The sequence below is a fragment of the Lissotriton vulgaris genome, chromosome 5 (genome assembly GCF_964263255.1).
Source record: "Lissotriton vulgaris chromosome 5, aLisVul1.2, whole genome shotgun sequence".
NCBI lineage: Eukaryota > Metazoa > Chordata > Amphibia > Caudata > Salamandridae > Lissotriton > Lissotriton vulgaris.
In genome coordinates, this window is record NC_141693.1 from 1,777,551,560 (window position 1) to 1,777,695,738 (window position 144,179).

General features: G+C 45.0%; 1 protein-coding gene across 1 annotated transcript; it reads right to left on the bottom strand.

Moving 5' to 3' along the window:
• Positions 1-62,742: 62,742 nt before the first annotated feature.
• On the bottom strand, positions 62,743-119,027 carry LOC147717151 (receptor activity-modifying protein 1-like). The gene is made up of 5 exons (XM_086920483.1): positions 118,894-119,027; positions 115,757-115,795; positions 105,611-105,649; positions 98,970-99,108; positions 62,743-64,005 (listed from the first exon to the last, which is right to left on the bottom strand). Exons 1-5 carry the CDS (start codon positions 118,937-118,939, stop codon positions 63,753-63,755), a joined length of 516 nt encoding a protein of 171 aa, XP_086776609.1. The 5' UTR covers positions 118,940-119,027; the 3' UTR covers positions 62,743-63,752.
• Positions 119,028-144,179: the final 25,152 nt, after the last annotated feature.

Here is a 144,179-nt window from a genome sequence, read left to right on the forward strand (position 1 = left end):
GTACAAAAGAAAAATGCCTTGAATTCCTGAGTTGGCTCAACAGCAGAAATACACACTTGAAGTTCACCATTGAGATAGGTCAACATGAACTCGCATTCCTTGACCTATTGATCATCGCCAAACCAGAGGGCCTGCAAACAGAACTCTATAGGAAACCTACCTCCAGAAATTCGTTATTACTATTTGACAGCCACCACCCGGAATCTCTGAAGGAGAACCTTCCTTTTGGTCAGTTTTTACGGGTTCAAAGAAACTGTTCTACAACCACGGCATATAAAAAACATTCCAGTATTTTGAGTACTCAACTGGTTGCCCGTAAGTACCCCCCTAGACTAGTCCAACAATCTATGAAACGAGCTATGAACAATAACCGGCAAGCTCTGTTGGAACCTAGACCACCCAAGGCTACACTGGAGCGACTAACTTTTGTTCACACTTTTGGGAATCTTTCCAATAAGATCCAGAGTATGGTCCGGAAACACTGGCCTATTTTGAACTCAGGACGTCTGACTCTTCCACGTCCCCTAGTTTCCTTCAAAAGGGGTCCTAATCTGAAAGACAGACTGGTACATACCAGACCACTTGAAGATCAACCAAGAGCTGTCGGTTCACTATGGAACCTTCCTCCGGTCCTTGGACACCACCCTTGCGGCAATTGTCAAGTTTGTGCACAGACAACTAAATCGGTCGAGATTGATATTGGCACATCGAGACCATGGAAGCAGATGAAGTTTACTAACTGCAATAGTGACCGTCTTATCTACCTAATAACTTGCCCTTGTGGATACAAGTATGTGGGTATGACCACACGAAAAGTCCGCATAAGGATATCGGAGCACAAAAGTACCATTCGATGTGCCAGACAGGCCACGAAATTAACCACCCATTTTTTGGAAGCCAAACATTTAGCTACGGAGTTGCAGTGGACCGTTCTTGAACAACCCTTTATTCCATCACACACAGCGGATGTGGCTAAGTACCTATTGATCAAAGAACAAAAATGGGTACTGAAACTTAACACACATCGTGAAGGTCTGAATGATGAAATCCCATGGTCCACCTTATAGTCTGTCTTACTGTAATGAGTGTTCAGATCTGAGATACAATCAACTAAATGAACCTGTCATTACCAATCTGTTTTTCCCTTTGCATGGTTCTCCTCTGAGTGATATAAACGTCCTCTTGATCTGTTATCCCTGTTAAAGTACACCACCTAAGCTGGGCCATATGTCCACCTACGTGGACATTTGCTTTATCCCTCTAAAGCAGGAGTTTTCTAGTCCTTACTCTATGTATTTGTGACAAAACAGGACACGAGTACTGTCATCCGATCCTGTCTACGACAACTTGTATTATCTTGTCGTAACATTGTTAAATCACATTCAACAACATAGTAGCAATAGTTACCTAGACAACCCTGTCACACAATCAAACCTTGTTCAGTTTGGCCATATGTCCACCCACGTGGACATTTGATTTATCCCTCTAGAGCGGGATTTTTCTAGTTCTCACTCCATGTATTTATGACAACATAGGACACGAGTACTGTCATCCGAACCTGTCTATGACAACTCGTATTACCTTGTTGTACTATGCATAACAGTGTTAAATCTCATTCAATAACACAGTACCAACAGTTACCCAGACAACCCTGTCACATAATCAGACTCTGTTCAGCCTGGCCGCGTTGCTGCCTATCGGAACGCTTGTTTACCAGCAAAGCACCAATGGGTAAGCTTGTAAGTCATTACACGTGAGAATAGCCAATGAGATCGCGCGTCCATAGACACCACGTGACTCGGCCACCAATTGCAGCCCGGTTGATAATCAGCCCTGATCCTGCCGTTCGGTACCTCCCCAGTCGGCTAGGACGCCGGCCACGGAGCACCGACGGACAGGTAAGAAGAGTTGTTTTGTGCCGAATTCTTAGCTTTGATTTAATTAAACTCGCTGCTATGCTCCGTTTCGATGAGGACGTTAGACTAAAGGGAACCCCCTCTTCTTTTAGATCCAGTCACGTTACGCTGGGAACAGCAGCATTATTTGTCAGCCTAAGATTTGCTACCCTCCGGTCATTGATAGTAGAGAGGTGTATGTATTTTGTTCTACACACTATGTTTACATGTGTTTCACATGTTTTTTAGAGCGGTGCTTCATTTTCCCCTGAGCCACTGCCAGGTGGGGTGAGGCAATTCTACCTTACAGATTAAGGTAAGAACTGAACAACGTTTGGTTAATAATATGTATCTCCAAATGGATTGCAACTGACCTTCTAATAATAAGATAGCATGTATCAACATCATTTTGATGTGACTTTCTTGTTGATCCATAGATGATGGACTTATTTTGGAGTTCAAAGGGTGCAGATAGCCTTACCTGACACTCACTTCCTTTATTTTTTATTCCACAGTGAACGACACTAACTGTAATGGCATTTGGATCATACCGGTGACTCCTTACACTTGTTTCACTTTTCCTGTTGTCACTTTATGATTTTTTTCACTTTGTGCAGTAGCACTAGCCTCATATTTCTGGTCCTGATGAAAGCAAGGACGCAATAGTCTTCTGTTTTGGTTTCTTTTTCTCACTCACAGTTATTTGCACTGCACACCCCAGTCCCATATTTTCTCTCCACTTATTAAGATCGAGTGGTAGACCACACTGTAATTGGAACAACAAAGGGGACCTCCTAACCACCAGGTCATCCTTTGATTGTAACACTAATTTTCTCAGACGGGTGGTCCGGACAAATCCCAAATGATGAAAGGCGGATCCGTATGGTGACTGATGGGTATTTTCCTCATCCCTTGAGAGCCTTTGATTCCTATAGGAGCAAGAAAAACCATAGTTCACGCCTTAATAACGCCACATTTGGACTATGGTAATGCCCTTTTAATAGGTCTCAATCTCAAAGGCCTTCACCAGCTCCAATGCATTCAAAATACGGCGGCTCGTCTGGTGTTAGGTCTCCCGAGAAAAACTTCTATTAAATCTGCCCTAACCAAACTGCACTGGCTTCCTATCAAGGAAAGAATTATTTTTAAAAATCTCTGCTATGCCCACAGGATAGCCCATAACAAAGGCCCCCTGTACCTAGGTAGTCTTCTGACTATACACCGACCGATGAGAGCTCTAAGGTCATCTGGTGCAATGCAATTTAAAATCCCCCGCATTAAAAAAGCTAAAATGGGTGGTAAATCCTTCCGATTTTTGGCTGCTAAGCACTGGAACGATCTCCCCCTTCAATTGCGGATGGAACCGTCCGAAAGAATTTTCAGAGCAAAACTCAAAACGTTCCTCTTCCCTAAATAGCTAGCTGATATGACTCCATTTCTCTAGTATCTCTGGGTCACCTTTTGGATGATTTATAAGCAGTTAGCGCGGGGACACACAGTTTGTGCAGCCAGGCGCTTTATAAGTGTTTTATTATTATTATTATTATTTGTGTCGATCAATTTGACCTCTAGTTGATTAAGGGACTGTGGTCTGTTGGGTAGATATCTTACACCTTTGAACTCTTTCTTTGATCTCAGACCCTCTGGTACCTTTCGTTATTATCAGGTCCTTGTTATTTACCTTAGAAGCAGGCTCAACAGCTACGGAGTGCTGATGCACAAGGCTCCTCCTCCTTTGTACTACAGTTACCCTTTGCACTCCTGAGCCCCCACCCCATCCTCTCCGTTTCAGTCGCCTCTTTTGCAATTCTGACCCATTTTTAGCCTGTCATTCTGCACCCTAGCCTCCACTCTTTACAAGTTCACTCCTCATCCATACATTTCACCCTTCACCAATACTCTTCTACTTTTGCCTGAACCTCTCAACCTCGTAATAATTGATACCCCATCCGAATTTGAATCTCATCCTCTTCTGCCTTTTCACATTCGTCTCTGCTAATTTGTCTCTGGAGAGGATGTGCTGTAAAGGCCAGAGCTGCTGACTTTGGAACCAAGTATGGCATTGGCTCAACATTCTCTGATTACGGGCAAATCCCTTAATCTCCCTATGCCTAAATGAAAGTGTCCTTGTATCTTCCGCGTCGCTCTTAAATTAATGAAAGCCCTACAAAACGTCTGTTAAGGGGCCAATTAGCTTAGTGGCTGCCTACTGTGCTTACTCAATGCAGGACTCCTGGAGAGCAGAAATCTGAGGCGATTCGGTGTTAAAAGGATGTCATTGTACCCTTCCGATGCCGGGGCTCTCTGGTCCTTGTCAGTGGAACGCCTTGCTCGGCAAGTGAGCAGTTCTGGTCTGCTTTCCTTCATGTGTAACTTGACTGTGTGTTTTTTGGGAAAGCAATACCGCTGCATATTGTGCTGGTGCGTGCACTTGGCCGCATTAGCATGGAGGACACAGACCTCTCTAGATGCCTTTTCAGTGTCTGTCAACGCGCGGTGCTGGGGTCCTCGGTTTCTGTCACATGGAGTTTTTTTATCAGCACGCGCTGCTGAGTCCACTCGTGCTTTATCTTATGAATTGATCGGTGCAAATAGCCAGATCACAAGTACGTTTATTCTACTTACATCCGTCATTGCTGAAGCGATGCAACTTGCATTCTGTGAAAGGATGGCACTGCATTAGTCATGTATCGTGTTTGTGTACTTAAAAAAAAGGAAAGCAACATTTGCACAACAGTAGAAAATAAGATCGGCCATAAGAGGTACGCAGCGAGCAGAGGAAAGATTTTCTGTGCGTGCATCCCATAAAACACATCATTGGAAGCTAACATTGACAAAGCCAATATATCTAGCATTGTTAAGCATGGCACTGGTTCATAAGCAGTTGCCTCCATTATGTCGCATTAGACCATCTGTATTAGAAACTCCCTCAACCCAATCACACATCCTTGCTATATCAAGTCCTTTATTAGAGATCCCCTAAGTCAGGTGTGTGGGTACTTCTGGTAGGGTGTGACTGCTGTCACACCCTACCTGATGTGAGGGGTGTGAGAGTTCTGCAAGTAGTGTGAGACTGCTAGACTGTGAGGGTTTGGGGACAGTACAGTGCAAGCTGTGCTGTTAGATTAATCTAAGGCTAATTATATCTATATGTTATACAGCCCAAGTGCTTAAGTATATTTTAGCTTAATGGCTCTGTGTTTGTTCCTCTAAAATAAGAAAAACAACATAAAATATAATGCACCAGCAAACCTGAGAGGCAAACTATTTATTTATAGCTGTCAAGTCTGCAGATTGCTCATGTGCGGCATTTGCGTAGGTTCAGTGTACTTTTGTCCATTTGTACAAGTTGCACACTACAGTAACTGTTGAACATATTTAATGCAGTAAGATTTAAGGTAGTTTTTAATGTGATTACATATTTCTACACTACATGTTAACAGTTGCTTTATAAACCTCTTTCCTTTCTCAAATTTGCTTTAATATGTACCATTTGCCACTGCTGTCTTCAAACTTTTTTCTAGGGAAGAACCCCACCCCACACACATTTCAGATATAACACTTATTCCCATCTTTTACGCTTCACCCTTTCAAATGTCACCAGCCGCCACTAGTAGAGTTATGGGTGTGTTAAAAGGTAGGAAGCAACCAGTAAACAAAGATCCTTAAGTGTTGCCCGGCGGTGTCGCCTCTTTAACCCACAAAATATTAATCAATGAAGAGGCAGGCGCTGGAGACTGGAAGGCTGGAAACAAGGGTTTATTCTCTCCGGAGGAGAACACATCAGTTCAGACAGCAAGTATCGTCACGAGGTGCTCTAACTGCATCTCTGAGGCCTGGCCTCTTATACATGAGTTTATTACTTTATTGCATAACATCTCTGTCAACTCTTTGATGTACGGAAAGACATCCTCGGAATCCCTGCTTCAGGCCCGTTCCCACACACTTTTACAGTTGAAGTCCCCACCCCGGTATGATTATCGCGCAGCTGGACATTCCGCCGATTCACGGAATGTGTGAGGTTGATCGGATCTCATGGGGTGGGGGCTTTGATCAGCTCAAGGATCCTTTGATGGGGGGTGTGTTTCCTACTGTACAGGAGGAAGGGGGCAATGACAGTATCCGCAGGGCCAGGTGGCGGCTTAGGAACGAGTGAGACAAACGGGCACAAAGGAAAGAGAGGTGTTATCAAGGGATCCGGGACCATGAAAGGGATGGAGGGAAGTGTCGCGCTGGGAACAGGATGGGGTTCCGAGGCAGAGCTGCGTGGAAGAGAGGTTTATGACCCAAGGCATGTGAGAGCGGGGGCTGTCAGCGTGCGGGGGATGTGTTTGTGTGGGCGAAGAGCCGTGCTAGGGGTCAGTGGCGCGCAGAGTGTGGTTCTGGCAAAGGCACCTAAGATGGCGGGTGTGCACGAAAAAGTGTGGCATCGAGGGAAAAAGGCAAGATGGCGCAGATAATGTTTACCAAACCGTATTAATTTTCCACAGTCCTCCCTTTAACATTCACAAGACATCTTGCTGGCCTATTTCCTATTCACGTCTACTGTGGCAGTCATAAGTAAAGAAGTAGGAACCTAGGCGAAGGAACTATGCATAAACATTACATTTTAAATCTTTCATCTTAGGAGGCGAGCCCCTCGTTAAGCTCGTTGCAGGAAAGTCATAGTAATGCAATATCGGATAAAAAAATTATTCTGTAGTGGTAGCATTGAGTACATTTCATAGATGCTTATAGTCATTCGGAATATGAACTGATAGGTTATTACGTATGGAAGTTCATTTCATATTTGGTTGGAGCATAATCAATACAATGGTGGCTGGGAGAGAAATGAGACGTAGTAAAAACGATAATCAGGGGTGTCACTGTTCGAAGAGGAGGGGTGTTGCTTTTTCCAGTGTCTTATTGTTCTAGACCATTATTAGTGAGTTCTCAGCGTTCTTTGTCGTCTTCTGTTGGCACTGTTGAGCACCGGCGGTGGAGCTATGCGTTCAGCTCTATTCCGGGACCTGCGTTGCAGGGCAAGACCTTTTCCTCGTTTTTCTGGTCAAAAAGGTCCTTTTTCTCGCCCTGTGTCCTAAGTGTTCTTTTCATGGGTACCTTAGACATGGCACCCAAGTTTCATTGTAGTCTGCAACAAAACCCTATTCAATCGGACTGCAGTTGTTGCTCTTTTTCGAGTCGATTGTCAAAGAGTTCAGGTGGGAGAAGGGGGTGTGTGGGTAGTCCTTGTGGTAAGTCGGGGGAAGAGGGGATGGAGCAGGGCCAGATCGGGAACAGACCAAGGGGTGGAGAATTTCAGGTAGGTGGGCCCATGACCGGGCTCAGAGGGCGGGGACTTTTCGGCACATGTTGATCATCGAGCAGGGGCATCAGGTCAGCCCTTTCCTTTCATTTTGTCGGAAACAGTGCCTCGTCCTGCGACTCCTTACTGTTGCGGTCCCGCCTTGGTCAATGTCGCTGGTGTTCCACGATCTGCAGTCAGGCCGCGTGCTCCCACATCCGGTCTCTCTCTCCTCCGACAGTGGTACCCTTAAATGAGTTTGAAAAGACAGTCTTTAGAGAACTGGTAGAGGAAGGTAATCGCATAAGTCTATTTCTCTCCCAACTCCAAGCAACTGGGGAAACATCCGTTACATTGGGGTTCACAGCCAACGTATAAATAATCGATGATAGGTTTGCTGGATTCCCTACAACCTTCCATCGTAACTATTTCTTTGGCGTTTGTTGGTATTACATTCATTGTCGTGGTACGAGGTCTGATACCTATTTATTGCATTTGTTTATTACAGTCACATCAGTTCCTCTGGCTGAGACCTGCTTTTCTAGTACGAGTCTTGCAAAGCTATACCGCTCTTCAGGGCTCTGCAATTTTACGAAAAAGTGCAACGTGCTATCACCATGGCCTGATAGATATCTTTCTGAGGGATGAACATAGGCAAAATAATTTTCCATTATGTTGATGCATCCTATTTTTCAGCTAAACATTTTACTTTCAACAGGGTTTACTGCAACAATTTCTTCATTTCGATCTAATCTTAACTTCGCACACATCATTCTAATTTCTACATAGTCTTTTACAACCTAGCTACTTCATTAAAAACGGGGGGGGGGGCTTGCGATAACTATTCAACTCATCCTTGGGGTGACCGGGGTTTTATGGAAAACGGCTAGGAACATAGCAGACTGGGGGAGGGACTATCGTCTTGCTTTGTGTCATAAGGGTGTTATCTAGCAGAAGGCTATAGTTCAGTTGGTATGCGTTCAGGGACATTTCTCGAATTTCTAAACTTTGTAGCTTGTTCATCAAAAATTATTTCTAGGAACAACGGCTGGTCTGTGTCAGTTGTAAGCCAACCCATCTCTTACAGTCGGGGGTGAGCCACATTCTTCAAACTCTCGTTCGGGGCAGCTGATACAAAACTGGGGGGTGTTCTGGGAAGACGGGGATGTTTCGATCACTTTTACTGTTTGGGCATTGAGACAATTCGGGACGGGGAGGGTCGCGTTACCTGAAGCATTTTTATCATAAAAGCCACTGACATGTGGTTCCCTGATTACGGGTCAGATTAGGGAACTTCAGTCGTCTTACCTGTCCTTTCTCTTCTGGCCAATCTAGTTTTTTTATCAATATTTAGCAGAAAGGAGAGGTAGTAACATGGCATCAATGTGATTTTATTAAGACAAATTTTGTGCAAATACTTGCGGTATTTGGAGCCAATTGAGTGGTGCACCATGGATGGCGGTTCGCCAATTAGGTGCCAGTCGTTATGAAGAGTGAGAGTGTGGAGGAGAGAGAGAGAGAGAGAGAGAGAGAGAGAGAGAGAGAGAGATGCAACAATAGGCTAAACAGTACACGTGAGACATGGAGAGTGGCCGTGTACTGGGATAGACTATTCAGCGCATCACACAACATGAGACATTTGCAGGTCTGTGTTAGAATTTAGAAAGCATGCAATTTGGGACGGACGAGCATTAGGCCGGGTACAAAGGGACATGTATTGAGTAAAAGGCACCATTGTGTTGTACTTCTCACACTCTCAGTCTTTTGCCTAGTTAAGTCAGTGTTTCAGTCGCATAGAAAGCATTTTCTCGTAGTTTCAGACATACGTGACATGTGCTCATTCACGCAACACGGATTAGAGGTGATCACGTCCCATCAGATCATACAACTATTGGCTTTTTCGTTACAAGGGTTGTTCGTAGGTGTCCTTAGGTGCTACCTTGCAGCGTTAGTCCGCTTCATGTATCCGACATGGCGCGGCTTCAGATCTTCATTATACCCCCGTCGTGATTCCAATGTAACCTGTAGGGGGAGGAAAAGAGGGGAAGGGAGAGGGGGACAGCATTCACGCATATCAAATGTACGGGCACAAAAGTCCTTTACTTACCACATGCTCGTCTTATCTCCTCGGGATGTAATCCCTGGGGCCTTGGTTTCTGAAGCCAGGGTGGGGGCGGGCAGTGTGGTAAGGATGGCGAGCGATAAGTTGATCATGGGGGACACGGTCCGAGTGTGGCATTATAGGTCGTGTGTAAGGAAACGTTAGAGATCAGAGGCGTTTAGTGCGAGGTACCTGGTTTGTAGATGTATCTAGCTATCGGGATCCTTAAATCATTTCCAATGCTGTGAAGTCCTAAGGCATACCGGCTCTTCGGCCAACCCTGTTCCCTAGTACCTTCGAGTGTCATACCCTTATAACATTTTATCGTTCATACCGCTCTACTTTACCCGTTCTCAGAAGTCGAGGTCCTTCCCCATGCGTTTGTTCCTGAGCCAGTCGCGCACTTGGTGGCAGCGTATCGTGCTTTAGATTCGATCATCAATCCGGGGCTGAGCAACCATTTTTCTAGTAACCTTAAAAAGAGAACAAAACAGATCGCACAGAAAACCCTCCCGCTGATCCCACATTTACAAAAGTATACGATACCTGTTCATAGTTTGAAAAACCTTTATTTGCACAATTATTCAGCATGTATATATGAGAGTGTAATCGTATTCGGCCGGACACGGCGTTGGCTGAAGCGCGTACAATAGGGGCGGGGGAGCTATTTTGCAGTATTAAAAACATTTAAAAAGCTTTTATTAGTTATTTGCAGGAAACTAAAAACGTCTACCAATAGTTGAGGGATCAGGGGGCATTCACTTCATTACTGGAAGCATAGTCAGACTGGTTGTAATCAAATTTCCTATATGCATACTGTGGGCGTGTGTCATAAGCGACGTTATGTATCAGTTACAATAATATCATAATAAATCGTACATTGAAAACAACATTTTAACGGGATCTTTTTATATGTTCGCCAAGTGAACCCTCCCTCCTTTTCGTCAAGTGTACAAAGGACCATATACATATCTCAGAACATCAAGTCTTATTAGCTAAGAACACCACGAGGCGTTCGTGAGTTCCTGTTGACACCGGCGCCATTTTGGGCGAGGCCGGGTTAGTCCGGAAACAGCATCAGGGACAAAATGTCTCCAATAACCGGCGGTTGGACCAGAGTCCCTTGCGGCAGTTCAAAAAGACTTGTGCTAACAGAAGGGGCAGGCAATGTGGACCATCAGTCAAAAAGGGGAGGGAAGCAAAATTTCCCCTACCGGGTCACATTGAGGTTCAGCCGGAGCTTGCTCGAATTCGTTAGCCCACAGTCTTTCTGGATGGTTCAGACTGAAGCTGGCGCCGACACGAGAGCACCACCATCTTGTGGCTACGTCGTTAGTGATCAAAGCAGTCGTTCCCCACCGGAAGCCTGTAGGGGCCGAGGGCTCCTGGGACTCTTGTAGAATCTTCAAGGTCGTGGAGATGCTGTCGGAGGTGGGGACTCGTGCCCAGGTGGGCAAGCGTCCTAGTTACATAGACTTCTTGGGGCGAAAAAAAGACGGAACTGTGCCGTGGGGGCAGGACATTCTGCTCGAGGCGCTAGGGTGCAGCTGTGGTGCCTCCACCAGTACACTTGAGGGCCATCGTATGTCTTGTGCTGCGCAAATATGGTGGCTGGCCATTCTGTGTCCGGTGCTGCGCAAGTAGGGTGGCCGGCCATTCCATGCTCTGTGCTGCGCAAGTAGGGTGGTCGCCCGGCTGGAGGACTTCTGCGCCGGGCCGGGGCTGGGAAACCTCCACCTGGGGAGGCGAGGGGGGCTCGTTCGCGCCGCCTCCCTCTCCCAGCCCACCCTGCACCAATTTTTCAGTGGAGGTATTCGTGATGGCCGGACCAGAAGATACGAGGGAGGGGGTCATCTGCATCCGCCCCCTCCCTACTCGTGGCCTGGGCCGCGGCGGTGAAAGCCAGGAATCCTAACCGCGAGACCATATGGGAGAAGAGGATGGGACAAGCCGGGCCCATGGTGCCTCCTGGACATCCCACCGGCGACCTCTGTGATCGCTGGTTGCCGGCAGGACTCCGCCCCACACGTGCTGAGTGTTTCACCTTCCGGATGGGCGTGGCCGGCAGCCTGTTGCGTTTAGGGAGCTTCCGGAAATATGTATTGTATTGCTCCTATTAGTATGAAATTAAATCTTAAATTATATGACAGAGACTTGGCTTCCTTGAATCTTTTTTACTACGAGAACCTTACTGCAGTGGGGGTCAAGCCAAGTCAAGTCATAACATTTATATAGCGCACTACATACCCAGAGGGTTTCAAGGCGCTTAGGAAGGGGAGTAGGATTATTTGTCAAATATCCACGTTTTAAGCTGCTTTCTGAACGCTAGGTGATTCTGGGTGAGGCGAAGGTAAGCGGGAGTGAGTTCCATGTTTTGGCAGCCAGGTAAGAGAAGGATCTGCCTCCCATGGTGGTCTTGTTGATGCGAGGTACAGTGGCGAAGGCTTGGCTGGAAGAGCGAAGTTGGCGGGAGGGGGTGTAAAAGGACAGTCGAGAGTTGAGGCACTCTGGTCCGATGTCGTAGAGTGATTTGTGTGCGTGGGTAAGCAGTCGGAAAGTAATCCTCTTATTGACGGGTAGCCAGTGGAGGTCTTTAAGGTGACCAGAGATGTGTTCGTTGCGTGGGATGTCTAATATGAGCCTGGCTGAGGCGTTTTGGATTCGTTGTAGTTTCTTCTGGAGTTTTGCGGTAGTACCTGCGTAGAGGGTGTTTCCGTAGTCCAGTCGGCTCGTGACCAGAGCGTGGGTGACTGTTTTCCTTGTTTCGGAGGGGATCCAGCGAAATGTTTTTCTGAGCATGCGAAGAATGTTAAAGCAGGAAGAGGATACGGCGCTGACTTGTCTGTTCATTGAGAGTGAAGAATCCAGGATGACGCCTAGGTTCCGTGCGTGGTCTGTCGGGATGGGTGCTTTCCCGAGGGCTTCCGGCCACCAAGAGTCGTCCCATGCAGAGGGGGATTTACCTAGGATGAGGACTTCTGTTTTGTCTGAGTTCAGTTTCAGACGGCTTTGTTTCATCCATTCGGCGACTTCTTTCATTCCCTCGTGTAGGTTAGTTTTGGCGGTGCTGGGGTCCTTGGTGAGAGATAGGATCAGTTGAGTGTCATCCGCGTAAGAGATGATGTTGAGGTTGTGTTGGCGGGCGATGGCCGCGAGGGGGCTCATGTATACGTTGAAGAGGGTGGGACTGAGTGAGGATCCTTGTGGTACGCCGCAGATGATTTCTGAGGCCTCGGACTTGAATGGTGGGAGGCGGACTCTCTGTGTTCTTCCGGTGAGGAACGAGGTGATCCATTCCAGTGCCTTTCCTTGGATTCCGATGTTTCTGAGGCGTTGTAAAAGGGTGCTGTGGCAGACTGTGTCGAAGGCTGCAGAGAGGTCGAGGAGGATGAGGGCGACTGTGTCTCCATTGTCCAGTAGAGTTCGAATGTCGTCTGTTGCTGCGATGAGGGCGGTCTCAGTGCTGTGTTTGGCTCGGAAGCCAGATTGTGAGGGGTCGAGTGATTTGTTGGCTTCGAGGAAGGCGGCGAGCTGGTTGTTGACAGCTTTCTCGATGACTTTGGCCGGGAATGGAAGAAGCGAGATGGGGCGGTAGTTTTTGAGTTCGGTGGGGTCTGCTGTTGGTTTTTTCAGAAGGGCGGTGAGTTCAGCGTGTTTCCAGTCTTCTGGGAAGGTAGCGGAGTTGAAGGAGCAGTTGATGACGTCTCGGAGGTGCGGAGCTATGACGGAGTCTGCTTTGTTGAAGATGTGGTGAGGGCATGGGTAATGGGTGGGGTGTCCACAAGAACAGTTTTCCTGAACGGGGGGTTGTCTATGCAAGCCTGTAATTGCTTTTGTCCACAGAGTGGGGGCAGCAGAGAGTAATCAGTCCCATTGCGCTCAAAGTTTGAGTTCATTAATGGAATGTGTACTAATCTGTCCGAAACTACTCTGTGTGTTGTTTCTGCATGTTATCCGAAAGGGTGGCTTTTGTGTTCGGGAACAGTAGCGGTAGTACGGGGTTCGTCACCGGGTAACCTAGAGCTTGACTGGGTTTCCCGTCTTAGCGTTGTTTGTCCTATGAGAACTCAAACATGTCGCTGAAATCTGTCTGGCGAAATCTGTGCCATCGGGCGTAATCAAACGGGGTGGTCCTATCCGGCCTGTCCGTGTCAGTGTGATTCGTCTTTGTCTCACGCCTTTTCCCTTTCGGGCGGCCTGTTATTTCTGTCGGCCCTCTGCTCTTACCCGTGTTCAGTAGAGTCGGGCATTGGGCTTTCCAGTGTCCGGAATATTTACAAAAAGCACATTGGTTTTGCCCTAAGTCTGTTCGTCCTATGCGTAGTGTCGGGGGATTATTTTCGGGTCGTTGTGTCTTGGGATTGTCCTGTCGGTATACCCCTTTGCACCGTTCCCTTCCTGTGTTTACTCCTTGGAACCGTGTCGCCGCTATCCCTTCCTTTGGCCTACCAGATGCGGAGGTATTTGTCTGTCGCGTTTCTTTACCTACTCTGACTTCGTCTCTTTTCTTTCGTTGCATTGCTTCTTTGCGCCACATACCGAGACTGTCGAGCATGATGGGCGTCGTCTTACTGTTACAAAGGGCTATTTCTAACGTCTCTATTTTATCAAGGTCGAAGGATCCTATCAGTGGCCACTGTTTCTCTTGGTTTTCTTTGGTATACTTATGCCACAGCTTACTATAGGCTATGGTAACTAATCCATATTTTGTGAACATGTCTTTATTAGGGGTGCCTTCCAGCGGAGCTAGATGGTCCACCTCTAATAAACTGACTGACTGACTGAAGTACTTGTAAAGCGCTCGAATGCCGCGACGTCTTGGCGCTGAGTGACTAGAGAGCAGTGTGAGCCAGTCTTAATGCGAGGAGAAGAGCCAGGTTTTCAGTGCTTTTCTGAAACATAGTTTAGATTTTTGTGAGCGCAGTGCAGGGGGCAGAGAGTTCCATAGTCTGGAAGCCTGGTAAGAGAAAGATCTGCCACCCCAGCGTTGTCTTCTTATTTTAGGTTGGCAGATAAGATCAAGACCGGCTGATCTCAGCGCACGTGATGGCACATATCGAGGAAGAAGTTTGGCAAGATCGTCTGATCCCGTACCGTGCACAGATCTGTGGGCCAGACAGAGGGCCTTAAACTGTATTCTACACCTGACTGGAAGCCAGTGAAGTTTCCTAATGACTTTAGATGTTGGGTGACGATAGGGTAGATTCAGCAGAACCCTAGCTGCGGCGTTTTGAATTGCCTGCAGCTTGTTCAGTTGTTTTTCTCCTGTACCCAAGTAGAGAGAGTTGCAATAGTCCACTCGGGACATTACCAGGGCACCCATAACAGTTTTTTGCAATGTAGGGGGGATATAAGGTAGAACTTTCCTAAGGACCTTGATGGTATGGAAGCAGGTAGACGTTACCTGGTTAATCTGAGCCTTACAAGATAGTTCTTTATCAACCAGAAAGCCAAGATTCCTGACCTTTTCTGCTGGGCTTGGACAAGAACCCGCCTCCGGGGGCCACCAGAGGTTGTTCCAGATCGATGGTTTCTGACCGAACTCGATTATCTCGGTCTTGTCTGCATTTAGTTTTAGAAAGTTAAGGCTCATCCAGTTTTTTACACTGAGAAGACAGTTCTTAAAGCGCTCCGCAGTGGCTTGGATGGACTGGGACACTGAGACTACTATTTGAGTGTCGTCAGCGTAGGACACTAATTGTAGACCATGGGATTGAACTAAGGCAGCTAAGGGGGTGACATATAAATTGAACAGGGTGGGAGATAGTGCCGATCCCTGAGGGACCCCACCTGGAAGGGAGAATTCGTCAGATGTAAGACCTTCCCAGTGCACTTGTTGGATTCGAGAGTCCAGAAAGGATGTTAAGAGGGCTAGGGCAGCGTCCATGAAGCCAAGTGTTTTTAATCTGTTTAACAGGATTGAGTGGTTCACGGTATCAAATGCCGCTGTGAGGTCCAGTAAAATCAGGGCAGTTCTGCCACCCTCGTCCATTGTACTTCGAATATTTTCAGTTGACATAATCAGGGCCGACTCTGTTGAATGGGAAGGGCGGAATCCATGTTGGGAGGGGTCTAGGAGTTTGTTGTGATCAACATAGCGCATAATTTCTAGGTTGATGGCTTTTTCCAGAATCTTGGCAGGTAGCGGCAGGCAGGATATTGGTCGATAATTCTTTGGTTCGGCTGGGTTCAATGAATCCTTCTTCAGGATTGGTCGAATACATGCTTTTTCCAGCTGTTTGGAAAAACACCCGAGATGATAATGTTGTTAATCAAGGGGGTCAGAACAGCTGCCACTGTCAGCGGGATCATATGTAATATACGCGGTGGACAGGGATCTAGTGGGGATCCCGACTTCATCTGTGTGATGAGGTCTGCCACCTGTGACTCCTCTAATAAGGGAAAGGAGGAATAACTAGGACCAGACCGGGGGACAGTGTCATTATTCTCCTTGGATGTGAATGATGCTGATGAGCTAAGGTCGTCATAAACTGTCTGGACCTTATGTTGGAAAAAGGTAGCAATATTAGTCACAAAGTTTTGGTCAGGGCTAAAGACAGTGTCGCGGGGGGTCTTAGTAAGATGAGTGACAGTTTTAAATAGTTATTTTGGAGTATTGGAGGCTGCCTGGATTTTATTTGTGAAATAGGCTGATTTAGCCTGCACTATTGCTGTCTTGTATTCCTGCAGGGCTTTGATGTATATTTATTTGTTTTGAACACTATAATCCGAGCGCCACGACCGCTCAAGTCGTCGGCATTTTTGTTTTATGTGTTTCACCTCCGTGGAATACCAAGGTGCAGTGGCAAAACGTCTTCTGGCTTTTTTTATTTCTACAGGGGCTAGCTTGTCGACTGTCTGCTTAATCCAGTCTTGGAATTTGGCCGCTCCTAAATTGGTGTTGCCGGTTTGAAGAGCAGGGGGATCTTTTGCAAGTGACTGTGCCAAAAGGGCGGGTTCAAGCTTGTTCCAAGGACGTGTCTTTTCGGGAAGCATAAGGCCTCTTCGATGATGTGTACGTTTAGTCAGAGACATATTAAAAAAGATAGCATAGTGATCAGACCAGGGGACTGCTTTGGTCGAGATAGCTTTGATATGGTTATTGCTAGTGAAAATGCCATCAAGGGTGTGTCCTGCGATATGAGTGGGGTTTGAGACTAGTTGAGTCATGTCAAAACTGTCAATCAAAGTCGATGAGTCAGAGTCATTATTTGCTTCTAGGTGAAAATTAAAGTCACCCAGAACGGTATATGTGGTGGAATTAGATGTAGATTCAAGAAAGGTGTGCAGTGCTCTGATAAATGGTGTTCTCAGACCAGGGGGGCGATACACAAGTAGGCCAGCAAATATAATACAATTATTTTCTTTAATTTTAAAGCTCATGGCTTCTGCTTCTAGACCATGCTCGGGTAATGAGAAAACGTTTAAATGGGATTTGTAAATAATCCCAATACCACCTCCCACTGCTCCTGGTCTGTTAGCAAATTCTACATGATAACCTACAGGAACTGCGTCATTCCAGTCCGGTCCAGAGGTATCAGATGCCCAGGTTTCTGTTAGAAACATAAGATCAACGTCATGGTCTGTGATCAGGGCAGAGATCTCGTGTTTGTGTTTAACCATAGATCTTGTGTTCAACAGTATAGATTTCAGAATTCTATTTGCAGCTACCGGGGGGTCTGTTGCACCCTTATGGTTATTGTTGGTAGGCAAATGGGAGTTCTTAGTCGGACGTTTACAAATAGCCGCAGGCAGATTGTAAAAATTCTGGGATTGCGGAGGGGGATTGTGGGGTATGTGCAGGAGGCGCAACAAGAGGGTGAGGAGAGATCTCCAAGGTTTATTTCATGCATGAGGTTGCACGGATATTGGTTTAGCTCAAGGAGCTGTGGGCTGGAGTAATGCAGATTTTGGTGATTAGGAGAAGTGGCATAATGTCCGGCGCTGGGCGCGGGACGGGCGCAGACGGGCTTGCCTTTGGCGCGCCTTCGGCGCGCCACCGACGCGCCCGCTGCGCCCGTCCGCTGCGCTCCCTGTGAGGGGGGGTCATTTTGTAGTAGTGGTTGAGGGAGGGGCCGAGCACTGGACCGCTCGCAATTTTCCCCAGTAAGATGGCAGGCGCTAGAGCCAGTCACAGCCCTGTCAGCGTTAGTTCTGCTGCGAAGGGGGTGGGCAATCAATCAGGTAAGTGGAGCGCTCGGGGATGTCAGCTACTTCCTAGCATTCAGGAGGATTAAAAGCACTAGTGACAAACAATTAAGTGCAATGTAGCGATATTGTTAAAAAAACGGCGATTCTCACATTTAATCAGGCAGATAAACACAAGCCCCGGCTTTCCGCCTCAGGACTGTCAACAACACACAGCGCTCGTAGTCAGCAATGCGGGTTGGAATGAGGGCTTTTGTAGTAATGGTTGAGGGAGGGGCCGAGCACTGGACCGCTCGCAATTTTCCCCAGTAAGATGGCAGGCGCTAGAGCCAGTCACAGCCCTGTCAGCGTTAGTTCTGCTGCGAAGGGGGTGGGCAATCAATCAGGTAAGTGGAGCGCTCGGGGATGTCAGCTACTTCCTAGCATTCAGGAGGATTAAAAGCACTAGTGACAAACAATTAAGTGCAATGTAGCGATATTGTTAAAAAAACGGCGATTCTCACATTTAATCAGACAGATAAACACAAGCCCCGGCTTTCCGCCTCAGGACTGTCAACAACACACAGCGCTCGTAGTCAGCAATGCGGGTTGGAATGAGGGCTTTTGTAGTAATGGTTGAGGGAGGGGCCGAGCACTGGACCGCTAGCAATTTTCCCCAGTAAGATGGCAGGCGCTAGAGCCAGTCACAGCCCTGTCAGCGTTAGTTCTGCTGCGAAGGGGGTGGGCAATCAATCAGGTAAGTGGAGCGCTCGGGGATGTCAGCTACTTCCTAGCATTCAGGAGGATTAAAAGCACTAGTGACAAACAATTAAGTGCAATGTAGCGATAGTGTTAAAAAAACGGCGATTCTCACATTTAATCAGGCAGAATAACACAAGCCCCGGCTTTCCGCCTCAGGACTGTCGACAACACACAGCGCTCGTAGTCGTAAACGGTCCGGGTTGAACCAGCTACCAATCAGTGAGGAGAAGATAGGCATGACAGATCACTACGGGGACAAAAGGGTCCGTGTTACCTATCCTTCACTACCTGCAAAGACTAGACAGAATATTGCTATTCTACGTTGTTTGCAAATAGTGAATATCTCAAAAGCAAAATCTATTCTGACAATAAAACAGGGAGCGACCCTTACAATCAATCAATCAGTCAATGAGTCAATCAACCAGTGGGGAGAATAAGTAGGCCCGCAAAGGTTTGCGTTACTTACCCTTTCACCATCTGCAAAGAGGAAATCTGTTCTTTCCTGTTTGTAGATAGAGAATCTCCAGAAAATAATCCGTGAACGTTAGTTCGGGTTCAATCATTTAATCAGTGGGGGAGAAGGAAATCTCCAGAGAACAATCTTCAAACAATCAATCAGTGGGGGAGAATGATAGGCACGATGGATTACAATGGAGACGAAAGTCTGCGTTACCTATCCTTCACTGCTTGCAAAGGGAGAGCCTATTGTTTCTCCGTTTGCAGACAGCGAATCTCCAAACGAATCAACAAAGAGTAATACTAGTATTTTCTAATCAATCAAACAATCATTTCGCAATTCGTCGTGTTTACACGACCTTACCCAGACCACATGGGCTGTTTCTCGTCTTCTGTGTCCAGCGCCCGATCGTCCTCCAATCTCCGATATTGCCACGGCACTCCTGAGGGTTCCCAGTCAGGACCGTAGATCACTCGAGAGAGGTCGATTCGGAACCAGTGAAGTTCGGATGATCGGCTGCCAGACGAGGGTCTATTGGGCATGAGCTCTCCCGATCGTTGCAGTCGTTCACTCTGTCGTCAGGACCTCTCCCACTGGATCCACGTGTCGCTGATGGGCCCCACGTTTGGGACGCCAATTGTTAAAAGGTAAGAAGCAACCAGTAAACAAAGATCCTTAAGTGTTGCCCGGCGGTGTCGCCTCTTTAACCCACAAAATATTAATCAATGAAGAGGCAGGCGCTGGAGACTGGAAGGCTGGAAACAAGGGTTTATTCTCTCCGGAGGAGAACACATCAGTTCAGACAGCAAGTATCGTCACGAGGTGCTCTAACTGCATCTCTGAGGCCTGGCCTCTTATATATGAGTTTATTACTTTATTGCATAAAACACATCTCTGTCAACTCTTTGATGTACGGAAAGACATCCTCGGAATCCCCGCTTCAGGCCCGTTCCCACACACTTTTACAGTTGAAGTCCCCACCCCGGTATGATTATCGCGCAGCTGGACATTCCGCCGATTCACGGAATGTGTGAGGTTGATCGGATCTCATGGGGTGGGGGCTTTGATCAGCTCAAGGATCCTTTGATGGGGGGTGTGTTTCCTACTGTACAGGAGGAAGGGGGCAATGACAGTATCCGCAGGGCCAGGTGGCGGCTTGGGAACGAGTGAGACAAACGGGCACAAAGGAAAGAGAGGTGTTATCAAGGGATCCGGGACCATGAAAGGGATGGAGGGAAGTGTCGCGCTGAGAACAGGATGGGGTTCCGAGGCAGAGCTGCGTGGAAGAGAGGTTTATGACCCAAGGCATGTGAGAGCGGGGGCTGTCAGCGTGTGGGGGATGTGTTTGTGAGGGCGAAGAGCCGTGCTAGGGGTCAGTGGCGCGCAGAGTGTGGTTCTGGCCAAGGCACCTAAGATGGCGGGTGTGCACGAAAAAGTGTGGCATCGAGGGAAAAAGGCAAGATGGCGCAGATAATGTTTACCAAACCGTATTAATTTTCCACAGGTGTTGAAGGGTTTTTAGGTTTCAGGAAACGCCTCTTGCCTCTAGGCATTTGTTTGCACTCTACACAGAGTTAGTGGAGTGTAGTGGTGGTGAGGGGTTTAAGAGGTCACGGTTGGGTGTAATACATGGGCAGAAAGATTTTTAGGTTTCAGGAACGGGTGGAGTTTAGGGCGGTGATGGGTTTTAAGGTTTCAGGGATGGGTGGAGTTAAGGCATAGAAAGGTTTTAAGGTGTTTTAAGAGTTCATGAATGGGTGGAATTTAGGGGTAGTGAGGGATTTTAGAGTTCATGAATGGGTGGAATTTAGGGGTAGTGAGGGATTTTAGAGTTCAGGGATGGGTGGAATTTAGGGGTAGAAAGGACTTCTAGAATTAAGGGATGGGTGGAGTTTACGGTTTAGAGATGGGTGGGGTGTTGGGGTAGAAAGGGGGTTAGGTGTTCAGCCACCCATGGTTAATATATTTTTGCATTTTTCATTAAAATTATCTTTCCTTTAAAATGTTTTCTTTAATTTTCCATGTATTTGTATTTCTTAAAAATTGACTTTCCATGGTTTTCGACAATTTGATTTCCTACAATGTGGTTTCTGAGTTTTTTAATTAATTCTCAAACAGCATCCTCTAGTACCCAGACACCTCTGTGGTGCTTTTTTATTTTGTGCTTTCACACTAAATAAAAACCACTTTTTCATTTTACTGATGCAATTGGTGTCTGCCATCTTTGATAAGTAAATGAAAAACAGTGAAATGGCCAGTGATATTCTGTAGGAGCGTGCATGTGTGATGAAGTATGAAAACACCTTCAGAACAATGGAACCAACATCATCAGCCATGTCATGGCGCCATTTTATCTTTTTTCTTATTTTTTTTTTACCGATATGCATCTTTGTGATGCAAACTACATTGGCAAAGCCAATAGGTCCAAAAAGAAGCCCCAATTGACTTTGCCAGTACTTGTTTCGGGTAAATACCCAGAAACAAATATAAAGTGAATACACAGACCAACATAGAGACTGTTCAGTTTAATAGACAGTGAAAGTCTAAGCATAAATTGAGTACACAGATGAGCATAGAGTATGCTTCCTAAAGTCTATGGGACATAATAAGAGTTTTGCGGCGCGGCAGTGGGACCGTCCTGCTCCTGCACTGCCAAACCCATGCTCACCAGTACCTGAACGGCATAGACTGCGGCAGTGCATGCTGTGCAGGTACTGATGTGCATGCACACAAGGGCGCACATGCTGTGCCTCCCTGTGTGCACCCACATGGCGTGAGGCACAAGGGGTCCCTGTGCCCCCTTTGTTTCCTTACCACAACACTTTTCATGTTGGTTGTATCAGCATGAAAAGTGTGGCGGTGAGGAAACTCGTAATATGCGTGGCGGGCCGTTGTTGCCCTGCCAAGCATATTGCAGCCTCAGAACCACTGCACTACCACCAGGGAACGGCGGTTCCCTGACGGATGCAGTGGTCCTAGGGCAGCCCAACCGCCCTAGTCGTAATAGGGCTGTCAGGAGACCGCAGATTCATAAAAAGGCCCTAAGTAAAAATCAGTAGACAGACTAGCTACGAGTCTGCTCAGTAAGCAAGTGCAAAAAGCACTGTCTGTCTCATTGTCAAAATACAGCAATGCACGCTGACTAAAGCTGTGTATTCGACCGAGGCCCAGTTATCCGAAATTACACTAATCATCAATTTCTAATTATTAAAAAACGCTTCTACGCCACTTTGGACCTATTATCCGTGCAAGACCAGCCCCATGTTCACAACCTTCACAAAAATATATATTCGTTAACATGCGCACAGGAAATCATTTTTTTGTTCTTGTGTCTCTGAAAAGCTGAACAGGTTTTTATCGAGCCCTGAAAAGGCACCATATGAATGAAAAACACTCCTAGTGAACATTTGTTAAGATCAGAAGTTCTGTCACTTTCCTTCTTGTCTCTTGGTATAAACCTATGGGGAGCGCCAGAGCAGAGGTGGCATTCAGGGTGACATCTGCGGAGCACTGCGGGTGAATCCCACCTTATTTCTGCACAATCTTTACCCGAACCTCTGTATCTGACGACACCTAAGTTTCTAAAACTGCTTTCAAGTACACTTAGAGGAAGTAAAATAGTTTGCATAATGCAATAATCCAAGAATGCAACTCGCATTTTGTAATGAACACAGCCATAACATTTTACACCAAGGCCTATTTTAACTTTCCAACGGGCACATTTGTTCAATTTGGACAAACATCAAGGATTTAACCTATTCTTCTCAAATTTTACAAGGGTACCAATTTCAATAGACTTTAAAACTAAGAATGGAATTTGGGGCCCATTAATTAGCGTGAGTTGCGCTGATTTATTTGTGGTTTCATAATTTGCACTCGCTTTCGAGTTTCGCACCTGGGAAACGGGAATTCAGCGGAAATGCACATGAAATGACCTAATCCTGGGGGAGCAACAATGTGGTAGGTTTTACCTGAGTGAAACAGGAGTTTGTGCCTAAATCGGATTCATTGATTGTGATCGTGGCTCAGATGGCCGTTTAAGCACACTGTAGGGGCAGTTTTTTTTTTCTTAACTTGGGTCTTGATGTTTATAACATAAAAGTGTTCTTCAAATAACCATTCAGTACAATAATGTAAAAATCTAGTTTTGTTCATGGGAGTGCCTTTAAAAGTGCAGGAAGTCTCAAGCACAATATATAACATAAACATCCAAAATCTCTTGAATGGTGTTTCTGTCGGCAGGATGAAACGCGCCAGGGATTCCTAAATATGACTAAAATTGGGATTTGGAAATCTTTGTTACAATACATGGCAGCATTTGGTCTAGCAGACTGGTGCATCCTGTGTTAGAGAAGACATTCCTTTTCCTCACACCAGATATCTGAGACACACCCAAGCATCCTGCTTTTCTGTATCCTCCCAGTATAATAGAAAGTGCTCCTCCCTGCTATCTTCAGAGGAGCTTCCTGCCTTAAGTGCTTCGGCTCTGAGACTATGAGCCGGTCAAGCTTTGGATGCCAAACTCTCTGCTCAAATAGTACATCGCTGGCCACAGGACTTGCTTAGTTCTCAATACACCTGCCTAACTCCTTGTGAACAACCTACTGACAGTAGTAATCTATGCAGGGGGCTTTTGTGGGCAAAGGTGGCACAATAGCAAACTGCATTACTGCATTAAAACACAATAGTCACAATGGATTTCCAACCACAAGTCATGACATAGAAAAGCATAAATTGATAAACTGTAGTCTTTTTAGTCACTTTTAAAATGTGTGTGTGTGTGCCTGTATTTGTGACTGTGTGATACTAGTGAGTTCTGCCTGTGTATGTGTGTGTGTGCCAGTGGCATAACGAACCTTGAGGGGCCCCCCCTGCAGGGTACGTGAAGGGACCCCCTCCGGACTCAATCTAGAGCTCCCCAGCAGAAGTGCGGTGCTGACGGGGCCCCCTGGAGGGTGAGGGCCCCCCCGCACCGCGGGGGCTGCTGGGGCCTGTGTTACGCCCCTGGTGTGTGTTACCGTCCCTCTAGGGTATGAGTAAGTATGTGTGTGTTTACCAACTTCCACTGCCTCTTTCCTAGTGCCCCGAGGTTATACCCTGTGGAGTTAACCGATTGTGGGTAACTGTATGGTATGTGGAGTTAGCAGGTATTTGATGTGGGTTCCAGAGGTCCCTTTAGAAATGAGGATTTACCAAAGGAATCAGTAATCCCCGTCCTGATTCTCCTGGTTAGTCGCCATTTGGCGTTGCAGCGTGCACAATGTAATTAGTTTTATTTATTTATTCATGTACTTACCTCCGTTTGACCGTATGCCAGAGTTTACTGCCCCATCCTGCCCCTCCCCCGCTACCCCATCGCCCCGCAGCACTCCCTCCAAGAGCCGCTACTGCATGTGAGAGATTTACAATAGAGAGATAGATCTCAATTTGAACATGGAGTAGGTAGAAAGGAGTAGGCAGAGAGGAATACAAAAGATCAGATCAAACTGCTTGTGGGGGGATGGGTGTTTAAGTGGGACTAAGACACTGAGAGGAGGGTTGGCTAGGGGGGATCTTGTTCAGGGGCAGCTTGGTAACTCCGCCTTGACAACAACCTGTTGATGTTAGGTCGGCTGCTGTAGCTGGGAGGTCCTCCACAAACTTCACAACTGTACCACAAGAACCCACTGAATACTTTTCCAGTATTGTAAAAAGCTTTGAGCAGGCAAACTTGTTTTTATTGCCCATTCTGTCATGTTGTTTCCACTCATAGGATCATAGTCCATGCAACTGTGATTCTTGCTTGGACTACGCCAGTAATCTTAATTTGGGGCTGCCAGTCTACCTGATTTACAGATTACAGATTGTGCAGACGTAGCTGCAAGACTAATTCGACAGGTACTTTTCCGCCATCATATCTCTCCTCACTTGAGGCAGCCACACTGGCTCCCAGAAGCTAAAAGGATAGAATTCAAGGCTCTGACCTTGGCCTTCTGAGCCGTTCGTAACTTGAGCACAGGTTACCTTCAATTTAGGCTCAGTCCGCATTGACCGGAACGGACTTTGAGATCTACCCATCAGTGTCTGGTCTGTGTTCCGCACTTTACAAAGTCTCGACTAAGGGAAAGATCTTTCGTGGTCAGGACCTCTAAACTTTGAAACTCGTTAATATCTAATTCGCCCCAGATAGAGTCAGTACATGATTTCAGGAAGACCTTAAAAACCTGGTTCTTTAGTCAGGGGTAGCCTTTAGATGGCTGGCTAAATCCTATCCTGCAATCTCTGCATAGCGCCAGGAAACCTTTATTTGTGGTAGCTGCGCACTTTACAAATGTTTATTGTATTGATTTGTATTGTATCCTTGCTCCGAGCTGAGACCTTAGTCAGGCCACCACCGTTTATGTTCTATAGATAGCTGTGTCGCCGCACCGACAAACAATCACATTTGCACAATGTATGTTCAGGCCTTGCACAGGATGTTCAACGTGTAGTGATAGTGTTTCTACGAAGTGGAATTTGTAAGCAATTGTTTCATGGAAACTAATCCCGCGCTGTCACACACGCAAATTTGTGTTGAAAGTCATTGTGTAAAGGGGAAAGCAACTTAGGAAAAACGTTTGCATGTAAAATTGCACTGTTTCTCACTGGGTCTGCAAAAATGTGCCAGGACAAGTGAGTTTATTCATAGTAAACTGGAAAATTCCTTTAAGTATAGACATCTGGTGTTTATTGTGTAAAATAAAAGTTCGAAGGTCAAGGGCGATTCTTAATGTAGCAGAATCACTGGTACCAAGACAGTTTTAAGGCACAGCCAACAAGTGTTTCATCCCCTATTTGTTTGCAAGCCTGTGGATTTTTCAAGGCTGATACGTTATTGTAAATAAAACTACAAGTAGAATGTGTACAAAATCCAATCCAATCAATAATAGAAAAATGTGTAAAAGTTTGCAAATATTCCCGGATTCAGTTGTCCTGTTTCCAAAATGAGCAAATCCTGAAACACAAACACAATATTTAAAATCAAACTGATAGATATAGAAAAAGACAGAGAAAAAGGAAAAGAAAAGGCACAATATCAAAGTTGCACGTGATGCGCCCCAGATGGGAAAACATATGAGATTACATTATTATTAAGGTACATTTGAAAATCACTTCCCACTGGGCCATTCTGGGTTTCCCTTCACTGGCCAAGCCACAGCCCCTTATGCTGGTCCTTTTGATGTGGAAAAATGCTGAATCTAACTTTTATACAATGGCTATGACAGATCTTCATGGTCACTCCTGCAGTCCTCAGGTGCCCGGTTCAGGTTTCTAGGCACTGTGCGTCTCTCTCTATTCCAGGCTCCTGCAGGGTCCAGTCTACCCTCTTAGAGTCAGAAGCCCTCCTGCTTTTCCTGTCCCTGGAACAGGCAACCCTAGGGTCAGCCACCCGATCCTTGAAGAGCAGTTCTATTCAAAGGGTGCCAGGAGTCAGGAGTATGAGTTTTCTTTCTTCCAGCAATGTATTCTTCTTCAGGTATAGCTTTCCCAGGCACGGCAATGTTCTGTGGAGATTGTGGATTGGTGCTAGTCTTATCCTGTTCCTTTACCAATACATTAAAATGTTTCCTTCACCAATACTGTCTCCTCCCTTCTCTCCACCTTCTTTTGCACAATGTCCTCTGTGCTTTACAGTAAAAGTTTTCTGAAACCCTAAATCTAAAATGGCTAATCCCATCTTCTATTGGAATGTCATCTGGTTCTCCCTCAAATGCTCCTCTATTTAGATGGAGTCTCATCCCGTTGTCATGGCCAAGACATGTTTCCCCCTTGCTGGGACTGGACCCAAAAGGTATTGAAGGGCTCTGGGAAAGATCACCCCATTCAGAATCTCCAAGTCAAGGGATGTAATGTGAAGTCTGTCCTTTATTCTGTCAAATGATCCGGTCTCCTTCCCAAATGGCAAATCTTTGTTAAGTGGTCAGTTTTTTTTAACCAACTTTATTGAGATTTTGGATTATTCAATACAGTGAACACGGCAAACAGTAGAAGAGTATAGCAGGTTGAATACCCTTGCAAGGTACACTTTAAGGGGGACTTATTAAGATATAAAATAGATTTTCAGGAATGGGCATATGCATTTTTGCTTCCCATGTGTTACTGCAGGGCTTTTAAACTGAATCCCAGCCAGGATACAATCCATTTATGTCAAATATGTGGGGCGCTTAAATAAACACTGCAGTCCATATATGGCATCGAGTCTCCCATGCTATTAGTGCACTTTGTGTGCTGTCTACCAAATCCTTATAGGAAAGTTACAAATGCCAACTATGTAATACCAATTTTAACGGTACCATTTTAAAGCTAGAGCACACATATGGCACAGAATGGCACTGTCACAGTGCAAGGAGTCCTAGCACCAAGAAAAAAGGCAAAGAATCCTGAGTGACCATGCGAAAAGGTGGGTTTCCTATATACATTCCCTCTCCTGTGGCATTTTGATTAGTCTGATGTACATCCAGTGCTTCAAATGCATACACACACTCACAATGTTTGTTATGGCATATACATTGCTTGCTTTTGTGAAACAATTCTCACAAACACAGTGCGAGGAGCTCCATAAAAATAATCCAAATTCTCATCAGAAATGCTTGTGAAATCCATTACATTTTTACCATTATATTTGTAAAAATGTACTGTCAGACTAATTTCTTGACTGCATTTCATACAAAATATTGCTGAGGGATGGAACCACCCTAACCCCCACGAAGATGAACAGCTCCATAAGATACTCTTGCTTGGAGAAATATGTAGCGGGTTTAAAATAATGTACACATCTGGCCCTAGACTAGACACTGTGGGCCCGATTCACAAAGGTAAAGTGAGATGCAAGTCTGCCTTTATGACTTTTGGTATTCACAAAGGGCATTTACTATTTGTAAATGCCCTTTGTAAATACCAAGGGGCATATTACCAAGCCCCTATCGCCACCAAAACGTCACTTTTTGTGGTGACGATCGGGTCAGCGCCCTATTATCAAGGCAGCGTTAAACCACATAACATGGCTTAACGATGCCTTGGTAATAGGGCCCTTTCACTTTAAAATTAGCGTGAAAGGGGTGTGCAGTGGGTGTTGGGGTGGGCGTTCCACCGCAACACCCATTCACTTAGATGCTGCCACCTATTATCAAGAAAGGCGATAATAGGTGGCAGTGTCGAACTTAAGACCAGGAAAATCCCTGGTCTTAAGATGGAAAAACGAGGTGAAATGCATAATTTCTCCTCGTTTTTGCTTTTTCCATGTGTGCTGACTTGTGCAGCACACATGGAACAAGCATTTGCAATGCAATAGGTCTAGCATTAGGAAAGTTTGAGCTATTGGTATTGTAAATGACACATTTTTTATTTATGTTTTTTGTTTGTGAAAATGGCAAACTTAATAGCTTTGTCATTTACAATGCCAATAGCTATACCCTTCACAAATGTGACACCTATAGCATTTGTAATGCAATATGTGTTGTATTTACATGTATTGATATTACAAATAACAATGGCTTTTTATTTTTTTTAAATAATAAATACTTAAATAAAAGTTATTGTCATTTATAATGGCAATAGCTTAAACTTTTGCAAATAACTTTTGTGAAAATTATGTTCAGTGTATTTTATTGTGATGAAAATCCAAGAACAGAAGTGAAATATTAACATATTTTTGTTACATTTGAAATAAAGCTTGAAACATTGAGAGAACATATTTGAACCAGCTGTTGTTGAATGGTTGCACAGATTGATGCTGTGGTGGCGCTGAGTGATGTTGCGATGGCGAACGAGTGATGCTGTGGCGTTCAGTGATGCTGTGGTAGCACGTAGTGTTGTTGTGGTGCCCCTGAGTGATGCTGTGGTGGTGCTGAGTGATGCTGTATGCTATGCTATGTTTTGTTTTGCTATCTTATGTTTTGTTTTGTTATGCTATGCTATGTTTTGCTATCCTATGCTTTGATTTGTTATGCTATGCTGTGTTTCCTTATGCTATGCTATGTTTTGTTATGCTATGCTATGCTTTGTTATGCTATGCTATGTCTTGTTATGCTATGCTATGTTTTGTTGTGTTTTATTATGCTATGCTATGTTTTGCTATGCTATTATATGTTTTGTTTTGCTATGCTATGTTTTGTTGTGTTTTGTTAAGCTATGCTATGTTTTGTTGTGTTTTGCTATGTTTTGTTATGCTATGTGTTGTTGTGTTTTGTTATCCTATGTTTTGTTATGTTATGGTATGTTTTGTTATGCTATGCTATGTTTTATTTTGCTATCCTATGCTTTGTTTTATTATGCTATGCTATGTTTAGTTGTGCTATCCTATGCTTTGTTTTGTTATGCTATGCTATGTTTTGTTGTGTTTTGTTATGCTATGCATTGTTTTGTCGTGTTTAGCTATACTATGCTATGTTATGCTATGCTACATTTTGTTAAGCTATATTTTGTTATGCTATGCTATGCTAATCTTTGTTTTGTTATGCTATGCTTTGTTGTTTTTGTTATGCTATGCTATGTTTTGTTGTGTTTTGTTATGCTATGCTATGTTTTGCTATGCTTTGCTATGCTATGTTTTGTTATGTATGCTATGTTTTGTTGTGTTTTGTTATGCTATGCTATGTTTTGTTATGTTATGCTATGTTTTGTTCTGCTATTTTTTTGTTGTGTTTTGTTATGCTATGCTATGTTTTGTTATACGATGCTATGTTTTGTTTTGTTATGCTATGTTTTGTTATGCTAGGCTATGTTTTGTTGTGTTTTGTTATGCTATGCTATGCTTTGTTGTGTTTTGCTGTGCTATGTTTTTTTTGTTATGCTATGCTTTGTTTTGCTATCCCACGCTGTGTTTTGTTATGCTATGCTATGTTTTGCTATCCTATGCTTTTTTTGTTATGCTATGCTATGCTGTGCTTTGTTATGCTATGCTATGTTTTGTTATGCTATGCTGGTGAGGGTGTGTGAGGGTGAGGGAGGGTGAGTGAGGGTGAGTGAGTGTGTGTGAGTGTGTGTGAGGGGGTGTGAGGGGGTGTGAGGGTGGGGGTGTGTGAGGGTGAGGATGTGTGAGGGTGAGGGTGGGTGAGGGTGTGTGAGGTTGAGAGGGTTGTGAGGGTGAGGGGTGTGAGGGTGAGTGAGGGTGAGTGAGGGGGTGTGAGGGTGAGGGGGTGTGAGGGTGAGGATGTGTGAGGGTGAGGGTGGGTGAGGGTGTGTGAGGTTGAGAGGGTTGTGAGGGTGAGGGGTGTGAGTTTGAGTGAGGGTGGGTGAGGGTGAGGGGGTGTGAGGGTGAGGGTGTGAGGGTCGGGGTGTAAGGGTGAGGGGGTGTGAGGTTGAAGGGGTGTGAGGGTGTGCAGGTGAGGGTGTGTGAGGGTGATGGTGTGAGGGTGAGTGAGGGTGTGTGAGGGTGAGAGGGTGAGAGGGTGTGAGGGTGTGTGAGGGTGAGGGTGTGTGAGGGTGTGTGAGAGGGTGAGGGTGTGTGAGGCGGTGTGAGGGGTTGTGAGGGTGAGTGAGGGTGAAAGGGTTGTGAGGGTGAGGGGGTGTGAGGATGTGTGAGGGTGTGTGAGGGTGAGGGGGTGTGAGGGTGAGGGGTGTAGAGTGAGGGGGTCTGAGGGTGAGGGTGTGAGGGTGAGTGTGTGAGGGGGTGTGTGAGGGTGAGGGGGTGTGACAGTGAGGGAGAGTGAGGGGGTGTGAGGGTGAGGGGGTGTGTGAGGGTGAGGGTGCGAGGGTGGGGGTGTGAGGGTGAGGGTGTGTGAGGGTGTGTGCGGGTGTGTGATGGTGTGGGGGTGTGTGGGTGAGGGGGTGAGGGTGAGGGTGTGAGGGGGTGTGAGGGTGTGAGTGTGAGGGGGTGTGAGGGTGAGGGTGGTGGGGGTGAGGGTGACAGGGGTGAGGGGTTGTGAGGGGGAGAGGGTGTGAGGGGGTGTGAGGGTGTGTGAGTGTGAGGGTGTGTGAGGGTGAGAGGGTGTGTGAGGGTGAGGGGGTTGTCATGTAGCTAATTCTTTTCTATATACTGTGTTAAGTTAGCACGCCATTTTACCTTTCTGCCTCATTTTGCACACAACACATAATTGTTGTTTTAGCTTTCAACCCAGAAGAGCTTCGTGATTTACTTGAGAAATAATATGTTATTGCTCTGATATCAGTTTTGCTCGGTACACTGTCTGCACAGTGAGTGCTGAAGGCTGCAAGGATAACTCGACACGATGTTGTTGTGAGGTCTGATCTTCGCACTTCCATGGACATAACACACATGCTGCTGCCAAAATCTGGCTCTAGGCGGGTTTTATATTGTTGTGCTGAACACACACGAAACACACTTGATGGTGCTTCGCATGCAGAGAGCTGGTGGAAGATGATGTGATCCTCTGCCACTGAGATTTTGTGGTATGGGCCCGCCCTGCTAAAACCCAAATGAGACCTTCATAGATATAAAATACTATGCTAAATAGGGAGGGTGTGAATTAGGGGATGTTAATTCCTAGTCATTTCAGCATCTTAGTATGTTGTCACCATTCGCCTTTTATGGACTAATAACTTTGCTGATAACTTTATTGCTTATAATATGTTTGCTAGTATTGTACAAGATACTGCGTTTGAGAACCATGCATTAGTAAATAAATATTTCAAACAGGCACGTGTCCTCATTTACTCCAGGTTCTGTTTTGCAATGATTTTATAACAAAAGAGTGTTCATGTGTTCCACGATACCTGAGGTAATCTAAGTTCATGTTCTGGTCTGTCTAAGCATTGGAAGTTTGTTATGACCAATGAGACACTGTAGCTAGCTCGGTAAGGGGATTTTGGGTACTGAGGTGAGTTTTGGGCCATCCTAATTCACTGAGGTTCCAGGTCTCTATGCACAGTTCTGTAAGAGAACGGAATTCCCGCTACAGGGTGTGAGGGTGAGGGGGTGTGAGGGTGAGAGGGTGTGTGAGGGTGAGTGAGGGTGAGAGGGTGAGTGATGGTCAGGGTGTGTGAGGGTGTGAGGGTGAGGGGGTGTGAGGGTGAAGGTGTGTGAGTGTGTGAGGGTGAGGGTGTTTGAGGGTGAGGGTGTGTGAGGGTGAGGGGGTGTAAGGGTGAGAGGGTGTGTGAGGGGGTGTGTGAGGGTGAGGGTGTGAGGGGGTGTGAGGGTGAGGGTGTGAGAGTTATGTTCAGTGAGACAACCCCACTATATATTTGATACTTTATACATATACATGTATACATAGATAATATATATATATTATGGCTTACATAATTAATCGTGGTTGCAGAGGCTATGTGGCTTATAGTAATAATAGAGTAAGCCAGAGGGAGCAGGCATGAAAGGGTGCACTGTGTGGGTACTCGAGCCTAGTGAGCCTCGAGCCTTGTGAGCTTTGAGTATTTTAGCGCATCTTCCATTACCTGCAAAAATGTCAGTTTCACATTAAGAAAATGCAGCCAATAATACCAGAATCGCCTCTAATGAGAAGGCAGCGAGCTTTCATTAATGGAAAACAAGTTAGTATGGAAGGCTTTACATGCTGGTTTAATAAATTCATGAGCCGCTATGAGTCCCTGCCCTCTGCAGTTGGTCTTTATTCTGAAAACGTTTAGGTCGTGAAAGTCAGTTTGCCAAAGTGAGTGAAACAGTTGTATTTTAATTTATTGAGTTTCAACCTGTTTTCTTCTGAGACAAAACGGGCTCAGGGCAACACTAAAAAAACAAGTGGGAGGAGGGAGTGGGAGAGGAGAGTGATATAGATCAAAGCGCCTTCCTGTTGTCAGTTGCCGCAGGCTGCCAAACGGTGAGCGCGCACCCATCGCACATGAACTGTGTGTGATCCGCTTTTTCGGAGCATTTCTGAAGTGCCTACATAAGCTCTCGCTTGGCGCTAGCGCAAGCACTAGCAGAGACGAGACCTAAAAAGCAGAATACCAAGGTTTGATTATGTACAGGAAGGTGTCCCTTCCTGTACATCAACAAAACTTTTTTTTAAATCACATTTTGTAACTTACATGTATGCTGCATGAAACAGCACACATGTGAGTTACAAAATGGCATTTTAGGTTTGTTTATGTACAGGAAGGGAAACCTTCCTGTACATAAACAAACCTCTCTGGTGCAAGAGTGCCTGCGATGGTGTTAAGTCGTGAGACTTAGTGCCATTTTAGGGGGAAACACCAGGCTGCGCCATATCCTTGGTAATATGTTGCAGCCTGGCGCTTCCGAAGTGGCAATGAGAGGCGTTGAGCCAAGGAGGCTAACTAGTCTAGTCAAATTAGTTCAAAAAATGGGCTAACCTAGAACTAATTGCAATACAATTTCTGTGAGTGGATTCTTATTGAAAAATTTCCGTAGAAAACGATGGTGAAAGGTCTACCACTCTATCATGACGCATTAATCCAATATGGCGGATTTTTCAAAATGGCTGCCCATTATTTGAGATATAGGTTATAACTGTTTATATGTCCATGTGTGGTATCATTTAAATGTTTTTAGGGACGGGAAAGTAAAAAATAACATCAAAAATTGTTTCTGATGACTATAACATCAAATTGGGATTAATACAATAAACAACGATAATTCTATGTTAATATGCCAAACATAGTTTTGACATAATTTTTTATTTAATTGTTTTTTAACATCGTTTGAAAAGGATAAACAATTTTCAACTAGATAATATAGTACTATGACACTGAAAAATGAAAATTGTTAAAGAGATAAATTCAATCAGCACTCCTTAGTATAAGAATAGTATGATTTCAAACATCGTCTATGTCCACTTACATGAAATTGCAACAGCTTATTACTCAACATCCTCAACAGAAAGCTCCCCATTAAGAAGATTATTAAACAATGATCTAGCTGCCTGTAAATCATTGTTATCATCTAGGGCTTGCGTTGCTAAAATCATGTTGAAAACTGATGAAAAAATAAGATGACCACGAATCGCTCTTGCAATAGCTTTACCAGAAAGCATGTGCTTTACAGCATTTCCTGCATATGCGATCTCAAGTATATCAACCAAGTCTGCTCCACTCATCAAAAAACCGATGCATCCAAGAAAACTGACGATTGTGTGCAGGCTTCCTAGTCTCAGAATGACCTTCTTTAAAGGACTATCCTGTGATTCATTGGCTATGATGCTAAGTGCTTTGTGGAAAAGCGGCTGGTTGAATGTTATAATAGGGGTCAGGCTGTATCTCTTGGCATGGTTAGAAACAAAAAACAGTGTTGAGAGAATACACATCTCATTTGTTGGATCCATGTTAATCATTGGCTGAAAGATGACAGATGATACATCGGGATGGTTACCTTTATGTAGTAGTTGGCATACTCCTTGCCATCCTAGATCACTGTTGCTGAGTAGATGCGAGATGTTCAAAAAAATATCCAGGTTTTCAGATGGGTCACTGTACGCGATTTCCTTAATGGTATTATGCTTTAAGAAACGCATCCCACTGGCCTGTGAATGATATGTTTTTATTGGGATTTGCCCCAACCTCCTCAGTTCTCCAAATGATACTTGACGTTTCTTAATGACCATTGAAAATTTTCCAGTTGGAGTCACAGTGGCGATAATGCCCATCCCATGCAAAGTACCATGGCCATCTATTGTAATAATATTGTGAACAATATTATCAGTTGCATATTGAACGAATTTCGAAGGACTTTCAGAAGGTTCCACAAGGACAGGCATAGTATTTCCTCTTTCTGCTGCAGCTGAACATGCAAAACGAAGAACTTCTGAATAGGAGCTGCAGAATCCCATATGATTTACTGCTTCAACTACAAATCTCGAGCTTGTGTTGTCATGTAATTGAACTGCCAGCCCTAACTGCAATGGTACAACTAAGACTCGTGGGCGCACAGCTTGCATAATTGCCTGCCCTATAGAAGCTACTTTTCGCTCTCTGTTGGTTTTATCAGTAACAAAAACTGATAATAAGAGCCTTAACGAATCAAGAATATAGCTCACATTATAGTCAACACTACTCATGTTTTCAATGGGTGGATATATTTCTGGTTCTGCAGGGATGTCATTTCTTATTATTTCAGCAGCTACCATAAGGAGACTACGTCCATCCTCTTCAACATCTTCAAGGCTATGACTGTGGTACTCTTGCAATACATGAGCAGCTGTACTTTTAAAAGTAACGATATCAGCAGTCGCTGCAACTGTTCCTATGGAGATTTCATCTTCAAAATGCTCTTTGAGTTTTTGTTTCATATACTTTGAACTGTATGGTTCGCTATTTTCTGGCAGTAATTCTCGCATTTTATTAACAAGTTCTTTAACAGTAGTTTATTCTTCATCATTTTCCTTCATGTATTTAACTACTTGAAGAAAAGTTTCCTGGCGAACTGAGTCCTCTGGTCGACCTGAAGATATTGGAGGGTTATCAGTGAACTGCCCGGGCATTAATTTTCCAGTACAAAAATTGATGGAACACTGTTTGTGGCAGCATGCATCTACAGCATGTAAATCAGACACATTTTGGATACGTCTCTTAACTTTGTCTGCCCATTCATCATTGCATTTTTGCAAAACTGATGATTTGAATTCAACTGTTTGTGCATTAAACCCCACATTTCTTTCCTCTACCCTGAAGTATAAACTTAACTCAGTACCACAGAAAAAATATTTTTTCTAAAATCAAACGGGGTTTCACACGACCCTAGAACACGAGAAGTTGTGGGATCTGAATCTTTCTCCTGGAACGGAGTTTTCAAGTTAACAAAGCGCGCTCTACATTTCTTGTGAACTTTCTGCCCAACACAAATGTGAAACTTAGGTATTTTTCTCTCCTTGCATGTTTTTTGAATTCCAGTCACTCCTCTTTCAGTGAGTACAGATACATCGTCATCTTCTTGAAACACCACATCACAAATGAAACACTTTTCTACGTCCATTTTCACTGTATCTCACAGCAACTCGCAAGAAACTGTAACACATAAATGAAACATTTTTGATTAACAAAAAAACAAACAATGACAACAAAGTTACAAAGCAAAACACAAACAATAGCAAACTTTTTATTTCAAAAGTTAATTGTAATATTTACGTTCCTTCACACTTTGTCATATAAGTCAACGAAAAAATGATACAAACTTTGTCTATCTGACATATTACGTGATTATTTGATGTTATGGTCATCAGAAACAATTTTTGATGTTATTTTTTACTTTCCCGTCCCTAAAAACATATAAAATGATACCACACATGGGCATATAAACAGTTATACTCTATATCTCAAATAATGGGCAGCCATTTTGAAAAATCGCCATATTGGATTAACGCGTCATGATAGAGTGGTAGACTTTTCACCATCGTTTTCTACGGAAAATTTTCAATAGGAATCCACTCACAGAAATTATATTGCAATTAGTTCTAGGTTCTGCAACCAATTGACTAGTCTAAACGTCTGTCTGCCACTTCCTAGATAATATGCCCCCAAAAGTTGAACTTTATGACTTTCGGTATTCACAACAGGCATTTACAAGTAGTAAATGCTCTTTGTGAATACCGAAAGTCTCTAAACTAACCAAAAGGAAACGTGTCGCTTTATAAAATTGCTTCATAATTACATGAATATAGTCACAGTGTATGTGTGTGACTCTTCCTAAGCCATTAAGATAGTCTTGTCTCTCACCAGATTTCTCATATACACTTACCCAAGCATTCTGATTTCCTGTATTATTTTAGCTGTAGCAGAAAAATAGAAAGTGCCCCATCTCACTCTGATGTCCTAAACGTTCCATGCTTCATTCTCCTTTAGAGCTCAATTGCAGCTTCACCAAGCCTCCAATCAGCCAGATGAAAACGTACTTAAAACACATGGGAACCGGCCACAAATGTCTTTGCTTGATTTTGTGGCATATTTATGTATGCCAGTACTTTCCCTTGCTTCAAGGAGGCACATGTTTCATCTGCAGTGTCCTTGCATCTCCTGGGAAGCAGCAGTGATGTTGGAGGGCTCTCCAATGGTGCTGCTCCTAGCAATTTCACTTCTCTGTGTGCGACTGAACCAGGCCAAGGACAGTGTCAGGAGGCATCTAGGCTGAAAACGTACCTTGTCAGTCTGCAGTAAAACAGCTAAAGCTGGAGTTGGTGTTAAGTGTCAATAAGCTGTCATGCCAACCATGAAACAGCACCAGAGGGTGGGCTCCTTTCCCCTCTGCAGCAGCAGTGAATCCACCACAAGGTTTTCCAAGTGGGGCATTGACTGTCAATGAATTCCATACTGCAGATGATCAAAGTGTGGATGAGTCACTATATTTATTCACAGGCTCTGGGGTGTTCAATCATCTACGATCCCCAGACAGGCCTAGAATTTAGTAATTAAGTTGGATTCTTCAGAAAGATAAACTGTTTTGCTATGTGTTAAATATAAGTGAATCCTCTTTAATTATTTTAGTCTTTGCTAATACTGCTAGACATAAATAAATCCTGATCTGAACATGGTGCAAGAAATCAAAAGGGCTCATTTACAATCCCCTTGCTCCGTCGGTGTGTCACTTTTAAAATGGGAAAAGTGTTAATAAAGTGTTAATAAATAGTGTGAATATATCAGCGTGGTAAATGACATCGAAATGTGTTCTATAAGCTGCATCCACATTTCAAACAGAATGCCCCGTAAAATAGCTCATGGACCAGTTTCGATAATTACAGTAGTGAAAAGTAACTCAGAGGAAAAACAAATGAAAGTTTGTGGCTGTCTAGAAATCTGTGCAGTTGGATTATTGTAGTGAAATATACTTAAATTAAATTAGAGCTCAACCATATTAATAACAATAATTGAATGGTGATAAAATTACCATCAAATAACACTGGCATCTGTAAAACTACTTGTAGCATTTAATTCAAAAGATATAATTACATTGAAACCCATATTTCACAAAAACATTATAAAAAACTGAATAACAAAAAGCTGAGCAGGATAAAGTGCTTCCCAAATGTTCGTCTTCTTGAAGAGCGGAAGAGTTGTGACCGAATCCTCCTGTGGAAAGACCATCATCCCTCATCCTCCATTGCCTAAAAACCTCTCTTCCTTTTTATACTAAATTAGACGTTAAGGGAACCAATTTTAAAATAAAAAAGGCTCTTGTTACTGCCATCACATGACAAAGGCTAAGGTGGAAGCTAGTGAGGTGTTTTATCATAGATATTTTGGCCTGTTACCAATGGTTTCAATTCTGGTCACTTCCGCAGTTAAGGCCAAGATGTTTCAAACACTGTCACGTAACTTTATGCCTTTGGCATGCATCTCTTTGTCGCCTTCTTGTGGCGAGGTATGTAAGGTTCTCTTTAAATTGATGTATACCATCTAGAGCTCATCTGAGATAGCAAGGGTGTGAATTGTGGTTCTCCGGCCATATTCACAACCGGTTTTCATGCAAATGCTTCTCACTTAGATCCACTCTGTGAAAGTGTATCTCATGGTCATAGCTTAAAATATTGGTAACTTGTGGTTCCTAAGTACAGCAGCTGAACTCCTATACTATACAACAATGACGCTAAACACATCTGTCAGTTTCTTCAATATATTCTCTCCTTGGCCAGAAAAGGTTTGGATACATGATAAGGTGCTAAATAAAAGCAGATGGCTACTGGATTTGATTTATGTGCCAGCATTCAAAGTCGATTAATACCGGTGACACTCAAAAAATAGATTGCCTGTCAATTCCAGCTGTATGTTCTTCTCCTTGGCTTGAGAAGGTTTGTTGGGGTCTGAATATAGACATAAGAGCCAAATTAAAGCATATGGCTTGTGAATTTGTTGTTGTGATCTGTGGCACATAACTATAGTGCATTAGTCAATTGCATACATATGTTCTTCTTGGCCTTCAAAGGTTAGAATAGAGGATGAGGTGTCAAAAAAAATATGCTGGCTACTAGATGGGGTTTCTATGCACCAGCAGTAAAAGTCAATGAATACCTGTGGCACTCCCACTAAATATATTGCATATATACATAAAATGTATACACCACCCGAGAAAACATCAAAGGAACTGATTGCATTAATTCTCTGGATTGTACCCTAATTTTACTTCATGCTTGGTTCAAAGTAAGTAGCTCCAATGTAAACTCTGACACGTAGCATGCTCTATTCTCCTGTTGGACACCTCTATTTTCTCAAAATAGGCCACCTCTACCTTGTATTAGCTTTTCCCTTTTTAAGAAGACTCAACAGACTCCACAACAATTGTCTCATGTTTATCTACTTTGGTAGTGCTCTGGACTCCAGGATCTGAAACCAACATGCAAAAAGGCGAGTACCATTGGCATAGGTTAACTTATCTCTCAGTTATAAAAGCATGCACTACGTTTTTTTCAGAACGGGGTGGGCCAGATTTACTATTGTACTGGACACAAAATGTTGCCACACATTGCGCAACTTTTCTGAATCACTAAAAGGGCTAAGAATGTTAGTTTTTACTGTTGCCAACCTTCTAATTTAGTGAATGAGAGGGTTTGCAACCGGTAATGCTTGGTACATCTGCTCTACGGCCAAATACTCTTGAAACAGAGGCTACCAATTCACAATTTGTGAAGGATACCCCATACATGCCCCTTTCACATTGTGAATCATAGCTAAATAGATTTATTACATCAGAAAAGATTTTTACTGGTCACAAACGCTCTAATTTAGTGAATAGGCCATAGGGCTGGAAGTTTGCAAAGCTCTTCAAAGATATATTTATAATTGTAATGGATCCATCTAATCTGGAGGATCTGAAATACTGCATCCCAAATTCTGAATATCTCATCCGTGTAGGCGACTCCACCGTTTTCCATTCTCTTTTTTAAATTTTTTTAAAAAAGTTTTTATTTCTCAAAAAGAAGTACATCAAGATATTCTGATCCACAATAACTGAAAGTGGTAGCAGGAAATAAAATAGCAACATACTTTACAATATTCAAGTTCATAACATGTTATCAGTACTTTACAAATATGCATAAATTCACTAGAAACCAAGAAAAAGAAAAAGAAAAAGAAAAAGAAACAACATGTAAAAACATATTAGTTCATCTTGGGCCAATACCTCATGTATCCTCTAAACAGCCCCATATTGAATCAAATGTTTGCAGAGCTCGTTTTCCCTTAGCTCTGGCTATATCATTCTCTCTTTCACCGATTTCTCTCACTATTACCCACCACTCAGCTACTGAGGGGGGCCTTGATAAAATCCAGGCTCTAGCTATTGCAAGTCGGGCTGCTACTGACATTATTGCAATTATAAATTTGGATACATGGGTATCCTCTTTATAGCCCAACATCCTCTCAGCTATCGAGAAAGTATATTCACCCCCTAGTCGGAGCTTGAAAGCAAGTGATATCTTCTTCCAAAATACCTCTAGATCAGGACATGTATCCCCATTTAGCCCACATTAGGGGCACTTACAATGCGCCCCTCCAAGTGTCATCCCTTATACGCCCCCACCTCAGGACCATCTAGCTATCTTCTCCGTAGTATAGTAAAGTGCGCAGATCATCTGGAACTGTTGCAATCGCAGACTGACCGAGTGCACTGCTTGTTCTATAATGTCAAATGCAATCATGACCCCTTCTAGAGTAACATTTATCCTTAGAGTCTCACTTCGTCTTACTGTTAGGTTTTGCAGCCATTCACTCTAAACTGACAAAGGGATCTGTACATTATGCTGATTCTGCGCATGCATACACTCCCATTTCACTGAGCTTGATACATTTCGCAATTCAAGATGTCGTGTAAAATAGTCCCTAAGCTGGAGGTAGTTGAAGAACATCCGCTGAGGGATGGCAAATGTAAGCTGTAAGTTCTCAAATGATCTAAAACCATTACTGTCCATACTTTGCCCATTTCTGACCATCAGAGTCCTGAAATATCCCAGGCAGCATTAGGTTGCCACAGAGAGGGAGTTTATCATACATGAGAGAGATAGAGGACCTGGCCATAATGCCCTGCAGATGTATACACAGTCCCGATGAGCTTGAACCGTACACGTTTAAAATAGTTGGGGTCGTTGATTCTATATAAGAACTTGAGGCTCTCATGGCCAAGAACAAGCTAATGCCAAAAAACGACGACAAGTGTTGCCCAGTAATACATTTTAAAATCGGGCTGTTCTAAACTCCCTGATTATACGGAAGTTTCATTAATCGAATTGCACGTCTTGATTTTTTGTACCCCCAAATAAAAATACTCAAGACCCCATTTAGCTTATTAAAAAGAGTTGGGGATACAGAGCGGGATTGAACGGAATAGATACAGAGATTTCGGTAGCACCTTCATCTTTAAAATTTTGCACCTGCCCAGAATACAAATTGGGAGTTTATGCCAGCATTTCAATTGTTTGGTGATGCTTGCCAAGAAAGGATCCTAATTTAATGCATGTATGTATTCAATCTTAGGAGATATACGGACCCCTAATTAGGTAGCAGTCGGGCAAACCCCTGTGATAGGATATTCCAGCTGAAAGTTAAGAAGCTCTTGTGTTTTGCTAACATTTAGCTTATAGCCGGAGAAAAGACCACATTTCTTGGCTTCTGTTTCGTTATCTTCTTTTACAAGTGCTGGATCGGCCGTAAAGAGGGCTATGTAGTCTGCATACGCAGTAACTTTCAACTGCTGCTGCCCTATAACCAACAAGAGAATCTGTACATTAGCCTGAAGTGCCTTAATAAATGGTTCAATCTAGAGGGCAAAAAGCAGGCAGGACAGAGGGCAGCCCTGTCTAGTACAGCAACAGATTAAAAATCAAGCAGTTTGTATACAAACATAAAGTAATTTAGCTTGTGGTCTACAATACAGAGCTTAGACCCACTTCCGATATTTTTCCCTTACTCCCAATGCTGTGTTTGCCCATAGATAGTCCCAAGCCACCCGGTCAAAAGCTTTTTCTGCATCTAATAAAACCATGCCCAAAATAATTTTAAGCTTCCCTGCAGCATCGAACGCTGCCACCGCAGTGTTGACGTGAGTGGTGGCATCTCACCCCTGTATTATTCCATGCTGCAGGGGAGAAACCAGACTGGCCATCATAGGAACTAACCGGGTGGCCAATATTTTGGTAAATACATTAATTCATTTTTAGGGGTAGGTCTGTTGTTATTGTTCTGTGATTTTCCCAGCCCTCCTCTACCAACATTTGTTGAACCCAGAGACCCTCTTCTGTTTTTTTAGCAGCCCCCCCAAATATATACTTTTGTTGCATCCCATACTACACAAGGGGAGGTAGACCCTACATTGTCCTTCAAATAGTCCCCTAATTGTTTAGAGATAAAAGCCAGATAATTGAAGACAGTGATCAAATATGAATGAAAACGAGCTGGATATTTTGGGCCTTGAATTAGCCCTAAAAGATAATAAAATAGGATTATGATCTGATGTAATCCGGGGACACACCGCCATATCAGAGCTAGTCAATATACTGTCTGAGACCCATGCCATATCTATCCTGGAATACTGCCGGTGTGGAGAAGAATAATAGGTATATACCGGTGTAGCTGGGAATAGGGAGCGCCACGCATCCTGTAATGAGTTCAACCACCCTAGCTCCAAAATTGAAGCTCTCATCTTCGCCATTCTAGGGACGGACACCCGACTTGTAGAATCTACTACACAATTAATATCCCCCATAATTACTCTTTTCCCTGCCATTCCAGTAACTCCAGACAGATGCAATCAGAAAACAGCCGGGTTGTCGACATTAGGGCCATATAATGCACAAAATACATATTTCATACTCTTTATTTCAAGTTACGCCGAAGCCCACCTCCCCCTTTGGTCTGCTAGAGTCTTATGGACTTGACAATCAAGTGTGTTACCCACCAAACTAGCTGTGCCCCTTATAGACTCATTTTGTGAGGTACATGTCACTATTTGATAACCCAATTGTTTAAGTAGGCCTATATTCCGTGTAAGACAAGTGTGTCTCCCTAAGAAGTACAATTTGGGGTTTATATGCTTTAAGCTCTTCCCATGCTAATTGCCGTTTTGCTCCTCTATTTAATCCGAAACATTCCAAGCCAAACACCTAATCATTGGTGTTAGACCTGTCACCATTGGCTTGGGTCTCCCTTCCATTTTTTGCTGTTGTCTCCTGTATTTTGCTATGGTTTTATTGGTCTAGATGCTTTGGGCAATTTGCCACTGCTATTCAGTGTCACAGTGCAAGTGCTCCCTGTTGTAAATTGTTGTATGGATTAGTGACTACATGATTGGATTATTTTGATGTACTTGTCAGACCCTAGTACAGTGCACCATGTGTGCCCAGGGCCTGTAAATAAAATGCTGCCGGTGGGCTTGCAGCACTGATTGTGCCACCCACAGGAGCAGCTTGTAAAATGTGGCTCAGGCCTGCTATTGCAGAACCTGTGCTCAGCCTGGGACTGCCATGTCGGCTTGGCAAGTGCACCAACTTGCCAGTCCCTAAACCTTCCTTTTTCTACATGTTAGTCACCTCTATGGGCAGGGTTCCTTCCTTGTATGTGAACGGCAGGACATGCCCTGGTGTGCTTGGCATGTCCTGATAGTGAATCACAGCCAATTTCATTTTTCACTATTGCAAGGCTATCTGTTCCCCTAGGCCAGAATGGGCAGTTTGATTATAACATCTTATAATTATAACTGACCCAGGGAACAAGATAGGAAAATAAAGTTTAGTATGCCTGAACTCAGAATGTTAAAATACATCTTTTAGTGTGTGTGATTTTTACATTCTGTGTTTGTGAATACCACTTTTAGAAAGTAGGTATTTTCTTGCCTAACTATCAGAATGCCTCTGCTAGGTTTGTGTATTCCATGTCTGGTTTTGTGAGTGACAGGGGCTGGAGAGGGCCTTGGCTCCAGCATCTGATAGGTCAGGGCTTGGCTGAATAGGCCCTGCATTTAATAGAGAGTAGGGGAGGAGATTTACTTTCACTTGCCTGAGCCTACATAGAATGGGAGGAGTTTGCCTGACCCTAAATAGAATGGGAGGAGTTTTCCTTTCAGCTACCTGGGCCTGGTCTGCCTTCAACATTGCTGTCTCTACCTCCTGCCAGAAAGCTTCACCAAAGAGTACAGAACTGGTTTTGGCTAGGTAAAGACACTCTCTGCTTTCCGAGAACAAATGATTTAGTAGTATAAATATTGGGGATCAGACTCCAGAACTTGAGATCACTTCTGGGAATCAAGACAAACCTTTGCCAAGGAGAGAAACCAAGAAAGCTGAAGGAGGAGACTGCCCCTGTGCTGTGGCCTGCAGTGATTATTTATTGCCAAGGAAAGGAGAAAAGGAACTTTGTGTGTACTTTGTCATCTTGATGAAGATCTCCAAGGGCTTGAAACTGAGCTTGCCTCCTGTTCTGAAGTCTCAGGGACACAAAGACTTCACCACCAGCTCCCCTGAATTTCCTAGCCAGAGAGTCTGCCTGCAGAGAGGTGCCTGCTGCTGTTTTTGGGACCTCTAGAGATTGCATGTCGCTGGGAGCTAGAAACCAGATGCAGCAAGGAAGAAACACGTCGCCGCTGCAGCTGTTGCAGTTGCATTGCCGGAGAAGCGTAACATCACCGCAGCTATTTGCCGACGCATTGCCGAAGAAGCGTGTCACATTACCGGAGAAGCATGTCGCCATTGCAGAGGTTGCTGTTGCATCACCGGAGAAGCGTGTCGCATGGTCCACCAGATCGCCGCAATGGCGCAAGGCGTGCACGCATCGTATTCAAGTAGTAGCATCGCATGAAAGACGCCACTTTGTCGCATCGTCCCGGATTGTTTCATCGCATTGAGGCAGCATCTGTTGCATCGCTCCAGGATGCAGTAAGAAACCGAGCATCAACTCCCCACGCAGTAAGGAAGCGGCGCGTCAACTCCCCTGCTCAGCAGTAAGGAACCGACTCATCCACTCCCCTGAGTGTAAGGAACGGCCCATCATCTTCCCTGTGACCCTTTTGTTTGTTTTGCGTGACACATCTAAGGTACTTTGAGAGTAAAGTGTTGCATTTACCATCTACATTGAACTATGCCATTTCTACCATTTTAAAGTCATATTCTTGATAGTGTATTGTGGATTTTTTTTGTTTGGTCTTGTGGTAAGTCCTGCAAAGATTAATTATTTTTCTAAACTGGTGTGGTGTCCATTTTTAGTGTTTTCACTGTATTACTGCATGTGTTCACAAAGGCTTTACACACAGCCTCTGAGATAAGCCTGTCTGCTTGTGCCAAGCTTCCAAGGGGGTAAGCAGGGGTTATTTTAGGAGTGTAGACCCCCACATCCATTGTCTCTCCCACCCCTGTGCCCCTTGCACCGGCACCCCTACCACCCCAGTATCCTAAAGTAAGAACCATCCTCCCTGAAAGCTGCTGCTGGAGAAGGCAGCTATCAACTCACTGCACCTCAAGAGTGGCCCCCTATCCAACCCCCACCCACCGTCAAACCTCCTTAATAAAGAATGAAGAGCATAGCCGTCCCCTGATCATCATATAAAGGAAAAACAAAAAAGTAACAAAAAGGGAGGCGCCTAAAAAAAGAAAGCATACACAAGTGTGCCTAATGACAGCATCAATAATCCAAAGTTAAGCACATTTCACCCTTATTATCCTTTCATTCTAGCTCTTATCTTATGCTCTGTCCACCTGCCACTGTATCAGAGCTTGCTTAGCCTCCCCATCTATAAGAAGAAACTGTAAGTGTCCATCCTTTATGACTTTCAACCGAGCGGGCTCTTGCAGAAACACCTGGACACCTTCTGCCTTTATAGGATCAATGAGTTGTCTCATCTTCCATCGTTTGTCCATGGTGACTTTGTTAAAATCTGATCAAACAAAGAGGGATAGAGAGTCAACTACTACTGGAGAGCTGGGTCTAGTCTTTAAAGAAATTGCCTGCCTTAACAAAAAATTACCCCAAAAATTCAGTTTAGGTCTGAGATACCGGGAATTGGATCTCTGGGGAGTTAAAGGCAATCTGTGTGGTCTCTGAACGTGGCAATCCCAATCCGCCAGTTGCAGCAAGGCTTTTTGAAACAGATGGACAACATAAGTGTGAGAATCAAAGCCCTCCTTGCCTTCGGGACCCCAAATAATCTTAAATTGTTCAGGCATTGCTGGTATTCCAAGTCTTCTATTTTAGCTTGGACGGCAAGCAGCTGTTCATCGTGGGACTGTACTGTTTTTGTAGTTGCCACAATAATATCTTCTGGTTCTCAACCCTTGTAACTCTGCGATATCCCTTGTTAGTACCCCCACCGTGCTAGTCACTTCATTCAGCGACTGTTGAATACTGGGATTATCAACTCTGGCCTGCACGTAGTGATCTTGCTCCTCCCGCCTTTGTTTCTGTAATATCTGCAGAATTATGGAAAGTGATGGCTCCTTGTCTATATCTGGTGAATATTTTACAGCCATGTCTGCCCCTATGCGAGCTCATTCAGCATTTGGTGAAAATTCCAACTCTAGCTGGTTTTGCGTTGAGTAGTCAGGCGTAATCTCTACTTCAGACCGAGCACCTAAATCTATTGAAGCCCTTTCAGTATTGCTTATCCTCTTAGAATCTAGCCCAGTTTTCAAGCCTGAACCAAACATCCAAGTGATCAGAGCTTTTATCTCTTCCTTCAATTTAACCCATTTTCGGAAAGGGCTGCCCTCTTAATTCCATTTCTTATGCAACCTACCTGCCATAGTCTGCTCACTTCTACTTCCAGGAGAGGAGCGAGATCCATGTGGTGTGCCCCTTTTTTTGTAGTAAAGTCCAGTACAACTGGGTTCTCTGGTCTTGCTTCATTAAGAGAAGGTAAACAGTCCTTAGTCACAGAGCCGCAGATATCCCTTGGGCCCTTGCACTAGCATCTAATGCATCCAAATCCTGGTCTGTGCTCAGATTAATAGGGTCCAAACAGTTAGGGGTAGGGCTCCTCTCATAGCTTCTGTCCTGGTGACCGCTCCTTACAGGTGCAGCAGGACCAAGCACACCAGATTCCAAAAGAAGTTCATCTTCCACTGGTATGCGCTCTCTCTCCGCTGCCAATGCCTCCCCTACACCTTGCGTATCATTACTGTTCGCAACTGCCTCATTCACAGAGTTATCCCTTTCTGCAGGCATATCGGCTGGCATCTCAGCTAGAAACAATCTGTTGCTAACTTGAACTCCCTTCTAAGCCAAGCAAGTATCTAAAGTGAAACTGCTGCTCTTGTGTTACATTATTGCCAAAGCTATGTGCACACAGAATAGTATCGATTGCAACCGCATCAGCCGTTTGCACAGTCACCACCCCCTGATGAAAGCAGCTCGGCTGCTTTTCCCAATTGTAACAGCCGTAATGTTGGTTTACTGACCCGTGCTGGGCGTCCTCTTGCCACGTTTCTTGTTGCCAATACTCCTGTGTCCTCTCCCCCTAAAGGAGGTCCTCATTGTATACCAGAATCTTAGTTGCACGGATTGCCTTTGCAGTAGATTTTGGTGGGGCCATCTCGCTAGCCGGCAAAGGAGCTGAGACTGTGGCGAGACCAGCAAGAGCCGACCAGTAGAGCCCAGAGAGACGGGAGCGAACCAACCAACAGGCGAGCTGCAATGCTAGTCAGAGCCACCAAACACTCCTCGCTGCCGATCCAATCATCCGTGTCCTCGCCGATCGCGGCTGAGTGCTCACCAAACTCTTGTAAGTCTATAAACTCTTAGGGGCAGATTTACTACTTCTGGCGCATCTCTGCTAATCAGCAGTGATGCGCCAGAAGAGTTGCGACGCATCTGCCCACCTGTGCACCACCACTGATGCTCCGCACTTACAATGCGGCGCACAATGACATGCGGATGGGCAGATGCGTGTCGCATCACCCGGCGGAAATGCAGCGCATTGCTGGAGTTGTGTCCAAGCGCGACGCAGCTCCACCAAGGCTCGGGTGCCCCTATCCCTAACATGCTGCTTCAATCCTTTTGCCTGCTTCGAGCAGTGTTTTGACACAGCATTGCCGTAAAAGTGACTTGTAGATTTCACTCTTCCTAGATGCGTCAAGTTGTAAATACCCCGCAGCATGGCGCTGCATTCATGCCGCCACTGCGTCACAAAAGTGACGCAACGGCGACGCAAATGTGGCATAAGGGGCTTGTAAATCTGCCCCTCCATCTATCTATTGCTGTCTAACTTAGGATCGACTGGCGTTCTCTTTCTCCATTTCTCAAACCATTCTCAAACCGGAGGGACGGCAGCGGGTAAATCAGAGAAGAGCCGCTCGCGGTGCATGTGAGTCGGGGCGGCTCTAGTCCGCCATCTTCCTTCCCGCCGCCGTTTTCCATTCTCAAATAGAACATAGCTGCACTTCAGTTTAACTTAGCAAACTCACGGTCCTTTGGTGCATATGTGTATGATATTTATATAGTTCAAGCCTAGAGCAGCAGAACAATGTACAGGTAATGGAAAAATGTCAAGGTGCAGTCAAGGACTGAAGAGCCAATAGGGTTCTTGGAGCGGAATTTGACTGTTAATTTAGTATCTTTAAATGAACCTTCAAACTCCTTAGGATGCAGCTCACTGCTTTTTGTTCCTCTAACATTCGATTCTACTCTGTTCATACCTACACTCCTGAAGTCTGGGTTTTCTTTGGTCATTTGTTGTATATAAATGGCTAAATTACAGCACGCTCTCCTACACCCTTTGTGACAGACCTCTAAGACCGCTCCTTTGAGCAAGCATCTATTCTGCCATCTTGTACAACAGACTTGCTGACTGCTCTTTTGCTAAAACCCAAGGCCAATCCATCTATCCATTTTAAGTGCAGCTCTACTTTGTATTATCTTTTCAGGTCAAAAATAGAGAAGCTTCTTTTGCTATCCACTTTTCTGCACATCTTGAACAGAATTCACTTCTGGAGTTCACTCATCGTAAAAAATCCATCTTGGTAGCCACTCTAGATGACATTCATATCATCCTAGATTCAGGAGGACTTATCCCGTTAGGGTTTCCAAACTATCTCCTGGCTCAGCTCCATCCTGCGCATAATATGGTAGCTAGATTAGCTATGCACCTCCCATGTAATGAGCCAATCCCATTTATCTATACTGGCTTTTCATGCAAAAGTGATTCATTCTCAAGAGGCTCTGCATATGCCACAGGGCCCTACATAATATGGGATCAATGTTTCTGCATTATTGTTCCAATAGATACCTTCCCTCACATTACTTTCATTAGTTCTCAGGCATTACCTCTTTATGATTCATTACACAAGCCTGGAAGGAAGACCCTTTTTTGTTCTAAGCCTACCAAACACCACAGCTGTCTAGTTTGCTAACGACACCTTTGGGACATTCGGAAAGCTTCCCTGGTAATGCATTTCCCCCATTGCTTTGTGGTTTGTAACTCAGATGTTATTGTTTTTATTTGCTGGCTTTGTTTTCGGCTGTCCACGTTAAGTTTGTCCCTCCCGTTGTCCATAGCTTATTTACACTCCCTTTCTGTCAACATGCCTTTAAGTCTTTTTCTAATTTTGTCACATTTGTTGTGCATTTGAAGACAGGGGTCAAATGTCAGGGTTAGCCTTCCGAGGAAGCTTGGTGTTTACTTTTTGTCTCTGACTTAAAAGTGAAAGAAATTATGTGACAATCTTGCTGGGAAACAAAAGTATTATTTCTAGCACACAACAAACATGAACTGTGGTCTTATTTCAGGATATATCAGAATCAGAAGAGTAAAAATTACGTTTATTTTTTTGTAATTCTGAAGTGTGGGGGAAACAAATATTTGAATATGATCAAGAAACATCAGTCCACTAGGTGATGCCATTTCCATACTGTTATCAGTAAAACTGTGTAAAAATGTAAGGGTCACTTCAATTGAAGGTGTGTTGTCTATATGGCAGTGCGCTACCACTCCACTCAACTATGCGCCACTCCATGCCACTGCACTTCACTCTGCATCACTCTACACTACACCACTCCACTCCATGCCACTCCACACTGGGACACTGCACTCAACTGCGCACCATTTCAATCTATACCACTTCACTCTACTCTGTATTGCTCTACTCCATGCCATTGCACTCTACCTCACTCTACTCTACTATGCACCACTGCTCTCTAATCTACACCACTTCACTCTACACTACTCCATTCTATACCACTCTACTCTACGCCAATGCACTATACTCTGTACCACTCCACACTATACCAGTGCACTCTATGCCAATTCACTCTATGCCACTCTAATCTACTCTTCACCAATGCACTCTACACCACTCTACGTCACTGTCACTGCACTCTCCACTTTACTGTGCACCACTCCACTTCACTCTACTCTGAAATAATCTACTCTGTGCCACTCCACTCTTTGCCACTGCAATCTACTCTGTACCACTCCACTCTCTCCCACTCTACTCTACTCTGTACCACTCTACTCTACGACACTGCACTCTACTCTAACCACTGCACCCTATACCAATGCACACTACACCACTTTACTCAAAACAATGCACTCCATGCCACTGCATTCTATGCCAATCTAATCTGCACAACTGCACTCTACGCCACCATACTCTACTCTGTAAATCTCTATGCAACTGTACTCTGTCATTGCACTCTACAACATTGTACTCTACATTACTGCACTCTACACCACTTTGCATTCCACCACCGCTCTCTACGCCATTTCACCATGAAACACTGTACTATACATCACTGCACTCTAGGACAGTCTACTCTGCACTACTGTACTTTATGCCACTCTGCTCCATGCCACTTCACTATACACTCTGCACCACTCTACTCTACACCACTCTATGCCAATACACTCTACATCGCTACACTCTACACCACTCTCCTCTGCATAACTTCACTCTATGCCACTGCACTCTACCCTACATCACCCCACTCTGCAACACTGCACTCTACGCCATGCTACTCTACTATGCAGCACTGCACTCTTTGCCACTGAAATTTATGTCACTCAACTCTGCACCACTGCACTCTATGACATTGCTCCCTCTACACCACTCTACTCTATGCCACTCTACGCAAAGGCACTGTGCGCCTCGACACTATGTCACTCTAGCCCTCTGCACTTTATGCCAATTCACTCTAAGCTACTCTAATCTACTATGCACTGCTACACCCTCTACCACTCTATTCCATGCCACTGCACTACACCACTTCACAATCTACTCAATGCCAATGTTAGAGGCGGCAGACCCGAGAGCAGAGGACGGCCCGGGACCAGGGTTCGATTCCCAGCACGGCAGGTTTCTGGACCAGGGTCAGCGGACTCGAAAATTCTCTCGCCTCGGTGCCCACTCTGATCAGCGATCACACTCGGCAACTCTGGGCATTGGCTTGCCTCATCTTCACTAACGGCCCCACCAGACCGCCGGGGATGCCTGGTCTCACCCTGGAGATACCCATTAAGGGGCCATCTCTCAGGGAAGCCAGGAAGGGTTTCGCAGCGGTCGAAGCGCCTTGGGACCCTACGGGTAAGTAGTGCGCTATATAAATGCCTATACATTTACATTTACATTTATGTGCTATTCCACTCTACGCCACTCCACTCTACCCCACTGCAATCTTCCCTGTGCAACTCCACTTAACTTATCATGACTCAGCATCATTGCACTCTACAGCACTGCACTCTGTGTTAAAGCACTCTAAACCACTTTACTATAAACCAATACCCTTTACGCCACTGCACTGTTTGCCAATATACTCTACTCTGCAACACTCTACTCGATGCCACTGCACTCAACACTACTGCACTTTGTGTCACTGACCTCTACACCACTCTATTTTACTATGAACCACTGTCCTCTATGCCACTGGTCTCTACGCCACTTTATTCTGTGCCTTTCTATGTCACTGCACTCTACACTAATTCACACAATGCCACTGCTCTCTACAACACTCTACTCTGCAACACTGAACTCTACACCACTCTACTGTGTGCAACTGTACTCTGCGCCACTGCACTCTATGCCACTGCACCACTTTATTGCTGCCAATGCACTATATGCCACTACGCTCTATGCTGAATATGTCTCTTTACAACTCGAGTCATTACAATGCGTGCTTTTACAACACAGTCATTATAACATCTGCGCTGTTACAGCGCAGTACCATTACAACGCAAGTTGTTACAATGACTTGCTCTAGATGGAGCGCAGGATTTAGGAATAGTATAATTTAATTTTCCAGCTCCAGTGTGTGCAACAGTAGGGAAGGTGCTGGAACAGTAAACTATAGTATTCCTTTGTTGAAAGCGCCATCTAGAGCAAGTCATAATGACTTGCATTGTAATGACCGTGTTGTTAAGGTATCTTGGTGGAAATTCCGCATTGTATAGGTTGTTTCCTCTCTATGCCACTACAGTCTATGCCACTATACCTTATGCCACTGCACTCTTTGCCACCACACTTAATGCCGATCCTCTCTACACCTCTGTACTCTACACCACTCTACAATATGCCAATGCACTCTACTCTGCTATGCACTAATGCAATTTTTGCCACTGCACTCTAAACCACTCTAGTCTTGGGCCCTCCACTCTACTCTGCACCACTCCACCTACGCCAGTGCACTCTACACCACTACTCTATGCTATTCCACTCTGCTCTGCACCACTCCACTTTACACCACTTCACAGTACTCTGAAAAAATTAATTCTAGTCCACTACAATCAATGCCACTGCACTCTACTCCACTCCACTCTATGCTGCGCCACTCTAGGCTGCTTTACTCTACACCACTCCACTCTTCGTCACTGTGCTCTTTGCCACTCTACTCTAAACCCCTGTCCTCTGCGCCAATGTACTCTACACCACTTTACTCAAAACCAGTGCACTCTATGGCCACTACTCTGCACCACTGCACTCTGCACCACTATATTCTAATGTGCAACATTCTATGCCACTAGACTCCACACCACTGCAAGCTAAGCCACTCTGTACCATTGCACTCTACGGCACTCTAGTTTACCGTGAACCACTGTACTATAAGCCACTGCTCGCTACAGCACTCTTCTCTGCAACAATCTATTCCACTCCACTCTATGCCAATGCACTTTACACCACTGCACTCTATGCCACTGCACTCTATGACACGCTACTCTGCAAGCATGCATTCTCCACTACTGAAATCTATGCTCTTCTACCACTGCAACTCTACTCTGCACCCTACTATGTGCTTCTCTACTGCACTCTACACCAATTCACTCAACACCAGTACACTTGATGCCATTACACTCTACCCAACTCTCATCTTCTCTGCACCACTACACTCTATGCGGCCATACCCCACTGCACTCTACGCCACTATACTCTACACTCTACCCCATTATACTCTACACCTCTGCACTCTACCCTGCACCACGTCACTCTGTGCCATTGCACTCTACGCCACTGCACTCTGCACCCCTCCACGCCACTACACTCTATGCCATTGCACTATACACCGCTGTAATCTACTGTGCACCATTCCACTGTACTCTACTCCACTCTACTCTTGCCACTGTACTCTATGTCACTGCACTCAAAACCAATTCACTCTATGCCAATCTTTTCTGCACCACTGTACTTTACGCCACTTCACTCTAGGTCACGCGGCTCCACTCTACGACACTCCAATCTACAATACTCTACTTCATTAAACTCTACTCCACTCTATTAAACTCAACGCCCTACTCTCCTCCAAAAATGCTCTACACAAATACCTCTTCCCCACTCCATTCCACTTTACTCCACTCTATTCTATGACACACTACTTCACTCTACTCCACTCCAGCACTCCAATCTACACCACTTGCCTACACATCACTCTATGATTCTCTACTCTATGACATTCAATGTCACTCCACTCTATGACACTCTACTCCACTCTAAGCCACTCCACTCTATAACACTCCACTAAATGCCAAACTACTCTACTACACTACTCTATACCACTCCACTCTATGACAATCTTCTCCACTCCATGCCACTCAACTCTACAACACTCTTCTCCACTCTTCGGAGCACCCTTGACGCCACTCCACTCTGCTCTATACCACTCCACAACACTCTATGCCACTCCACTCTATGACATTCTGGGACATATTTACAAGGGCATTGCGCCACAGGACCATCTTTTTTTGCAATGCTCCATGGCGCTGTGCCTTGCTTCATATTTACATTTATCGGCATAACGCTGACTTGTAAATATGGTCTACCAATCTGCAGTTTTCTGCAGTAAAGGGGCATGCAATGGGTATTGCTGTTGGTGTTCCCATGCCACACCCTATGCTTTTTGACACTGCTCCAGATTTACAAGGAACTGTAAATATGAGGTAGCGCCAAAAACATATGCCTCCCAACGGGAGGCGTACGAGTGGTGCAACAAGGAGAAATACTTTTATTTCTCCTCGTCTTCCCCTCTTTCTACGTGTGCTGCATTCTGCAGCACACATAGAAGAAGCAAACCGCCACTGATGATTTTTTTGTGTGCAGGAAGGTGTCCCTTCATGCACAACAACAATCCTCCCTGCAAAGCAGGCACCCTTGCGCCATGGTGCAAGGGTGACTGCGTTAGTGCTAGGCTGCTTTTCATGTGCAGGGGTGAGCACAGGACTGCACTGTATTGCTGTAAATACAGCTCATTCCTGCATTTAGAAAATGACACAGCTCAGCACAGCAAAATTGCTTGCGGCATCGCGCTGTTCCATTTTCTTTTAAACATGCCACTCTGCTCCACTCTGACACTCTATGAAACTCAATTCTACAACACTGTGCACCTCTCTACACCCTTCCACTCTACAACACTCTACTCCCTCCACAACGCTCTACACCTCTCCACTTTACGCCACTCCATGACACTCCACTACAATCCACTCCATGCTACTCAACTCTACTCTACACCACTCCACGACTCTCAACGCCATTCCATGACAATCCACTCAACACCACTCTCCTTTTTGCCGCTAACTTTTAACCATGCTGAGCATTAGCCATGCTGGTGTACAACTTGGCTAAAACATATTGGCAGCGCCAATAGCTCTTGTATAGGCGAGACTTATTTGGCTTTGCCAATGCTTGTTCTTGTGTGATGACTAACCTCTTATGCTTCATTTCCAATCTATTTTTCAGCCTTTTCAATAGTTTTGCTTTCTGCAAAGCCCTATAAATTTGGCTTTTCAGTGGCACTATTAATTTTGAATTCCTTTGTTTGTTCCCTATTTATCCTACGAGTCTTGGGCGACCCAATGAGGTTTCTGTGCGCCATGTAAATCACTTTCATTCATTCAGTCAATTGTTCATTCAATTAAAACCTATAACTGGAGGTTATTGCTAATATGTCATGGAAGTAGGATATCTCCTACCCTTGGACAACGGGACATTATACTACGGCTCCCTTTCAGGACATTTTCTTAGTAAAAGAACAATAAGAGGTTTTCTAAGGCTGAAGAAGACAAAAGCACGCTTCCTCCCTATTGAGTCCTGATTTTGGCAAAAAAAGACCAGATCCTCACCCTATTGATTACAAATGTATCTCCCCTTCTGGAATATGCATTAGCGAAACATTTTGGTTGCTCCAACTAGTTATCACCTCAGCGATGGGATTAACATAATTGCGCTGAAAACTTTACAGGCCCAACTACTAATAGGCTTGACCTGCATTTCTGTGAAGGTTATTGGTGCCACTGGATGCCATTATGATCCTGCCTCCTACCAACATATCCATTACTTTATGCATAACAGAACCTAATACACAGGCTTATGCAATAGACAATATTTTGGCACCATGCACAGTCTGATAAATAGTAGCCTAAAAACAGACCTCATGTTTCCCCTCATAATACTTCCTCATGGTTGCCTTGCTTTGTCAGAGGTTTTAACAGTTCTGAAAGATTAAGCTGCGAATTAAGTTTTAAGTACTTTTTACTACCCTGGGACTTGTATACTGGACAGTCAAGGAGAAAAGAATCAAGAGCAAAAGAGCTTCTCCTTGGTGCAAAAATGATTTTGATGAAAAAAAGCAATGCTTTAGAACTGAATTTTCGGATGTCATCTCTTGGCAGCTGGGCTCTGGTTTAGTGTGGACACCAGAGACCGGGAAGATCATTTGCCTTCAGCTGATTGTGTGTTGTGTACTTGCAGTCGTTACTGGGCGCATAGCTGTGGTTCTTCACAACTAGTTCTCGTTGGCAGGTCTACGTGTGACTCCACCAGCTGGCAAAGGATCTTCTAAGAGAGACAGCCTAGCCTTCAAAACCGCGAACATAAAAGTTCAAGGAGCTGTCACTGCATCTCCCACTTGAAATGGAGCCAGTATTCAAACAGATCGAATCTGGACAACCTCTGCACTGCCAGGAAATCATTCAAAAACTCATTTTTTGAAGCAAATGTAGCTCACATTGAATATCTCATTATCGGTAAATGTACTCCCCCATCACATTTGCAGATCCTCTACCTGCTACACTAGCCAAAGAAATGCAGTATAACCTAATGCGTTGCTGGGCTTTCATGAGTAACCTCTCTCTATCCTACTGGAGTTTCCAGACTGCCTCGAGGTTGGGCAAGTGTCCTCCCTTCTTAGTAAAACTACTGCTGATTGTGATTGCCTACACTGATTCCACTCAGTCTGTGGTCTACTTTACTTGGCTTGAATCCTGGAAAGTAGTGTTACTAGGCATCTCAAGCGCTATAAATGACAATTTTCTTGATGGCTTCCATCCTGGCTTTAGAGCTGGCTGCAGCATAGAGACTGCTATTCTGCAAGTCATTGATAATGATTTACGCATCCCCCATGATCTCTTGAAAGCATTTTGTTTCATCAATCATAAAAGCTTCTTTTACAGCTAAAAAGTGCTTGGGAATTAAAGGCAAAGTTCTCCATTGGCTCACAATCATAGCAAACAAAATCTGATCAAAACTGATAGATCCTTGTCTGACCCATGGGTTGTCTCTCAAAGTGACCTACAAGGTTCTATCTTAGCTCAGGGTCTCTTCAATCCCTACCTCAAGCCCTTAGGTGATATCATAAAAGCATCTGGCATATCTCTCCTTCAATATGAAGATGAAACCCAAATATATTTGAAGGTTCCTCCAAAGTCATTGGCATCAACTGGGCAGAATAAATACTTGGATGACCAAGTACCACCTCAAGTTTAATCATATTAAAACGTAATTATTAATGTTCTCTGATAACTATTGACTGTTCAACATCTACTCTCATTGAAAGTGCTGAGTCGCTTGATTTAATACTTGGTGACAGATTCAGCCTACGCAAACACACTAACACCATAGCAAGGAATTAAGCAGATCAAGTTATTCTTACTGAAACACTACCTCACAGAAGTAACCCAAGCAATGTTCCTGTTCAGATTAGGTTACAGAAAGTCTGTTCTATCCATCATTTCTATAACGTATCTGGCACAGTTCAAGACTTTCCGTCACGAAGCTGCTCTACATAGCCCTAGAGTAGGATAATCTGAGCAAATTATCCAGTCCTTCCATCACTAAGCTGGCTTCTTATCGAAAGGGCGTCCACTATAACATAGTATACCTATATCCATTCTAACCTCTGTCATTACATGGCAAAGAAAATAAACTACTCTGGTGGTTCCAGACAGCTCTCCTAGTCTAACTCGCTAATGCTGGAAACTAAAGCTTGCAAAATAAAATGCTCCTTCAACCACTCTGGATGTGTCCCCAGGGTCTGGAACTCACTCCCATCTGTCGTTCACACCCTTCTCCTCTGTCTGCCTTCAAAAATGTAATAAAGCAACTTTTTCTCAACCTTTGTTTTGACTTTGTGAGCTGTACTTCTTTCTCCTTGTAGACCCAGTTTTTTTGGATCCTCCCATTATGACTAAACTCCTGAAATGTCTGCAACCTTTTCTCTCCTTGTTCATGAACCTCTCACTGGAGAAGCAAACAGTAATGTATGATGCCTTTAAAATTGTCTTACCTAAGGATGTTTCTGTTCCTCTTAGATCTGCCAGATAGATCTATTTGGCTTATTATATTTGTTCCTGTGTGCTGACAATATCAAATAATTGCCTGTCTTCTGCTCTGGGGGCTTGTATGCACAATTCAAAAATTAAAATAAATAAATCGAGACAGCTGCCTACAACTGCAGTGTTACAGACTAGCCCAGTACATCGTGTATCATGGCCCAAATCATATTTATTCGGCCTGCAGGACTGTGCAACATTCACGATTCCGCAATTCTTCCGATTTCAAGGATTTCCACATTTTCCCCAATAACACATATAATGGACATGTTTAATGCAGGAACATGTTTGGATGCAAAATATCCTAGCACTAAATGCATTGTTTTCTTTTACCACCGATATTCTATAATATGTTTTCAAAAAAAGAATTTGCTTGCCTGCAGAATGCTCTCATTTCCTTTGATCACAAATAGTGGCGCTAATTTGAACAATTTCTTAATGTAAGAAGTATAACAGTGGAGACCCATTTCTGGGATATTACAGTCCAATGCTCAACCAATGTCCGTAAGTGACTGGAATCGTTCACTTAAGTAGATGCAGGGGCCCTGCCTTGGCGGTATCTAAATTCTATATTTTCACAGTGAATGAATTTCAGCACCAGCACCAAATGTTTAGAAAGCCATCTCTATCTTTGTTTCTCTGTTTAGGGGTCATGTTAATTGCCATGGTACCCTATACCTTTATTTATAACGTATGTACTGTGGGTGGCGCTACTTGCTTCCATCCAGTACCAAACTATAACCAGCTTTACCACCAGCAGCCAGATGGCTAGTGCCCAGTATCCACTCTCCATTGCATCCATTGTGTCACAGCATATACAAGGCCTACTGTTTCTGGCACAGTATAGCCATCCATTCATTTGACCAATATTAGGAACTCATTCAAGTATCCTACCAGTCGTGGGCAGGATTACTAGTAACTGTCTGGGTTTCCTTTGTTTCCGCACCTCAGCCAGCATCAGTCTTATACTCTTCAGTATATCCTACTTAACTTGTCTGGGTTGTGGTACCAGCCTATTGTTATATTTATTAAGGATTTTGTGAGAGATTGACTCTAAATCTCAACTTCCACTCAGTGCCAAGTCACCCTGAGCACAAAACTCACCCTCAAGAAACATATTGCAAAAAAAAAAACCAAAAAAATGCCTTGGTACCAGCTCTCTCTTCTAAAGAAAGTCAAACCATTTCTTCTAAAAAGTGCCTTTAGAACTGCTGTTGAAGCTCTCATACTCTCACATCTGGATGGTTGTAATGCCGTATTCCATGGCCTACCTAACTCAATGGGAAACAGCGTTTACAACACGGTCGTTACATCGCATTCCTTTACAACATGGTCGTTACAGCGACCACGTTGTCAGAACGCAATGCCTTTACATCGCAAGTCATTAGATCGACATGCTGTAGGGGGTGCTCTAACCTAAGGAATAATATAATTTACTATTCCAACACCTCCCATACTGTTGCGCAGGCTGGAGATGAAATAGTAAATTATACTATTCCTTAGGTTAGAGCACCCCCTAAAGCATGTTGATCTAACGACTTGCATTGTAAAGGTATCACGTTCTAACAACGAAGTCGTTGTAACGACTGCGTTGTAAAGGAACGCAATGTAATAGCATGTAACATGCTATATTCAACTCACCACTGGCACCCCTTAGGGGCATCCTACATGCAACAGCATGTCTCATCTAAGGCTTGAAGAAATATGATCACATCACTCCCATTCTGATGGAACTGCATAGGATCCCTTTGTTGGCCCATACAATCTTCAAAACCAGCTCTATAATTTACAAAGCCATCATGTCCAACACCCAGTTTATCTTCCAGACAAGCTCACTATTTCTGGTGGTGGTGGTGGTGCACCCTCAGCTAGAACACCATTAGAGTGCAGACTAAGAAGTATAAAAAAGGAAAAACAAGACAGCAGGGCTTTTCAATCTATGCACCCAGGATGTGGAACAACATTTCTGTCTCCATCAGGACCACGCCACCACTGCTCCAAATTTGGAAAGAGTTAAAAAAAACTCACCTCTTTAAAGAACCATATATCACAATACATTACATGTTTAAATGTCCCCCAACCCAGCCATCTTTCCTATCACTCATTAACCTGGGAGCTTCAGTTATTTATCTGTCAATATGTGCTCCATTCGCTAGCATAAAGTAACGTCCCCCAACCAAATTACCATCTCTGAATTAACATTTCCCTAGTTACCACCACCAATGATTGGAACATAAAACTTTGGTAAATGAATTGCCAAATTGAGCTGAGTTTCCATAGGCTTCTGTGACCATTTAACTTCCCTTCTAAGGGCCATAAAACCCTTTCATATGTGGCTGCTGTGAGGTCCTAAGAGAATCAAGTGGTTCTTGTTCAGTAGTTGCAGTGTCCATCTTTCTCATCCTGTGTTTTCCTCTTCAGCTGCAACTGATGTGTGTCATTTCCACTCTCTGTCAAAAGTCTGGGTGGCAGTGTCCTTTTGGGTTTTGATGCCTACCAAGCCTCTTCCTACTTCCATCAATGTTATACTTCCCCTGGATTGGAGTTCGCAGGTTCGGGTAGGTGTCTAAAAACCCTTTTTTTCTTAAGGGTGGGTTGTTGGGGTTCCTGAAGGAATATGATACTATCCCTGTTGGACACTATGGAGTACTTTCATCAGGCTTTTTCAGCAGTGATTCTTTTTGGGAGAAGGAAGTAATTTTGACATGGATGTCAGGCCTGCAGTCTTAGGTCCTTCTTTATTTATTCTCGTAATCCCTTCTTCTTCTCCTTCATTAAGATTCAAGTCAAACCTTACCATGGTCCTGTATACCATTTTGTTCACCTTTATTTTTAATGTTGCATTCCTGATGTTGCCACGTCTAGAGTAGTTTTCCGGATCTTCGTATCTCCTTGTGTCAGTCGCTCATGAATACTAATTCAGCCTTGCATGTGATGGAAACTGGCATCTCCCATGGGGCTACCTCCCATCATGTGCCCTGCTTGTGGTTCAAAAGATTGCTCTACATCATCAGGTTCTCAGGTCACCAGAAAGTACAGTTGCCTTTCAAGTTCCTTTTCGTCTGGGTCCAGGGGCAGAGTCAGCACAAGCGGTTGAAGTCTTTCCACACGCGGCTCTGTGGCTGTTAGAAAGCCGGCATCCCCTGACGAAGCCTTTGACTTTTAACCAATAGGTTAAAAGAGCATGATTGGTCATTGTTTACCTAATAAGTAAGCAACCCGAGTATACTACACAACTGGTGTAAGTAATGATTTAATGTTTGTATGTCTGTTTAGTCCTGACGAAAGCCCCGTAGACTCTGTTGAGCCAAAGGGGGCTGAAACATGTCGACACATCTTTCAATGTTATACTTTTAGATCCAGTTACACGATCTAGTACAAGTACCGCTTATATTTTATTTTTTAGATCCACACCAACTATTAAATACCTCTGGTGTTGACCTATTTTTTAATTCACACCTTTCACTCACCCTTACTCTGTGGGGGCATCTTTTCATTTTTTCATCTCTGGACACTGCAAATCTAGACCAGAGGAGCCTCTGGATGAGGCAGGCACCCAGCACGTCCTATGGTATCCAATGATAACTGCCACAACTACAATGTGGGGCGGATGAAAGATATATACCGCAATACCGACATACATTGAGTTTTTGAGGATACCATAGTCATTCTATCCAAAAGTTTAGAATTGTAACTAGTGTCCATTTTCTGCACCTGATTGCCTCCGCATTCCTGATGTTGCCACGTCTAGAGTAGTTTTCCAGATCTTCGTATCTCCTTGTGTCAGTCGCTCATGAATACTAATTCAGCCTTGTATGTGATGGAAACTGGCATCTCCCATGGGGCTACCTCCCATCATGTGCCCTGCTTGTGGTTCAAAAGATTGCTCTACATCATCAGGTTCTCAGGTCACCAGAAAGTACAGTTGCCTTTCAAGTTCCTTTTCGTCTGGGCTCCTGTGATTGTTCTAGGCCACGCCAGTTCTGGGCTGCCTCTTCCGCTTTCCATTCTCCATTGCCCTCATTCTCACTTGGAGGCTGCGTTCCTTCACACAACCAGCTCCCACTACCACCACTGCATGTTTCCTTCTCCTAGGCGCTGCTTCAATTCTGCCCGATTGTGTATCATGGGTCCAGGCATAGGATGCTAGGCCTAGTTCCCCAGTCAAGCCCTTGGTCAGAGCCAACCCTGTGTGTCCCCAGGCAGATAAGAAGGGCATCTCTTCTTCAGTGTTCTACCCAGAGCCCTGTTCCTCATGTGTTGCATCTCTTCCTTGCTGCTTACTGCTCGTGCTGTGCTGCTGATAAACTTAAAATTACAGATAGGTATACCCAGGGTCGGATTGGTAAGGCGGGCACTTGGGAAATGGCGGAAGGGCCGGTAGCCGAGTTCCAGCTGTGATCTGCTTTTTGGTGCTGCCAGCGGCCCAATGGGTGCCTGAGTGGCCTTTCTAGCGGTAGATGGGCGGAGGTATCACTCCCTTTCTCTCGCAGGTCCGGCCCATTGATGTATGCTGATTGAGCGGGGGCAGGGAGCCTGAGGAGAAGTGGTTTTACTTGTATTCATGTGTGACTGAGCAGTGTGAACTCATCAGCATTTTTTTTTTATCTAAGTGAAGTTAAGAAAACCTGCTCCGCACGCCTTTCTTTTGATAAAACTTCCCTGAAGCAGTATTTTGAGGAAAGGCAATACACACTTTTTTTGGTGTGCCTGGGCCGATTTCTGATCCCAATCCAACCCTGGCGGGGAGGTCATCTCATCCCCGACTAGAGGCAGTGGAAAACAAATCAGCCATCCTTCATATCTAGGCCACAGCCCCGTGACAGTCCAGACCGCACCCCTCAGGCTCAAGTTCAAACCAGCATGCATTCTAAATGATATGATGTGCAGGTAACTTCAATATAGTTTTCGAAGATTGTTTGCCTTTACCTAAATGCCCAGAACCTAATTGCGATTATACGATTCTGTATTCAATTTAAACCATAATTTGGCATTTTTCCACTAGGGAAATGAGCCCTTCATGGTGCGTGCATAATAGGATGTTTGAGCAAAACTTGGTAAAATTGGTAATGAAAAGTCCTTTTTTTAAAAAACAAGGGTATGTGTTATAGACAAATTGTTATTGTTACTTTATTTTTTTATTGATATTGCAGAAAAACATCAATGTATTTATCCTGAAAATTGATCTCATCATCTAATGCTTGAGAAACCTACTAACTGACTTGTGCCATCAGATGATAAAAAATACATTTATACGGCATTTAGTATTACAGTTTTGTATACAGTATAGCAAGCTGCATTTCATGAACAGCCTTTGAAGAAGGTGTTATGTGTTCTTGAATTGCTGTACATAATTGTACTTTATTTGCCTACGTCTCTCTCAACTTGATAATATTAAGGTATTTTAACTGATTGAAATAGATCATATTTATGAATTTTAAGATGAAACTGATATCACTTTAATTTCTCTTTATGCACATTCCCTATATTGAAGTACTTTTTATGGCCCTAACAAATGTGGCATCATGTGAATCCAGTGCAGACTTACTCATCATAGTTTTAAGACTTTAGATAATGCAGAAATGATGTGTAGAGGATTTGAATTAAGATCCATGGGGGATCAATAGTGTAATTATCACAGATTTTACCCTGAAACCTAATTTTTCAATGAGATTTTTTTTCTGAAACTAGAGCCTCCGGAAAAGTGTATACTATAGAGAAGGGACATGGCCAGCAAGCTCATAAAAATATAAAATTAGAAACACATGCAGTTATATGTTCAGCATCTTAGAAGTACTTGCAGGGAAATCTTTGTTTTATCCACTCGATCCTTCATATGGGAAATAGGACAATGGAGGTTTCTCTCTCTTTGACATGCTGATGTACCCACGCGTTTTTGGTGGTGAAGTCCAACAGGCCATCCAAGGGAGACTGTCTGCTATATACCAGGGGGCTGTTTCATGCCTCCACAAGAAGTGCCTTTTTTAAGGCCCTCTGGACATTTGACTTATGTCTCCCACTGGCTTGAAGTTCCAGGCTTGGAGCAAATCAGTGTGCAGGGCTTGAATTCCTGATTCATACACCTTTCATCTTGGACAGATTTTCCTTTAAGAACCGCGAGGTATTAATTTAAGAGTTATTCTGTTCTGTGATTTATTGTGTAAGAAAGGAGGTGTGTTATATTCTATTCTGTCCCACTGTAAGACCACAATATCACAGTCTCAGGCATAAAGATGTAACCTAACGTTTCATGAGGTCCTTGTTCTCCTGTTCTTCCAAGTGAGAAGCGCAATGGCTGGGGCGATCAGACATGTCGGGACAAGGGTCATGGCTATGATGTGGCCCATTGGTGGATCACTGAATGGAGCACTTGGAGGAGGGCAGGATGAAAAGAAGTCAATGTGGATCTGAAGGAAGAAGCGCTCCATCTCAGGATTGGGCCAGTAACAGTGCAGTCGATGAGCGGCATATTCGGTACATTCGGAGAGATCGCTATAAATGCTGTGGGAATAAATGAGAGAGAGATTGTCAGCACTTATGAATCCCTCAGATGTCATGCTCCTTTACCATCTGTTATTACTAATATTGCATACACTGTAAATATATCATCACTAAACTCTTGTAATGTAGTCCTGGCAGGTCTGCCCTGGTAATCCTTTAAGCCCCTGAAAGCCACATTCCATTTTGCAGCCAGACTCTTTTCCTCCTCCCTAAAGAAGGTATCATCATATTCCATCACATTCCATCGTTTTTGCTTGTAATTAGCTCCTAAAAGGAGAGAAGTTCAAACAGGGCTGTCTCATGTACAAAGCAATGCTCCCAACACTTCATCCTACCTTTCTGACTTGCTCAAAATCTTTGGTAGCAAAAGAGATCTGGTCAGTAAGAATACACTACTCTCGAATTGCCCTTATTTCAGACCATCACATGCACAACATCATTCGTTGTCGGGTGTGGCTACCAACTTCTGGAATACATTTCTCTGCAAATTAAGATAACATCTCAGTGTTATGTCCTTCTGCGCACAATTAAAAACTCATCTTTTCAGAATAGACCTTCCTAACATAGTGGTCCTCAATGCTAACTCCATCCAAAATACACTTGTTGTCCCTTTCCCCGCATATTTAGATGAAGACTGCCATTATTCTTGTATATTAATTTCCCTACTCTTATACCCATTTGAGTGGTGTTATCTGTTTAACCTCATAAGCGCTGCGCCCAGTCCAACGGCCGACGGCACCACTACCTCGGGAGTGCTGCCGTCGGCCGTTGGACGTTCCAACTGCACCCGCGCAATGGAACGTTCAGCACTGGAGCTGGACGTTCCATAGCTGCTAAGGTGTTAAATTGTTGCTATTATTATAACTACTGCTGTTACATGTGATCTATTGTTCTATGTGTATGATGCCAAATTACACCTGACTGGAGTGCTACAGAACATGTTCAAATAGAGATAAGCAAAGGAAAGAAGGATGCAATTTCGCACAGTACATCAATGGTGGCTTGAGAGACTATCCAGCATGTGACATTACAAATCGTGTATCTCAACTTTCTACCTTTCCCGGTGAATTTCCTTTATTGGTGAGAGTTTGTGTTGTTGGCATCATTGTTCCAAACAAAGGGGTCCATTAGGATGGCGGACGGATCGCCACCGCCATGCAGGTAGTGGCGATCTGTCCGCCAACCTTGCCCATCCGCCACCTTCCATATTACAATGGCGGGGGGGACCACCGTCCGTCACTTTTCCGCCGCGGTCGCCTTGCGAACGCGGCGTAAAAGGCCTGATATGGTGGAGGTGTCTATCAGACACCGCCAGCCAAATTAGGATGGCCTGGGGGGAATGCCTTTCCGTGGCGGCAATGCCGCCACGAAAAGGCATACAGTTCCTGCTTTGGGGGCCCGGGCCCCCAGGGTGAAGGGGGGGTGGGGGTGCACTTGGGGGGTACCTATGGTACCCCTCTGCGATTCACAGCACAGCATGGTAGGGCTATAGGGTGGTATGGGTATTTTAGGGTTTAGTGTTGGGTAGGGGTATAGATTGGTAAGGATATTTTAGAGTTTAGGGGTGGGCATGGGTATACAGTGGTATGACTGTTTTAGGGTTTATAAGTGGGTAGGGATATAGGGTGTGTTAGATCTGGGGGTCTTTAGTTGGCAGGGGTAGGTACCAATGTCCAAATAGGGACGCTTGCTTCTAGTCAGGGGTTATCAGCGGAGCTGGTTTTTTTGTGGATTGTGACAGGAGTGATTTAGTGTGCATACCTCTCGGCTCATAGCACGTTGGTCCTGACGAAAACCTACTAATTTGTCTAAAGGTAGAAACATGTTGACCATATTCACTTAGCACTGATACTTTCTGGTCACATTACGTCAGCATAAGTATCCCATTCATATCTTTTAACTGTGTCACATGACTCTAGAATAAATTGAATAAGAGTACATGTTGAACACCTTTTAAAAAATCACTAAATCACTCCTGTCACAATCCACAAAAAACCCAGCTCCGCTGCAGTTGCAGGCGTCGCAGCACACCTGAGTGACACTCGATCACTCAGGTGGACCCCGATGATGAAGCATGTCAACAACCAGGTTGATGAGTGAGGAGTTTTTATAAAGAAAGATTTTTTTCTTTATCTGCATCCTTTCTCCCGCCTTTGTAATCACTGGGACCCTGTGTCGTGGGGATACTCCTCTCTTTGTTTTTGGAAATATAGCCCTAGGGAATAAGGAGTATTACCCTACTTTGAATACCCTCCCTCTTCCTTTGTTTATTACAGACAAGAGAACAGACACTTTGTAAAAGTGCTGTTCTCAACCACAGGATTTAAAAAACATCCTTCCTAAAAGATGTGTTATTAAATTCTGAGTTCAGGGATACCAGACTTTAATTTTCTATGTTGCTCTTATGGGAAGATATGCAGGTAAACATTATAAATAGCATTCCCCATTATAGCCTATGGGCAAGATAGCCTTTTAATAGTGAAAAACGAAAATGGCTGTAATTCACTACCAGAGCATGTCATCTACACTAGTACATGCTCCACCTTTCACATACACTGCACCCTGCCCAAGGGGGTACCTAGGGCCCTCCATAGGAGTGTCCAATGTGTACTGAAAGGAAAGGGTTAGGCCTGGCTAGTGAGGACACTGGTCAGGTCAGCATGGCAGTTAGCAACTGCACACAGGCACTGCGATGGGAGGCCTCAAACACCATTTTAGGACTACTTGTGTGGGTGGCACAACTAGTGCTGCAGGCCCACTAGTAGCATTTTAATCACAAGCCCTGGCACACTTAGTGCACTTTACTAGGGACTTCTTGGTAACACAAATATGCCAATCATGGATATTTTAGAGTTTAGGGGTGGGCATGGGTATACTATGTTCAGCTCATGTATTCATTCATCTCCCGATGCTAGAGACAGCCTTTCCAAGCTGCTGTGCTTAGCATTCCCGAGAACGTGGCATACTTGAGCAAACACAGCTCTCTGTAGCTCAAACAGTGCAGGTTTTTCCTTATGTATGTTGGGAATTTTCTCCGATTTTATAATTACACAAACAAGACTACAAATCCCAGAATGCAAAGGCAAACTTGTGGATGGGCCAAGTGTTGTGTTAACGTGCTTGTTTAGTGATGGTGAAATTATATATGTGTCTGTTTGTGAATATTGGTAAATGAGTGACTGAGTGGGTGGGTAAATGGATGGCAAAATAGATGAGTTAGTTATTTGAAGGGTTAATTTGTGTACGTGTGAATAGGGGATTTATCGGATGGATGAAGTACTGCTGACTGAAGAATTGTGTGTTTGTTGATTGATGCTTGAGTTTACGAGCATGTCTGAATGTGTAGATTGGTAAATGATTGGGTGCATAAGTTAGTGGGTGGGTGAATTCATGGATGACTGAATGAATTTATGAGTGAGAGCTGGCCAGTAAATGGAATGATTGATGGGTGAATGAATAAGTGTGTGGCCCGGGTGGGGAGGGCAGGGAGTGGAAAGCTGAGGAATGCACAAGGCGACTGAGCTCGATAATGTGTGCTTCAAACGGCACCGAGTGCGTATTGTGAAGTGAGCGTAGTGCCACTCCATTGAAATGTGCAATGAGGGTGAGAGCACGTGCAGGGTGGTAGGTTATACATTTTCATGAGCATTTTACCGAGTGCATGCGGCAAATTGGAATTAATACTATGTGGAAGGTATCGAAGGACATCCATGATATAAAATGTGTATTCAAATTAAACATTCTTGACTTAGGCATGTAAAGACTGGCATCACAAATGCATCTAAAGGTGCAACGCATAACATACCATAGTAACAAAGTAAAACGCTGTACTGCCACATGCACCCTATAAAGTATGTAATGTCAAAAAATAATGACTGTTGCCTTGTCAGGTGGAGAGCCGCACGTGAAAAGTGCCACATGACGTGTAATGTGACATCTGCCAGGCGTGCAAGGGTAAGAAGCCGCAGACACTGCTCTTACCCCTCCCCCACCCCCTACCAGCCGTGCCTTGGAGTAATGCACTCTCCATTCTCTCTATCCCCCTGTTTCATCGTCCCTCCTGTCACAACCCCATCACTCGCCACACATGTGCAACGAGTCCCTTCGACCTCCCCCGGCCTTCCTGACTCAGGCTCCCTCTGCTACCTGCACCACAATCTGCTCAGCTGCCGTCTCTTCCACTCCACCCCTCCCTGCCGCCATCTCTCTTTGCCTTCCTGGTTCACATCTTCTCCTTTCGCCTTCCTTTACTTCTCCTGCTTCTGTCCCTTCTGCCCTTCCTCCTCTTACCTACCGCAGCCTAGTTTTTTCCTCTCCGCCCTCCTCCCATCCAGAAGCTCGTGCCCTTCCTCTTTTTATTGCATTCACCCCTACTTCTTCCCTCTCTCTGCTTACCTCTCAAACACTACCTTTCCTTACCTCCCTGCCCCTGCTCTCACTCGTCTTCCCTTGCTTCTTCGCCTTTCTCCTCCTCTCGTTTTCTTGCACTTTCATTTCTTCCTCTCTCTCCTTCCTTTCACGTCCCCCTTTTCTCTCCCTGTGCGTACTTTCACCTCTCCCTGCCCTGCCTTGCCCGCTCCCTCTCTCCACATCTGCCTCCTCCCCCACGCCCTCGCCTTACATCTCCCCTTTGTGTCTTCCTACTCCCTCTCCCATGCCCTCCGCTTCTCCTGACCCTGACCCGGGCTGCTCTCCTCCCGCCGACCACAGACAGGGCCCCCGGTGCCGCTACCCCCGGCCTTACCTGCGGGAGGGTGTCGGGGCAGTCCGCCAGCCTCAAGCTATGCAGCGGTCCCGGGTGTTGTTCCTCATGTGGGACGGAGAGGGGAGTTTCCGGCCGCACAGCCTCCCCCTGTGTAGATGCAGCGATCGATCAAACCCAGCCACGAAAACGCGAATAAATGGCAGCGACCTTCACACGGAGCCGGCAGCAGCAGTGATCTCCGGGCGCCCAGGGGACAGGAGGGTGGGGGACTGGGTAGAAGAGGCGGCGGAAGGGTCCGCAGACGAGAGAAAATGGCGCCCGACAGCTTCCGTATTTTTTGGATTGGGGCGTGGTTTTGCTGTTTTGAGTGACAGACAACGTCACTGTCTAAAGAACAGCAAAACTTACACCCCAAATCCGAAAAAGACGGGGCTAAATCGGAGTGACGCATCTTTCCTCCAATGGCTGGCCTCTGTTTAGGAAGCCAGCCAATGGAGGAGAGAGGGGCCAGGGAGGCGGGTTCCTAAGCCCTACTAAGATACATTAAATATCCTCCCCAGACTGCGCAAGCGCAGCCTTTAGGTCCGAGACCTAAAAAGCGAGGAAGAAGCAAAAGGTTTGGGGATAACCTTGCAAAAAGGGCCATTTCCAACAGGGTGGTATGGGTGTTTTAGGGTTTAGGAGTGGGTGGGGGGTATAGGGTAGTAAGGGCATTTTAGGGTTTAGGAGAGGGTAGAGTTATAGGGTGGTAAGGGTGTTTTAGGATATAGGGTGGGTAAAGGTACAGCATGGTATGGGTGTTTTAGGTTTTAGGTGTGGGTAGGGGTATAGGGTGGTAAGGGTGTTTTTAGGGTTATGGGGCAGGTAGGGGCATAGGGTGGTAAGGTTAAAAACAAGGGGTTGGTGGGGTTTTCTTCCAATTTAAAAAAACATTAGATTTAAAATATTCCTAAAAAGGGGGGTATAGGCGCCTCCCTCCCAAGAAAGATAAAAAGGAAACATTTTAATTAAACTTACCTTACGTGGTAAAGGCATTAATGGTAAAGGCAATGTGTGGTAAAGAAATTGCATGGTAAATGATGCGTGGTAAAGGTATACAATGCATTGTATTGCCATACAACCGCCTCTGAGAATCTGGCCAAAGTTTTGTGAGCAGACCAGCAAAACACTGCATGCCCATAGGAGAGGCACGCGAGGATTATGTTACTGCACACTGACCCTTTGACAAGGCTTTGTGTTACATCAAGCTTTGTTTCCTAAGCCCTTTTCTATGTTCATCGCACTAGTGCGCATGTTCTCAAAATGCTATGGTTTGCTTTCGCCATTGTAAATTATTAGTTGGAATAAGCAATTTACCAGTTCCTGCCACCTCAATGTCATCATTTCTCAGCTGTGGTGAGGATGGGATGTGTCAATTTGTAGCTGTGCCTAGCTGCCAGTTTCAGCACAGGTGTGGGTGCAGTCAGCAAGAAATAGATTTTTATTGACTTTGACAAAATCAGGAGTGGATTTTCTCTGTGGAAACCGTCTTCCTGAAGTCTGAGGCCATCTTCCTGAAGCCTGCACAGTGGAATCATTCTTAAGTATACCTCAGCACTGCATTGGATCAGCCTGATTGCTGATCCATGGAGCCATCAAAGTGGAGTTTATTAATCTTCCCATGGACCTTGTTTATGTGTGAGCGCTGAGGCTTCCTCTAGTCTGCACAGTACGTTCTTTGCATCCTAAAGTTATTTTGTGACAACCATCAGGGCCATCTTCTATTCATAAGAAGGTATAACAATGTTTTATTTTTTTATGGTTTAAATTTCTTTATTATGGTTTTTTTTTAAACATAATTTATTCTTCCACATATGATAAGGATAAGTTACTATACAGTCACAATGCTCTGTTTTCCCGCCCAATGTCACGTAAATAATCAGCAACATCTGTACCACTGTCTTGCGAAGCGAGTGTCCAATATAGTCTGACCCTGGTTAAGCAGCGTAGTCTCTTATGGGAGATGGATCAATTTACGAGGTTTACCCACTATTGCAAGAAAAACCTCAAACAAAATCAATAAAGAGCAACAAAGAGAAAAGGGAAAAGTGAGGAGAGGTAGGGTCCAGCAAAATAGTGGAATGTGTAAGTTTGATGAGCTCATTTGATGAGCCCGCCCAGTTGTTGGTACGGGGTACACGCAATCAATCAAAGTCTCCCTCTGCACCCTCGGGGAGCAACTAAAGACTGACGAGTCATCCACCCGGAGGCAGTCCCATAGTGTAGAGTCCCATGCCTGCACATGGTCTAGTGATCAAAGTCTGTGCTTTGCCTCCCACTGGAGAGTTGTGCTTTTGCACTCCACCCATTTGACTACCTCTGAACACCACAGTACAAGGCTAGGACCACAAGGGTTCTTCCAGCCCATCGCATGTTGTCGGCACTCCAAGAGTAATGCAAGGTCCATGAATTTAGTAGGTAACAATGGTTGTCTAGTATTGATGGGATTATGAAAAATGCTTTGACCCTTACTGAGCTCCATTCTTTTGATATACATAACTTTCTGAGTGTTATTCTTCTAAGGAGTGTTTAAACAATCTGTGATGTACAGACATCGTTACAATTGCACACCTTGTAACTTGCATTGAGTATACTGCTCATTAATGAGAGTGCTTTGGTGTCAGGATACTGTTGTAGTGACTCTGTATTTCTACTGATATTGATACTGCTGATTGCTATCTGCTCATATTGTTAATGGATTGTTTGCTCTCTTTCCCTTGTGTAGGGGTTCTGGTCTCATCATGCAGTTTGGGCCTCTACCAATGTTTCTGCAGGATAAGTAAGTTTCACCTATTCCATTGAGTAGGAAAGAGGAAACTTAATGTATATGAGTTGTCGAAGTTGTCATTTAAAGATATTTAAATCCAATGTTAGCTTGGCAATTGATAGATATTAATTTTACACTAGAGTAAAACATGAAGGTAAATCCTTTGACAAATTTTACCTGCCATGCAGGGTCTTTCTATGTCATGTAATTTTGGGTCCATGACAAACATATTGATCAGGGATCAGAGTGTTGTGTATGTGAGGGATAAGAAGATTCAGGAGCAACTTTGGGAAAATAGGGCAGCCGAAATCGCAAGATGTGGATCTGACTGCTACGGTGAGTGAGCAGTCCAAAAGATGAATGTGGATTGCAAATAAGCAAATTGGAACACTGTGTAAAACACAAATGACCACAGTCCTATGTGGTACAAATTTGGCAGTATAACATCATCAAAATTGTGTTATGTCATTGGCAAAGAGTGCAAAAATTGTGGTACGCCCTGACACTCTGCTAAAATGTGCAGAGCTTGTCAGAAAATAAATAAAGCAAGAAGAGGGAGAATGGCCTAGGTGAATGAGAGTTAGGAATTGGTAGCTTAGCATAACACATTGAACGTAATTGTGCTTTGAAAGGTTTTATATTAGCTGTTAATGACTGTAAGGAAGCATGTAGTGAGATAGAGGACCAAAGTAAGGACACCACCTTTGTGTCAAGTGTTGTTTTAGGGAAGACATTGGCTCTTGTGGTTGATACTGCATCTACATGGATGAGCTCTACCATGGATATGCTCAAGGAAACCGTTGGTGAATTTATTTCTAAAAATGATCTGGAACCATCCGATGCTGTGGCTGAAGCCTTTGATGGGAGTTAAATTGGTATAATGGGGTTTGCAGGATGATTAATCTTAGTTTTTATTACAGAACTTGTGGCATAAAAATGTATGTCCCCATAAAATGGTTAAATGTACTTGGATGAAAAGACTCATGGAAGCCAGACATCATCTTGAACTCAAGAAGCAAGAAACAGGTCCTGGTTTTGATAAAATGCAGGAGAGTAGAATGGTTAAGGGAACAGATTCCAATGTGTTCTCTAAAGAGCGTGAATTAATGAAAGGCCTATTGCACAAAATTAAATTGAAAGCCAGTGCAGAGCCAATGAAATAGAAGCTGAGAGGTATATTGATAAGTGTTAGGTGAGAACTAAAGGGTCTTTTGGAGAGCCTGGGACAGGAAAAGGTGATTGAAGAGGTGGATTTGACTTAAAGGGTTTTTACCAATTGTTTTCGAGAGAAAATAGACAATAAGTTGAAATTGTGTGTAGACTTACAAACTGTAAACAACAGCATTTTATTGATTGTCATCCGTTACCTAATATAAATGAGCTAGTATCCACCTTTGAAGGGGTTAAGTGATTTCCCATTCTATATCTGTAATCTGTGGATCATCAAGTGCCACTGACTTCAGATTCTAAGCATCTCACTGCTTTTCTTACATCTTTTGCCCTGTTTCAATTCTTAAGGATGCCTTTTGGATTGGACTCAGCGGCCTTTGAATTTCAAAAGGCCATATTTAAACTTTTCAGAAATGTTGAGGCCCACCTTAAGTGCTTTCAGGGTTACACATCTGTATTCTCCAAAACAGAAAGGGAACATGTGGAGCATATAGAGGAGGTTTGTGAGCATATGAGCTGGTATAGATTTATGCTTAGAATTGAGAAATATAATATATTTCGAGATAAAGTAGATTATCTGGGTCACCTGATTTCCAGGTTGAGGTGTTATTCCTAAGTCTGCTTTGGTAAATCATTTACTCAATGCGTCGGCCCCAGACAATTTAGAAACATTGCTCTCATTTGGTCATTTGATAAGGAGCAAAAGTAATTTTACCATATGATGTATTTTTCTGTTTTATTATTGATTAGTTTAACGTATCTTTATGTCAAACTACACTGATTGAACAATTTTCTTGGTTTAAAAAGTTTAATAAGGCTCCAATTTGGATGTGAGACCCAACTGCACATTTGCCGGCAGCGTTATCTGAGTATACCAACAAATTTGTGAATAAGTTTTCAGATGAAATGTAGCATTTGAGACTATTGTTAAGTAAGAACACCGAATTTGTGGCAGATATAGAGCAAAGAGCCTTTGAGCAAGTCAAGTGGGATATCATTGAGGCACCAACTTTCAAACCATTCTGTGCAGGAAAATACTCCATTAGGCAGTGGATTCCAGTTTCAATGGTGTGAGGGTAGTTAGGTTTCAGAGTTCAGGAAAGGGTGAATGGAATATGGAATTTGCTTCCAGCACTCTCAATGCCACTGAAAGAAGATATACAGTGATAGAAATAAAGTTGTTGGGGAGCTAATTGGCCATTGTCGGGGGAGACATTTGTCAGCCATACAACCATAGCAATTGTCTTTCAATGGCTTACGGAAGGTTTTAGTCGGGAGAGGCACCCAAGGACACTTTGTTTTAATAGCCCTCAAAGATTTTGTGGTTTTGGTATGAAGCTATGAGGTGGAATGGAAAGGGTTTGTGAGATAAAAGATATGGCTATTGTGCCAAAGTTGAATCAATAGTGGTAAAAAAGAGATAACATCAAGAGTAATCTCCAGTTGTGAAACTGATAAGATTGCCTCAAGAGTAGCAGCTAAGCTTACAGGGTTTTTAAACAAGATTTAAGATGGAACACTGAGTGGTTCGAATTTCAAAACAATAATGATGTTCTTTAATTAACATAATAGAACCGTAAATGTAGTGTTTGAACTGTATTAAATACAATGGAGTTCTTACATTGACATGAGTGGGCCTAGTCAAGTTTTCAAATGCATCTTCAAGTGCGTGTGATGTGCAAGTTAAAAGATGGTATGCTTTCTTATTTCTCTCCATGTGCATTGAGAGTTGCAATTGTGACCGCCAGCATTTTATTAACTATATTAAATTCTATTCGTTCTACAGTCTTGCTTGCACTGTATCATTTGTAAATGCAATATTTTCTGATCATGTTGTTCTTGAGGAAAGAACAGGTCTGTCTGGAACAATAAAAGGCCATTTCCAACAACCGAACAGAGGTGCTGTTTAGATTGAGAATGCACTTTTGTTTTTTCTTGTAAAACATAATGCAGGGTTAGTCATTTGTTTTAATATTGGTTAGTTTAATGTATCTTTATGTCAAACTACACTGAACGTACAATTTTCTTTGTTCAAATGTATAATAAGGCTCCATTTTGGTTGTGAAACACAACTACGATTCTGGTTCCTTATGAAAGAAAGCCCTCATTGTTTGCTTTGTCTTAGACCATACATAATTCTAATTATTATCGAGATAGAGCTCAGCTTTTACTGCCAATGCTGGATTAAATTCACCTACATATTTGGGTATTTTAAATTAATTGACTAAAATAAATCTTTCTGTCGACATGTTTCGGAGATCAACTCCTTCTTCAGCACAGGGTTCACAAATCCCCACCTTACTCGCGTTTCACTATGTAAAAATGTAGTTGATATTTACAGAAAAGTGAACATGTAATGCAGGCTACAATTTGCCTACAGCGAGAACTCCAAAGACAACTGCTATTTGAATAATCTGAGGGGAAAAAAGGAAAGAACATAAATATTGCCCTTTGCACCTTGTATCTCTCCAGGTGAAGTCACCTGAGGAAAAAAAAAAATATATATATAGTATAGTGTGGGTTGTGCTCACTAGATAAATGTTGTCATTCTATGAGTGATGGTGAACCCTGTAATAAAAAGAACGAAGACATGACATACACACATGTTTGTGCACCCCGTCCTGAAGAAGGAGTTGATCTCCGAAACATGTTGACGCACACAATGAGGTGATGTACTTAATATTACATAGACACCTCACACTTCATTTTTTTAGCAGTACCAGCCCAGGGGCATATTAAAATCTTTTTGTCCACCCCACAAGCCAGGCACTTTTTAACTCATCAATCACTTATAACCCCACCACTCACTCATATCAAACCCTCACACACACCACGCATATCAATGAAATAAATGCTCCTGCGTAGTCGTAGGTCGCAGCACGCCGTATCCTGTAGAGGGGTGCGAAGACCCCAATGATGAAGCATGACACCAAGGGTCCTTTTGGTGTGTGTGAGGGGTGTATGAAATTATCGCCTCTTTCCGTCCGAAAACGGACGCTAAAGCAGCAATAATTTTATCTCCGGGGCTTGATGATATGCCCCTTGATTCCTTGAGAATGCTGACTGGCGGCAGAAGGGACTATCGAATAGCCCTGCCTTGGTTATTGTTATGCTATGTAAGACTAACCTCCAGCCTCAAGAAATCCTACTTCCAGAGCCATTAGGGTTCTGTCCTGACTCCAAGTTCACGATTAAATCATATTTAAAGGAATATGTGTACCTTTAGATGTCTAAAGTTTCTTTTATCTCTCAGAAGACATTGAATGCTGACATAAGACCCGTTCTTACTAACGAGAAAGGCCTACAAATAAAAATGTGAAGAAAGGAGACAGAAGATTCCTTCTGAGGTGCAAACGTTTGAAATACATTCTCCGTTACCTGAAAGAGGCCACGTTTTTTCACCCAAAAAGGACTACGGTGAAAAGAAAGTTTGCTTCAGGTTAACTGAAGGGTGCTGAAGGGAACTACTCTGTGATAGAGCAAGTGGCGCTTTCACACTATTTTTTGGCCTTGTAGAACCCTAGAGTATGGAAGACCTCTCATAATAATTTGTCAGACCATATCACAAAACAGGTAACCAGCATGTAAGACAACTCTTTTTCCAGAGTAGTTTAAGAAATGTGCGCCCTCCCTCACTTGACATTGGCTTTTCATGCTTAATATTGTCCTGGCTAATACACTCAAAATGAAGCTGGTAATGAAGGCTGCTTGACAGTAGGAGTGGTTGAGCACAAGATCAGAGTTCAGAGACTAGAAAAGACATGTGAAAAAGAGACTGAGCAGTAAAGGCTGACATTGAGGACAGGATACAAATTAAATGTATGTTCTAGTTTGTACAAATTGAGCTTTGCCATAATTGACATATTCCATTTATATACATCTCATATTTTTGTACATTTATTGTACTTCACCGGTTATTTTCACCAAAACCAAAGAATATCACAATAACTTTTTTTGTTCACTACTAAAAATGCATGGTAGCCACCAGTGTGTAGGAGAGGTGGTATGTAACCTAGCACAGGACGCTCCTACTTATCATGTCATGAAATTCCTGTCACAAAGTTTGAGGCGTGCTTTATCTAAATGCGTGATATGTAGCTTATTGAACACAGCACAATCTTCCTGTACCTTATTTTTCTCAAACACCATTCAAATTCCCGAAAGCATAACATTAAATTCACACATTTAGAGGTAGTCAAAAGAGATCAAAAGTCGTGTTAAATGTGCAAAAGCAATTTACTGCATATTTAACTTTCTGGTGTTTCACTATGAGATCCCTTTTTATTGGGCAATGAGAAAAATGAGTAAAATCAATAGGGTAAAAAATAAGGAAGAGGAAAAACAACAAAACAAGTGAGAACATACACGGGGATGTAGAGTAGTAGAAATGTCTTGCCTATAAGAGCATGCCCAAGTGGCACAGATGTGGAAGTATAGGACATATTGTCTGTAGAAAATAAGTGTGGTAGTTGTGGTAGGACCATTGTACTCCTGGATTGCCCCTCCCCATAATAATCATTAGTATAATTATGTTTATAGTACCCATCCACCCCGCTAATAAAGGGATACCTGGGCATGGATGAGTCACTTTTAATATTAACCCCTGGTTACTATTAAAAAAAAAAGAGAATATATACAAAGAGCTCCCTGGAATACGGTCAAACCCATCCTATATTCTAGCACCCAGAATGAACCCGATGAGGAAGCATGTCACTACTAGAGTGAGTGAGTGAGGGTTGTACGTACAAAGAAAATCTTTTTCCTCCCTTAACTCTTAAGACACCGAACAATGTTATTTTGGTTCTTTTGCATTGGCAGATGGGGTACTTTATTGGATTGTACGTGTGGTAGCTACACACGGGTGTGCAGAGTTGGAAAGGTACAAGAGGTGGTTAAAGTGAAAGAAATTGAAAAAATAACATTTTACAAGTGAGTGAGATTGGGGATATTGCAGATAATGATGAGGACGTGATGATTCAGCAGTGTGAGATTGATGTGGTTAGTAAAATATTTTTGACGCTAATTCAGTGTGACAATATGCTATGTATGAGGTCAAATGAAGGAAAAGGTACCCAGAGAAAAGAACATAGGGGCATATTTATAGCCCCTATCGCCACCACAACATCACTTTTAGTGACGTTGTGGTGGCAATAGGAGCTTTGCCTTATTGAAAAAGCCAGCGTTAAGCCACTTAACGTGGAGGGCAAAGGGTGTTGCAGTGGGGGTTCCACGGCAACACCCATTGATTTTGACGCTGCCCCCTATTTACAAGGGTGGCGTAAACAGTAGGCAATGCCAAAATTAACAGTTGACATTAGGAGAAATGCTTTATTTCTCCTTGTTTTTGCTGTTTCTATGTGTGCTGCTTTGTGCACACATGGAAACAGTAGAACGCCAATGATTGTTTTATGTGCAGAAAGGTCTCCCTTCCTACACATAAACAATCATTAAAAAATGACATCTTGTAACCTAATGTGTGCTGCATTGAGCAGCACACATAAAAGTTACAAAATGCTATTTAAAGATTGTTTATGTTCGGGAAGGGAGACCTTCCTGCACATAAACAATCTTCCCCTCAACGCAGACACCCTTGCACTTAGGGGAGTTCAAGTTCAGTGGCGATTAGTTGCTGGGTTTGAGGAACAAGGCAGCTCGTTGCCTTTCCAGAATGCCTCAACAGGACATTGAGAAAGCACGTGAACAACCCTTGCGAGAAGTTGGCCTGGCATAGGCTGGCCCCTATTCTAGTGGGCACCATGCACCAGTCCAAATGGTTAACCTTCTGTGTGACAGGAAACCAATTGTCCAGGTCTCCCCTGACAGAGTTTCATCCAGCATTTAGAGGTCAGACCCGTGTCTGTGGCTGCAGCATCCATTTTGTGATGCTTGGGCTCTTTTAAACTATTACCGGTTAGGTACGTGTGTACATGTCTTCTCCCTCTAGAAGGGTGGAATTCTACTCCCACTGCCAGAACTGGCGGGGGTAGGATTCCAAAGTGTATGACACCTAACACGACATGTTTCCATGCAGCCATTCCAAAGTTAGCATTAACCGCGAGGTTATAATGCACTTAAGAGTATATGGTCTGGCTGCATCACAAAACAGCTACATAGCAGTGATTCCGAAAGCTGCAGAGGGGTCTTGCTCATGCCTGGGCACCCTCTCACACAAAACCAAGCACTCTGCCTTCAGCATTGATAAGGCCTGCCATAGGAGTGACTTATAGGTTTATATGTGTCAGTGATTAAGGCAGATATAGGTAACCTATATCTTAGTAAGGGGTGCCTGCAGTAGCAGACCTGTGGTGCCATTTTGGAAGGCTTCCCAGGGGTGGCATAATAAATGCTTCAGCCCTCTGTGGTACCTATGCCCTTAGTACCTAAGGTGCCATATACTAGGGACTCACAAGGGTAACCCAATAACCACTCTGGCGTGTACCTAATGTACATGCAATCAATTTAGAGAGGGTGCAGCTAGGCTGGGGTCCTGGTTAACAGGGCCCCAGTCGAAAAACAGTGAAACACCAGCAAAATGTTGGGGTAACCACACGCCCCCCCCCCCTCAAATGCAGGGACATTAAACTAACCTTGCCCGGTTGAGTCTTCATGTTCTAAGTGGAAATACCTGGAGAGTCCATCCGCATTGACATGGTTACTCCCAGGTCTGTGTTCCACTGTATAGTCCACCACCTGTAGGGGAATGGACCACGTCAAGAGTTTGGGGTTTTCACCCTTCATCTGTTTTAGCCATAAGAGGGGCTTACGGTCAGTCTGAACAGTGAAGTGAGTGCCAAACAAGTATGGCCTCAGCTTCTTCAGAGCCAAAACCACAGCAAAGTCCTCCCTCTCAACTGCTGACCACTGTTTCTCTCTAGGAGTTAGCCTTCTGCTAATAAAAGCTACTGGCTGACCCTGACCTTCATCATTCAATTGTGATATCCCAGCACCTACCCCCAACTCATATGCTTCTGTTTGGACAATGAATTCTCTGGAGTAGTTAGGACTTTGCAGAATTGGTGCAGTGCACATGGCCTGCTTCAGGTCATCAAATGCCTTTTGACAGCTAACTGTCCACTGAACTTTCTTTGGCATTCTTTTAGAAGTTAAGTCATTCAGGGGTGTCACAATGGAATCATACCCCTTGACAAATCTTCTGTAGTACCTAGTCAGGCCCAAGAAAGCTCTGATCTGAGTCTGGGTAGTTGGAGCAGCCCAGTCCATGATGGTCTGGATTTTGCTGGACAATGGTTGAACCTGGCCTCCACCTACAAGGTGGCCCAGGTACACAACCTGACTCTGCCCTATCTTGCACTTAGTAGCCTTGATAGCTAGGCCTGCCTTCTGCAGGGCCTCCAAAACATTTCTCAAGTGGACCAGGTAATCCTCCCAGGTGGAGCTAAAGACCACAATATCATCTAGATATGCTGCCCAGTAGTCTTCCAGGCCTGGCCTGTTAGGACTTTGTTCACCCACCTTTGAAAAGTGGCAGGTGCATTCATCAGACCAAAGGGCATTGCCACAAATTGATAGTGGCCACTAGGGGTTGAAAATGCTGTATTTGGCTTTGCATCATCATATAATCTGATCTGCCAGTAGCCAGCTGTAAGATCAAATGTACTCAGAAACTTGGCTGAGGCCAAAGTATCTATGAGCTCATCTGCTCTTGTAATTGGATCGGCATCAGTCCTAGTGACTGCATGGAGACCTCTGTAGTCAACACAAAACCTCATCTCTCTTTTACCACCCTGGGTGTGAGGTTTTGGTACCAAGAGCACTGGACTAGCCCAAGGGCTATCTGAGGGTTCAATAACTCCCAAATCCAACATTTTCTGGACTTCTGTCCTGATTCAGTCCCTGACATGATCAGGTTGCCTGTAAATATTACTTTTAACAGGCAGAATATCCCCAGTGTCCACTTCATGAGGGCACCAGGTGGTCTGACTTGGAGTCAGAGAGAACATATGTCTAAACTGACTAAGCACTTGTCTGCAATCAGTTTGCTGCTGAGCAGTGAGCGCTACCTGCCAAGGCTGCACTATCCACTGACCCATCATTAGGGTTCTGTGAGAGCAGGTCAGGGAGAGGGTCACTCTCCTCCTCCTGTCCCTCATCAGTAGCCATGAGCAAACCCATGTCTGCCCTATCAACATAAGGTTTCAGTCTGTTGACATGAAGCCCCCTATGGGGGCTCCTGGGAGTTCCTAGGTTCACCAATTATGTAACCTCTCCCTTCTGTTCAACAATAGTGTGGGGTCTACTCCACTTGTCTTGGAGAGCTGCTGGGGCCACAGGCTCCATCACCCACACTTTCTATCCTGGCCGGTAAACAGTCAGTACAGCCTTTTGGTCATGCCAGGATTTCTGTAATTCCTGGCCAGCCTCAAGGTTTTTAGTTGCCTTTTTCATATACTTAGCCATCCTGGAGCAGAGACCACATACATAGTCCACTATGTCCTGTTTAGGGGGTTTTAGAGGTAACTCCCATCCTTCCTTCACCAGACACAATGGGCCTCTTAAAGGATGCCCAAACAGAAGTTCAAAAGGGCTATAGCCAAAGCCCTTCTGAGGAACCTCCCGGTATGCAAACAAAAGGCAGGGTAGCAGAATGTCCCATCTCTGCCTAAGCTTTTCTGGGAGACCCTTGATCATACCCTTTAAGGTTTGGTTGAATCTTTCAACTAAACCATTGCATTGTGGGTGATAGGGTGTGGTGAAATTGTAATTCACTCCACACTCCTTCCACATTTGCACCTCTGTCAGATACTACCTCCTTAGGGAAACCCACTCTTGAAAACACTCCCAAGAGGGGTCGTGCCACAACAGGTGCTGTAGTGGTCCTAAGTGGAATTGCCTCTGGATACCTAGTGTCATGGTCCACCACCACTAGGATAAACCTGTGCCCAAATGCAGTCTGAGGATCCATTGGTCCAACAATGTCAATCCCCACTCTCTCAAAAGGGAACCCCCACCATAGGTAGTGGTATCAGGGGGGCCTTTGTGGTGCCACCTGCCTTACCACTGGCTTGACAGGTTACACAATAGCGACAAAACTCCTTTGTGTCTTCAGACATGTGGGGCCAAAGAAAGTGAGGGACAATTCTGTCCCAATCCTTGTTTTGGCCCAGGTGTCCTGCTAAAGGAATATCATGGGCTAGTGTCCATAGAAAGTCCCTGAACTTCAAAGCTATTACCAACCTCCTGGCTGCACTAGGCTTGGGGTCTCTACTCTCTGAATACAGGAGCCCATCTGCCCAATAAATCTCATGGGTGCCACTAGCATTCCCAACAGACTCAGCAGCAGCTTGCTGTCTGAGGGGTTCAAGAGAAGGGAAGCTCAACTGCTTTTGACTCAGATCTGCCCTGGAAGGGCCCTCAGTCCACACGAATCCAACCTGATCAGGCTCAAGCTCCTCTGGGACAGTTCCTTCTTCAGGAGCACAATCATCTCTTTCAAGAGATTTATCACTACTCTGAGTCAGGGGGAAAGCACTGCCTTAACCCTACTGCTCCTCTTCTTGGAAGGCACCTGGTCCATTATTCCCGAATCCAGGGCCTCTTCAGTGTTAGACTTTTTGACCTGTGACCTAGTCAAAGCAAACACATGTGCGGAGATCCCTAACATTTCTGCATGGGTCCTTAACTCCACTTCAGACCAGGCTGAATTCTCTAGATCATTGCCAAACAAGCATTCAGCAGGGAGGTCTGCACTCACCACAACTTTCTTATGGCCAGTTATCCCTCCCCAGGAGAAATTAACAACTGCTAGGGCATGGTTGGACATTGCTAGCATTGGTCACCTGGTACAGTTCACCAAGAATGATCTGTCCAGGGTCCACAAAGTCTTGTGTCAACATTGTGACACTTGCCCCAGTGTCCCTGCCAAAGCCGCTTTTCCATATATCAAAGGCTGTTGTCTGTACTTGCCCAGGTACTGGGACTCACAGAGGAGGACATATCCTTGCCTCCATCACAGATCAAGACAGTTGGTACTCTGATTAGGCCAGAGTCCATCTCAGTACTCAGGGTTAAACCTACTATACCCTTCTGCTGAGTACCACCACTTGGAGCTGAACTAGGGGGATCAGTTGCCTGAGGGGCAATGGTGGCTGGAGTTGCATCTTTCTTAGTGAAATCACTCGTTGAATGGCTATTCTGTTTGCAGATTCTACACCAAGGTTTCTTTTGGCCTTTACCCTTCTTACAAGATTGAGAATCCCCACCAGTAGAAGGTTTTTGAGGGCCTTGTGAAGACTTCTGATCTTTACCCTTCTCCCCACCCTTATTAGGATCTTGCTTCTTCTGGTCACCACCTTGGTTCTATACCTTCAGTTTCACCCTGGTTCTGACCCATTTGTCTGCCTTCTTTCCCAATTCTTGGGGAGAGGTCAGATCAGAGTCTACCAGGTATTTATGCAACAGCTGATTCTGACAGGTATTAAGGATCTGCTCTCTCATCCTTATCCTGTATAATCACAAACGTTACTGCCCAGTAACCAGCCCTCCAGAGCCTTAGTAGCTCAATCTACAAAGTCAACCCAGTCCTGAGTCTGTGCCTTTTGGGTATCTCTGAACTCTATTCTATACTGCTCAGTGGTTAGGCCAAACCCATCTATGAGAGCACTCTTCAGGACTTTGTAGTTATCAGCATCCTCTTCTCTGACAGTGAGGAGCCTACCTCTACCTTTGTCTGCAAAGGAGAGCCACACGATTGCTGCCCACTGCTCCTGGGGTACCTTCTGTACTTTGCAGGCCCTCTCCAGTGCAGATATCCATTTGTGGATGTCATCCCCACTCATGTGGGGAGGGACAATCTTGCTCAAGCTTTTATGGTCATAAGACCTATCCCTACCTCTAGGGACATTGCTGCCACCATGGGACTTTAGTCCCATCATTTTTCTTGCTCGTTCAAGCTCTAGGGACTCCCTTTCTAAGGCTACTCTTTGACTCCTTATCTCCAGTTGGGCTTCTTCAAACCTCAACTGGTTCTCTCTTTTCTCTTGGGAGTTGGCCCTCCTATGAAAAGAGACAGATGACCCTATTGATGTGCCGGAATTGTTAGACTCCACTGAAGGAGATCTTGGACTTCTAGGCACACCCTCAACTCTTCCTGGGGGTACAAAGACAGGGCCCTGCTGGCCTTCTTCATCTCCAGTTGGAGATGATTCTCCCAGGTCTAGGTCATTGTCACCTGCCTGGTAATAATAATAATAATAAAGCCATTTCTAAAGCGCCTGGCTGCACTAGAAATAGTGTGTCCCCGCGCTGGATTGTTGCTAAATCTCGAGAGGCAGAACGTTGAGAGAGAACAAAGTTGAGATCAGAAAAAGGGGATGTTAGATGGCTGGAAACAGGTGGGTTTTGAGTTTAGCACCGAATCTGGTTTCTGAAGGTTCCATTCGGAGGTCAAGCGGTAATTCATTCCAGTGCCTAGGAGCCAGGTTCCTGAAAGAACAACCTCCCATCCTGGCCTGCGAGTGCGGAGATAGTAAACAGCATCGCTCCGGACGACCTCAAATTCCGGGTGGGGCAGTGAATAGTGAGGAGCTTTTGCAAGTAGCTTGGGCCTTTGCCCTGGACGATGCGATGGGTAAAGCATAGAGCTTTGAATTGGATGCGTTCCTTGACCGGAAGCCAGTGAAGCTTCGCTAGAGCATTCTTCCCGGATGCTCTGCCAGGCAGGTTAAGTACCTCATCGTAACAAGTAACATCAGAGTCTGAACCCTGTGGATTGGAACCACTGGCCTCTTCCCCTTCTGCTGCTCCCACCCCACTGCCTACCCTTTCAGGCTCTGAAGCTTGTCTCTGGCCATTAAGCATTAACACCTCTCTGAGATGTTGGACAGAGCCCTTAACTCTTGAAAAAGGAATGTGTCATACTTGGATGTCTGTAACCTACTGACATCTGGCAGGGATCCACTGATTCCTGGCCTTGAAGACATAGCTAGTGAGGTGTGGTGTATGCACTACCGACTCTAGTTGTATACCTACTGGACACTATTGAGTTGCAGAAAGGGTGTGCTTAAGCCCTTGACACACAACTCTAAGTTCAGTAGAACGTACTGTATTTAAGCTTGTATTATATGTACCTCTGGTACCTTAAGTGGTTTTCAAATGATCAATCACTTGAGATTATCTGGTAAAACAATGGCAAGCTGGAATCCCACACGCTGCACACCAATGTGAGAAGTTGGCCTGGCATATGCTGTCCACTATTCTAGTGGGCACCTTGCACCAGTCCAAATGACCCTTATTGATGGTAGGTTTAAAGACAACCTATATAGAAAGCTATCCTAGTGGTAGTTGTGGAGAGCAGCCTTCAGCCTAAGACTTGAACGAATGTAAAGCAGCTTGTTTTACCAGTCTATTATCTCATGAATGACCAAATGAAAGGAGAACCACACCAGATATATATATAAAATATATGTATTTATTCTAAACACATCCCTCTAGTCTCTTTATGAAGATAGAGGCAATGTACATTCAGTAAACTTATTTAGCACACAGTAAATTAGCACAGCATACGTTGAGCTCTAGGGGCGTACCACACCATATACTAAGAAAGTGGTATAAGAACCACGACTGACATAGATACAAGGCCTAGAGCCTTTAGAACCACTGAGGCCACCAGAAACCACCCAAGGTAGTGACACAGGGGCCCCACGGGGAACGCGTGCAGTATCTAAATACAGCTGCGAATCACCGTTAACTTCTATGGGGAAAGTCGCGGTTGGAAAATTACAGGTAAAGGACATGTAGGAAGGTGGATATCTGACTATGGTTACCCCCAAACTTTTTGCCTGGTGTTTAGCTGGTTTTTGACATAGTTGGCCTGGGATCCTGCTATTCAGGGCCCCAGGCTAATTGCTCTCTCCTTAAAATGGACTCCATGTACCTTAGGTACATACACAATTGGAACTGGTTCACCTTAAAGGCCCCTGTAACCGTGTACCATAGGTACCCAGGGCATAGGTGTAGCCAAGGCCTTCCAGGGGCTGCAGCATGTATTATGCCACCCCTTGCCTGGGCTCCATATTTGACACAACTGGCTGATCACTCAGCTGGGGTAAGTTGGTGTAATCACCTCTTACTTAGGTATAGTATATCTATATCTAACCTAACTGGACACATGGTAACCTATAAGTTACTCCTATGGCAGGCCTTAAGAATCCTGGAGGCAGAGTGCGTGGTTTCATGTGAGATGGTGCTCTAGCATGAGCTGAGCCTGTCTGCAGCTGTCGGGAACAACTCCCTTAGCTGTTCCGGGATATTGCCATACCATATACTCTTAAGTGCATTCTACTCAACACCCGCTCGGTCCACAAACATGCCATTGAACTTTGGAACCTACTCGACACCACATCGCCGGACGTCGCCTTCCTTACAGAAACCTGGATGAACGCCTCATCAGCTCCCGACATCGCCACAGCCATCCCGGATGGCTACAAAATCATCCAAAAGGACCGCTCCATCCAAACAGGAGGAGGCATCGCCATGGTACATAAGAATTCCATCCGCATCACGACCAGCTCTGACGATAACCTCGCAGCCGCCGAACACCTTCACTTCCAGATCCACACCGACCCCAAAACCACACTCAGAGGCACCCTCATCTACAGACCACCAGGACCACGCACTAAATTCAGCGAAGACATCACTGACTTCATCAGCCCACACACCCTCCCATCTGAGGACTACATTCTACTGGGAGACCTCAACTTCCACCTGGAAAAGAAAAATGACAGCAACACCACCACCCTCCTGGACAACTTGGCCAATCTCGGACTAATACAACTTGTTGACACCCCCATTCACTATGCCGGGCACACGCTCGACCCAATCTTCACCTCCATCAAGCACATCTCCTTCAACCACACCACAGCTCTCCTTCGGATGGACCACAGCTGCGTTTACTTCAACTACAAAAAGACCACGACCCACAACCTCCTAAAACCAATTCCCCGAAGAAACTGGAACAAAATTACCACCGACCAGCTCTTCACTTCGCTTCACAAAAACCCTCCTGCCAAATCATCGGACCCAAACCAAGCTGCCACCAACCTCACATAATGGATCACCCACAGCGCCGACGAACTAGCACCCTTGAAAAACCATCAAATCAAGCAAAATAACAAAAAAGCCCCTGGTTCAACGATGACCTTAAGACATCGAAGAATTTCTGTCGTACCCTCGAGAAAGCCTGGAGAAAAAACCCAACCACTGACAACCTGACCACCTTCAAGAACGCCACCCGCAAACACCACCAACTGATCCGATCCACCAAGAAATCAGCATTCAAGGATCGACGCGACAACAACGCCCACAACAGCAAGGAACTATTCAACATCGTCAAAGAATTCACCAACCCCACCGCCGGCACCAACGACATCACCCCATCCCAAGACCTCTGCGACTCCCTAGCCTCTTTCTTCCACAACAAAATCGCCGACATACATAACAGCTTTGAAAACCAATCCGGAGACCAGTCCACTCCACCCACTCCCGAACCAAATCCCCCCTCCAACAACCTTTGCACCTGGGACCCAATCCCCACTGAAGACACCATCCACCTGATGAACTCCATCCACTCAGGATCGCCTACCGACCCATGTCCCCACCACATTTTCAACAAAGCAAACTCCATCATCGCACCCCCATCTCCGAGACGTCATCAACTGCTCCCTCAACTCCGCGACCTTCCCGGAAAGCTGGAAACACGCCGAACTCAGCGCCCTTCTGAAGAAACCCACAGCAGACCCCACTGAACTTAAGAACTACCGTCCCATCTCGCTCCTCCCATTCCCTGCCAAAGTTATTGAGAAAGCCGTCAACAATCAGCTCGCCGCCTTCCTCGAATCCAACAAATCCCTCGACCACTCACAGTCCGGCTTCCGAGCCAAACACAGCACCGAAACAGCACTCATTGCAGCAACAGGCGACATTCCAACACTACTGGACAAGGGAGAAACAGTTGCCCTCATCCTACTTGACCTCTCCGCAGCCTTCCACACAGTCTGTCATAGCACCCTCATACAACGCCTCAGCAACGTCGGAATACAAGGAAAAGCATTGGACTGGATCATCTCGTTCCTCGCCGGAAGAACACAGAGAGTCCGCCTCCCCCCTTTTAGATCAGAAGCCACCGAAGTCATCTGCGGTGTACCTCAAGGATTATCACTCAGTCCCACCCTCTTCAACGTATACATGAGTCCCCTCGCATCCATTGCACGCCAACACAACCTCAACATCATCTCCTACGCCGACGACACCCAGCTGATCCTCTCCCTCACCAAAGACCCAAACACCGCCAAAACCAACTTACACGAAGGAATGAAAGATGTTGCCGAGTGGATGAAGAACAGCCGTCTAAAACTGAACTCGGACAAAACGGAAGTCATAATCTTAGGCTCATCCCCCTCTGCTTGGGACGACTCATGGTGGCCACCGGCCCTGGAAATAGCACCCATACCAACGGACCACGCACGCAACCTGGGCTTCATCCTGGACTCCTTCCTCTCGATGACCAGACAAGTCAACGCCGTTTCCTCATCATGCTTCAACATCCTACGCATGCTCAAAAAAATATTCTGCTGGATCCCCACCGAAACAAGAAAAATGGTCACCCACGCACTAGTCACAAGCCGACTGGATTACGGCAACACCCTTTACGCCGGAACCACAGCCAAACTACAGAAAAAACTCCAACGCATCCAAAATGCCTCAGCCAGACTCATACTAGACATCCCCCGCCAGGCTCACATTTCTGGTCACCTGAAAGACCTCCACTGGCTCCCCGTCAACAAGAGGATAACGTTCCGACTCCTCACCCACGCACACAAAGCCCTCTACGACCTAGGACCCGAATGCCTTAACACGCGCCTGTCCTTTTACACCCCCACCCGCCAACTTCGCTCGTCCAATCAGGCCCTTGCCGCTATTCCACGCATCAACAGATCTACCATCGGGGGAACATCCTTCTCCTACTTAGCGGCCAAAACCTGGAATTCTCTCCCCACCCACCTCCGCCTTACACAGAACCACCTCTCCTTCAGAAAGCAACTTAAAACTTGGATATTCAATAAATAAAGTACCCCTCCCCCCCCCTCTCCTCCCTCAAGCGCCTTGAGACCCTCTGGGTGAGTAGTGGGCTATACAAATTTCTGAACTTGAACTTGAACAAGTGCATTATGATCCTCGCGGTTATATGCTAACTTTGGTTTGGCTTTATCAAAACATGTCGAGTAAGGTGTCATACGATTTGGAATACTATCCCCTCGACGGGGATAGCATTCCACCCTTCTAGAGGGACACGACATGTACATAACCTGAACCCCGGTTAAAGTTAAACTCGAGCCTCAGCATCACAAAATGGATGCTGCCACCACAGACACAAGTCTGACCTCCTGCTGCTAGGAGTCCTTCCAGCGAGGGAGGCTTGGACAAAGGGTTTCCTGCCTTGGGAGGTGCGAGCACCACCCCAGACAGGATTTTGTGTATTGGGTAGGACAGGGCTGAATAGAATCAGACAGGCCTGGGGCACACAAGGTGTCCTCGTGCATAAGCCAGTCCAAACCGGTGCTGGGGCTTTCCAGCCCCAGTCCTGGCACGGAGTTGGACAAAGGAAAGGGGGTGTAACCGCTCCCCTTCCTGGTCCCACCCAGAGGAGGGACCTAGCAGGTGATCCACCCCTCAGATTGGGAATAAGAGTGGGAGCAGTGCCATAGCACCTCAGATCATCCTGAAATCAACTTGAAACAAAGAAGAAGACTGGACTTCGACATTCTGCTGCACAGAAGACTGAAGAGCATCTCCCTTGTGGCCTAAGAGTAGCCACCTGTGAACACAGGCACCATCCAGCAACTCAACGTCTGCTTTGCCGCCGCCTCCTGCCAGAGCCCGAGCCCAGAGCCCAACAAGACACAGACTCCCAGACATCTCAGAGCCCGATCCACAGTCCCTGAAAAAAAGAGACCCGTGGAGGCACTGAGAGACGTGGGACCGGACATCTTGAAAGACCCCTGAGAAGCTGGCTGCGCAACACTCGAGGCACCCTCAATGCTGTGCTTTGGGGTTTGAGAAGCCCCACTATCAAGCAGCATTTGCACCGAAGATCAGCCCCCCAGGATCTCCACGATCTGCGTGGGGCCCTTTTGCATCTTGCCACTCAACGCGCCATCCCAGCCACTTGCCACGTGGCTAGCGGCCATCTTGGCGACGAAATCCGAAATCAACACTGCGGGTCTGGTTGCTCCAGACTTGCCCTCGCTCATGTAAAAAGGAGCACCCGCTCTGACCTTGCTGGTCCGAGTGATAAGCTTTCTTCACTTCCTGCGTGGCTTGCATTAGCCAAGGCCTGTTTGCTCCGATCAAGAAGCCGACACCGCCATCAGCTAGAGCCTTTGTGGGACAATTCGTGATCGACTCCTGGACGTCCTCAACCTCTTCGTGTCCACGTGGCTGCGGAGACAAGCTACACCTCATCGCCTGTTTGCACCCGACATCGCCTGGTTCCGTCCTGGTTCCACGGTAGTCACTGGCTAGTGACTTTGAACATTGTCCCCTCTGCTTTCAGGTCCTCACCACTTCAGGTCCACCCTTGGATCCACCGGAACTCTCCTCAACGACCCGCCTGCAGCATCTTCATCTCCAGGCACAATCGACCTGCATGACGAAACCCGACACTACTTCGCACCCGCTTCCTGTGGGTGAGGTAACTCAGCAACGCCGGTGTTCCTACACTGGTATGCACCTCTAGTGCCTAGGTCTAAAGTTTTGTCCTTCTAGGTCAGTCGGTGGTTCCTTAAACACTAACTTTGTAACTTTTACGCACCATTGACATTGCATTGGTGTATGCGTGCACTTTAAGCGCTGCACCCGAGTCCCCTTGGCCTTTCCCGACTTCTTCACTGTTAGTCCCGAACAGCTCCAGCGATTCCCAAGGCCCTAGGCCTACTTTCTTTCAGCTAGGTGGTTCTTATACCACTATTTTAGTATATGGTTTAGGTGGCCCCTAGGGCTCATCCATGTTGTGCAACTTTTATGTATTTAAACTGTGTTTTGTTTTAACGCATTTGCTTCTGTGCTCATAAAGAGTATAGGGGATTTGTAGTAAATAAATATATATATATATTTTCAATATATATCTGTGTGGTATCCTTTCATTTGGTATTCAAGGGGATTGTGTATGATAAAACAGCTTGCTTCACATGCCTTTACAGAGTTTAGCCTAAGACTGCTTTGTCCACGCTACTAGGAAAGCTGGTCTATAAGTTTGACTTACAACCAATCATCATAAGGGTTGCTTGGCATGGCCCAAGGTGATCACTAGATCTAGTGAGCATCATATACCAGGCCAACTTCTCACAGGACACTTAGAAGAATACTTGGAGCAAACCCCTTTAGAACTAAAAGGTTCTAGAGTCAACACACACAGGAGCACCGGAGTACTCGAGTTACCTCTAGGGATGGGCGGAATTTGCGAAATTGCCTTTCCCAATCTTCAGAAAAACTGCAAAAAATCTCTGCGAACACACGGAATTTTGCGTCTTTGCAGAGATTTGGGGGGGGGGCGGGGCTTCTTTGCGAGTTCATAGTGCTTTTCCTACACTATCTTTATAGATCAAGAATCTCGATTCTCACGCATTTACTCCGTGAACTTTCATACCATCACTTTATGATTCAATCCACCTTGTTACCTATACGGATTAATAGATTTCGTGCTTGCAGTTTCTGGAATTGTATTGTGACAACCCCAACATTTATTGCGTCCGACCTCTCTTAATAAGGAGCAGACGCCTAATATTCTCCCTCTACGTGACACCTGATGCACACCTTATCACACAATGATCTTTGCCATCTGGCAATAAGATTACATAAGGTTAATACAGTATACAATTGACACCAGTCCTGAAGATGGTCTCAGAAAGTTTTGTTTAGGAGACCGAAACGTCGACCAGCGCCTCATCCTTGTTCGTTTTAAATATACTGAGATTTTGGATAGGTGATATTAGGTTCTACAGAGTCAGCTATTAACATATCACTATTGTACCTGCAGACCTAATTGTTTACAACTGTTTATATCTGTATATGAAATTGATAACCTTTTTTACCTGATAAACTCTACTTTTCCTATACACCTTTTGTATAAAGTTAGTCGAATCATTTTTGAGTTTATTTTGCTAAACAAATTCCCTTGAAGGCACCTATACCTTTCTACTTTCCTACACTACAGCTGCGTAAAGGGCCAGAAGAGTTGTCTCTCCAGTGACCATGTGTGTGTAACTTTGCCATCACGCCGAAAGGCGCCGGGGTCCCTTGAGTGAACTGTTCATCATAGTGGGTAAAGTGTGGGAAGACGGTGCACACTGCTAGTGTGTGGGGCGGGGCCAAACGGGCAGGCGTCTATGCGAGTTCACATGCTTCTTGTGTTTATAAAAGGTCAGAGACCTATCAAAGCAGCAGATGAGGAGAAAGAAGCTCCTGGTCACAGGAACTGCACAGGGATTGCACTTGTGAAAGTCAAGGATGCAAAGGCCTCCATAAAGCATCACAGCTAATTTTTGAGGGTAGATTGGGGAGAAAGCACACCAGCCCAGCCTCGACAAGGCTCACAATTTTTTGGGGCTGATTAATGAATTACTGAATTTGAGCTTCAGCTCGGGCACCTGTAAGGGCTTCCTGTTGAGGATTAATTTTTGTGACAGGAGCATCGTGCCAGAATGAATCCTGCCCTGCTTATTTATCCAAGAAGACACCACCGTTTTGTGCGATACCTCTACTCAACTGGAGTACTTCCTACAGGCTAACAGTAAGTGCTACCTCGTTGGGTAAATATATAGTGCTTTTCCTACACTACAGCTGCGTAAAGGGCCAGAAGAGTTGTCTCCAGTGACCATGTGTGTGTAACTTTGCCATCGCGCCCAAAAGCGCCAGGGTCCCTTGAGTGAGCTGTCCATCCTAGTGGGTAAAGGGCGGGAAGACGGCACACACTGCTAGCGTGTGGGGCGGGGCCAAACGGGCGGGCTTCCATGCGAGTTCACATGCCTCTTGGGTTTATAAAAGGTCAGAGATCGATCAGAGCAGCAGATGAGGAGAAAGAAGCTCCTGGTCACAGGAACTGCAAGGGGATTGCACTCGTGAAAGTCAAGGATGCAAAGGCCTTCATCAAGCATCACAGCTAATTTTTGACGGTAGATATGGGGAGAAAGCACACAATTTTTTTGGGCTGATTAATGAGTTACTGAATTTGAGCTTCAACTCGGGCACCTGCTTTATTTATATCTGTAAGTGCTTCCTGTTGAGGTTTAATTTTGGTGACAGGAGCACTGTGCCAGAAAGAATCCTGCCCTGCATATTTATCCAAGAAGACGCCATTGTTGCAATACAATTCCTTTCCGCCGCGGATCGCGAAAGTTTTGACATTTTCGCGTCCCACTCGGAACGCGAAAATGCTAAAATTTCGCTAATTCCGTGAGCGGAATGGAATTTTCTGCCCACTGCTAGTTACCTCACCCAGGGAAGCTGGGTCCATAGGTGTCTTTTCGTGTCGGGTTTTGTCGTAGATCTCAATGGCGAGCTGCTGAAAAGTGCTGCAGGCGACCAAGTGGAAAGTGTCCGGGTGGATCCAAGGGTGGATCAAAGATCTGAAGAACCTAAAAGCAGAGGGGATAGAGTCTGGGTCACTACCAAGTGACCAGGAAGGCGAGGAGAAGATGCCGACCAATGTCTGGTTATTTCTGGTGAAGAAGGTGAAGCTTGACTCTTCAGCCACGAGGACCAGGAGGTGTTGATGATGACCAGGAGCTGGATTCGAGCAGTCCCATGAAGGATGTCGAGTGCTGAGGTGTCAGTATCTGGATTGGACCCAACAAGCCTTGGCAACAGCAACATACGCAGAAAGCAAAGATTGGCTTTGGTGCAGACCAGCAAGATCTGAGGGACTTACCCGTTGGAGGGGAGTCAGGGCACTTCTGGAGCAAACAGGAAAGCTTAAGAAACAGAAGAGTTACCTACATGGGGACCCACCAGTCGACGGACTAGTGATTGCAAAGGAGCCTTGAGCGTAAATGTTGGAAGTGGGTCCACGGAACACTTGTGGAGTGTAGGCCCACAATCTTCAGTGCAAATGGTGCTCGGGGCTTGGACTACAAGTAGCCTAATGCACAACTTTGGAAAAGTTCGGGAAGTTGAAGAACTTGCAAATGTGCATGGTGTCCAGGAGTTCCGGTCCCACATCACTCGTGAGGGCAGCGGGTCCCAGCTTTGCTGGGATCTCGTGTGGCCTCTGAGAAGTCTGGAAGTCCATGTCCTGAGTCGCAAATCCGTCAGGATCCTGCAGGAGCCTTGGAAATGCAGATCGGCAAGATGCTTCTTTGGGGCCTGTTTGAACAGGGGAGTCACTCCTTGACCCCAAGGGAGATTCTTCCGTCTTCTAGTCGAAATAGAATGTGGAAGTTCCAGAAACATATGTTGCAGAGTTTCGTCCAGGGTAATCTAAAGTCCTAAGGACTGGGTTCCTATACTTATACTAAGATAGGGGGTTGGACTTACTCTATGGACCCACCGATGGGTGGATCCACGGAGTGGGGTGGTTACATCCCTTTCCCTTTGTCCAGTTTTGCGCCAGAGCAGGGGCTGAGTGCCCCTGCAACCGGTTTGAACTGGGATATGCACAGAGACACCAAGTGTGCCCCCAGCACCGTCTGAAAAGCATTCTCTGAATGCACCCACCCTGCCCCAATACACTAAAGCCTGTCTGGGAGGTGGTTACACCTCTCTGTGACAGGAAACCTATTGGCAGGTATCCCCTGCTGGAGTTTCATCCAGCAGCAGTAGGTCAGACCCGTGTCTGTGGCTGCAGCATCCATTTTGTGATGCTGGGGCTCTTTTAAACTATTACCGGTTAGGTACGTGTGTACATGTCTTCTCCCTCTAGAAGGGTGGAATTCTACTCCCACTGCCAGAACTGGCGGGGGTAGGATTCCAAAGTGTATGACACCTAACACGACATGTTTCCATGCAGCCATTCCAAAGTTAGCATTAACCGCGAGGTTATAATGCACTTAAGAGTATATGGTCTGGCTGCATCACAGAACAGCTACATAGCAGTGATTCCGAAAGCTGCAGAGGGGTCCTGCTCATGCCTGGGCACCCTCTCACACAAAACAAAGCACTCTGCCTTCAGCATTGATAAGGCCTGCCATAGGAGTGGCTTATAGGTTTATATGTGTCAGTGATTAAGGTAGATATAGGTAACCTATAGCTTAGTAAGGGGTGCCTGCACCACCTTATGCAGGCTGCAGTAGCAGACCTGTGGTGCCATTTTGGAAGGCTTCCCAGGGGTGGCATAATACATGATTCAGCCCCTAGTAGGCCTCTGGGGTACCTATGCCCTTAGTACCTAAGGGACCATATTCCAGGGACTCGCAAGGGTAACCCAGTAACCAATCTGGAGTGTACCTAATGTACATGCAATCAATTTAGAGAGGAAGCAGCTAGGCTGGGATCCTGGTTAGCAGGGCCCCAGCCAGACTACAGTCGAAAAACAGTGAAACACCAGCAAAAAGTGGGGGTAACCATAGTAAGCAGATGCTACTCTCCTACAGCCCCAAATTGTATCCAGAAAAGAGCGCAGTGAAAGAAGAGTGGGATGAAGTGAGACAACAGAATGTGATGCTGAATAAAATGATGGAACATATAGTACAACCTGCCAAAAATGTAATGAAATGTCTGAGCAGTAAAGTACATTTTCTAAAACAAGGGAAGAGTTGTCTGCTCCTGAAGCGGAACTGAGGAGAGACAGTAGGCAGTTTCCTCTGACGGGAATGAGGCAAATGATTGTAAATTGGGCTCATGAGTGAAGTAGTGTGGCTCACTGGTTAGAGGCGGCAGACCCGAGAGCAGAGGACGGCCCGGGACCAGGGTTCGATTCCCGGCGCGGCAGGTTTCTGGACCAGGGTCAGCGGACTCGATAATTCTCTCGCCTCGGTGCCCACTCTGATCAGCGATCACACTCGGCAACTCTGGGCATTAGCTTGCCTCATCTTCACTAACGGCCCCACCAGACCGCCGGGGATGCCTGGTCTCACCCTGGAGATACCCATTAAGGGACCATCTCTCAGGGAAGCCAGGAAGGGTTTCGTAGCGGTCGAAGCGCCTTGGGACCCTACGGGTAAGTAGTGCGCTATATAAATGCCAATACATTTACATACATTTACATTTACATACATGAGAGACATTTGGCTGAGAGCTGTGCTAAAGATAAAGGGGCAGATTTATGTTAACTGGCGCATCCCGAGGGATGCGCCAGTTAACATGCGCCACAGTGCGCCACAGCTACGCCACCCATGGTGCGCCGCATTTATGATGCGGCGCACCATGGGGCAAAAACGGCACAGATGCATGACGCATCTGTGCCGGAAATGTGGCGCATTGCTGGAGTTGCGTCGCAAGCGCGACGCAGCTCCAGCAATGCTCTGGGGGGGCCTATTCTTTCAATGCTGCCTCAAGCCTTACGCCTGCTTCAAGCAGGCGCAGGGTTTTGACGCAGCATTGCCCTGAAAGTGACTGAGTGAAATCTCATAGATTTCACTCAGCCACTTTCAAGAGGCGTTCCTGCGCAGGAACGCCCCCCCCTGCGCAGGAACGCCTCCTCATGGCGCAGTGCTGTACAACGTGACGCATCTCCTAGATGTGTCACATTGTAAATAGGGCGCAGGGATGCGCCACGTTTCCGCGCCGTTGCGTCACACAACATGCGGTGTAAACGTGGCGCAAGCCCTTCATAAATCTGCCCCAAAGTGAGGAAGATCTATGCAGGGAGTGACACGTTTAAAGTTGTAAGTAATGTTCCTCTGTTACTTGAGAAAGTTCCAGGCGACTGGACATTGTAGGTACATTTATGACAGCTGTTTAAGAGATGTAATTTGATATTGTCTGATTATATTGGTCAGCACTAGAGTGGTGTTAGAATTCGAATTTGCTTCTGAAGGGGATTTCAATAGTATCATCACAGATTATACAGTTCAATTCATTTAGCTATTGTACATCAGTAGATGTGAATAAGTAGAGGTATTCAAAGTGATATGATAAAAGAGACAAGCTGTGGTACATTGGAGATGAGCACTATGTAAAAACGTGATTGATAAGGAAAGGAGATACTGGATCTTGTAAGAATGTAGTGGTGTTTGATACTAGTAATGTGTGCAGTATGTTGATATTACTTTTATTTGATCTGAGGGAGTCAAAGGTAAGGATGGGGACAATAGTGCTAGGTTCACGTCGCTGCTAAGGTTGCTGGAAAGGAGCATAGGGCCAGATGTACAAAGGTTTTCATTTGCAAACAGGCTAATTTGCAGATTACGCAGCTATTACGAACCGCAAATGGGGTTTGTGATTCAGTATTAGAAAGGGGCTTGTTTAAGGTGTCCTTTCCTAATACCGAGTCTCAGTAGTATGTGTGAATGTTTTTCAATCGAAATGCAGTCGCAAAACATTTACATTTTACCACCTACTTTAAGTAGGTGGTAACCCATTTACAAATGGGAAAGAGTCATCAAGGCACCCCTTTTCCTTTGTAAATGTTTTTTTAAACATTTTTTAAGAGCAAGCAGTGGTGCCAAGGAAACACAGCCTATTTTCCTCTAAGGAAAATGGGTGGCATTTAAAAAAACATTGCTTTATTGAAAAGCAATCACAGACATGGGGATCCGCTGGCCGCAGCAGGCCACCATTCCTGTGATTTTGGTGTTTCCAAAAGAGTCGCAAACCGACACCTTCCTCATGAATATTAATGAGGCACAGGGTCAAGACTGATTTGCATATGGCTGGATTCAAACTGGAATGGAATAGTGAGCAAAAAACAATGGATTTAGGCCCATATCTCTGTACTGGGGTGAATGTATGACATTGTTCTGCTTTGTGTCCATCAACTGTTGTTTTTGCGTAGGTCTATTCGTGACCCACTGGGATTCGCAAAATGTGCTAAACACACATTTGCACATGGGTGTTTGTGATCAACAAATAGCGAATCACAAACATACGCTATTAGGTAATCGCAAACCATGCTCTGCATACATCTGGCCCTAGAGGTTAATTCCAAGCATGCAAGGAGAAGTCCAGTTTGGATGAGCTATATTGAACTGTAAATGGATTTGTAATTTCTGTTGCAATATAATTTTTGTAGAGCAAGATTACTATGCTTGGGATGCATCTCATGCACAGTGCACATGGGTATTTTAATTTTTAAATACCATGACTCGTATTACAGATAGGGCACACTTTGCATATTTGCGCCAGGACGCGCCTTAAAGCAGGTGTGCCGAGTACAAACATGGAAAATGCACCCTAGCTGGAAGAATGTGCTGCCCTCGGGGCAGCTCGAACTCGTGCTGCCCCTAAGGCAGCACATTCAAGAGAAATACGGAGCAGCTGTTTAAAAGATACTCCATGTTTCTCTGTGTAGGCGGCAATCTGCCGGCACTTTTAAAGGGATCAGAGAACTCCTTGCAGGTGCGTGCAGTGAGTGACTGCAAGTGGATGTCTGGGAGGTCCAAGGGACCCCTTTTGTCCCTGTAGAGGGCTGCATTTAAACGGTGCACTGAAAGAGAGCCACTTTTTGTGGTGCACTGAAAATGCGCCTTATAAAGGCTTGTTTGCGTTTGCGCCCACTTCGATAATACGGCGTGGGCGCAGAGGCAATGTGATTCCCTCATTTGCATGGGGAAACCCCCCATGCAAACGCTCATTGCGCCCCGGGGGGAAGGGGGTTTGTGTTATACTGCCCTTCAGCAATATTTATTATTCACATTGTTTTCCTAATTGCATTCTAATTGCTCACTTTACAGTTTTTGTTGTATGTGCATATTGTTTATGGTATGGGGATTATGGGTATATCTTTTGAACCTGCCTACGTCATTTAGAATTGTTTGGCTTTGGCTAGGGTGGTCCTATGGGGGACAGTTTCTGGGAGCTGTTAGTCAGCCTGGGCCATTATGGTCTTTCTCGCTGACTGTGAATCAACTTTAAAAACGTTTCCAATGAATGGACATTCCTTTATGCATTAAATAAGAAAGCAGAGATTTTGCAGTGTCGTTATCACGTGGGGGTGGGGAATGACGTCACACTTAGAACATTATCCACGTTTACAGAGTATCATCAGTCTGGAGACAGTCATAGACGTGCATCCATCCATGCACCCATCCATTCACCCAGCCTCACTCTCGTGGCTTTCACAAAGTAGCTTGAACTCTACCAAAGTAGTGTCGAAAAATCCTCCCTCTTACAGACCTGACGACGAGAGGCCAGCGGCACCAGTTCTCTTCCTGCACCGCCGCCATGGCGGCGTTAAAGCCCGTCCAGCAGAACAGCAGCGTCTCCGAGTAGACTTCAGAGCAACCCCTGCCCCCGTCCGCCGGCGGGAAGTAGGCTGAGGAGAGATGCGGGGAAAGGGAGCAACTTACTAATTATAAAGTGACTTCCATCACAGCCGCTCTACAAAACAATTCTATGAATAAAACATCGAATTATGTGTCTGCTTAGAAAGGGTGAGTGTCCAAATATCACAGCACTTCCTTGGGATCTCAGTCTCTCATAATCTACAATTAGCTCTTACCTGTATCATATCTTTGGTACTTCCATACTGGACAAGTACTGGCCTGGCGCTGGAGCTGTACATGCAGAGGACTGTGCTGTGCATTCTGGGGAATTACTGAAATGTATCTTACTGTCGTTTATACAGTACATACTGGGTCACAGTGGATCTATGCCTATTTATGGTGCTTTACGTACTCGCGTGTTGTGAAACTGACTTGGCTATGATGCTGTACACATAGTGAGCCGAGTAAACTAACATGACAAGGGACAATGTGGACACTGGCATCATGGCACCAGCTGTAACCTGTAGGATAATCCTCCTGCAAGGCGCTTGATTCTGCAGGACAGGTAGTCAGAGGGTTCTATATGACCTAAGCCCCTCTGAGCACGAGCCCTGACACCAGGAACAGCTGCTTCACACAGGCTGCCTCCCCAGGTGGCCTATCTAAGCATCCAGGACCAATCAATCAATCAATCAATCATAGGCATTTATAGAGCGCTCTACTTACCCGGAGGGTCTCAAGGCGCTAGGGGGGGGGGTGCTGCTGCTATCCGAACAGCCAGGTCTTGAGCTTCTTCCTGAAGGCGAGGTGGTCTTGGGTCAGGCGCAGGTCGGGAGGGAGGGAGTTCCAGGTCTTGGCGGCCAGGTAGGAGAAGGACCTTCCTCCTGTTGTCGTTCTTCGGATGCGGGGGACGGCGGCGAGGGCGTGACTGGCTGATCGGAGGTGTCGTTTGAGAGCGTAGAAGTTGATGCGGTTGTTGAGGTAGCTCGGGCCTTGGTCGTGAAGAGCTTTGTGTGCGTGGGTAAGGAGACGGAAGGTGATTCTCTTGTTGACCGGGAGCCAGTGCAGGTCTTTTAGGTGTCCGGAGATGTGGCTGTGTCGTGGGATGTCGAGGATGAGTCTGGCTGAGGCGTTCTGGATCCGTTGGAGTCTCTTCTGGAGCTTGGCGGTGGTTCCGGCGTAGAGCGCGTTGCCGTAGTCCAGTCGGCTGGTGACGAGTGCCTGGGTGACAGTCTTCCTGGCCTCGGTGGGGATCCACCGGAAGATCTTCCGTAGCATGCGCAGGGTGTTGAAGCATGACAAGGAGACGGCGTTGACTTGCTTGGTCATGGAGAGGGAGGAGTCCAGGATGAAGCCCAGGTTGCTTGCGTGGTCTGTCGGTTTGGGTGCGGTGCCCAGGGCGGGGGGCCACCAGGAGTCGTCCCAGGCGGAGGGCGAGGATCCCAGGATGAGGACTTCCGTCTTGTCCGAGTTCAGCTTCAGGCGGCTGGTCGACATCCACTCGGCTACCTCTTTCATTCCTTCGTGAAGGTTGGCTCTGGCGGCGGCGGGGTTGTTGGTCAGGGAGAGGATCAGCTGGGTATCGTCGGCGTAGGAGATGATGTTGAGGTTGTGTTGGCGTGCGATGGCCGCGAGGGGGCTCATGTAGACGTTGAAGAGGGTTGGGCTCAGCGAGGATCCTTGAGGGACGCCGCAGATGACTTCGGTGGCCTCTGACTTGTACGGTGGTAGACGGACTCTCTGCGTTCTTCCGTCGAGGAAGGAGATGATCCATTCCAGCGCCTTCTCCTGGATTCCGACGTTGCTGAGCCGCTGCACTAGGGTGCGGTGGCAGACGGTGTCGAAGGCCGCGGAGAGGTCTAGTAGGATGAGGGCCGCTGTTTCTCCGTTGTCCATCAGGGTTCGGATGTCATCGGTGGCAGCGATGAGGGCGGTCTCGGTGCTGTGGTTGGCTCGGAAGCCAGACTGTGAGGGGTCGAGGGATCCGTTCGTCTCGAGGAAGGCGGCCAGCTGCTTGTTGACGGTCTTCTCGATGACTTTGGCTGGGAACGGGAGCAGCGAGATGGGGCGGTAATTCTTGAGTTCGGTGGGGTCCGCTGTTGGTTTCTTGAGTAGAGCGCTGAGTTCGGCATGCTTCCAGCTCTCAGGGAAGGTGGCGGTGGTGAAGGAGGTGTTGATGATGTCCCGCAGGTGGGGTGCGATGACGGCGTCGGCCTTGTTGAAGACGTGGTGAGGGCAGGGGTCGGTCGGAGATCCGGAGTGGATGGAGTTCATCATGCGGACGGTTTCTTCGGTGCAGATCGGAGTCCAGGCGCGGAGGGTGGTGGTGGGGGGCGGTGTTTCGGTCGAGTTGGACGTGGCGTTCGTCGGTTGGGTGTTGAAGCTGTTGTGTATGTCCGCGATCTTGTTGTGGAAGTAGGAGGCGAGGGAGTTGCAGAGTTCTTGCGATGGGGTGATGTCGTTGTTTCCGGCGTTGGGGTTGGAGAGCTCTTTCACGATGTTGAAGAGTTCCTTGCTGTTGTGTGCGTTGTTATCCAACCGGTCCTTGAATGCAGTTTTCTTGGTGTCGCGGATCAGTTGGTGATGCTTCCGGGTGGCAAGCTTGAGGGTGGTCATGTTGTCTGGTGTTGGCTCCCTTCTCCAGGCTTTCTCGAGGGCTCGGCAGTTCTTCTTGGAGCTCTTGAGTTCGTCGGTGAACCACGGGGCCTTCTTGCTGCCGGGTCTGCTGGGCGGGGTCCTCAGTGGGGCGAGTTCGTCCGCGCAGTTGCTGATCCACTTCGTGAGGTTGTCGGCGGCCTGGCTGGGGTTCGCTGAGCTGGCGGGAGGGTGCTGGCTCAGGGAAGCGGCGAGCTGGTCGGCTGTGATCTTGCTCCAGCTTCTGCGGGCGACCTGTTGCTGGTGGTGGTGGGTCGTCGTTCTCCTGAAGGTGAAGTGGACGCAGCTGTGGTCCGTCCAGTGGAGTCCTGTGGCATGGCTGAAGGCGATGTCTTTGCTGGATGAGAAGACGGCATCGAGTGTGTGTCCGGCGAGGTGGGTGGGGGTGGTCACCAGTTGCTTGAGTCCGAGGTTGGCGAGGTTGTCGAGCAGGGTGGTGGTGTTGCGGTCGTTGTTGTTCTCCAGGTGGAAGTTGAGGTCCCCCAGGAGGATGTAGTCAGCGGAGGGGAGGGCATGCGGGCTGACGAAGTCGGCGATGTCCTCGCTGAATTGGGTGCGTGGTCCCGGGGGTCGGTAGACCAGGGTGCCTCTGAGGGTGGTCTTCGGGTCGGTGTGGATCTGGAAGTGTAGGTGTTCGGCGGTAGTCAGGATGTCGTCGGTGTAGGTCGTGATGCGGATGGTGTCCCTGTGGATGATGGCGATGCCTCCTCCTATCTGGTTGGCGGTGCGGTCCCTCCGGGTGATCTTGTAGCCCTCTGGGATGGCGATGTCGGGTGCTGAGGAGGCGTTCATCCAGGTCTCCGTGAGGAAGGCAACGTCAGGAGCAGTGGTGTCGATGAGGTTCCAGAGTTCGATGGCGTGTCTGTGGACTGAGCGGGTGTTGAGCAGGATGCACTTGAGGTGGTTGCTGCTGGTGTTCGTCTTGGCGGGTGCTGGTGCGAGGCAGGTCCGGATGCAGGTGAACTTGCAGGCGGTACAGCAGAAGGATCCGTGGGAGCGTCTCGGGGTGGCACGGTAGCATCCCGGGACTCGTCCGTCGTTGAGTGCGATGAGGGTGGCGGCGTCGTACGTCCGGCGGGTGGGCTGGGAACTGCGGGGGCCAGGGGTCCTGGCACTGGGCGCGGTCCAGGCACGGACGGGCGCAGACGGGCTTACCTTTGGCGCACCTTCGGCGCTCAGTCGGTGCTCCCGCTGCGCGCGTCCGCTGCGCGGTCGCTGAGGGGGCGTCATAAGAGGGGAGCAGGGAGGGCGGGTCCGCTGGGAGGCGGGAAGGGGTTAACCAATCGTGTGGCGGGGGGTGGGGCCGCAGGCAGGAGGCGCGGGAACGGGACCGGCAGAGCGGGCGGCCCAGCGGCGGCTGGGGCGCTGCTGGCGGCGTCGGCGAAGGAACTCTGTCAGCAGGTAGTCAGGGCTGCAGTGGCAGGCGCGGAGAGGAGCAGGGGGGCGACCAGGCCAGAGGCGCAGTGCCCTTGAGAGTGTTGAACCGCTTCTGAGGAACCTCTGTACCAAGTATGTACTTTTGTAGAAGACGCTTACAGGTAACTAGTGACACACGGTGTAACAACACTTGTGATGCTTTTTATGCGAGTGTAATTTAATGTCCTGATTTTGTATGCAAGTGTAATTCTAACTTTCCCTCACACGTGTTGAGTGATTTGGATCATTCACCGTTAAAAGCGACGCAAAGGCCCACAAATTGCAGGATTGACAGAGTTATACAATAGGTGCAAGTAAAAACTGTCTAACGACTGGCAATAGCGCTCCAACTCATAGTTCTTTGGCTCACCATGCCACCTCAGTTTGGGCCCAGCCAAATGCAAATCAATCCTGACCCTGTTCTTCATGGGAGAAGACCAGCCTGAACTACCAAGCCAGGTTCTTCCTGATCCAGAGCACAAGCACCCCAGGGCCAATTTGTGCATTCGTAAGTATGCCGCCCTAAATGGGAGAGGTATGCTCAGACGTGGGTCCAGGGCACCCTGTGTCATTGGAACCAGCTGTACCTGGCTGATGCGCCCATATCTATCTAGTGTAACCGGTCCTGAATTGCTTGGGTTCGGTTTTGGAGGACCTGGCTTGGCAGTTTGGGCTGGACTGTTCGGAACGGAGCAGGGTCAAGACTGATTTGCATAGAACTGGGTCCAAACTGAGGTGACATGGTGGGAAAAATAACAATGGATTGGGATGCAGCCCTGAGTGATTAGCAGAGGCTGAGACTAATTCAAGCATTCCATCCACATTTTTTGAGTTACTTTGGTACTTCACTAGTATAAGCTCCATGACCCTGATTTTTGGAAACCCCTAATCAAGATTTGGGTCAAAAATCCAAACAGCTGCTAATATGGGGGGGGGGGGGGGGAGAGTGTCCTGGAACCATGACGCCCAGTGTGAAATGTGGGTCTTCTGTCTTTTTTATGAAGCGTAGGCATTGGAAAGGTCATAGTACTCATGAGGCTTCCTGGTATGGAAGACAAAGGGGTGGGTGTCGGGATCGGTGTTAAGGTTGGGTTGATGTATAGCAGGTGCTATGAAGGAGTGGTAGGACCATTCAAACATGTTTTCAGCATATAAAGGTGTCTGACTTAACAGAGGGATACAGCTTGTAGGATTCTGTGGGAAACGTTACTATACAGGATTACTTCAAGAGTTGCCCTTCAAACCTTTCTCCAAAATCTTTTAAAACTAATATACTTTGTAAAATATGAAATGAAAACCACAACTTGGATCTATTTGAACAATACCCCGAGTACCTTGTAACCCAATAAGCAGTTGATATCCAGTTCACACTTAGGATATTGGTTAGAACGTTTAATACTTTCCCTTTTGTAAACTTTCAGTCAAATAGGAGAATCTCCTGTAAAGTCATGTAAAGCGCTGCATCGTCCTTTATCCTGATTGGTTCCACTGACACTAGGGGTGTTGTGCCCATACCTGCTCATACAATAGATGTGTCCGTGATTTTGAGTAAGCCAGGTTGGTACCTCTACATTGCTTCCTATTTCATATTCATTCTATCTACATGATTTGTTAAAAGCAAACGTCATATTGATGCACTTGCAAGAACATATGAACAAAAGAAAAAGGCATTTCTGAAAACAAGCATTGGTAAAGGGGTGGTGGTTACTCTTCAGATATCTGTTTTCAGCAGTTGTATGCGTGTTTCTTTCAGTCTCATCCCTGTTGCAGGGAATTTACTGCAGTGTTGTGGACAACATTGCTGCTAGTTAGGGCGTTGTCAGAGAAGGATAGGATTCAAGATGGACTCTTGATCTTCTCACAGGATAGCCGCCATATGTCAGCAGAGATAAATGTTTCAGCACTAAATTTGTATTGCATTTAAAGATCGGATAACTATACAGTACCCATTGTGCTTTTGATGGCAAAGCAATAGGCCTAGGGCAGGACTCAGAACTGTTTCTGGTATCGATACATCATCTGCCAATAGTTAGGTATTTTTGATATACGTTTTTGACTCCAGAACTTTGATGGTCTAGTAGTTGTATGAGTATCGGGGATTCCATTAGGCCATCTCGTTTTGAAATATTAAATCACTACATATTGTCTGTTTTATAAAGAGGAGCAGAGGATTTCCTGGGGCTGGTGATGAGACCGTTTCTGACAATTGTTAAGTGAGCAGAATTTGCAATCCTTGATAAGATTGTCCCCCCTGGGTACTTTAACCTTATGCTCCAAAAATGCTCACTAAATGGTACTAAAGTATGGTCCCCATATTGAAACTGTACATGTACAAGGGGCAATGATCTTAGGAAGTCAGATTATTGCCACCCTTGGGGTTCTACTTCAACAGCACTTGTTTTGTGTAAGATACACTCGTGGTCTGCTGTACATAAAGAGTAGTCTGCATTGCTTTAGTAGACAACCTTTTCCAATACCTACCATCTGCTTCATCTTCTTCGAATGGTGTCTCAGCCTCCCCTGCAAGAGCAATCATTAAATATAAGAAACAGACATGTGCTTACTTAGGTGAATGTTTGCAGTTCTCTAGAAACATAGATCTTGTTTTACGGAAGTTAAAGCAGAATGCTGACAGGTTCTACGAGAGATCAGATTAGCAGGAGAAAGGAGCACCTCAGTCAATAGATATATGTGGCAGCTGAGTAGTATCATTCATCAGCAGAAGACAATTTAACATTAAATATTTATTTATTTATTTATTTAAAGAGGTTTCTATCATCATATCATAGCACTGCCTTGTCACAGCGACCATCATCACATCGGGAGCCACAACACTGACAGCCAATACATCAACCTTACCATTTCCTGTGCTTTTCATGAACTCAGCATAACTTTAGCGTTCCCATTGGGAGAACTGAATTTAGAATAGTAAATCAGCTGGGTCAGAGCTCTAGCAGTCCACATGACGATCTGAATTTAGAACAGCAAATCTGCTATATCAGGGCCATGGTTCTAGCATCCACATTGGGAGAAATGAAGTTATAGTAAATGTGTCACGTGAGGATCATGACTCTAGCATCCACATTGGGAGAACTGAAGCTAGAGTGGTAAAACTGAAAGGTCGTGGTACTAGCATCAACACTGGGAGAACTGAAGATTGAGTAGTAAAACTGAAAGGTCGTGGTTCTAGTATCCACATTGGGAGAACTGAAGATTGAGTAGTAAAACTGACAGATCGTGGTTCTAGTATGTACACTGGGAGAACTGAAGACAGATTAATAAAACTGACAGGTCATGGTACTAGCATCCATATTAGGAGAACTGAAGTTAGAGTAGTAAATGGGTCACTTGAGGGTCATGACTCTAGCATCCACTTTGGGAGAACTGAAGACAGAGTAGTAAAACTTACAGGCCGTGGTACTAGCATCTACGCTGATTTATAGCGTTCTTTTAATGTTAGCGAACAAAGGCTAATTTTAAATTGTATTTGTGTGGACTGTAAATCTGATTCTCACTTACTTCTCTGCCGACTCCCGCCCCGGTCCGCCGCGTCCATTTCTGGGCGTTTGTTTGCGGAGGGTGAGGAGGAGCCTAGCACTTCCCTGCTCGGGCGGATGGTCAGCGCTCTAGTTGCCCCTACAGCCTATAAATGTGTATTGGCCAGCGACCGCGCAGCGGACGCGTGCAGCGGGCGCGCCGGAAGCGCGCCGAAGTCGAGCCAAAGTCAAGCCCGTCTGCGCCCGTCCGCGGCCGGACGGGGCGCGGGGCCACAAACCCTGGTCAACCACAGCCCCCTCTTTTACGGTATGATAAACATACTCTGCTTAATCTCCGTCCTGGCCTTACCTCACCCTGCCTACACTCTATGAAGGCGCTATCTTTACACTATTGCTCTGTGTGCCATTTCACTCCTAGCACCAGCTCTTCCGATAACCCCCACAAAAGCGTGCTAAAAGCAGCACTACTTAACTGCCGATCTCTCAGCAAACACAGCACCCAAATATATCACCTACTTGAGGATGAAGCTCTTGAGATCTTACTACTAACCGAAACCTGGCTTGGTGAACACTCTGATCCTGACATCATCGAGGCGCTGCCTCCAGGCTACTCCCTCGCCAGGCTCGATAGGCAGGATGGTAGGGGTGGTGGAATAGCCATTGCCGTTAGAGCCCCACTGGAATGCTCTTTATCTCCTCTGAATATTGATCACTGCGAAGCAGCCTCTTTCACTATCACATTGGGTCCTAAACACTCCCTATCTGGCATCCTCTTATATAGACCCCCGGGCAGACTGTTTGACTTTACCGCCAGCCTTATAGAGGCCACAGCTCATCTCGCTCTAAGGAAATCTAGACTCCTGGTACTTGGCGACATGAACATACATTTTGACGACGTCGGGGACAAAGACGCCGCCTGCATAAAAGCAGAGCTACTCTCTCTGCAGCTAGATCTTAAACATCAGAGCCCTACTCATAGACAAGGTCACCTGCTCAACCCCGTATTTGGTAACTGGAATGGAGTAAAAGTGCTTCCTCCAATTCCCGTTCCATGGTCTGACCATTATGTAATTCCCCTACATATACTAGCGGCTGAGACTGAAGTCAAGAACGACAACTTGCAGACCTATCAAAGTCGCAAGTGGAAAAATTTTAACCTAGACACGTTTACCGACAAGCTTGAAACGGCTGGACCCCCTAAAGGCTCCGACTGTGAGACCGCCTATACTTGCCTAAAAAATTGTGTCTTAACTGCCCTTGACGAGACCGCTCCCATCCGTAGATCGGTGGCCAATAAGAAACTGAGAAAACCATCCCCATGGTTTACATCTGAACTTCAAGATGCTAAATCCGCTTGTAAAAAACTGGAACGCGAATGGCGTGTCAATTTCTGCCCCACAGCAAAAGACCACTATAAGAAAGAGCAAGCGAGATATTACAAACTTATCCGCTCTGCTAAAGCACTACATTATAAGACCCGTATTGGTGAAGCAGAAAACTCCTCTAAGGAGCTTTTTTAAATTTTTAAAGAAATCTCGGTAGTTACCAACGAGAGCAATGCCCACAATGACTCGGTTGCGAAATGTAATATTGTTGCCAAATACTTTGCCAATAAAATTACTACTATCTACTCTAATTTCTCCACCGACTTGCCATCAGGCTCTGACTTCACTGAAAATCTGGAGCTCATCCATGTTAAGAAATGCCTTACAAGTTTCTCTGTTCCTCACACTACTACTTTAACTAGTATCTGTAAAAACATTCAATCTGGATCGCCCCGGGACCCTGCCCCCCCCAAGATACTAGCAGCTAGCTTGGAGGTCCTTGAGCGACACTTCAGGCACATCCTCCAACTTTCCTTTTCCACAGCTACCCTCCCTATGGAATGGAAGAAAGCCATTGTGTTGCCTATAAAGAAAAAACCTAACATCAGTCAGGACATTCTGGAAAACCTACGGCCCATCTCGCTGCTACCTTATTTGGCGAAGGTGGCTGAGAAAATAGCTAACAGCCAACTCATGGCCCATTTAGAGTCTAACAATGCCTTCCACAACTCCCAATCAGGGTTTAGGTCAGGTTATTCCACCGAAACCGCCCTTTTGAGAGCGACCGAAACCCTACGGGCAGGTGTAGATGAAGGACAGACTATGGCATTAATAAAGCTGGACCTTAGTGCGGCGTTCGACACTGTGGCACACTCCATCCTGCTACAGTGTCTGAACAAAGCCGGGGTCATCCAGGAAGCATTGGGCTGGTTGAAAGCCTTCCTCACCAATCGCTGCTTCCAGGTTCAGAGAGGCGCTTTTCTCTCTGAAAGCATTGCCTTAGAACAGGGGGTACCTCAGGGCTCTGCCCTGAGCCCTACCCTGTTCAACCTGTACATGGCCCCTTTGGCTGAAGTGGTTCAATCGTTCGGCATTGAATTAGTTTCATATGCCGACGATACCCAACTTCTCATCTCCCTATCCCAAGCCCCCTCCGTTTCTGCAAACAACTTTAAATCTTGCATGCAGGCTCTGTCAGGTTGGATGACCCAAAACTGCCTGAAGCTCAATTGTTCAAAAACAGAGGTTCTGGTAATGGGAGGCAGGGATACGAGCTGGACCAAGGAGTGGTGGCCTTCTTGTCTGGGGCCGTTACCCACCCCCTGTGAAGCGGCCAAGAATCTGGGGATTTGGGTTGACCCCAAACTCTCCTATGACTGCCACGTGAACAAAGTGGTCGGAAAATGCTATGGGGTCATGAAGACCCTGAACCGCACTCTTGATCTCCTTCCTCTTGAAGCCAGGCGCACTATGACACAAGCTCTAGTGACCTCTAGAATAGATTATGGGAATGTGCTTCTGCTTGGAACAACGCAAAACAACATCAGGAGACTTCAAGTCCTCCAAAATACAGCAGCACGTTTAGTCCTCAGACTTCCCAAGAGAGCACCATCCAAACCTGCTCTAGACACCCTCCACTGGCTACCTATAAAAAAAGAGTTCTCTTTAAAGCACTCTTAATGTGCTATAGGATCATTTCCCAAAAAGCTCCTCCTTACATGAATGACCTAGCTATTCCCTATGAGCCCAACAGAACTCTTCGCTCTGGTGGAACTGGCTTGCTCAAAATACCCCGTATCAGGAAAGCCAGAATGGGTGGTCGTTCCTTCCGGGTTATGGCCGCCAGGGAATGGAACGCTCTCCCTATGGGGATCAGACTAGCGGACTCGGAGACCACCTTCAGGAAAAGCTTAAAAACCCATCTGTTTTCCCTGTAAAACCCTACATTGGTCTTTGACTTTTCTCCACAGCGCGGGGACACGCCGTGATGGCGTCACCAGGCGCTTTACAAGCTCCTTTGTTGTTGTTGTTACACTGGGAGAACTGAAGACAGAGTAGTAAAACGGACAGGTCGTGGTACTAGCATCTACACTGGGAGAACTGAAGATGAAGTAGTACAACTGACAGGTCATGGTACTAGCATCCACATTAGGAGAACTGAAGTTAGAGTAGTAAATGGGTCAGTTGAGGGTCATGACTCTAGCACCTACACTGGGAGTACTGAAGATAGAGTGGTAAAGCTGCCAGGTTATGGTTCTAATGTCCACATTGGGAGAATTGAAGTCAGAATAGTAAATGTACCAGGTCAGGGTCATGGCAGAACGAGGACATTACAGGTAGAGGTAATGGCAAAGTGAATGTAATGGTCTGGGTTTATGTAGAGGCACTCAATGTAGTAATGTGTAACTGTAACATCACAGCAGAGAGCAAATAAACTGTGTACCGAACTCTACAGCAGCACGTTTGTCTCACTTGTAGTTCCCTTCCAGGCCTTCTTTTGTACAATTGTGCCCTGCCCATCTACGTGATCAGGTTGTAAAGTCTGCCTATCTAATAGGATTCATTTGTTAATTTTGGACTAGCCTGATCCATAAAAACAAGTCACACACAAGAGGCCTTATAGGAAAATAAAGCAAGAAAGCAATATGGGCCTCTCCCAGCGACAGCCGAGCCATTCTTGTAGACATTGTAAAGCTGCTTGGTATCATATGACATGAATGATGTAATACATACAGACGGATTACTGGACACAAACAATATGATAAGATTCACAAAGTTCAGGGCACATAAAAACTATTTGACCGCAGTTTCGTGGAATAAGCATCCTGACAGCCCACACCCCCACTATCATAACCAATGCTCTTCACATCCATCTTTATAAATGTACCCTACAGAGAGCATTTAACCCTTTAAAAGTTTGATACAATCGTCGACATAGAGTATAACTGCTTCGCCTCTGAAAACACAGATGAATCCAGCTTGGTTGAGAAGCAAAACGTATCGCCGGAAGAACCCAGAGAGTCCGCCTCCCCCCTTTTAGATCAGAGGCCACCGAAGTCATCTGCGGCGTACCACAAGGATCATCATTCAGTCCCACCCTCTTCAACGTATACATGAGTCCCCTCGCATCCATCGCGCGCCAACACAACCTCAACATCATCTCCTACGCTGACGACACCCAGCTGATCCTCTCCCTCACCAAAGACCCAAACACCGCCAAAACCAACTTACACGAAGGAATGAAAGAAGTATCCAAGTGGATGAAGAACAGCCGTTTAAAACTGAACTCGGACAAAACGGAAGTCCTCATCTTAGGTTCATCCCCCCCTGCCTGGGACGACTCATGGTGGCCACCGGCCCTGGGAACCGCACCCATACCTACGGACCACGCACGTAACCTGGGCTTCATCCTGGACTCCTCCCTCTCGATGACCAGACAAGTTAACGCCGTCTCATCATCGTGCTTCAACATCCTACGCATACTCGAAAAAATCTTCAGTTGGATCCCCACCGAAACAAGAAAGACGGTCACCCACGCACTGGTCACAAGCCGACTGGACTACGGAAACACCCTTTACGCCGGAACCACAGCCAAACTACAGAAAAAACTCCAACGCATCCAAAACGCCTCAGCCAGACTCATACTAGACATCCTCCGCCAAGCTCACATTTCCGATCACCTTAAAAACCTCCACTGGCTCCCCGTCAACAAGAGAATAACGTTCTGTCTCCTCACCCACGCACACAAAGCCCTCTACGACCTAGGACCCGAATGCCTCAACACGCGCCTGTCCTTTTACACCCCACCCGCCAACTACGATCGTCAAATCAAGCCCTCCCCGCAATTCTGCGCATCCATAGATCCACCATGGGGGGAAGATCCTTCTCCTACTTAGCGGCCAAAACCTAGAATTCTCTCCCCACCCACCTCCGCCTTACACAGAGCCACCTCTCCTTCAGAAAACAACTAAAAACTTGGATATTCAATAAGTAAGTACCCCCCCCTCCCTCAAGCGCCTTGAGACCCTCTGGGTGAGTAGTGTGCTATACAAATGTTAAACTTGAACTTGAACTATAATAAAGTGCAAAAAAATGTAAAGTTGCCACCTCTTCTAATCATGCCTGTAGTGGGGGAAGATCAATTTAAGATGTGATATCATTTCTCACACTGCTTTACTACAAGGGTGAAGGCTCTGGGTCCATTTCCTACACTCCCATTGCATAGCTACTTCTCCATGCTTGTCCACCTGGCCTATTTACATCATAGGACATAATCACCTAGTCATACTTCTTTCATTTACTCTTGTCCAACAGGCACAACTATTTTATCTTAACCCAGACCTTTAATTCTTCTATGAAAATTCACACACTTTCAGTGCACTGCAGTACCTGGCCTGCCATATTTTGAGTTCCCTGCCACTCTGTTGAGGTATTGCGGACAAAAGTGCATTAGGTGACAAAGCAAGAGTACTTTCATCAAAAATTTAATGCCAGGTGGGCCACCATAACATGGCCGCTAAATCATCTTTAATTTTGTTTTTTGGAAATAAATCCCCAAAGTGGGAGGTTGTTTCTGGTAAACAACTAAGGAGTGGGTTAGACTGCAGGGTTTTTACTCCATGTGTGTAGATGCCATTTCTTTCTCTGTCCACAATCACCATTCATCTAATGGTAGTATCATGCGCCAGGTTCCCCTATCAAGGACAGCAAGCAACCAACTAATTCCCCTGTGTCAGACCTACCTCTAGGCTCATCACCAGTAGGTTTTTCCTGAGTGATTTATGAAGGCTGTGGAGCTAGCATGTGGCTCCATCCCAAATGCTCTTTGTTTGATTTACCGTACTACTGCACGATTCATAAGTCCTCCATGGAAAGCAGACCTCCTACGTGTGACCAGGTATATAAGCCACGTTTAATCTTCTCAAACTTGCTTTACAGCCAGATTTTCAAGAAAGAAGGACCCTGCTTTTCCGTCAACCATAGATCCAGTCCAGAGCCTGCAAGTATCATATCTCTTCTTCATATCGACTGGCAAGCAAAGAGAATATGAAAGACCAGAAGAAGCTCGAGAAAATCAAAAGAAGTCGCTACACGGAACAAGGTAAAACCAAGGTGTGTCATGAAGTGCATTCACTTCTGGACCTTGGTTCTCAATCTTCTCGTAATGGACCACAGAATCAAACTATTAAAACGCTTCAATTGCCCTTATAGGAAATGCCAATATTGAGACTATGGGATGATAGATAGGAGTATCCAGTAAAGGAACAGGTATTGTCCCTTGTGAGTGTTCCAGGTGAGACAGGGACATCACAAATTCATTGTACTTGAACTGATTGTGTGTTTTTTCCCAAATGGGTTGCAGAACAAGTTATTACGAACACTAACATTTTTACAAATGAACACATGCCTTGGGTCCAGACCTCTGAGACAATTCAGGTATAGCAGATCATTCTATTGTATTCACAACACATTCCCTGTTGTTGTACATAACTTATCATGGCAAAATGTAATATTCTGTTCAGATACTCTCTAATACTAACTCCTGGCATGTGATGTCCTTACAGGATTGACGAACGCTCGCTGGAGGCCGGCGGTACACTGTGCTCTAGTATCTTGTGAGGTTGACAGCATTCCCAGAGAGTGAGGCGATGCCAGTCTCTCTCTCTCTCTTTCAATATGGCTTGCCAGGCCTTCACTTGATTCTGCTACTCATTTCCTTTTTCTTTCCTAACATTATGTCTACCTCATATGAGCTCCTGTCCCAAAAATACAGGTCTCACTCAACAAGATGTGATCAGCTAGCCATGTTTATCTCTTCTGATCTCCTCCACCAGGCATATCTAGACCATCTTACATGACGTGATCAGTTTGTTGTGTCTGTATCATTTGAACTCCCCTATCAAATACATCAATCCGACTGACATGTTCAGCAAATCATGTCCGTCTCATTTGTGTCTGATCAGTCATTCAGTCCTATATTAAAATCATTGTTGACGTTTGTGAATATACTACTGGTGATATTCCTAACCTCAAGATGCAACAGTAGCATTATTAACTCTCCTCACCTTTCCCTATTAATCCCCTGGTATTCACACTACAATCAAGATTCCACTCGTGGCTATTCCAGACACCTTGTTGACAAAGATTTAATAGCAATTCTAGACTTATTCTTTACTCGTTCATTTCTGTGGCATAGTCTTCCTCGTTCCTTCTAGAAACAACAGTTTTACAGACACAAACAGCCAACATGGTTTTCCCCCTCTTTACTTTTTCCATATTTAGTATAAACTCAATACACAAGACTTCTCCAGTGGACCATTGGATTCAGATCGTTTCTGGGATTCTGACCCGCCTGCCTTGTTTGCATGGTAGGCTTGGGGAGGAAATCCCAAAGGATTTTGTGAGTGGACAAGATTTCCATCACATCAGCACTGTCTGGTACTGAAATACTCTCTAGGATTACTTTATATGTGCTGCAACAAAGCCACAACACTCCATAGCAGGCACTGGCAATGCCAACAGGGCAGGCTTTAGAGGAACTTTGTATTGTAATGTGAAGCGTTACAAGTAAATAGCAGGGGAATAGGTATGTATTTGTGAAAAAGAAAATAAATGTAAATTAATATTGGTGTAGGTTAAAAGATCAGGTTACAGTTTCACTCCCAAGCCAGACCTAAAATTCTACGCAGGTTAATGAATGTCCTCCTCCCATCTCTGCTGCTAACAGCGAAAAACTGCATGCATTTCCTAAGGCGTTGGATAGCATTATAATGTCAGATATGTGCCCCTGAAACTTCAAGCTCAGGCAGCTGAATGAATAAAATGATCACAGCTGCATGGAAGGGAAGCACTTTTCTGCGTGGAAGCACACAACGTCTGCCCAATTAAAACATCTACTCCTGGCTCCCAACATGTGGCCGAAGCCAAAGTCCCTCTCCTAGTGATGCTAACATAATTGTCTGGCACAGGCGTGTTGTCAACCTAGACCATAAAGATGGGAGCACTTGTGATTACCTGACTGGTGCAGTGTATGTGGCGCTGTTTGCGCATCCAACAGAAGGTAACACATGACTTTCCATCCCAGCGAATCCCTGGGATTCCCCAGAACTGCAGTGTAAGAACTTTTGCGCAATTGGGAAACCCGGAGATTCTTCAAAGCTGGATGATGGGGATGGAAGTGTGTGGAGTCAGGCAGCTATGGTGTCGGCCAAGAGGCCATGCATGGCTTCGGACTGCACCAAACCATCAGTGTGGGGGCGGTTGTCCTAGAACACTCATGCCCATGGCCGTCCTGCCAGTAGTTGTTCAAGGGGCTCCCTGTCCTTGTTATTAATGTGGATTAATGACGAGGTTTAGAATTGAAGGGGTGGCGCTTCATCTGCCCAGGACTAAAAGAAGGCCCCAATTTACATGAGTCTTTCATGAAAAAAATATTTCTGTGCAAATTCTTTGCTTTTGCTTGTAAAATGCAGCAAAAAAGGCGATTGGACAACCAGAAATAGTTTCATCCAATGCCTTAACGATTTTCTTTAAAGACTTAAGTGTGTTGGTTTTTGCCATTTAAAGAAACAACCATTTTTAAACCAGAGCAGTCCAGCTGCAGCACTTTTAGTGGCGGGAACACTTTATTCATCTGCCCTGCTGGTTCCGTGGGAATCTTGTCGATAGTGGACAAGGGTGGAAGCAGCACTGAGTGAGAAGGAAATTGTGTGTAGGAAAGAGGCAATCAGGGTGGTGCACGGAGACAACGGGTGCTGAAACATACATGTAAACAACCTTCTTCAAAAATAAGAAACAAAACTTGCCTGTGTCTTCTGTATTTCCATATGATAGGTCCCCAGACCCTGCAGTGAGAAATTAAAAGTAAAAATTTGACTTCAGAAGTGGATGAGGGTCACGCATTTCCTGTGAGTGAGAATGAGATGGCAATATTTGCTTCCACAAATTATTCTTTACAATCTGTAATTTGAATAATAAACTTTGGCCTGGAAGGACATGGTTCCGCCTTGCCAGGCAAGTAATAATTCTGTGACCAAAAATAAGGGTGCAATTTTCCAAACCGATTGGCATAATGATGGAGTTACCTGACATACCTTCAGAAGTCTCTTGATACCACGGAATAGCACATAACATAGGGCCAACCTCAGATCTAATGTATTTAGATTTATTCTATTTTTTCACTCTCTTTTACTTTTCTTTTTTTTGAGGATTTTCAGCACCTCATTTTACTATTTTTCCTTCCTCTATTGCGTGGTTTGGTTCGGTTGAATCCTTTCATTCACCTTGCACTGTTATGGGTGTCTATAACAAGCAGAGACGAGATACTTACAGATTCGTTTTACATAATGTTTATGATGAACATGCATAAAATACAACACTTCTGTGAACAGTTACTGCAAGACTTATATTTGTGTTTTGCATAATAAATATAGTAATCAAAAACCAAGAAGATTATATTTTGCAAAATAATAAAAAAACTTTCAGAAAAAAAGAAATGACACGAAATGACCAAATTATTTTTGAGCAATTGGGTCATCATAACAACACTGACACTTACCGTCCTCAGCAGCAAGCATCCACATGCTGACTACTTACACTACCAGCACACTGACGCAGCTGGCCAATGCCTTATACAATATCCAAAAACAACAAAATACAAAAGGAGGAACATTTGGTAAACTCAACAACAAGATTAACACATGGACTGAAATGTACATTAGTTGATACCGAAGAATAAATGCTGTTCTTCGAGAACCATGGGGTACAAGCCCTTGTTGCCACCACAACGTCAATATCAGTGACGTTTGTAATGACGATAGGGGCTTCGCCTTATTTAAAAGGCAGTGTTAAGCCACTTAATGTGTCTGAATGCTGCCTTGTAAATAAGGCCCCCTTTCATGCTGTACATAGCGTGAAAGGGTGGGCAATGGGTGTTGTAGTAGGCATTCCACAGCAACACCCACTGATTTTTTCGCTGCCCTCTATTTACAAAGGTGACATAAATAGGAGGCAGTACCAAAATTAAGACCTGGGAAAACCTGGTCTTAAATAGACGAAATGAGGAGAAATGCTTTTTTCTCCTCGTTTTTTGCTGTTTCCATGTTTGCTGCGTTATGCAGCACACAAAGACTCAGCAAATTGCCATTGATTGTTTATGTGCAGGAAAGTGTGCCTTCCTGCACATAAACAATCCAAACAATCCAAAAAAAAGAAATTACACTCTGCAACTTCTTTACAAAACGACATTTAAAGATTGTTTATGTGCAGGAAGGGACACATTCCTGCACATAAACAATCTTCACCTCAACGCAGACACCCTTGCATTAGGGTGCCTGCATTGGCGCTAGGCTGCTAAATGTAATGCCAGCGCAGGTGGAAATGCAGAGCTGCACCATATTGTTGTAAATATGGTGCAGCCCTGAGTTTCTGAAGTTGCAGAGTGTGACGTTAAGCCAGGAAGGCTGACGCCGAACTCCGTCACTTCGTTGTAAATATCCTCCCTAATGGCTTGAGAATGAAACTAAAATACATCAAATAAAGATTCTGGGGCACTCCATTGGCAAAGAGAGTGTTGTTCCTTACAATTAAGTGAGGATTTAGATACTGAAGCTACTGGAAGAGAACAGTAAAGTTGGACAGTTGCTTGGTGACGGAAGTTACCAAATTAAGGGCCCGATTTAGATCTCTGCGGACGGGTTACTCCGTCGCAACGTTGACAGATATACTGTCTGCCGAAATATGAATCCCAAAATGTAAATCTCATTAAATCCTAAGGGATTTATATTTTAGCGGACAGGATATCCGTCACCATCGTGACGGAGTAACCCGTCCGTCAAATTGTAAATCAGGCCCTAAGGCCAAATTAAGACTCCCTTTCTCACACACTCAGTCAGCCATGAATCTGCATTCTGTGCCACCTGAAGTCGTGACTATGACAAGCAGGTCAACCAGCGTACAAAACACTGCGTAATCTATGCAAGCAGTACAAAGGCTCCCACCAACTGAACCTTGCCGGACATGGAGACATGTCTTGTATGCTGGTTAAGATGGTGGTCAGACTTACAGCCTGCAGGGGATGGGGGGGGGGGCAACGGAATGCAGGTGCATGGCTTGTTTTCCGATTCAGAACTATAGATCATATCACAGCAATCAGAACATCTCTGCATTGGCTGCCAGTAAGTGAACAGATCCAGTTAAACATATGCTGCTTAGTATTTAAATGTCTGTTTTACCCAAAGTATCCATCTTCATTCACCCATTAGAACTGGGAGCCACTGAAGAATCACCTGTTTGAAGGATCCCTAAGACTGCTGATAGCAAGGCCTGAGGCAAGAGACAATTAGCTTCTAATGTTCTCAGTCATCATACGATGCCCCTTCCTGCACAAAAACAATCCTGCCAGTAACGCAAGCACCGTTGCACCATGGTGCACGGGTGCCGGCTTTGGCCCTAGACAGCAGTTTGTGCGCCAGCGCAGACAGATGTGCCTATTCTTGATAGTTGAGGTGTTCCTGCCCTGTCCCTTTCACGCAGCGCAGCACAGCAAGATGTCTTGCTGCGTTGCATTGCATGAAATTATCAAAATGGCCCCCAGTGAAGGCTACAGAGGTGGACATTCCCCAGATGCACCACATTAAAAAATGCTGCTAGCACTGGTACGCATATATACACACCGTACTCCTGAAGTGCCTCAGTTCTACCAAAAATCTAGATTAACTTGCATCGAGGCGGAGAGTGAACCCTGTTTTTAAAAGTGCTGCTAGTTCATGACAATCCTGCAGTTTTCCAGATTGTGATCCTCCGATAGAAAATATTTCCAAACCTTAGGCACTGATTGCACTCTCACAGGCTCAAGGACACGAACAGCGTTTGAGCCCCAGACAAGCCCAAACATATGAACGGGAAGACGAAAACAAACATAATTCTACCATTTCACACTTACCCCAGAATATGAGAAAGAAAAAGAAACCACAGCTGAGATTCTCCATTAGAAAGGAACCCTGGTCAGCCTTCTCGGATGGAGCCAGATCTCTCCCGTTTGACCGCGCTCAGAAACCAAGGGGTGCTGTGAGAATGTACACTCTTTATCATCCTGCACCCTGGAGTGTCAAACTTTCACCTAACACTGCGTATAACGTCACTTCCTTTCCACTAATAGATTGTAGAAAGCAAGTTTTACAGACTCTCCTCTCATCTTGCTCTAACACCCTCAACACAGGAAGAAACAAAGCCCAAAGCAAGTGTGTTTTACAAACAGCCTGTTGACTGAGACACCTCATGGGGGGGAGGGGTCAAAGAATATCCTTCCTCTGATTCGCTGGGAGCTGCATGGCATCGCTTTACTGTCTCTGCGTGTTAGGCATGTGTGTTGGTTTACCCTTATTTCAGAAGGTCACCCTTTTTGCGCAAAGGGCCTGTTTTTGCATTACAGCAATTAGCTTTGGCAGGGCTTGTTACTCTTCAAACCATATGGGGGTCTCCATGTTAGCCAAAAGGTCCTTTGTCGCTGCACACAGACAAAAAGCCAGACAAAAAGACATGATAAAAAAACAGCCCCTGATTAGTGGTGGGAGTTCTGTGTCAGATCTCAGTGCTCTGGGCATGAATACAGGGACCCTGATTGTTGAATGATTTCACCTGGTGGATTTATCTAACAAGACAGGCCGTAAACTCAACTAAAACATTTAGCATTTGCTCAATTCTGCCCAGTTCAAGATGGCACCAATATGGCTGGCTGTGGCCTCTGAGGAGTATATCCAGAGCTTAATTTGTGTCACTTTTTGCCAGTGCTGGGCACTAGTACTCTATTTTGGAGACTCAGACTTACTTTTCATCATCAATCTCATGACCCAGAGGAACCAAGCGAAAGACCAAAAGGGAAATAAGGAGAAAAATACAAAAATAAAGGAAAACAGTGAAAAAGGAAGAAAGTAGGGGTGAAAAGAGTGAGATATAGAAAGAGGAAGTGGGACATGGTGAAATATAGAGATATGGGGTAGAATCAAGACTAGACAGTCTTTGTGTTCAGCAATCCCAGCATTTTGCAGTCCCAGCCTCCTAAGGAAACCTTTGAGCCCCAAAATAAACAGAGACCTAGGAGCTCTCATACAGGTCTCTTTTTTTGCTATTTCTACCTGGTTGATGTGAGATTGTCCCCACACAACCTCAAACTGAAGCTACACAAGAGGCCACTTCTTCTCCAAACCCTTTCTACATCTAATCTTCGCCTCCAGAATTGGCTGCCAGCATTACGCATCGATTGGATATCCTTGCACATTGCCCTCAATGCGTGCTCCAAATAAAAACAACATAAATGCCACATTGTTAGACCTGACATCCTTGGTGTGATATTCCACCAAACCTGTTTCCTTCTCCCCTCCACCAAACCTGTTTCATTCTCCCCTCCTGTTGTCTGGATTTAGTTTTTGTTTGCATTATGACTCTGTGCGCTTTACCATTGCTAACCAGTGCTAAAGTGCTTGTGCTCTTTCCCGAAGACATGGTAACATTGGCTGACACTCAATTGGCACATTTAATTTACTTGCCTCTAGTAAAGTTGTACTATATGTACCCAGGGCTTATAAATTAAATATTAATAATGGACCAGCAGAACTTATTTGGCCACCCACTTAAGTGCCCTTTAAAACATGTCTCGGCCTGCCATTGCACTCTGTAGTGCAGTTTTAAAACTGCCAATGCGATTTGGCAAAATGAACCCTTTTTGCCATGCCTAAACCTCCCTTTTAATACATCTAAGTCACCCCTAAGGTAGGCCCTAAGCAGCCTAAAAGGCAGGGTGCATTGTATGTAAAAGATAGGGTATGTGGTTTTCAATTTGACATTTCTTGGTAATGAAAAACTTCCAAATTAATTTTTCACTACTGTGTGGCCTACCTCTCCTATAGGATAACATTGGGTTACCTTATTATTGTTAATACTGGCTAACATTTGTTTTGGAACAGGTAGAAATATCATGTTTGGCCTAAAAAAAGAAGTGTAATTTAAAATCCTCTTTAATGGTAAACTTGTATTTTAAGTCACAATTCTGAAAAGGCAGTTTTTAGTAAGTTGGCATTTTCTAGTCCTAACCATTTGGTGCATGCAGCCTGTGTCCTGGGTCACATGACTGCGAATAGCTGTCAGTTGCCCTTTGTGTATTCCTCCCAGACAGTGAGAAACGTACAAGAGTTGAGAGGATGGGCCATCCTGCCAGGAAAGGTGAGGCAGAACCGTTCCTTGACCCACTTACATTTCAAAGGGCTGCCTCCAGCAGACTCAGAAAGAAACTTGACAACAGCCTATTGTCACCCTAGACCACTTGGATCCTGGGCAGGAAAAGGAAGAAACTTTCCAGAACCAGATGTGGCGGCATCCCAGGAATTTCTCCCACTTCAAATGCTAGCACCAGGTTTAAATATTGGACCTCCTGAGACACTCTTCAGTACACTCCTGGGCCTGTGGAAGACTCCAGAAGGATTGCCTTGTTTCTCATGGGTCTTCCCTGCTCCTAAAGGCTTGTGTGGACCCCCCAGCAGACTGCCTTCCTACTATCAGAGGGCTGCCCTGCTGCTAGAGCCCTGCTAAAGGATAACCAGATCATATCCTTGTTCCCAGGAACACCTATGTGATTCCAAGGCACCGTTTATAGACCTACTGTTCTGAGCTACATGGACACAACAAGCTCCAGAGGCCTCTCTGCAACTGCCCTGCTGACCTGCTGCAACTGAACCTGCCCGAACCTTCAACTGTACCTGCCTAAGCCCTACTAGCCTTTGCTAAAGTGAGTCACTGATCTCCTATAGGTGACTCCCCAGGCCCTGGATGATTGGCTGGCATCAGAGTGCACTCCTCTCAAAGCAAGGAAGAAATACTGAGGTTTTAGGCTCTTTCTGACCTGTGACCATGATGAATGCCAACACACAGCTCTGGTGAACCCGACTCTTTGTACTACATCAACAGCCATCCATGACCGGAAATGGGAGATCTGCACTTCGCACTACAACAACGGCGGCCTGTGGTAACTGCCAACTCGAAGCTCCTACAATGACTTTCTGTGACGCCCGAATGGATCGTCATGCTACAGCAAAAGCGTTGGGCCGGCGGAAGGTTGACACACGGGATGCGAGTATCTTGAACACTTAGGTGGTATCAGACCAGAATATATAAAGGAACCACCTTGATGCTACGCTATATCACCGTTTATAAAGGCTAAATTTGAAGTAATTCCCTTGCGGTGAACCTTCGCACGATACCGTGTGCCATTGATGAACTCCATGAATATTTATCTATTTTATTTGCACATCCCGCATGAGTCCATTGCTGAAATATTTGAAAGATTGACCAGGTTTATATTTTACTACAGATACAGGCATTGAGTAAGATTGCCGGTGATAAGAAGTTCTGATCTCGCTGGACGAGAGTTGCTTTTAAGACATAGGAGGTACTTACCCCAAGAAGTTATGTCTAGTAAATAGTCATTAAGAAATCTTCTGGGAAGACATTACATTGTATTCCTGATGAAGGTGGTGTAATCATATTGATCCACCGAAACGCGTCGCATGAGAGAAAGGAGGATTGTTTCATAAATTTATTGGAGAATAATTCTGACGTTTTCGCTAAATTAATTCTGCCTGTCTATACCTCCTTTTTTACAAATAGGAATCTATTGTTTCCTTACCTTTAATGTCTACCCCCCTGTTTTTAAATTTAAATTTATTTTAATGGAAACATTTTTTTAAAGTGTATTATGTGATGAATAAATTGTCCAGTATTTTTTCATAATTTTGTATGTGTTTTCACTTTGCCTTAAGTACAGTTTTGTGTTAAATGTTTATTCTTGTTATTGTGCTTGTGAAAATATTTGTTTCAATAATAAGGTGTCCCAAAGGGAATAATTGCTTGACTAAAAATGTCTGTGATGCCAGGCCTGCTCTTCACGCGACACCGCCAACCATCAACAAATTTCTCCTGAGCTAGACTCTTTTCGCCCGACTTGGAGAAGGTAACTTTTTCAGCAGGACTACCCTGCCCTCAGTATCCGGTCCACGCTCCATTGTGGTCGGTCTGAACTTGTGCCTTTCCCCAACTCTAGCATGACTAGATGCCCCCAAGTGGCGCTTTGTGCTTTTAGGCGCTATACTTAACCAAAGCTTTGAAAACCGAATATCTCCGGTTTTACTGATTGGATTTCTGTCATTATGGTTTTATTTTGTTTATTAAAATGTGGAATGGAATGGAATGGAAAGGTTTTTTATAGAGCGTGGTAGCTACCCGGAGGCGTCCTAGCGCTATGGACTAACGTGTGTGGTGAGAAGTGAAACTGAAATTACTTGTTAAATAGCAAGGTTTTTAACTTTTTCCGAAAGGCCGAAAGATTGGGCTCCACACGGAGGGAAAAGGGAAGTGAGTTCCAGAGTCTTGCCGAATTGGATGAAAAGGTTCGACCCCCGCATCTCGCTCTCCGAATCCTAGGACTTATGACTCGGAAGGCTTGCGCAGATCTAAGCTGCCTGCTGGGATGATAGGGGGAGATCAGAGAGTGATTAATGATTGCTCCCGTTCTCCAGATTGCACGGTGGGCGATGCACATACTTTTGAACTTGATTCTTTCCCTGATCGGTAACCAATGTAGGTCTCTAAGTTCCAATCTTACAGGGTGGCGACGGGGGATTTGTAGAAGGGTGCGGGCAGCACAGTTCTGAATCACCTGGAGCCTATTAAGGGTCGATTGGGGGGCTCCCAGGTAAAGGGCGTTCCCGAAGTCTAGCCGGGACAGAATCAAGCCCTGAATCATAATCTGTCTTGCTTTAAATGGGAGGAGAGGGAGGATCTTATGGATGAGCCTGAGAATACCAAAGCAGGTGGCTGAAAGTTTAACTGCCTGGTAGTTGAATGTGAGTGTCTTGTCGATCCAGATTCCCAGGCTCTTGATTGTGTCTTTGGCTTCAAGAACAGGTCCAGAGGTTGGCCATATGGATTCAATGGTTTTTTGAGGGGAGTTGCCTAAAACCATTAACTCCGTCTTGTCTCCATTCAGTTTCAGGCAAGACAGAGTCATCCAGGAGAGGACTGCTTCTAAGCAGCCCCTTAGATCACTCGGCTGGGTTAGAGGATGGTTCAGTGTCACCACCAGCTGAGTGTCGTCAGCGTAAGATATGATTTGCACTCCGAATGGGCGGACGATCTCAGGAAGGGGGCGCATATATATATTAAACAGTGTGGGGCTCAGGGAGGAGATCTGAGGTACCCCACAACTGAGTGATTTACTAGGTGATGTGACGTTGCCCTCACAGACTCGGAAGGAGCGATCTGACAAAAAAGATTGAAACCAGGCAATTGCCTTGGCAGCTATTCCCAGATCTGAGAGCCTACTTAGGAGGATGTTATGATTTACGGTATCAAAGGCGGCACCGAGGTCCAGCAAAATGATGGCCGCAGTGCCGCCCTGATACGCTATCATCCTAGCTCCCTCGGTCACAGCGAGAAGCGCGGTTTCCATCCCATGCATGGGGCGAAACCCGGTCTGTGAGACATCCAGTAAATTATTTCATTCGACAAATTCTGTGAGAATATTATTAACGTATTTCTCTGTAATTTTGCTTACCCAGGGCAGCAGGGAGATGGGGCGATAATTCCCTGGGTTTTTCTGATCTAAATTAGCCTTTTTCAGGAGCGCTCTGACCGTTGCTTGTGTCCAGCTCGGTGGCACAATGCCTGTAGATAGAGAGGTGTTGATCAGGTCAAGAATGATGGGAAGAATGGAGGATGAGACTGTCCGAAGGGACTGGGCTGGTGCTGGGTCACTAGGGGAGCCAGATTTCACCTGAGTCATAATTATCTAAAGAGTGATAGAATCCAATTTCGGGAAAATTTCCAGAAGGACTGTTGGAGGAGGACCCATGTCTTTGTGGCCAGCTTGGGCGTGGGAGGCGTGATGGAATGAGGAGTAAATCGTAGCAATTTTGCTGTGAAAATGCTCAGCCAGGTCATTGCAGCGTGTTTGAGTGCTGTGAGGATCAGGCGGTTTATCTGGTAATTTTAACAAAGTTTTTGCTATTTGATATATTTCTTTCGGTTTTGGCGCTGCTGCGTTTATTTTATTTTCAAAGAAGATAGATTGGGCACTTTTTAAGTTGTTTTTGTAAAGTTTTATGGAGGATCGATATGCGATTTTACTTGACAACGAGTAGTCACTACGCCATTTCCTTTCAAGTTTTTTACATTCTCTTTTCGTATTGCGCAACTCCAGGGAATACCAAGGCGCATTTCTTGGACTGTGTTTTGGTTCAAAGTCGGTCATTGGGAGAATGGAGTCCAAAGACTGGGTAATCCATCTATTAAAATTCTCGTTACTTATGATAGGATCGGGGTTACAAAGGGGAATGGAGGATTCTAAAATGGCTGCCCATTGTGTGTGGCTAAGTTTCGACCCTTTGCGGTCTCTCCGAGATACAGTGGGTGGAGCAACATGCGGGATTGGGGAAATCCAGGTAAAAGGAATCAAAAAATGGTCGGACCATGGAAGAGGGGTGGGTTTACCCACTGTGAGGTCCGTGCAGATACTAAAGATAGGGTCTAGAAGGTGCCCCCTGAGGTGGGTAGATTCTAATACCCGCTGAGACAGCTCTAGTGCCTCAAGGCTATTTAATAGTTCCATGGCTGTATGGTCTGAGGGGTCGTCTAGATGGATATTAAAATCCCCCTAGCAGAGTGTAGTTAGGTAAACTGCAGGCTCTGCTGGCTATGGCAGATGGCAGACAATTAAGAAATTGGCCAAGAGTGCCAGGAGGTCGGTAGATCCCTCAGAAGGTACACGTGGGGGAAAATTCTAGTGAAAAGGAGAGGTTTTCGCAGCTAGAGAGTTGGTTGGAAATGCTGCGGCAGTCGTAACATTCCTTATATATGATTGCTAGACCTCCACCTTTTCCAGTTGGGCGATCTTCTCGAAGGATCAGATATCCTCTAGGCAATGCTTGAATAATATCTGGATCAGAGCCTGCATGTAACCACGTTTCCGTGAGGAACAGCGCATCTGGTTCCAGCTCTGATAGAAGTAATGAGATCTCTAAGAAGTGTTTAGGGAGTGACCTGCAGTTCACAAGGAACATATGATACAATGTGACAGGGTGTTGGGGGTTAGGCTTATAGGCACAGTGTGGGCAGATGTAGTTTTCCACAGCCGGGTTCCATGAGGAAAGACATGGCACAGGGGTTATACCTCGCAGCTCCAGTAAAGTCCTGGAGCTGAAAGTGGTTGCCTCTGCACAGCCAGAGGTCGTGGCCCCTGGTCCCAGTCGGGCGCGGACGTTCGCAGACGGGCTTGCCTTTGGCGCGCCATTCGGCGCGCCCGCTGCGCTTCCGAGGGGGGGTAGCCATTTTATGCCGGGGTTGGCGGGAGGGCCGAGCAACTGGTCCGCTCGCGCTGCTCCTCACTGCTCCTCACCCAAGATGGCGGCTAATGGGTTGGCCCCCAGGCAGCACCTAATCGGCTGCGGTAGGGGCGGGCATTAAGAGTATCAAGGTGTCCGAATCGGAATTTAAACAGGTCAGTGCCCGTATTCAAGCGCAACTACAATTTAAAAAAATCTGGGCAGGTGCCAGTACAACAAACACAAGTGCAATTTTAAAAGTAGTGGCAAGCAATAGCACTAACACAACACACCGTTCCCGGCTTCCGCCTCAGGACACACACGTGTGCACACTGTCAATCGGAGCATGCGAGAAAGATCTCGGATTTTATGCCGGGGTTGGCGGGAGGGCCGAGCAACTGGTCCGCTCGCGCTGCTCCTCACTGCTCCTCACCCAAGATGGCGGTTAATGGGTTGGTCCCCAGGCAGCACCTAATCGGCTGCGGTAGGGGCGGGCAGTAAGAGTATCAGTAAAATGTATCCAATTTGTCTAAATAGGTTTGGGACTTTTCTTGTCTTGAGTTGTCACTTTATTACTGTTTGTGTGCTATATTAATACTTGAACCTGACTGCTTTTGTGCCACGCTACCAGAAGGTTAAGCACAGGCTAATTTAGTGACTTTTGTGCTTCACCCTTACAAGGATTGTGGTTGTTTTTTAAGTTGGGTTTCTCCCCCTAAAAGGGTCCCCAGGGGACCCTTCCCCATTGCAAATGCAGGGGAAAATATTTTTTTAAGGGCAGGCATTGGTCCCAGGGACCAGTACCTGCCCTTAAAAAATGAAACGAAAAAGTTTCATTTTTCTTTTTTAAAATGCATTCCGTTTCCCTTTAAGGATAATGTGCTGCATTAAAAAAAAACTGCTTTATTTAAAAGCAGTCCCAGACATGGTGGTCTGCTGAGTCCAGCAGGCCACCATGCCTGGGAGTGCCTGCCATTCTGAATGGGGTCGCAAATTGCAAGAGGCTCATTAATATTCTTGAGCCTCTCAATTTGCGACCCCACTGGGAATCGCAAACAGTGTGAAATACACTGTTGTACATAGAGAATAGAGCCTCGCAAATTGCGAGTCGCAAAAAACTCGCAATTTGCAAGGCGCTATTTTCTTGATAGTACATCTGGCCCTTGGTGTATTATTATGAATCTATAGGGACATGTTCTTAGAAACATGAGAACCCACATCCCTGGGGCTAACTTGCACACTTTAGTGCAGGCTCTGGTCTTGCCCAGGATAGACAATGCCGGCTGGCCCTCATCAATGCAGGCTGACCTGACATATCTCAGGCACTTACCACCCCGACCACACAACACCAGGTTCACAATGGCTCACAGTCAAGATCAGCTGTGTTTTCATGATGGACTGCCTCACCTACAAAGCAGAGCTCCATAAATGTTCAACAGCCTCTCAGACTTGCAGGAGCACCCAGGCACCACGCAGCTCATATACACTGTTCAGGAGACAAGAAAATGTAACCCCCTAGAATAAATATTCTTGGGAAATACTACAAGAGGCTTGAAGGCGCAGCTTTCAAACTCTTCATAAAGGCAATAAAAAAACATCACTTTTAAGAGAAGCCACCTAGGAAGCCGGGCCTCTGCCCCCCAACGGCTACTGCCGGAGCTAGAAGGGCACACGGTGAAACCAGTGCTCATTGTATGCATGTGAGGGAAGGTTCTGGTCTCCAGTGCTCATTTTTCAACATGGAACTTTGATCCAGAGTAAGAAAGAGGACGCAGAAAAGGCAAAAAGACGAAGAAAAATAAGGGACAACAAAGGGAGAAAGCAGGTAGAATTAGCAACTGTGAGATAAAGAGACAGGAGGTAAATTCGAAGGTAAATTCGAAGCTAACCCAGCCTGGCTATTCCACAATCTTGGCAATGGGCAGTGTCGGCGGCGACCTCTTTAGAACATTTCTTGGCCCCTGCCTTTATTTTTGTGCAGATAAAGCACTGGCTGAGGCCTTAAACAGTTGACACTGCTATCGCTCCAGGGGGCCTTGCTCCAATGCCCAAACGAACTTAGACGACCGCGAAAATCTATCGAAGGAAGTCGAACCGGGTTCACTCTACACTTGAACTGAAATGAAGCAGGGTTTTGTACCAGAAAACGTAACCACTTTTCTGGTCATTTAGACCTCGTGCTAGTAATAAAACAGACACACGTAGTATTTGCATTGAATTTTGTACTACTGCTGAGCAGCAGCTATACACCAACAGTTCTCACTCCTACGTCTGTATGGCAATTACCACCAGGGTCTGGATTGCCATAAGGGCGCACATTCCCTGTTTGCACCACAGCCGCGAAGGTGCGCTGCCCCCATTCAAGTGAAATAGGGAGGCTGCTTCAAAGCCGCTCCGTGTTTCACTGTGCAGGTGGCACCCACCTGCACTTTAAAAAGAGGCGAGAAATCCCCTTGAAAGCAGTAAGTGACTGCACCTGCCTTCAAGGGGATGTCTGAGGGCTCCACGGACCCCCATTTTTCCCTCCAGGGGGCTGCCTTTAAACGGTGCACTGAATGTGCATCACCTTTTTGTGGTGCACTTTCTAGACACTTCCTAAAGGTATGTTTGCCTTTAGGGAGTGCATCCATAATACAGCGTGGGGGCAGAGGCAAAGTGATCCCCTCATTTGCATAGGAACAAACCCCCATGCAAATGAGGGAATGCCCTCTGATGATAGCGCTGTCTGTATTAGAGAAGGGTTTGCAAAAGTATCTGCAGCCCCTTCTGTAACACTAAAGTGCCCCAGGGGTGCACAAAGTGGGTGCACATGTCCATTGCGACCCAGGGGCATTCTCTATAATATGGCCCCTGGTGGTAATTGACCATGTAAACCAGTGCATTCGGGGTATTACCATTGGCAAAATGGATAGCGATATGGAGCTAAGCAAAAGTCTTTGGTAGTATCAAGTTACAAGCCAAAGCCCAAAAAAGTGCCCTTTTTAATAGGGGAACAAGGAGTGCTCAATTGGCAAAATGTTATTTTGCTGGGAGCACTAAAAATCTTTGCACCATTCCTGTCATCCAATTAAAGGATTATTTGGCCTCTCACAAGAGTGATGTCTGGGTTAGTGGAATATATTAATGACAGTGTTATACAGTGCGTAAGGTACTGGTAGATATGCCTCAAGACTGGTTTTCTTGACTGATAAATCGCAAAGCCTTTTGGCACCATACAGGATCAATACATTTTTATTTATTTGACGTTTCCCGGTATAGTAAAGGTTTACTTAGAAATGTTGTAGAATGTAGGATAAATTCAGAGATCATATGTTTTACTTCAGGATATGTCCATTAGCATAAGTCAATCCGGATTTTTTAAAGAGTGATCTGATCACTTCAGTTAACCAGGAAGTGGTCCAATCGGTTGCTTAGCAGTGGAAAATTGTAATGGGGTTAGTATCATGCTTTCATACTGCTTGAGAGGCCTAAAGCATCTTTTGGATTGTTGGGAAGTAATCTGAGTGAATCACTTATTTTCATCACATTCTTGTGTTCCCTACTCATGTATGGCTGAAAGGATGTTGGTTGTAATTGAAGCAAGAGTGGAAAATGTGGGTGAAGTGTATGAGGTTTTGAAGGCAGGGTAGAAATGATGCACCACCAATAAGCACTGCAAAAAGTCAAGAACAAGTACAGGCGTGGACATTTATATATCTGAGATTGCTGTTGGTGGTGTCTGGATGGGTCATGGACTAGAACACTGTATTGGTACATTCATGATTGTGGGAAAGGAGCAAGAATACTTCATTAACTTCAGCCAATCCACCACCAGAATGGAGACAAAAAAGTGTAAGTCAGAACAAAGCAGACAACAGGTCTTTTCTGTCTAGGCACCCGGGATCTGGACTCACACCCATATATCCTCAAGGACCACCTCAGCGCTGCTTCAATTTAAGAAAGAGTTGAAGACTCACCTCTTCAAAGAACACTTCATCCTGATGCAGTAACAGTTCCCTCTCACTGTCAGGATTCAGCCTCTCCTCCAGTCACTCCTTGATTGTATCTTTGCCTCTGACCGTGTACAGTGCTCTTTTGCTTTCTGGCTAGATTCACACTATACAAACAACAAACACATAGGCACAAACACTTTCAGCCCTTTGGGCTTAACCTCCAAGGACATTGAGAACATCCAGCACCATTGTGATCTATATGACACGTACCATGTTTTGATGATGCCCGCGTGTTTGATGGGAGGTCTGCCGGGTGTGTCTCATTATTTTTTGTATCCAGGTATAATTTGTACCACTCAGCATCACTCTGTGGATGGAACACAGTTTATATTGTAGTGGGTAATGTCTGATCTGCAAGTATTTACCCTCCAGTAAAGAAAGTTCCCTCGACGGAGCTCAAGGCGGGACGATAAAGATGAAGCAGCAGATCCAGTGATCACACCAAAGTGGATGAGTATCGCGGATCCCCGCCTTAGACTCATGATGTTTGTCCTTTACATTTAGGCAGTACAAGCTGAGAGGAAAATCTCCTCTTACATATACAGCACCTTAGCGAGTACTTCGCACAAGGTACTCACTACATGTTAGTCCCTTATTTTCACTCCCTTTCACATAGGTCCTGAAGAAAGCCGGTTTTTAATCCAAGGCCTGGCTGAAACCAGTTGATGACACGGGACGTGGGAGACCATAAGTCTCTCCTACCACGTCCAAAAGCTTTTTTTAAAACTCTGCCTAGGCCCCATTAATAAATTAACCGACTGGGAACTCTAGGACAGCTCTTTTTAACCTCACACAAATCACGTCACTGCACACGCACTAGACAAAACCAGCTCTGCTTTAATCAGGTGCCGTAGCACACCTGAGGCACACTCAGTGCCGGGGGTGGGGTCCGATGATGAAGCATGCCACCAACTAGATTGGTGAGTGAGGGCTTTCTTAAAAAAATGAATATTCTTCCCTTCCCACCCCCCAAAAAAATTATTATTTTTGACCCATTAGACACATAACCTCTTTCAAGTAGCTAGCTCTTGTTGATCAACACATATCTCCTGGGCAAACGAACTAGCTACTCTAGTTCCTCTCTCTCTACTATGATTACAAGCAGATAGAGAACCCTGCCAGCCTCTGGTAGCCTCACAAGCGATGGTGCAGTAGAAGGCTTGCCTCATGGAAGAAGACAGCTTGAAACTGTGAAATCATGGTCATTTAAAGTTCTCACGGGGCCGCATCTGTGACCCCTGTTTTGTCCCTTACGACCCCTGGCACTGCATGTGCGACCCCTGACCTCAAAGGTAGTAAAATCAGCACCAGGATCACAGGGGCAGCTCATCCTCATGAATGTCGGCTGGGGCTCCAATCTCCTTGTTTCTTGTCAATTTTTTATTATACGAATGGTGAATAACAATATATTATTCATTATTATTCTGTATTAATGTAATAAAAAATGGAGTACAATTAGCTGGAATATGACCCTCCCTCACAAGAGAGGTAAATAAAAAACATTTTAAATATATTTTGTGTGTATGGGTGACAGTGAGAGCTTGTTACTGTGTATGCATGAGTGTTTGAGTGAATGTAAAGGTCAAACAGCGTGTGATGTCACTTCCACTTCCACTGGCTTTTCGGTGAATTGACATTCATGTGTGAAATCAGGGACAGAATAGAGTAGTAACTCAAACAACAATAGTAAACTAGCACCAAAATATGAAGTAAAGTAAATATAATCTCAGTGACAAAACCAGGGTTTATTCTTGGTACCTACAGCATAAACAATATGTTTTTTTCTTCAATGAAATGCAAGTGACCTTATTTAAGCAGCACTAATACTATATTAAAAGTGAAGAAAAAAACAATACATTTCCCAAAACCCATTAGAAAATAAGAAAAACTGTAATAAGAAGAATGCCAAAAATAGTCAAAATTGGATTAAGGGAACTGAACATATGATTTTTTACACTTTAAATATCAAAAGGTGACAAGAAAACAGAAACAGAAAGTGCCAATGTAAGTCAATGGGAGTAGGTGACCGGTCCAACACACCTTTTTCCTATGACTGTGATGAAGCTCAATTCTGAAATTCTGTAGATAGAGTCCAATGGTGTACACTGGACCAGTGCTTAATATGAACTGGTGGTCTCCGGTGCTAAACAGTGGCATTTAACTATGAACACCAGCGCTTTCATGAGCACCAGTTAAGGATACATTCAATTATGATAGGCAGCACCTCTGGCCATTACACCACATCCTCTTCCCACTTTCATGGTTAGTAATTTGTACGGTTTTTGGTGGCGCTAACTGGAGAAATGGGCTGGTGCCAGCTGCCTCCTGACGACAGCCCTGGCACTTATTTTTACATTACATTACACAAGGTCAGATCATTCTTTAGGTACAGCGGGATTATGCCCAGAATCACAAGCCGTTGAGCCACCTAGACCTGAACCTGGTAACCCAGTTCCAAAGCCGGCAGGTCCCGCACATCTCATCCTCTAATCATGTTGATGACTTTTCCGGCTCTCAAATTTTGACTTAAGATTTTGAAAAAAATCAGAAACAAGAAATCCACAACGGGGCGAGGTCATGAGCCGCACCCAAGCACAAGTCCACAAGGCTGTGTGAGATCCCACAGAAGCTTCTTTTCTCGCTTCCATCCCTGAAAAGAAATGGACCTGCTGATGGACCAGTTTGGATTAGATTGGAAAATTATAAAGCAAGTGTTCACCAATACTGTAATCTTGGTGCTGAAAGAATTGGAGAACAAAGTCGTAAACAAACTGAAAATACATGTTCTAAGGATTTTCTCAAGAACAGTTGGGAAGTTATGAGGGGCAAGTTATTCCAGAGGAGTGAGCTAAGAAAGCAAAAGGAACAATTCTCAATCACAGCGGAGAGTCTCACTCCTCCTCCCTGGGAAATGCTATTCTGTAATCGAGTGTGGAGCAATAGTGATCTTTTGGACATGTCTTCGTGTTCTTGTATGTCTATCATGTTATGGTCGCTGATGATAACAAACAACTAATGTTTATTTCACGCATTGCAGGAATACAGATTTACTCTGGAGTGTTACTTGGGGCCAACAATCCCATGAATTTCCTTTCATGGTATTAATTTAAAATGAGTTCATGAATTTGGAGTGAAAGCTACCCTCTTGCTATCATAAATCCTAAGAACGTTAGTCATACCATGACAGAGCATCTGTGCTTACAAGATGTCCATACCACTCTAAAATGGAAGCCTAGGAAGGATTTCCTAACCACAACCTTAATGCAAGGCTTTCCCTAGAGCCTTTAATGAGCATTCATCATGAAAAAGAGTGTCTAAACTAAGACCGGTCTGCAAGGATATAACTTCATATCAGAACTGGCCCTGATGCCCTGAATGCCCTTTAGTAAATCAGACAATGATAAAGACCAAAACAGATCATAAAACTTTAGGAGAAGTTAAGCCTTGACTTCTGACGCTTGCAACAGTAGATGAAATGCACATATAAGGATGTGCCTCTTTTTGCATGATCACCCCAAAGAGTTGCGCTAATGCTGCTGGTTTTTCAACTCTGAAGGTGCCCTGAGTTATGCCAATCAGGTCTCAGTGCTGGTGCTCTGACCCTTAAAAAGTGTCTGCCTGATTGGTTCTCCCACAGGTGGCATAAGTTTAACTTACTTGTAAGTACCAGGGGTACCCAGAGCGTGTAGATTAAAGTGTCTCTCGTGGACTGCAGCACTTATTGCTCCACCCCGAGTGTGACTCCCAGCCAGCCCGCTACTGATGTCTGGTGGAACAGTTTTCGACTGCTAACTTGACTTTGCCATTTCAAGCAATGGCAAAGACCAAACTTTACTTTTTAATATTTATATGTCACCCCTAAGGCCGGCCTACTGAGCCCTAAAGGCAGATTTTAATATATTAAAAAGTTGGATATTTGTTTCTTAACTTTTCTGGTCCTGATAGAGGGAAAAAAGTACATTATCGTTTTTACCGTATATTGGCTAGTAGCCCCTTTATCGAGTACAGGGTTGCACACTGACAACTTGGGAGTGCTAACTCCTAAATGGACTACTAAATCTGATACTTCAAATTAACAAAAGAATAGTTGCATTAAATCAAACATGGTGGTCAAGTCAAATTTAATCTAACTTTTGCACAAATGACAACTTTAGTAAGTAGGCACTTTGTTGCTCAAATTTGTATATTGACAGTTTATCGTTACTGGCCATGAGACAGCCTTCTGCCCTGTGAGTGGGAGGAACGTGCGGTTGGGGGGTGTGTGAACAGCTCTCAGGAAGGAACACAAAGGACCTGCCATTGGAAGACTGGTGCCATCTCCCTGGCAGGAAGGCTAAACAGGGTGTGCGCCCAAAAGGCGAACTTCCAAGGGAAAGCCACTTTGAAGGGCAAATGGTGCACACACAAGAGAGGAGCTGTTCTTTTGATTTTGTAGACAGGTTGACGTCGAGGACAGAGAGGGGGAAGCTATGATAAACCATGTTTTCAGTGGGGGAAAGCCATTGCATGTAGCTCCTAGGTAGGCACACCTCCTGTGTGGGATGGGGACATTCACACACCTAGAGAAAGGCCTGTCATCTTGAAAGTGGGCAGAATGATGCATTCTGGGTAGCTAGATGCACACTTTAAACAAAGTCATCACTAGGCTGGAGGGGACCTTTAGCCCATTAGCTATTAGTCACCACATTCCCTGACTGCAGAAACTGGGCATAAAAATGACACACCTGGCACCCAGGTCACAAATCACCTCTGTACTAAAGACTAGATTAAAGAAGTACTGCCTTGCTCTTTCCTGGATCCAGTAAAGAGAAACTGCACTAAGACTGAACTACATTGGCCGCCCCTTGTGCTACCAAAGAAAGAACTGGTCCTGCGGTGCCCTGCTCAAAGAAAAGTCATCCACAAGGCTCAGATACAAGGAGTGACTCCAAGAGTCCGTTCGCTGACTTCCTGTTACAGCGACAGGGCCACAAAAGCTGAAGAAGCCTGCCTTGGCAAGTTGGTAGCCAAGAACACCTGACCGTCGCTGACTACCAGCGAGCCGCCTGAGAGACTGAGCCCCATCCATTAAAAGTGGCACCCCAGATTACTGGACCCAGGAGAGTCATTGAAGTTCAGTTGGTTGCCCAAGACAGAATTATCACCAGTAAAGGGAAACCCCAAGTTATTGCTGTAACTGGAATCAAGTAGACCAGTGGCAACTGGCTATTGGATGGACTTCAACCAGATTTCGAGGGACATCAAGCCCTGTGGCCAAAGTCACCTCACTGTGCTCGTGGATCGTATAATAGCCCCAGGCATATCTCCGTCAACAGATCAGCATGCATCCTCAGCATCCTTCAGCATTCTGTATCACTTGCACCAGGGTCACTCCATTGAAGTCTATAGCGTTTGGCCCATAGTGCTTGGAACTGGACTGGAGATTGCTTTGTCTGTAAGATAACTGTTCAACCAAGCATCATTAGCCTTTGTGACTTAATTCCTGCAAGAGTTGGTCACCCAAAGCAGGCCAAAGTAGTAATTTACAGCTTTATAAAAGTTTTCCAAAGACAAAGATTGTAAAGTTTGACCATGAGTACAGCCCATTAGAATGATTTATTGCATTAAATGAAAAATCAGGCATTTATTATACCTTTAAAACATTGTATTTCTGGACCCCTCAGGTGAATTTATGTCATTGAGGTTTCTATTTGAATATAAAAATACAACCATAGTATCGGATTTTTATTGAGCCTTTTTTCCTTAGTCTTCGTCATGGTGGTAGATTCAAGTAAGCTGTTACGAAGGGTATGAGGATGGCTGAGGAGCAGGGGGCTCAACTGGAGCTATCAATTTATGTTCTTTATGTGAATAGTTTAAAACTCTTATGTCTTTCATAGATGGTACTCCTGCAGCTGCCTTGATTACAGGCCACATCGCCCACAGCTCTAAAGGATGGTGATATAATCCTGCAAAGTATCAGGGGTGGGTGTGTGTGTGTGTGTCTGTGCATGCACATGTCTCTCTTTGTACACATATGGGAGCTTTATGATAGTAGTAGGTGCATTATTACCAGTTCTCTGTGGCACACTATGTGCTTGGAGACCTGGGAAGAGGATAGCAACTGGTCTCCTCTAGGAAGAATGGATGATGCAAGATCTTATGAGGTAATGGTCTCCTGCATGACTTGGTAAGATTTGGAGTTTGATTGGCTGGTCCTGTGGGCATAGGAAGAATGTGAATTTACGAATATTGGCAATTTGTGGAGACTAGTTCTCCAAGAGGAGTGGAGTGGAGCTTGTGGGTGCTGCCCTTGGTGAAACCCTTCTGTGCCATGTCCTGCATGGATGGCAGGAATCTATCATCACCTTAGAAGATGAATCCTATTAGTCAATGGCCGACAGCCAGACAGGAAGGACCTAATTTGAGAAGACCCATTGACCGCATGGCTGAGCTGTAGATTTAGTTGGCCATATTTCCCAAGATGTATATTTGAAGCTGTCATCCTAATGAGGCATGGAGTCACAGAGGATGCACAATAGTTGCCAAACATTCAGTAGTAAGTGGGTAACAAACAGCAAGTCACCACCACGGGCTACTAATGTAGTGGGCAGATCACTGGTTAAAGGGGTAAACTACACTCCTGAAAGCCATTGTTGGAACCTGTGCACTTCCCATCTTGGTAAGATAGGCATTAACCTGATGTCTAGGTGGACCAGAGAATGGACCAGAGAATGACTATAGGGAGAATCATCTCCCACCCACCCACTCACAGATTACCTGCACCACCCCAGATACTGATTCATTACCAGAAACTGGTGTAGGTGTAGGAAACTGCTGGTGAAGTTTGCAACCATGGGGGAAGGTTGATGTGATCCTGCCCCTGATGGAGTGGAAGGAAAGTATTACCTTAACAGTGTGTTATGCCCACAATCAGAATAGAGGCTCTTTGAATCATATCAAATAAATCTCATCTCTGTAGTGTAACAGACATACAGACTATTTAACATGACCACTTTTGTACAGGTCAGGCAAACAAGTCTCACAGAGACGTGTCACTTGTAAGGGGGTTATATGGAAAAGTGGGGAACAAAGGGTTAGAGGACTATCAAATTGTTTGCCAATATAGGGTCTTTCCTGTGTTTTGGAAAACAAATCTGAGTGGACCTCTTTATAAAAATGATAGAATATCTGAACCACCCCCTTGCATAATAATGAGTCCAATTGATATAGAAGAAACATTCTTGTAACAATAATCCTGGAAGATTTGAGGGAAGGGGTTGAGGAGAATATCCTTTTAAACCCTATATAGGGCAGCTTCAGGGGCTGTCTTTCCACTATAATCCAGATCTTTACCCTCCAGCATATCGTCCATAAACTTTCCATAAAGAGACAGATGACCCTGCCTTTCTGGATTTTGAGAAGCCTTTCACCATGTCAACTAGCAGCTACTTTGGAGCAAAGCTGGACTCAATGAGTCATTCCTGACCCTCCAAGGAGGAGTAGTAGCGCTTCAAATGGATTCAAAATTAGAGCTCTAAATGGATTCAAAAATACCCCCTGGATGGGCATAAAGGGGACAAGAAATAGCAACTTTGATACAGAAAGAAAAGTTAATAAAGACTCTACCACTGCTATACAATTTCTATATGAACAATATGTATAACAAACTACTTGCAACCTCAACAAACTACTGGTAACAAATAGCATAAGAATCTTTCAGCTTTTGTATGTAGATGATTTCATCATGTCAGTTCAAAAAACAAATGTTCTACAACTCCCATTAGGAATAATGAAAAATAGCTCTAAAAAAAAATCCATCAAAAACCAAAGTGCTGATCTGAGGTCTCAGATCAAAAAGGACTCTTCAGAAACCACACCATACACAACCAAACAATAGAAACCACAAACACCTTCAAATACCATGGTGGGGCTGTGTTAAACGAGCCATGTTGGAGAAAGAATCTGAGCATCGCCCTAATGAAGGCACATCTGCCAGCTGTGTGAGAAATTGGGTTGTTGGTTGAGTCAGGTATTAATCCTGCTCAATCAACATCCACAATCCTGTCACGGCGAACCACAAAAGTCACTACAATAACCTGTGCTTAACTTTCTGGTAGCTTGGCACAAAAACAGTTAGGCTTTACTTAGAGGCAATGTGTAAAGCCTTTATATAACACGCACACAGTAATAAAGTGAAAACATAACACCAGAAAAATCCCACACTTTTAGAAGAATAGAGTACATTTGACTACATTTCTTGCCACTAAAATGACAAAAGATCTAAATAGTAAATCCAGAGTTATGAAATTTTAAATTTCAGATAAAAACTAGCCCCTAAAAGATCAAAGCGTCAACCATGGACTCCTAAAATTTCTGACACATCTGTCAATCCTTGCGGAATGGTGCGCCGTATTGTAAATATGGTGCATCCATGGTTGCGCAAGGGTATCGCAGGCTGGCCCAGGGAAACTGCGGCATCTCTACAGAACTGATACCACCACTGGGATTGGATTCTCAGCAGTAAGGCCAAGCCTCTTATAATAATGAACAAAAAATATGCCAATACTGCTACCTATTTAGCTTCTATTTGTCAACACACTTATTGAAAGTTCAACAATAAGCCTGAGACTTCTTTTTCTGTCTTGAATAAATCTGATTCTATTAATTAAAAAAAAAATGTTTATCCTCATTTGCTGACTCGCCACCCATACCTTCTAACTAGTCCACCACTGGGCTTTTTATCTCATAAGCTGGTTGAAGAAAGGAGGCATAAACTTCACCTATTTTTGAGTCTGACCCCCAAACAATTGATTCTTCTTGGCCATCTGACTCACCAGGTGTGTCCACCTCTTACTCCATTTCCGACCTAGAATCCCACATAGTAAATACCAGCAAGATAGGCGGAGGCTTAATCATTGGATGTCATATCAAATACTATTTACCCAAAACATAAAAGGAAGGGTGCCCAAAAACCTTGATTTCTCTTAGTGTGATCTGAAATATCAAGCTTAGCCGTGTACCTCATAGTCAATATCCAATCCATTAATTTAGGGCTAAGTGGTGAGACCCACAACTTGCATATCTCTCTTCGAGCCAGTAAGATGGCGTAAAAAATAAGTTTTACATTATCATTCATGCATTTATCTTCTAAATCAAATCTCCCCGTTATTATTAGTTCGGGGCTTACCTCCATTCGCAGATTCAGGACTTGAAATAGGCAGTTACTTACATCCAGCCATAATTGTCTTATATTTGGGCAGAAGACAAACATGTGTAGATCATCCACATTAGGGGTCTTGCATTTCGGACACCCCACTACGCCGCCAGCTTTGAATTTTGACAATCTACGAGGAGACCAATATGCCCAATGGATGGTAAACAAAAGATTTTGCCTTAAATTTGCAGGTTTAACAATACTGTAAAGCATAGCCATTGTTACTTGCCATTGGTTCTCTGTTGCGATCTTCGGCAAGCATTCTTTCCACAGAACCTCCGGAAGCAGGAAAGGTCCATCTTACAATTCCAATATCATCCAATACCATGTGGCCACCTCCTTCTTGAAGGTCCCTATTCCAAGCTTTAACTCAAAGTCATTTTGTCCCCCGATTACATTTCCTGGGTCATTTGCCCAACTCTGAATCTGCAAATATTTATATCTTGAGAAGACCTGCACCCACAACTGCGGGCATAGGCCCCAAGACACCAATTTACCCTCCTGAAACAAATCCTTCCATCTCTGCAAAGCGTCCTCTTTTTTTAACTGAAGAGCCAACGCATCCTTTGTCCAAAGTGGAGCTCCGGGACGGTCCCATATTGGGGCCATATAACTAAAGTACGGCAATTTTAATAGTCTTCTTATTTTGTACCAAACCTCCGCCAAATCCCGAAGAGTCTTAAGTCTAACCTTTTTGAAAAATGTAGGGTCTGCAAACTTATATAAAAAACCAAAATCATTATATCCACAACTTTTCAGCATCACACCAAATAGTTCTCTGATTGTTGATATAGTTAGAGTACCCAACAGCATCCTACAATTGTTTAAACAAAAACCCCATGCATACATTTGCAAATCCGGAGCCGCCAGACCACCTTTATTGATTCTCCTCCTTAGCTTTTTCCATGAAAGTCGTGATCCTTTTGATGCCCAAATAAATGACACTATCTCACTCTGTAATTTAGCCAACCATTCCTTTCTGAATCCGAGGGGAATAGTCTCAAACAAAAATGTAACTTTTGGCACAATCACCATCTTCACTAGATTGGTCCGGCCATATAATGACAACGGAAGATTCATCCATCCTTTGAGAGTGGCCGACACTTCTTTCTTTATCTTGAAAAAGTTAGCTTTAGTAAGGTCTCCAATATTTTGAGTTATCCTAACCCCCAGATACCTCATTTCTGTTTTATTAATTAACCTTTCCGTATTTAAATTCCAAACCATTACCTCAGTTTTGTCCTGGTTTATCTGGTAGCTTGAGACAGCTCCAAATTCCTTAGTTATTCTCACCAAATTTTCCAAAGACTGATGCAAATTAGAAGAATAAATGATAATGTCATCTGCATATAGACCCATTTTTTTGACCAATCGCCAACTACAAACGAAGGTATCTCTTCAGAGCTTGTGATTCTGAAAGCTTATGGCTCTATGTATAAATTAAACAACAAGGGTGACAAAGGGCACCCCTGTCTTGTTCCACGCATTACTTTAACAGGCTGGGTTAGTATACCATTAACCAGAACACGTGATGTCGGGGAACAATACAAAGAGAGAAGAGATTCAGTGAAATTTTTTCCTAGATTAAGGTACTGCAAAAGTGCTTTTAAATAAGCAAAGTTAACTCGATCAAGAGCCTTGGCGGCGTCTAAAGCAATCACCGCCAAGGGAAGTTCATGCGTGGAGGCCATATCTATTATTCCAATAAGAGTAAAAGTTAATTCTTTCAGATATCTCCCTTTAACAAAACCTTTTAGGTCTTCATGAATCAGTTTGTGGATAACCCTAGAAAGTCTATCTGCCAAAATTTTTGAAAAAAACTTATAATCACAGTTCAGAAGTGATATAGGTCTATATGAGTCTAAACTGCTGGGTGATTTTCCTGGTTTAAGTATCAGGGAGATTGTTGCCTCATTCCAAGAACTAGGGGCCAGATGTAGGAGAGGAAATACCGGTCGGTAACGGCCGATTTCGGCCGTTACCGACCGGTATTTAGGATTTGGCATGTAGGGGCCATCATTTTACAGAATCGGTAAATTTACCGATTCGGTAAATTTACCGATTCTGTAAAATACCGAATCGGTATTTTTACCGATTCGGTGAATGCACATGTAGGTGACACTCCTAAAAGTGTCACAGGCCCTTAAGAATCGGTATTTTACCACCCAATCCAATTGGGTGGTAAAATACTGAATTCAGGTGTGCATGCACATCTGTGCATGCACACCTGTGCAATGTGACACACAGACATGCCCTTAGGGCATGTCTGTGTGCCACATGGCACACAAGTCCGGAATTGGGGTGCTAGAGGGTGTCAAAGTGACACCCCCTGCACCCTTGCAGGATTCGGTATTTACTGATTCGGTAAATACCGAATCGGTATTGCCCATTGATTCCTATGGGCTTCATGGCCCATAGGAATCAATGGGCAATATCAATTCGGTATTTACCGAATCGGTAAATACCTACATCTCCCCCCTTCATATTTACTGACTCCTAAATACCGAATCGGTAAAATTCCGTATTTAAGAGTCGGTAAATATGAATTACCTACATCTGGCCCTAGGTATGGTTACTTCCCCTCTAAAAATTTGATTACACAGTTGGCACAGTGTGGGAGCAATCAATTCTACTAGCTCTCTATATACTTCAGCCGGGAGTCCATCCGGGCCTGGTGCTTTCCCCCTTTTACTTTCTTTGACCACCTTAATCAATTCAGCTTGAGATATTTCTCTATTTAGTGCCCCCTTCCAATCCCCAGAAAGAAGTTCCAAATGTTGTAACCACTTATCCATTTCAACTTGTCTTGGGCAAAGGTCTTCCGTATAAACTTTTACAAAGTAGTCATGGAAAGCTTCTGCAATTCTTTTACTGTCTGTTATCATTTCTCCTGAGCCAGTCTTTTTAATTTCTTTTATTTGATTTCGCATCAGATCTTTTTTAGCTTTCCACACTAACAGTTTGCCACACCCTTCTCCATAGGAAAAATGAGCCAACTGACTAGCTTCCCATCTTTCCTTAACTTTTTGTGACAGTACTGCTGTTAGTTCTACTTTTAATTCAAAGAGCTTGTTTTTTACTTCCTCATTTGTTATGTTGCCCCCTAGTCTTGTTCCACTACCTTCCCAAGATCGTATTTCTTTCTCCAAATCCAAAACCTTTCTATGATACAATCTCCTCTTTTTAGCACCCTGAGCTCCCAGTCTCCCTCTCAAAAACACCTTACATGTATCCCATACTATATCTTGTTTGGCTGATCCTTCATTTTTTTCTAAAAAGACTTGTACCTCATCTCTTAGGGTTTCTAAATAGTCTCCATCTAAGAGGATTGTACGATCCAATCTCCAGGTTGAAGTCAAACCCTCCGTCCCCAGTTCCAGATTCAGCCCCACAGCTGAGCGGTCGGAAATATGTGCCCCTAAATGAGTCACCTTCGTTACCCAATCCTTCAGCCTAACATCAATTAGAAAAAAGTCTATTCGTGAACTATGATTATATTTTTTATTATGAAAAGTGAATCCTAACTGCAGGCCTGCTTTTAATCTCCAAATATCACATAAACCTTGCTGTGCCATAATCAACTTTAACCTAGACGACATCTTACCTTTTACAACAGCTCTACTATTTCCTGTCCTATCTAATTTACAATCCAAAACCGTATTGAAATCTCCGGCCATAATTATTTTTCCAGAAAAATCTGGTAATTCTGCTGCTAAGTTGTCCAAAATAGTTTTGTCGTCCATATTCGGTCCATAATAACCGACTACTACCGATACTTCCCCTGCCACTCTTATTTTAACAATCGCCCATCTAGCTCTTTTTTATGCTCTCTTATCTTCCATAACAATATTAACCCCTTTCCTAATCAAAATTACCACCCCCTTTGTGACTATTTCTTGGGGTGTGAAAAAAGTGCTCGCTATCCATTTTTGAGCAGAGAAAATCTCCTTACTTTCTTTTTCAGTTAGATGCGTCTCTTGTAAAATAATCACGTGTGCAAGGGAATCTTCTAGATATTTCAGTATTAATTGTCTCCTAGACTTCACTCGTAAGCCGTTAACATTCCATAATATTCCTTAACCTTAGCCCCACTCATAAAAGCTTGCCCACGATTCCCGTCTTTCGGTGGCAAAGACGCTCCTGAGGATATTTTTCTTTTCTCCCACTCCCCTCCCCCCATTACCTTCCCCTTACCCCAAAACCCCCACACCCCCACTCCCCCCTCTCCTCCCTCCCTGGAAAACCCAACCAAAAGGCCTGTGGATGTCGCGGTGGCGGTGCGCCTTCTATCCTTTACTCACTATTCCTTAATATATAGGTGTTGAGCAGTAATCTGACCTTCTTTAACTAACTCACTTTACCCTAACATAGTTACTATTCTCCTTGACATTGATCTAAAAAGGTATCAACCTCTTCAACTCCTCGAAACGTATACATTTTATTCTGCCACATTACTTTTAGAAAAGCAGGAAATTTCAATTGGACTGTCGCCCCCAATGCTCTAAGTGCCCCATACGCTTTCCTAGTTCCCATTGTCTGCATGCTGTAGCAGGTGATAAATCTGACCTAATGTCCACTGCAATTCTATCCACCATTATAATCTTCTTCTTAAGGGCAGATGTCAAAATCTTCTCTTTAAGTTATACGTTAAGAAGTTAATTAATATCTTTCT

Excerpts from the sequence above, each read along its gene's own strand:
- LOC147717151 (XM_086920483.1), bottom strand. The coding sequence starts at position 118,939 with ATGGAGAATCTCAGCTGTGGTTTCTTTTTCTTTCTCATATTCTGGG. Across the intron at positions 105,650-115,756 it reads TGGAAATACAGAAGACACAG|GGGAGGCTGAGACACCATTC; the intron begins GCAAGTTTTGTT and ends TTGCTCTTGCAG. Across the intron at positions 99,109-105,610 it reads CGAAGAAGATGAAGCAGATG|CCTACTTCCCGCCGGCGGAC; the intron begins GTAGGTATTGGA and ends ATCTCTCCTCAG.